The sequence below is a fragment of the Pleurodeles waltl genome, chromosome 1_2 (assembly GCF_031143425.1).
Source record: "Pleurodeles waltl isolate 20211129_DDA chromosome 1_2, aPleWal1.hap1.20221129, whole genome shotgun sequence".
Taxonomy (NCBI): Eukaryota; Metazoa; Chordata; class Amphibia; order Caudata; family Salamandridae; genus Pleurodeles; species Pleurodeles waltl.
In genome coordinates this window covers 151,078,918-151,223,096 of record NC_090437.1, presented here as the reverse complement: position 1 = coordinate 151,223,096, position 144,179 = coordinate 151,078,918, and positions in this window count along the sequence as shown.

The window sequence follows — 144,179 nt, the reverse complement described above, 5'->3', positions numbered from 1 at the left end:
AGACTTTGCTTTCTACATCCTGCTTTCCAAGGTTCTCCAAGGGCTTGAAATGAGCTTGCCTTCTGTAAAGAAGTCTCAGGGACATCAAAGACTTTATCTGCCAGTGCCTGGGCTCTTCTGTTGAGAGTCCTGACTTGCGAAGTGGTGCCAGCTCCAGTGCCTTGGCCCTTGGAAGTGTAAGCCAGTGACTTGAAGGAGAAAATCAATGCACCGACACGGCGTGGCAAAAAATCAACGCAACGCCCGTCCCACAATTGGAGAATCGATGCAACACCAGTCTTGTGGTTGCATACTCGATGCAGCACCTGTTTCACCATGGCTCCATCAACGCAGCGCATCTGGATCTTTCACACATCATCCCTGGGACGTCAATTTCTCATTGACACTGCACCGCAGCAAGGTACTGTGGCTGTGTGTCCAGAAATCAACACATCGCCTTCCCTGCAAGGAAAGAATCGATGCATCACCTCCCCTGCACAGTAAGGAACCAATGCATTGCTTTGCTTTTGTGCACCTTCCCTCCCCTGAGGCCTGCATTATCTTTGTTTTTGACTCATCTCAGGTACTTCATGCTAAAAAGATGCAATCATTGATTTCTATGGTTTAAGACTCCTTTCAGCCTTTAAAAAGTGATATCTTTACTTGTGTAAGTTGGATTTTTGTTATTTAGGTCTTGTTTTATTCAGACAAATATTGTCTATTATTCTAACATGGTGTGGATTTATTTTGTGATGTTGTCACTGTGTTACTGTGTGTGTGTGTGTGTGTGTGTGTAGAAATATTTTCCACATTTGCCTCTGAGATAAGCTTGACTGCTCGTGCCAGGCTACCAAGCGTGTGAGCAGGGGGTATCTTAGCTGTGTGGCTCCATTGCCCTGACTAGAGAGAGGGTTCCTGCTTAGATATAGTGCAAAGCACTGCCAACTAGAGACCCCATTTCTTACACCTGCGATTCCATCAAAGTGTTGTTGGCCTCTAAGGAGATGCTAGACGGTTTGCTGGCAATTGAAGCATAAGCTAACCATACTAGAGATACTGGGACCTAGCTTGGTTTTTGTAGCATTAGAGAGAGGTGGCCAACTTTGACTGTGGGAAGGTGCCATTAGGAGAGGGTGAGAGGGTGATCGCTGAGCGGTGTGGATTGACTGCAACCTATAGCTGTCCACAGCACCCTTGTTTTGGTGCCCACTGTAGCTGCTTTAAAGTCTTGACATCTCCAATGGTAGCAGAGCCAGGACCTAGGGGGCAGGAAGAGTCCCTTGGGCACCATACCGAGCAACCGAGACATGTGGGACAGCTGCAGATCCTTTCTTGGAATATGGCTGGCTTATGTAGCAAGCTGATTCACCCACTACAGATTGACCATGTTGATAATTTCCATCTTTGCCTCTTCCAGGAGACTTGGGCCTTAGAGCCATTACACAGATCTTGTTTTGCTACCTTTTCAGTAAATGCACTCCCTTCCACGTGTGTCCACTGCTTCGGGGTTCTCCTAATATTACTAAAATTTCCCTCAATTGGGATATAGAGCAACAAAAAATAGAGTTACCGGAAGTAATATGGTTATCCGTAAGGGTTAGTAATGGACCCTCAATTAATATCTACATCATTTACAACTGTAGTGTGGGCTTTAACAGTGTCTCTTTTATATTGGCTATTCTTGATAGCCATTTTGAGTCTTTGCCCCACAAACCCAAGCTCATTCTTGGGGGTGACATTAATATCCCCTTAGAGCTGCTTTATTACATTACTCTGGTAAACAGAGCAGTGCATGTAGCCTTGGCAATTCCTGAATTTAATGCCCGCCTTTAAAAACATGTTCTGCAGTGGCTACACAAATAGCCCTATTTACTACCGCCCGTAGGGTCCGGGATGTAATATCTGAAATGTGATATGAGAGCCCTCATTATTACTTGGCGGCATTTGTGAAGGTTATGCAGTTAAATTCCAGATGATATTGGCAATTTATGAATTTTATCCCGTATGATAATGAGTTCGCTAATCATTTTTTCTGGCGTACTTTTCATTAATGGCTTTATACGGCCTGTGGTTACACTTAAACATAATTATTACTATTACTGTGATATGCATGTACTCTATCTTCCGACATATCGAACTTCTTAGTTGTATGACATTACCGCGCCTGGTTTTACCACGCACGTCTTTATATCATAGTTTTTTTTTACCACTCATACCATTACCACACTTTTACATTTGCCTATATTAGAAATACACTTTACACGCAAACGACTCGCACTCACACTTAAATCACATATACAATTACTCCTGATTTTTATTATTTTATAACTAAACAGTACCAGAGTTTCACTACAGTGCAGCACTGCCACCTGCTGACGTACATGAGTAACAATTCTAAAATCAACCTAAATGCACAACAAACCCTAGTACTCTGAATAAAAAATGCATGTATTTTTTTTAAATGCCAATGATATAATTTACAGGTTTATGTCTCCCAGGAAAAATAAATACTGGACTTCGAAGTTTCAGAATAGTTACCAAACCTTTGCCCTTAAACCTCTGCATCCAGTAGTGGGAGTATTTTTTTTAATGCAACATACAAATTGCTATCAAATTTATATTCAGGTATTACAAATAATACTTAAGTCTTAACACACTTACTGATCCATTGCCCCAAACCCTAAAAACTCAATTTGCACCCTATTCCCTTAACCACCCCTGAGACCTAAAAATACATTTTGCACCTTATAGCCATTTTCCAACCCCAAAAACACCTTTACAACCCAAAACCCTCCCCCAACACCCAGAAAAACCCTTATTACCCAATTTCCTCACCCACTCCTAAACCTTAAATTCACCCTTACCATTCATATCCCTTACCCACCCCAAACCGTAAAATACCATACAACGCAATATCCCTCCCCTCCCTAAACTCTAAAAATACCTTTTTCATCGTCTACCCCCACCCAACCCTAAACCTTAAAATCACCCTTCCACCCAATACCCTCTCCCACACCTAAATCCTAAAAACATGCTTACAACCCAATACCCTTACCCACCCCTAAATCCTAAAAGCACCCTTATAATACAATTTCCTTTCCCACCCCTAACTCAGAAAAATACCCTTAACACCCAATACCCTTTTCAACCCCTAAGCTCTAAAAATAACCTTTAAACTCAATAGCCTTACCTACCCTAAACCCTAAAAATACCCTTACAACCAAAATCCATACCCACCATTAAACTCTAAAAATAGCCTTAACACTCTATACCTCCATCCATCCCTAAACTCTTAAATGTGTGTATCTCTCGCTCTGTCTATAGCTGCAATACTATTTAATGTATAATATATATAATTATTATAATATTTAGTATATTTATATCAGTATAGTATTAGCAATATCCTTTTTTAATGATATATATATATATATCTCTGAATATATATCTATATATATATTTTTTTTTAAATATAAAATATCATTTAAGGCATAATGTTTAGTTTTACATATGTGTGTATATAGATATATATCTATATAGGTACACTGTTCCAAAAGAAAGAAGAGAAAAGACAAAAAAACTTTTTAAGTTCTATTCAGCAGGGGCGAATCTATGCTGGGTATTTAGGAGAGCCCTCAAGCACCCGATAGGGTGACAGGTATCATCATTGGGCTTACTCCTCGTCAGACCGGTGCTGCAATGTCTGGCGGGCCACCCAGGATTCTGGGTGGCGCTCAACCGTTGTTAAATTGCCAAAAAAAAAGGTCTGGGATGAAAACTGACTAAGAAAAGAAACGGAGAGTATAGAAAGAGACAAAACTCTAAAATTGGCCCTGAACCAAAACCATCATTTTAATGAGTCAGAAACAAGGTACAGGCCAAGATTAAAACGGGGGTGTAAAGAGTGTTGATGGAAATAATGTACCACTGCACTCTATCACTAGGGAAGGTAGTTTCCCTAATCCTAAATGGTCAACATGTTTCGCGTCTTCGGTTGGTCACAAAGTGATCCTATGACGCTTCTTTAGGACCCAAAAAAAAGGAAATTGTTATTAAACTACTTCTCCTGTGTATCAACAATTGATCAAGTGCTAAAAAGTCACTTACAAGTAGAAGACAAAGTATGTCCAAGTCAGTTGGTCAGTAAGGTCGCCCTGCATAGAATCGACAAAACACATAACAATTAGTGCCAGTGATAAAAACAGAAGAACAATTATAGTGACAACCACCCTCAGTGTGTAGTAAAAGAAAATAAGTAAAAATTAGAAGCTTACCATCCCATATTAGAGATTGGGCTTCCTAGGTCTGCGCTAGCATCAACCAAGGAGATAGTACTAGGTAAAAATAATATAACATATAATAGTATAATACCGCAATCAGTACATAATAACACGACAATTTTTTAAAGTGGAGACCTACTTTGCCTTAATGAGATGCAAGGTAGGTGTTCCCGTGCAAAAAATGACTCTATGGCCTTAACGCCATATTTAGGGGCATATTTATACTCTGCGGCATATTTATACTCTGTTTGCACCGAATTAGTGTCATTTTTTTTTTACTCTAATTCAGTGCAAAACTAACTCCATATTTATACTTTGGTGCTAGACCCATCTAGCATCAATGCCCTGATTTAAACTTTTTTTGCACCGCATTAACGTCATTTTATGGCACAAAAGTGGCGCAAACTTACAAAATATTGGCCCTTATTTATACCTTTTGCTGCAAAACTGCACCAACTCAGTTTTGCACCAAAAAGTTTAGCACCGGCTTGCACCATTTCTGTGCACCAGCCGGGCACCATATTTATTGAATGGTGCAAGCCGGTGCAAAGGGTAGGCTAGAGTTTTAAAAAATGACTTTAGTCGGGTGGGGCTGGCAGTATAGAAGAAGAGGGCTTAGCACCAAAAAATGGCTTTAGGCAGGTTAGAGTAAAAAAAATTACTCTAACCAGATTAGTGTCATTTTATGGTGCTAAACCTACCATCCCACAAGACTCCTGCCTTAGAAAAGGCAGATGTCATGCCCACCACCCCAGTGGCCAGCACAGAGGACAGGGGTCCCCTGGGCATGGCCATTGCACCCAGTGCCATGTATGGGGGTCCATTTCAGGGCCCCCTATGGCACTTTCAAAAATAAAATGCACTTACCTGTACTTACCTGGGATGGGGTCCCCCATCCTCACAGTCCCTCTAGTGTGGGTGGGGGTGCCCCTAGGGCCTAGGGAGGGCACCGCTGGGCGTATTCCATGGTGTTCCATAATGGAAATAGGGCTACAGGTCCCCTAACACCTGCCCTGACCCAGGTCTTAAAAAATGGGGCAAAGCAAGCTTTGCCCCATTTTTTGACCCCTCCTCCCTCCCTTGCACCATTTTTACATGGGAGTATAAATATGGTGTTAAGGCCATAGAGTCATTTTTTTGCACAGGAACGCCTACCTTGCATCTCATTAAGGCAAGGTAGGTTTCCACTTCCAAAAAATGACTTTAGCTCCATAAATTTGGTGCTAGACGGGTCTAGCACCAAAGTATAAATATGGAGTTAGTTTTGCACTGAATTAGAGTTTAAAAAAATGACGCTAATTCAGTGCAAACAGGGTATAAATATGCCCCTTAGCGTCAAAAAATGATGCTAATCTGGTCAGAATCATTTATTTTGACTCAAAACTGCCTAACGTCATTTTTTTTTAAGCTAGCCTACCCTTTGCACCGGCTTGCACCATTCCATAAATATGGTGCCCAGCTGGTGCTAAAAAATGGTGCAAGCCGGTGCAAAACTTTTTGGGGCAAAACTGCCTTAGTGCAGTTTTGCACCAAAAAGTATAAATAAGGCCCCTTGTGCCACATTATGCCTGCGTCAGGCATAATGTATGCAAGGGGGGCATTCCGGCATTAGGTAGCCCTCGAAAAAGGCGCAGTGAAATGTTGAACATTTCACTGTGCCATTTTTGGCATAATTTTTGATGCCTGCTCAAATCAGGCGTTAAAGTGACACACCCATTTTAATCAATGGGCCTCTTTGCACTTTGTTACACTAGCATCAAAAATGTCGACGCTAGGGCAGCAGTGTGCCGTTTTGTAAATACGGTGCACCCATGGTATTGTTAGGTGGGGCAGGGTCGACACAAGAAAACTGGCATATCTGCACCGATGTTGCAGTTTCTTGTCAATATGCCCCAAAATGTATTGAATTCAAATTAATTTCTTTTAGACACATGAGAAAATTTGGTGAAATTAGGCCCTTTTAGTGCTGATTTTCTGAATCATAATCATCCCTTTATTGTACAGGTCATATTCCGCTTGTGGCAATTCCGATTGCAATTTAACCACATTTTGTAAAAAACATAACATCGCAAGGTTAAGTACTGATATGCCCTAAGTGAATACATGTGCATTTTCATGCTTTACTCTAGTTACTACACAATTTTGGAATGTTTTTATCACAAACATAAAATCACTGGCTTAAGTGCTGAAGTGCAGTACGTGAATACCCATTTATTATTCATGCTTTATTCTCTTTACTACACAATTTTAGAACGACTTCAAACAATTTCTGGAATACCACAAACCTTCAGGTGTCCACTTGTGATGGTATGGCTCTCTGGTTAAAGAGACCAGAGTGCGCTAGAAGACACTTTCCACATTCTAGTCAGCAGAGCAGTGGATTTGCTGCAAAATATTGCAGGCTTTGGCATTCTCCACAATATTATTTAACATCTATATTCAGACATTGGAGGGGAAATGTGATCTATGGTTCCAAGGCATTCTCATACCCCTATGGTAGCCAACTGCTTCTTGAGATTTGACAGCCAGATCAAAAAAATTATCAAATATTTACAAGCATGAGGAGGAGGTATGTCAAGTTCAAGGGTGATTAGACCAAGAACATGATCATCATGGTGATTTCTAAGACTGGTTTGAGGAACTCTGTCTGAAGGCTCTTAGAAATGTCCAACTCCTTCTCACAGAGCCTAGAACTGGACTCCAGCACAAAGATTGTTGTCCATATGCATGATGATGCTATGAATGTTGAAAAATATAATTTCATTCATTCCGCTGGAAGTTCCCGTCAGTATTGAAGCCATGCTCTTGCCCTGTCTGGAGTAAGGAAATTATCTCTGCTTGCTGAATATGTGATGTTATATTAAATTGATTTGCAAGACATGGCATATCACGTGTGAGAGTATCCAGGCCCTTGAGCAGGAGTGAAGGTCAGATGGTGGTGCTAGTTGAACAGCCAGGTTTTCAGTTTCTTGAGGAAGTTGAGTAGCGATGGGGAGGTGCTGACGTGTTGCAGGAGGTCAATCAAGGTCTTGGGGGATGAAAAAGTAGAGTATCCTGACCTCTTCTGTGGATGCCGGGGCTTGTGTGAGGGCAAGTGAGGGTGAGCGTAGATGTCTGGTCAGATGGTAGAGTTGAGGTCGGTTGTTGAGGTATACAGGTCCAGCATTGTGGAGGTCGTTGCAGGCATGGACAAGTAACTTGAACTGGCATAGTTTCCGGATGGGTTAGCAATGTAGCTATATCTAGTGGGGAGTGATGTGTGCACTTCTTGGGACTTTTAGAATGAATCTGGTCACAGGGTTTTGGCTGATCTGGAGTGTTTGTGTGAGCTGGCGTACAGTGTGTTGCTGTAGTTAAGTCTGCTGGTTATGAGGGCCTGGGTGACAGTGTGTAATGTGTATGTGGGGAGCCATTGGAAAATCTTGTAGGGGCATTCCCAGTATGAGGAAGCAGGAAGAGATCATGGCATACACCCATTTAGTCATCATGAATTTGTTGTCTAGGATGATTCTGATGTTTCTGGCTTGGTCTGTGAGGGGTGGGCGTGAGTCCCAATTCCACTGCCCACCAGGAGGAGTCAAGAGTCTCCATTTTGTCTGTGTTGAGTTTTAGGCAGTTCTCCCTTATCGAGCGGGCCACGTTCCAGGTTGTGACATTGGTCCTAGTGGTCTTGTTCTCATCAGTGATGGAGAGGGTGAGCTGTGTGTCATCAGTGTAGGAGATAATGTTGATGTTGTGGGCTCCTATAATGTGGGAGAGTGGTGCCATGAACATGTTAAATAGGGTCAGGCTGAGGGAGGATCCTTGGGGATCTCCACCGATGAGATTCTTGGATTAAGAAGTGCAGGTGGGAAGTCTGACTCACTAGGTTATGTCGGAGAGAAAGGAGGCAACCCATCTCAGAGCAGGTTCTGGATTCCTGAGTTGTGAAGTTTTGAGATGAGTTGGTTGTGGATCATGGTGTTGAAGGCAGCTGAAAGGTCGAAGAGGATGAGAGCGGCGGTTTCTTCTTTGTCCATGATAGTCTGGGTATTGTCTGTGTATCAACTGTTGCTGCCAAGATGGTGATTTCCATGCTGTGGTTGTTGCAGAAACCTGAATGAATGATGTCCATGAGCTGGTGCTGTTCCAAGTGGGTGGAGAGTTGCCTGTTAATGAAAAAAAAGAAAAAAATGAAAAACAACGTATAAAGTGCAACATATATCCAACTGGATGTCAAGGCACTAAAAAAGCTTGCTAAACCCACGCTTCCTAGAAGGAAAATACTATTCTCTGGGAGTCATAACACCCCTAAAGGGTAAAAAACCATGTTTTGTGCTGTTTTCTAAATTGCAGATGGCTTTGAATCTCTGATACACAAGGTGGTAGAGAGTTCCACAATTTAGCTGTGGCAATGGCAAAAGATGTGTCACCTCATCTAGCCAGATGAAACCTCGGAGCGACCACCAGCTTATGATTGGCTGAATGAAGCATCCTGGTGTGGACATACCAGTGACACTTGGACCTGATTAACCTTGGTCCTTAATTAAAAAGGGCCTTAAGTGCTCAGCGTCAACCTACAGAACATCATATTTTCTCACTGGGAGCCAGAGCAGCTTTGAGAGTTCGGCTGACACCAACTGGTATTTGGGAACATCAATGATAAGCCGGGCTGCTGCATATTGAATAATTTTAACTTTAATGAAGGAGGTTTTCTTGATTGTAAGATACATAGTATTACAGTGGTCAAGCCATGATGAAAAAAGGCCAAGACCACAGTTTTACATACCGATATCGGGATGTAAGGAAATATTTTCCTCAGAGTCGTAACGATGTTCACACATGAAGAAACTGTATGACTGACCTGTAGGTCAAAGGAAAGATGATGGTCAAAGATCACCTCAAGATTTTCTGCGGAGTTGACAGGAGCAGGGGGAGATCCCAACACCTCTGGCCACCAATTGTTGTTCCAAACAGAAGTAGGGTAGCCACACATAGGAACCTATGTCTTACCAGCATTTCTCCTTTATCCAAGTAAAAAACACCTTTATACATTTGTTGAAATTACTGGCTACCGACTGCACAACCTCTCTGATAGCAACTATAATTTGAGTGTCATCTGTATATGATATGACTTGGAAACCAAAAGCCTGGATTAATTTGGCAAGTGGAGATATGTAAAGGTTGAACAAAGTAGGTCTTACGGAAGACCACTGTGGTATCCTGCACAGCAAGAAAAACGGTTTTGAAACAAAGGGCCTGATTTAGATTCTGGAGGGCGGGTTACTCTGCCTCAACAATGATGGCTAGACCGCCAGCCATGATATAATCCCTTTATATCATATAAGATTTTAATTTGGGCGAATGGGCTACCAAACCACTGCCGTGGCGGTGTAACCCAACTGCTGAAACTTAAATTAGGCCCATACAGTCCACATATTACTGTCTGTGTTTTTTCTGACAAGAAAGAAAGACTCAATGCCTTAATCCCACACTGAGGTAGGCAGGGTGTCAGAAATGATGGAAAGTCAATTTAAAACACTGCTGATAGATCCAGCCTGATGAAGGCTGCAGTCTTTCTTACATCTACCAATAGTCTGATATCATCGACTGCCGCAACCAATGCAGATTCCATGCAGTGCTCTCTTCTAAAGCCAGACTCTGAGGGACCCAGCAGATTCTATGTATCAATGAAGGCTATAAACAGCTAATTAAATATTTTGCCAATACCTTAGCCTGAAAAGGTAAGAAGAATGTAGGAGGATAGTTTTTAATATCTAAGGGGTCTAAGTTTGTCTTTTTAACAGTGGCCTCACTATTGCCTCTTTCCATAACTTTGGAAAACAGCCCGAGTCCATCACTAAATTAAATGTTGCAGACAGTTGCTCAGCTACAAGATCTGAAGCCATATGAACAATTTTAGGCAGGCAAGGACACCCTGGGCAGCCTGATTTGACGTTTAAGGAGAAGCTTCTTAACTCCCCCCACCACAATTGGCAGAAAGGAGGCTAAGAAAGCAAAATCTCTATCCCATTATCACTCATTGATGAATCTAGAAGATATTGATCTACTGAGTTAATATGCATACCTGACTTGGCCTCCTTCTTGGAGTTCATAAAGTCCAAATAAATATTCATGACCTTTGATTGGATGAATGTTGCCAAATGTTTACAGAATGATTGAGTGTAGGAGGCTGGCCTGGCTTATAGTGGGTATCTTGTGGTACTTACACCCTGTGCCAGGTCCAGTTATCCCTTATTAGAGGTGTTTCTAGCAGCTTAGGCTGATAGAAGGTAGCTATGGCAAAGCAGCTTAGGCTGAACTAGGAGACATGCAAAGCTCCCACTATACCACTTGTATCATACAGTATAGCACAATGTCATTGGAAAACACAATACTCATAAAGGTACAAAAGTATCTCAGGGGATACCCTCACTTAGGAGGTAAGTAATATACACAAATTATATGTACACAAACCCAAATCAGCTAAGTAACAGTAAGAAAAGTAGTGCAAACAATGTAGAATCACAATAGGATGCAATAGGTAGAAATAGGCCTAGGGGCAACACAAACCATATACTCCAAAAGTGGAATGCGAACCACGAATGGACCCCATGCCTATGGTAGGTTGTAGAGGGTCAATGGGAGTGTCAGAAAACACTAAGGGTGTCCAGAATAGCCCACCCCAAGACCCTGAAAAGTAGGAGTAAAGTTACCCTCCTACCCAGAAAGACAGTATAGTCGATGTTGGACTTTTGCTTATGCAGGGTCATCCCCAGTCTTTTTCGCCTCCTGCCTCCTATTTTTTTCTGACATGTTACTGTTGGCTTTTCAACTCTGAGCACTTTACCACTGCCAACCAGTGCTAAAGTGCATATGCTCTCCTGTTTAAATTGTATGTAAGTGGTTTATCCATGATTGGCATATTTGATTTACTAGTAAGTCCCTAGTAATGTGCACTAGAGGTGCCAGGGCCTGTAAATCAAATGCTACTAGTGGGCCTGCAGCACTGGTTGTGCCACCCACATAAGTAGCTCTGTAATCATGTCTCAGACCTGCCCCTGCAGTGTCTGTATGTGTATTTTTACACTGTAAATTCGACTTGGCAAGTGTACCCACTTGCCAGGCCTAAACCTTCCCTTTCCTTACATGTAAGGCACCCCTAAGGTAGGCCCTAGGTAGCCCCAAGGGCAGGGTGCAGTGTATGGATAAGGTAGGACATATAGTAATGTGGTTTATATGTCCTGACAGTGAAATACTGCCAATTTCGTTTTCACTGTGGCAAGGTCTGTCTCTCTCTCATAGGATAATATGGGGGCTACCTTTAAATATGATTAAAGTGTAGATTCCCCTAGAGAGTAGATGGACATGTGGAGTTTGGGATCCCTGAACTCACAATTTAAAAATACATCTTTTAGTAAAGTTGATTTTAAGATTGTGCGTTTGGAAATGCCACTTTTAGAAAGTGAGCATTTTCTTGCTTAAACCATTCTGTGACTCTGCCTGGTTTGTGGATTCCCTGTCTGGGTCAGTTTGACAGTTGGGTTGTTTTTCACCTCACACCAGACAGTGACACAAAGGGAGCTGGGGTGTGATCTGCATTTCCTGATTAGCCATCTCTGCTAGGAGGGAGGGGTGGAGTGGTCACTCTCATCTGAAAGGACTGTGCCTGCCTCTGACAATGCTGTCTCCAGCCCCCTGGTGTGTGTCTGAGGCCTTGCCTGGGCAAGGCAGGATTTCACAAGAAGGTGTGAGTCCCCTTTGAAGAAAGGTGACTTCAAAGACTAAAATGGGTATAAGAAGGGCACCCAAACTTACAAACTGGAGAAACACTTCTGGAATCAAGGGGAACCTCTGCCTGGAGAAGAGCTGATCGCTGAGGAACAAGTGCTGCCCTGCCTGTGACTGTGCTTTGTGGAGCTTTCCTGCAGTGCTGCTTCTGCCAGAGTAAGAGGGCAAAGACTGGACTTTGTGTGCCTTCCATCTTGAAGAAGAAATCTCCAAGGGCTTGATGTAGAGCTTGCCTCCTGTTATTGAAGTCTCAGGGATAGCAAAGACTTCTGCCTGCCAGCACCTGGAGTCTCTGGAGAGACCCCTACTCTGCTCTGTGGTGCCCTTCCAGTTCCTGGGACCCTGAAAGGAGAGGCTGGCAGCCTAAGGACAAAAATACACGCACCGAGCACCGTGCGGAGAAAAGATCAACGCGAATCCGATCGCGGCTGAGAAAACGACGCGACGCCGGTTCCGCAGCTGAGAAACGACACCGCAGGAAACGCGACCGAAAAACCGACGCCCGGAGCAGGAGAAACGACGCGCAGCATCGCTGACGGAGGCTGAGAGATCGCACCCTGCGCCGCGGGACTTTCGGATCGTCGTGTGGCTGGCTTTTTCAACGCGCACCGCCGTGCCGAGTTGTTTTCGACGCACACAGCCGTTCAGGGTTACTTTCGACGCACACCGCCCGTGCGGGGTTATTTTTGACGCAAACCAGGTACATTTTCACGCTAGCAGCGCTAGTGTGGTGTTACAACTACCTAAAGACTCTTTTTATTTTAAACCTTTAAAAAATCATAACTTGACTTGTGTATGTTGGATTTTTGTCGTTTTGGTCTTGTTTTGTCTAGATAAATATTTCCTATTTTTCTAAACTGGTGTTGTGTCATTTTGTAGTGTTTTCATTAAGTTACTGTGTGTGTTGGTACAAATACTTTACGCCCAGCACTCTGAGGTTAAGCCTACTGCTCTGCCAAGCTACCAAGGGGGTAAGCAGGGGTTAGCTGAGGGTGATTCTCTTTTATCCTAACTAGAGTGAGGGTCCTTGCTTGAACAGGGGGTAACCTGACTGTCAACCAGAGACCCCATTTCTAACAGTCGAGATATGGGATTCTGCAAGAACCACAAGCACCAGCAAAACACTGAAGACGGATTCCTGGACCTGAGGACCTGTAAAGGGAGGGCACCAAGTCCAAGATTCACGAAAGTGTCCAGGGGGGGCAGGAGCCCACCAAACCCCGGATGAAGGTGCAAATGGGCTGCCTCTGGGTGGAAGAAGCCAAAGATTTTGCAACAACGAAAAGGGCTAGGAACTTCTGCTTTAGATGGGAGATGTCCCACGGTGTGCTGGAGGTTGCAGAAGTGTTTCCAGGCAGAAATACCGCAAACAAGTCTTGCTATCTGCAAGAGTTGTGGTTAAAGATTTTGGGTGCTGCTGGGGACCAGGAAGGACCAGGATGTCGCCCATTGGAGGAGGAGACAGAGGGGGCGCTCAGCAACTCAGAGAGCCCCCACAAAAGCAGGCAGCACCCACAGAAGTACCAGAGCAGGCACTTAGAAGATCTGAGGACAGCAGTCGACTCGTGTCACAAAGGAGGGTCCCACGACGTCGGAGTCCAACTCAGTGAGTTGGGCAATGCAGGACAGAGTGCTGGGGACCCAAGATAGGCTGTGCGCAAATGAATCCTTGGAAAAGTGCACAGAAGCCGGAGCAGCTGCAGATCATGCAGTACACAGGATTACTGTCTGGCGTGGCGAGGCAAGGACTTACCTCCACCAAATTTGGACAGAAGGGCCACTGGACTGTGGGAGACACTTGGACCCAGCTCCTGTGTTCCAGGGACCACGCTCGTCAGGATGAGAGGGGACCCAGAGGACCGGTGATGCAGCTGTTTGGTGCCTGTGTTAGCAGGGGGAAGATTCTGTCGACCCACTGGAGATTTCTTCTTGGCTTCCAGTGCAGGGTGAAGGCAGACAGCCCTCAGAGCATGCACCACCAGGAAACAGTCGAGAAAGCTGACAGGGTGAGGTGCTACAATGTTGCTGGTAGTCTTCTTGCTACTTTGTTGCGGTTTTGCAGGCGTCCTGGAGCAGTCAGCAGTCAATCCTTGGCAGAAGTCAAAGAGGGAAGTGCAGAGGAACTTTGGTGAGCTCTTGCATTCGTTATCTGAGGAATAGCCCAGAGGTGAGACCCTAAATAGCCCAGAAAGGAGGAGTGGCTACTGAGAAAGGGATGCACCTATCAGGAGGGGTCTCTGATGTTACCTGCTGGCACTGGCACCTTAGAGCAGTCCATTGTGCCCCAACACCTCTGAATCCAAGATGGCAGAGGTCTGGGACACACTGGAGGAGCTCTGGGCACCTCCCCTGGGAGGTGCTGGACAGGGGAGTGGTCACTCCCCTTTCCTTTGTCCAGTTTCGCGCCAGAGGAGGTGTAGACTGGCTTATGCGGAGATGGGCAAGCATTTCCAGAGGCTGGGGGAGGCTACTCCTCCCCAGCCCTTCACATCTATTTTCAAAGGGAAAGGGTGTAACACCCTCTCTCAGAGGAAATCCTTTGTTCTGCCTTCCTGGGACTGGGCTGCCAAGACCCCAGGGGGGCAGAAACCTTTCTGGGGGGTTGGCAGCAGCTGCAGTGGAGACCCCGGAAAGGCAGTTTGGCAGTACCCGTGTTCTGTGCTAGAGACCCGGGGATGCATGGAATTGTCCCCCCAATACCAGAATGGTATTGGGGTGACAATTTCCTGATCCTGGACATGTTACATGGCCATGTTTGGAATTATAATTGTGACGCTACATATAGCTAGTGACCTATAGGTAGTGCACGCATGTAATGGTGTCCCCGCACTCACAAAGTCCGGGGAATTTGCCCTGAACAATGTGGGAGCACCTTGGCTAGTGCCAGGGTGCCCACACACTAAGTAACTTGGCACCTAACCTTAACCAAGTGTAGGCTAGACATATAGGTGACTTATAAGTTACTTATGTGCAGTGAAAATGGCTGTGAAATAACTTGGACGTTATTTAACTCAGGCTCAAGTGGCAGTCCTGTGTAAGAATTGTCTGAGCTCCCTATGGGTGGCAAAAGAAATGCTGCAGCCCATAGGGATCTCCTGGAACCCCAATAACCTGGCTACCTAGGTACCACATACAAGGGAATTATAAGGGTGTTCCAGTGCGCTAATAAGAATTGGTAAAATTAGTAATTAGCCTGCAGTAACAATTTTAAAGCAAAGAGAGAGCATAAACACTGACGTTCTGGTTAGCAGAGCCTCAGTGATACAGTTAGGCACCACACAGGGAACACATATAGGCCACAAACCTAGGAGCACTGGGGTCCTGGCTCGCAGAATCCCAGTGACACATATCAAACACACTGACAACATACGGTTTCCACTATGAACACTGAGCCCTGACTAGCAGGATCCCAGTGAGACAGTAAAAACACCCTGACATATACTCACAAACAGGCCAAAAGTGGGGGTAACAAGGCTAGAATGAGGCTACCTTCCTAAATTATATATGTTATCTGTGTTACCAGGATGAGGGGCCAGACAATAATATTGACATTTTAAACAAAGCTCCTTATAGGAATTTAGGGGCATTTATAATTCTCTCAGAGCAGAATTTAGATTTTTCCACAAAGATAGCTTATTCTCCTTAATAATCTTTCTCCATGGGGCTGATAAGTGTTCCTCTCAAGTTGTACAGAAGGTGTGCGCAGAGGTCAGTGCGGTGCCCTAAGTGGTGGTCTTCCTAATTCTAGCGGTGTCTTCTGTGGTGAGGGGGCTAAAGTCCGTTAATAGATGTACATACTTGGTGATGGTGGGCAGTTGCCTTAGGAGGTCTTCTGAGGTGTGTTGGGGTTTCAAATTAAAGTAGATCTTGAGTATTGTATTGTAAACAAAGTTAGAGAGGTTGTTGCAGAGGCCCTGTGATAGAATAATGGTTGCTGACATGGGGTTGGAGAATTCTCTAATGATGTTGGAGAGTCCTTTGCCAGAGTTGGAGCATGAATCCAGCCTCAGTTAGAGGATTGCTTTCCTGGCTTCTTTGATCTGGGTGTGATATCTTCTATGTGCAAATTTGTAGGCATCTCTTGTGGTGCTGTTTCAGTTAGTTCTCCATCTCATCTCAAGCATCTTACAGTAACATTTTGAGTTTCTCCAGAATTCAGTGTGCCACCAGGCTTGAGCATTTTTACTTACTTGCCTGACTTTCTTCAGGGGAGCCAGTGTGTTGGCGTAGCCTGAGATCCAGTTGTTGAACATGGTTATGTTCGTTAGGTTGCCGGTGAGAACAGGCTGGTTGGATCTGAGGATGTAAATCCAGTCCGCCTTTGCTATCTTGTCCCAACTGCACCTGAAGTTGCTGACTAGTTTTGGCTTTCAGGAGAGGGTTGCTTTGATGTGGAAGTGTACAGCGGAGTGGTCCAGCCATGTGAGTAGGCTGAGAAGGCTGAAGGTGACCTTTTTGCTGTCTGTAAAGATGAGGATGTTTCCTGTGTTGTGGGTCGGGCCTTGGAGGAGCTGTGTAAGTCTGATGTTGTTGAGGCTCTCGAGAAGGGCAGTGGAGTTGGGGTTTGTTGGGTTGTCAAGATAAAGGTTGAAGTTGCTGTGCAGTAAGAAGTTGTTGGATCTGATGGTGATGGGGCCAATGAAGTCGGTGAGGAGGTTGCTGAAGGTGTTGTGTGGTCCTGGTGATCGGTATGCAAGGGTGCCTGTGATGGTCGTGGCATGACTGACTTGTAGTTGGAAATGCATGTGCACAAAAAGGCAAAGCAAGAGTAAAAGGGAAGCACAAGCGATAGCGGAGAGAAGCAAAAATTGGAAAGAGTGTGAGATGAGGGTCAAAAAGGCCAACAGTGAGTTAGCCAGATGGTCTGAAGGGAAGAGTTCAGAGAAGAAGGCAGAAAAGGGATGAGGATGTGCAGGTAGCTGAAGAGGAGCCAGAGACGAGTGAAAAGGGTGAAAGAGAGGGAGTCAGGAGCAGGCACAGGAGAGTGTGAGAAAAGGTGTGCAGTAAGGCACAAGAGTGAAAGTAGCAGCTAGGCAAGCAGAGGAACAAAAATAACAGTAGGTAGGGAGGGAGAGAGGAGGAGCTCAATGAGGTGGGGCATTGAGGCAGATGGTCGTGTCCAAACAGGCCTTCGACTGGTCAGAGGACCAGTTCAGGTGAACGGAAGATGTGGCCTCCTTCCATTGGGTGGAAACGTCCTTCTTTGTCTGCAAGTAAAGAAGTGCGTGCAATTTAAGGTGATTTTCTTCATGCAGCAATCAAACTACAGAACAGTTTAAACCTCCATTTTTAAGTCTTGTTTGATTGCACAGTTGTGTGCATGACATATTGTTGGAAATTGCCTTTCTGCAGGGTCACCCCCAAACTTTTTGCCTTCCTCCTTCTCTTTTTCTGACCTCATTTTTGCTGGCTTTAGGACTCTGCACACTTTACCACAGCTAATCAGTACTAAAGAGCATAGGCTCTCTCCCTAAAACATGGTGACATTGCCTCATACCCCACTGGCTTATTTAATTTACTTATAAGTCCCTAGTAAAAGCATTCTACATGTGCCTAGGGCCTGTAGATTAAATGCTACTAGTGGGCCTGCAGCACTGATTGTGCCACTCACATAAATAGCCCCCTAACCATGTCTCAGGCCTGCCATTGCAAGGCCTTTGTGGGCAGTTTCACTGCCAGATCGACTTGCCATTCAAAAGTATTTGCCAAGCCTTAAATTCCCCTTTTTCTACGTACATGTCACCCTAAGGGAGGCCCTAGGTAACCCATAGGGCAGGGTGCTATGTAGGGAAAAGCAGGACATGTACCTGTGTAGTTTATATGTTCTGATAGTGTAAAACTCCTAAATTCGTTTTACACGTTTGTGAGGCCTGCTCCTTTCATAGGCTAACACTACGGCTACCCTCATATACTGTTTGAGTGGTAGATTCTGATCTGAAAGGAGTAACAAGGTCATATTTAGTATGGCCAGAATGGTAATACAAAATCCTGCTGACTGGTGAAGTTGGATTTAATATTACTGTTTGAGAAATGCCACTTTTAGAAAGTAAGCATTTCTCTGCTCTTAAATCCTTTTGTGCCTTACAGTCCACGTCTGACTGGGTTAGTTGACCGCTCCAAGGGCATTTCACTCAGACAATCCCAAACACAGGAAGCTCAGTCACACTTGCACAAATCTGCATACTGAATGGGTCTTCCTGGGCTGGGAGAGTGGAGGGCCTGACACTTACATGTCAAAGAACAGTGGCCTGCCCTCACACAATGGACTGCCAAACCCCCTACTGGGTTCCTGGCAGACAGGACGAAACTGAAAGGGGACCTTGTGCACTTCTAAGCCACACTTTGAAGACTTACCCACTTCAAAGGCATATTTGGGTATTTAAACAGGGCCTCTGACCCTACCAACTCAGACACTTCTGGAAAGATACCACTGGTGAAGAAACTCTGAACCAGAACCTATAATCTGCCAAGAGAAGCTGCCTGGCTGCCCAAAGGACTCACTTGACTGCTTTGCTGAAAAGGACTTCTGCCTTGCTGTTGTCCTGATGTCTTGCTGCCCTCTGGCTCTGCTGAGAAGTGCTCTCCAAGGGCTTGGATTGAGCTTGCCTCCTGTTTTCTGAAATCTCAGGGCCAAAAAGACTTCATTTCTGCAAAGAACTCTTTGTGCGGCAAAATTTAGATGCAGGGCGTGCCAGAAACGATGCACAGCCTGCATCACGGTGCGAAAATCACTGCACGCCGGACCGGAACGGCGCAGCCCGGCTTCCCGAGTGGAGATCGACGCAGCGACAGCGTTGCAACCGGATCTCTTTTGGCGGTGCGTATGAGTTGGTGATGGGTGCGAATGGTGGTCGCCCCACTCGATCGATGCAAAGCCGAGCTGGAATGATGCAGGCAAACTTCCTGCGAGAAGAATCGTCGCAGCACCTGCCGTGCAACCAAAATTTCCTCGCTTCGCCCACTGGATCGATGCAGCTCCTGTGACTTTGTCCTGCACGCCCACGATTTCTCTGCATCGTCCCCGGGGTGTCCAAATACCCCGCAACCTAAAGAGGATCCAAGTCTGCATGCCGGAAATCGACGCATGGCCCTGGCTTCGTGAAAAATATCGACTCATCGTCTGTGTGCACCCGGAGAAACCGTTGCACACCTCCCAGTTTTCCGCGCATCTCCTCCTCTGCTGTCCCTTGCGGATAATTTAGATGCAAACCAGGTAGTTTGTGCTTGCAAGAGACACATTACTTTTAAGAACTTAAGACTCTTTTTAACATTCTCTAAAGGGATATTTCAACGTGTACTTATCAAATCGTGATCGCTTTGACCTTATTTTATCCAGATAAATATTCTATATTTTTCTAAACCTGTGTGGTGAATTTTTGTGGTGTTTATACTGTGTTATTGCACAAATACTTTACACATTGCCTTCTAAGTTAAGCGTGACTGCTCAGTGTCAAGCTACCAGAGGGTGGGCACAGGATAATTTGGATTGTGTGTGACTTACCCTTACCAGAGAGAGGGTCCTTGCTTGGACAGGGGGTAACTGCCAACCAAAAATGCAATTTCTAACACATATTATTACCAAATTGTACCTAGGTTGGACTGCCACTCTGCCAAGAGTATTACCCTCTAACCAACAAACGGTACTTAATTTGAGTGAGAGGTTACAGGCTGGACCCATCAGCACTCATTTTTGGGAATCAGGTTTGTTTTTCATCAGATTCCTAATAAGAGAGAGGAAAGCAGAAAAAGGGGAAAGAAAGAGAAAGACGGAAAAACAAGGAGAAAGGTAGAAAGCAGGGATAAATAAAATATATATAAGAGTGAGAGAAAGGTGCCAGGAGTGTGAGGTGGTGGATAAAAGAGGAATGACTGAGACAAAGGATTTCGGCACTGTGACATTCTTTGCTGCAGACTATGGGCTTCTGCGCAAAACCTTGGGACTCTGTACCTAATATTTTACAAAATAGCTATTTTCTCCAGCTTTTGTCTATGTGGTGTGTCATTCTGCTTTGCAGGAAGTTATTTCATTGCAATGCATAAGGCACTATTTCACATTTGAAAAGCATACTTAATTACACTGAGCCAGATTTAGATTTCAGTGGACGGGTTACTCTAACACAACAGTGACAGATAGCCCGTCCGCCAAAATATAAATCCCATAGGATACAATGGGATTTATCTTTCATTTTGGCAGATGGCCTATCCATCGCCACTGTGATGGAGCAACCCGTCTGTCTAATTCTAAACCAGGCCCTCTGTTTCTTGAACTCTTAAACCTCCATATTTATTCTTTAAAGAAAGTGATCCTTTTTGCTACTTTTTACCCAGCACTCGCAAAGCCAATAGGACAAAATTTAACATGATAAACAGTGTTCGAAGTCTGAGCATGTGTAGACAGCATTTCTGAATGCCCTTGCTTACACATATTGGCACAACAAGGGTGGACCTGTTGATATAGCCAATGCTTGTAGATCTTGTTACCTCCATATCCCACTGTTATCTGCTGAACCACAAAACCTGCTTCTGAAAAGCTACTGTGTAGGTACAGAACTTAGAGCACCTGGGCCCATATTTTTAGTTTTTTAGCGCCACATTTGCGTCATTTTTTTACGCAAAAGCGGCGCAAACTTGCAAAATACAATTGATATTTGTAAGTTTTTGCCGCTTTTGCGTCAAAAAGCGGTGCAAATGCAGCGATTAAAAAAGTATAAATATGGGTCTTGGTCTTCAAATGAGGATGTTCCTTTCACTTTGTCAGATATCTAACTATTGCCTTTTCTGGAAAGATTTGAAGTCATGACTTGTTTGTTCCCTGAAATAGCATTCCACAAACAGTGGAGGGTCGCCATTAGTCAATCCAAGGGGGCCAGTTGTATCTAGCCTCTTGGTATGTTGGGCAATCCCCTCTCTGCTCCTTTGTCTCATTTTCTGCCTTGTCAAAAAGCACAGCTCCCTGTAAATTCAATGCCGACCTAGGTGACATCAGTTAATGTGAAGTGCAATAGGTTTATGAACCTGAGTTGCACAGCTATTACTCTCTTTAATTCTTTCTACCCTTGGAAACAGATCACGCTGAGGCCACAAAAATCATGCCTACCGATGCCCTACTCTGGTTAAGGCTGTGGATTAACCCCTTCACTGCTAGACTGCTCCCCTCTACCCCCCCACTATTGGTTAGTCCTTTTTTTTTTAGCTATTTGGGGTTGTTGACACTTTGGGGTCCATAACGTTTTTTCCATATCAGGTATCCACGGAAAATTTGCATCCTCTTTTCCAACATCTTGGGTAGTCTAAAGATATCCAGGGCTTGTGGATTCCTAAGGAGGGGACTGAGAAAATAGGCAAAATATAGCAAAACTTTGAGTTTTGGGAAAAATATACAGAAAAAGTGCTCCAGATAACAGTGTCTGTTTTTCACTAAAAATGGCACCCATGAACGGTTTACTGTACTACAGTCACCATCTTCCCAACTTTCTGAACATGCAGAGCTGAATAAAAAAAACGAATCTTGTGCCACAGTTTTGGCATTTCTTTTAGAGGTAGCCCATTTTCCCTATTTTTGCTTCCAGTTTGTGGTGAAAACCAGTGTGAAACCCATGGGTGACTCAGAAAAGCTGTACATTAGACGAAATTCAGAATTCAGCAAGGGTTCATATGTGTAGATCCTTCAAGGTATTCCCAAGAAAATAGCTGTTGAAATAAAGAAATATTGAAATTGAATAGGAAAGAAACAGGCATTTGTGTCAACATTTTCATCTGTAACTTTTAGTCAAAATTTCAGATCAACAAAAGCAATATGCCATTACATTCGCTAGACCCCTCTGGTTGGGAGGATATATATTGGGTTTGTAGGTTCTCAACAACCCAAGGTACCCAGAGCAAACTGCACCGTGCAATGGGTTTTCATTGAGTACCAGGTATAGACAAATTCTAATAGCGAATGAGGCAGAATGAAAAAAAGGGTATCTAAAAATCTATAAACTAATGTATGCTTGAAATGGGCACAAGATATAGAGTTTAGAAGCAGTGGTTATTTCTAAATTTCTGAGTTTGTTGGCAGCAGTACTAGCAAATGTTTTGGGGGTATTTTTAAAAATGTGTTTTTTCTTATACACTTGTTTACATTTGAAAGGCACAAATGCAGCGAAATCCAATTGTTGATAACAAACGTTCTACTATTCTATGCTCCAACAAGTCTCCCGATAAACATGGTACCTCGCTTGTGTGGGTAAACCTAGTGCCCGCAACAAGAAATGGCCCAAAACGCCATATGGATACAGCACTTTCTTCTACCCAAAACTGACCCTCTTTTTCACGTGTGGGTAGCTCTAGATTTTGAACCCTAGCTTAGCTGGCATCTAGGGAAACCTAGCCAACCTGTACATTTGTTAAAACTAGACACCTAGGGGTATCCAGAGTGGGCTGACTTTCATGGCTCTCACCAAGTTTTGTTCCCTAGAATCCTTTGCAAACCTCAAACTGTGACATTTTCCTCACATTTCTGTGATAGAAAGTTCTAGGATCCGGAGGAAGCCACAAACTTCCTCCCACCCAGCATTCCTCCAAGTCTCCTGTGTGGGTGGACCTTGTGCCTGCGACAGGAAACGGCCCAAATGCAACATGGACGCAGCTAATTTTTCCACCCAAAACTGACCCTCTTTTTCCAATGTGAGTAGCTCTAGATTTTGAACAGTAGCTTAGCTGGAATCAAGGGAAACCTAGCCAACCTGTACATTTTTAAAAACTAGACACGTAGGGATATCTAGGGAGGGATGACTTGCATGGTCCTCGCCAGGTTTTGTTACCCAGAACCCCTTTGTTAGAAATTGGGTTTTTGGTTGGCAGTCAGGTCACCCCCTGTCCAAGCAAAAGCCCTCACTCTAGTCAGGGTAAGTCACACACAATCCAAGATTATCCTGTGCCCACCCTCTAGTAGCTTGGCACGAGCAGTCAGGCTTAACTTAGAAGGCAATGTGTAAAGTATTTGTGCAATAAATCATACAATACCACCATATAGCACCACAAAAATACACCACACAGTGTTTAGAAAAATATATAATATTTATCAGGATAATTGTAGGTCAAAAAGAATAAAGTTGCAATGTGAAATTGTAGAGATATCACTGAAAAGTGATATAAAGTGTCTTAAGTCTTTAAAATGTAAACAAAGTCTCTTTCAAGCACAAGTACCTGGTTTGGAGTGGAAAATCCCCTCAGAGGGCCACAAAAGAAGAGATGCGTGGAAAAAGGGTGTGTGCGTCGATTTCTCCCCAGCACACACGGACTTGTGTCGTTATTTTTCACGCGGGGAAGTCGTGCGTCGTTTTCCGGCGCGCGGACAGTCTCCTTCTGTGGATCGCGGGGATTACCAGATGTCCCGGGTCTGTGCATGGATTTTCCTGCTTGTTTTCCGGCTGCGTGTCGTTCTGCGGGGCTGCGCGTCGAAATTACGATCTCACGGCAGGCGTTGCGTCGATTTCTCCTTTAGAGGTCGGGCGGCGTTGTCCTTGTGAAGCCGTGCGTCGAAGTTCCGGTCGTCCCGAAGGCGTCGCGTCGATCAGCGTCAGTGTGCGGCGTTTTTCTCGCCGCGGAACAAGCTGTGCGTCGAAATTTTCGGTGCACGGGGCGTCCAAGTGAAAAAGAGAAGTCTTTTTGGTCCTGAGACTTCAGGGAACAGGAGGCAAGCTCTATCCAAGCCCTTGGAGAGCACTTTCACAGCCAGACAAGTGTTCAGTAAGGCAGCAGGCCAACAGCAAGGCAGCAGTCCTTTGTAGAAAGCAGACAGGTGAGTCCTTTGAGCAGCCAGGCAGTTCTTCTTGGCAGGATGTAGTTTCTGGTTCAGGTTTTTTCTCCAGCAAGTGTCTTATGAGGTAGGGCAGAGGCCCTGTTTTATACCCAAATGTGCCTTTGAAGTGGGGGAGACTTCAAAGAGTGGCTAAGAAGTGCACCAGGTCCCCTTTCAGTCCAATCCTGTCTGCCAGGGTCCCAGTAGGGGGTGTGGCAGTCCTTTGTGTGAGAGCAGGCCCTCCACCCTCCCAGCCCAGGAAGACCCATTCAAAATGCAGATGTATGCAAGTGAGGCTGAGTGTCCTGTGTTTGGGGTGTGTCTGAGTGAATGCACAAGGAGCTGTCAACTAAGCCCAGCCAGACGTGGATTGTAAGGCACAGAAAGATTTAAGTGCAAAGAAATGCTCACTTTCTAAAAGTGGCATTTCTAGAATAGTAATATTAAATCCAACTTCACCAGTCAGCAGGATTTTATATTACCATTCTGGCCATACTAAATATGACCTTCCTACTCCTTTCAGATCAGCAGCTATCACTTCAATACTGTATGAGGGCAGCCCCAATGTTAGCCTATAAGGGAGCAGGCCTCACATTAGTGCAAAATTAATTTAGGAGTTTTACACTACCAGGACATGTAAACTACACAGGTACATGCCCTGCCTTTCACCCACACAGCACCCTGCTCTAGGGGTTACCTAGGGCACACATTAGAGGTGACTTATATGTAGAGAAAGGGGAGGTTTAGGCTTGGCAAGTACTTTTAAATGCCAAGGCGAAGAGGCAGTGAAACTGCACACACAGGCCCTGCAATAGCAGGCCTGAGACAAGGAAAAGGGGCTACTTAAGTGGGTGGCACAACCAGTGCTGCAGGCCCACTAGTAGAATTTAACCTACCGGCCCTATGCACATAAAGTGTACATTACTAGGGACTTATAAGTAAATTAATAGTCCAATCAGGTATGATTCAAGGTTACTATGTTTTAGGGGAGAGAGCATACGCACGTTAGCACTGGTTAGCAGTGGTAAAGTGAACAGAGTCTAAAAGCCAGCAAAAACAGTGTCCAAAAAGTGGAGGGAGGCAGGCAAAAAGTTAGGGGTGACTACCCTAAGGCTGTCAGGTCTAACATGTGTCCCCCCCAGCTGAAAGTGGGGAGAGCTACCCGACCTCCTGGGAGCTCTCATCGCTAAGGCGGAAGTATCTGGAGAGACCATCAGCATTGGCGTGGTCAACCTCTGGGCGATGTTCCACCGTAAAGTCCATCCCCTGTAGGGAAATGGACCACCTCAAGAGTTTTGGATTCTCACCCCTCATCTGCATGAGCCATCTGAGGGGCCTGTGGTCTGTCTGAACCCGGAAGTGAGTCCCAAACAGGTAGGGTCTTAGCTTCTTCAGTGCCCAGACCACAGCAAAAGCTTCTCTCTCAATAGCACTCCACCTCTGTTCCCGTTGTAATAGCCTTCTGCTAATAAAGACTACTGGTTGGTCTACGCCCTCCTCATTTAGCTGTGCTAGGACTGCCCCTATGCCATGCTCTGAAGCGTCTGTCTTCACGATAAATTCCTGGGAGTAGTCAGGGGCCTTGAGCATGGGGGCCGTGCACATGGCTTCCTTCAGGGCGTCAAAGGCTTTCTGACAAGCCTTTGTCCAATTCACCAACCTAGGTTGTTTCTTGGAAGTGAGTTCTGTCAAGGGTGACACAATGGTACCATAGCCCTTGACAAATCTGCGGTAGTATCCTGTGAGGCCTAAAAAGGCGCTCACCTCAGTCTGAGTTCTAGGTGGTTGCCAGGCCTTGATAGTTTCAATCTTGGCCTGGAGTGGCTGCACCTTGCCACCACCCACTAGGTGTCCCAAGTACACCACGGAACCCTGCCCAATCTGGCACTTACTAGCCTTGATGGTCAGGCCTGCCTGTTGCAGGGCCTGAAGCACCTCCTTGAGGTGAAGCAGGTGTTCCTCCCAGCTGGAGCTGTAGACAGCTATGTCATCCAGGTAGGCTGCACAGAAGGCATACTTGCCAGCTAGGACCCCGTTAACCAACCGTTGGAAGGTAGCGGGGGCATTTTTCAATCCAAACGGCATCACCCGGAACTGCTAATGGCCATTAGGGGTTGAAAATGTGGATCTTTCTTTAGCCCCCTCAGTCAGGGCGATCTGCCAGTACCCTGAAGTAAGATCAAATGTACTCAGGAACTTGGCAGCGCCCAGCCTGTCAACGAGCTCATCAGCTCGGGGGATGGGGTGAGCATCAGTCCGAGTGACTGAGTTGAGACCCCAGTAGTCCACACAGAACCGGAGTTCTGGCTTCGCACCTGGGGCAGTAGCCTTAGGGACCAACACCACTGGGCTGGCCCAGGGACTACTGGATTTCTCGATAACCCCTAGAGCTAACATCTTGGAGACCTCCTCCTTGATGCTGGCCTTCACCTTATCCGATAGCCTGTAAATTTTGTTCTTCACAGGGAGACTGTCGCCGGTGTCAATGTCATGAACACAGAGGTGGGTCAGTCCAGGAGTAATGGAGAACAGGGGGGAGAACTGCTCCAACAGCTCATAGCAGTCTTCTTTCTGGTTTAGAGTCAGGGAGTCAGAAAGAATGACCCCGTTCACTGACCCATCACCTTCTTGGACAGAGAGGAGGTCGGGGAGAGGTTCACTCTCCTCTTCCATTCCTTCATCTGTGACAAGAAGCATGTTGATCTCCGACCTCTCAAAATGAGCCTTTAGTCGGTTAACATGGAGCACCCTTAGGGGGTTCCTAGGGGTTTGGAGGTCCACTAGGTAAGTGGCCACCCCTTTCCGCTCCTTTACTTCAAATGGGCCAGACCAGCGGTCCTGGAGAGCTCTGGGCTCTACTGGCTCCATTACCCACACTTTGTCTCCAGGTTGAAACTCTACCAGGGTGGCCTTCTGGTCATACCAGTGTTTCATTACCTCGTGACTGGCCTCAAGGTTACTTTGGGCCTCTTTCCAGAAGCGGGTCATCTGGTTGCGGAGGGCCAACATGTAGCTGACCACATCCTGAGGGGGTGCCTTTGGAGCTTTCTCCAATCCCTCCTTGACAATGCTTAAGGGTCCCCTGACAGGGTACCCATAGAGAAGCTCAAAGGGACTGAACCCTATCCCCCTCTGGGGGACCTCTCTGTAAGCAAAGAGAAGGCATGGTAAGAGGACGTCCCACTTACGCCTCATGGCCTCAGGGAGGCCACCAATCATGCCTTTCAAGGTCTTGTTGAATCTCTCCACAAGACCATTAGATTGGGGGTGATAGGGTGTGGTGAACTTGTAGGTTACACCACACGCATCCCACAGAGACTTCATGTACGCAGACATGAAGTTAGTGCCTCTGTCAGACACTATCTCCTTGGGGAAACCCACACGGGTAAATATCCCCATCAGAGTTCTGGTCACCACTGGTGCAGTTACGGTCCTCAGAGGGATTGCCTCTGGGTAACGGGTGGCATGGTCCACCAAAACCAGGATGAACCTGTTGCCTAAGGCAGTTTTGGGGCCCAATGGACCAACAATGTCGATGCCCACCCTTTCAAAGGGGGTGCCAACGACAGGAAGTGGAATCAGAGGGGTTTTAACCCTTTTTCCTGCTTTACCACTGGCCTGGCAGGTAGGACAAGATCTGCAAATATTATCTGAGTTTGTCCTCATTCTGGGCCAATAAAAGTGGGTGACAAGCCTGTTAAAGGTCTTGCCTTCCCCCAAATGTCCTGCCAGGGGAATGTCGTGAGCCAGACCCAGTAGGAAGGTTCGGTAACACTGGGGGACCACCAGCATACGCGCTGCCCCAAAGGCCGGAACCTTAGGCTCACTGTAGAGGAGATCATTCTCCCAATATATGTGGTGATCGCCAGAGGCTTCACCTGCCGCCTGGTTTGAGGCTTGTTTCCTCAGACCTTCCAGAGTGGGACATTCTTTTTGCGCCTTGCAGAATTCCTCCCTGGTGGGTCCACCCTCAACTTGCCAGCCAGCAAGCTCAGGTAAGTCACCTAGGGTGGCAATGTCTTCCCCAGTTGGCTCGGGAGCATCCTCCTCAGGAGCCCCGTCAGTCACTGCGGGAACTTCTGGAGCCGGTTTCCCATGCCCCTTGCCCCTCCTCTTGGCAGCTCTCTGGGCCATTGTATCAGGCTCCAGACACCCTTGACTTCCCTCTCGGTCAGCCATGGACCGTGTGGTCATGCAGACCCACTCAGGTAACCCTAACATCTCCAGGTGAGACCTGAGCTCCACTTCTTTCCAAGCAGTATGCTCAAGATCATTGCCTAACAGACAATCTTCAGGCATGGCAGGACTCGCAGCTACTTTCAGAGTACCAGAGACCCCCCCCCCCACTCAAAGGGAACCAGAGCCATCGGTAGGTGACTCTCACGATTGTCAGCGACTATGACCTGGTGGAATGTATTAGGGACTATCTGCTCTGTTGACACCAGCTGACTCTTGATAGTAGTCATACTGCCTCCTGTGTCACGCAGAGCCTCCACCTTCTGCCCATCAATGGTGACCCACTGCCTGTACTTGGAAGTATTTTGGGGCATGTGGGCTTTGGGCACCATTTCTCCTTCTCCCAGGGACACTAGGGAAATCTCTACCTGTTCCCCAAAGCTATCTGGGTCCATCTCCCCCTGAGCGCTACACTAGTCAACCCAGGTGCCTGTCCGGTAGTGGACGGTGCTCTCTTGGAGCACTGGGGGGTCGCCTTTATAGTGACCATACTGGTAACACTCCATGCATTTGGGGTTGGATTTTCCTGACCTGTCATATGTCCCTGGCTTTTTCCCAAATCTGGAAAAGGAAGGGTTGCCACCCCCTCCCTGGGAATTCTTTTAGGGGCCTTTGGAGAGTTCCTTATCTGTAAGTTTATCTCCCCCCTCTTTCTTCTGTTGGGAACCCTGACCACCTTTGTGGGTGTCCCCCCCAGGTACCTTCTTGGACACTCTGGTGCTAACCCAGAGGTCCGCCTCCTCAGCAAGCTTCCTGGGATCAGTCAGCTTACTATCCACTAAGTGCTGGCGCAACTCTGTATAAGTAGTATTAAGCATTTGCTCTCTCAGAATCAAGTCATATAAACCTTTATAACCAGCTACTTTGTTGCCCCGCACCCATCCATTCAGTGCCTTACTGGAGAAGTCAAAGAAATCTACCCATGTTTGTGTGGTTTGTTTGGTGCTGTCCCTGAACCTTTGACGGTATCCCTCAGGGGTCAGCCCAAACTTGGCAAGTAAAGTGGCATTCTGAAGTGGGTATGTGTTTTGATCAGGTTGATCCAATGTGAGGAGTGTATCCCTCCCCAATGGCGGTACATAACCCCACATAGCTACCCCCCATTGCCCTTCAGGAACCTCATGAGCCCTTAGTGCAACTTCATAAGCAGCTAACCATTTGTCTATGTCATCTCCCACCACAAAACTGGGCACCACATTTTTGGGTATACAAACCTTCTTTTCTCCAACAGGTCCTGTCAGTATGCTGCAACCATTATTGCTGGATTCAGACTGTTTTGCCTTGAGGTCCAGCTCCTTGAGACTCAGTTCATGAGCCAATAACAGTTTCTTTTCAGCCAAGGCTCTCGCAGCTGCAATCTGTTGGGCTGCTCTTTCAGCCTCAGCTTGCTTGGCTTCTCTTTCTGCCCTTCTCTCCTCCTGTTGAGCCTCAATTTTTAGTTTTGCCATTTGCAATTGGAACTCCCTTTCCTCTCTCCTTTCCTCTGCGGTCAGGCTTTGCACAGAGACACTGCTCCCTGGTCTGGAAGGGGGCACAATTGCAGTGGTAACACCATCCACAGATAGTGAAAAATCCTCTGGGGGGCCATTTTCTGGCTCCTCTTCTTCATCATCCTCTAAATGGGCTTCTGCCCAGGCCCTCAGCGCCACTTGAAAGTCCTCCTTTTTGGAGGCCCCTTGGGTGGGTACCCTCATTGCCCTGCAGAATCCTCTTAGTTGTTTGACCGTATATGTATCCAACCGGACTAGGTCAAAGTCTCCTATCTGAGACCCAGTCAGAGACATGTTGAGTGAGGATTTAGTTTTTGAAAATTGTCAGGAAAAAACGAATTTGCAAAAAGAGATAAAAATCAAGTTGACCTTCAACAGTGGGTAGGTAGTGAAATACTTAGCTACTGTATGTCACTGCACAAATAAAAGTCCTATCCTCACCGCTGATCACCAATGTTAGAAATGGGGTTTTTGGTTGGCAGTCAGGTCACCCCCTGTCCAAGCAAAAGCCCTCACTCTAGTCAGGGTAAGTCACACACAATCCAAGATTATCCTGTGCCCACCCTCTGGTAGCTTGGCACGAGCAGTCAGGCTTAACTTAGAAGGCAATGTGTAAAGTATTTGTGCAATAAATCATACAATACCACCATATAGCACCACAAAAATACACCACACAGTGTTTAGAAAAATATATAATATTTATCAGGATAATTGTAGGTCAAAAAGAATAAAGTTGCAATGTGAAATTGTAGAGATATCACTGAAAAGTGATATAAAGTGTCTTAAGTCTTTAAAATGTAAACAAAGTCTCTTTCAAGCACAAGTACCTGGTTTGGAGTGGAAAATCTCCTCAGAGGGCCACAAAAGAAGAGATGCGTGGAAAAAGGGTGTGTGCGTCGATTTCTCCCCAGCACACACGGACTTGCGTCGTTATTTTTCACGCGGGGAAGTCGTGCGTCGTTTTCCGGCGCGCGGACAGTCTCTATTTATGTGGATCGTGGCGATTACCAGATGTCCCGGGTCTGTGCGTGGATTTTCCTGCTTGTTTTCCGGCTGCGCGTCGTTCTGCGAGGCTGCGCGTTGAAATTACGATCTCACGGCAGGCGTCGCGTCAATTTCTCCTTTAGAGGTCGGGCGGCGTTGTCCTTGCGAAGCCATGCGTCGAAGTTCCAGTCGTCCAGAAGGCGTCGCGTCGATCAGCGTCGGTGTGCGGCGTTTTTCTCGCCGCGGAACAAGCTGTGCGTCGAAATTTTCGGCGCACGGGCGTCCATTTGAAAAAGAGAAGTCTTTTTGGTCCTGAGACTTCATGGAACAGGAGGCAAGCTCTATCCAAGCCCTTGGAGAGCACTTTCATAGGCAGACAAGAGTTCAGCAAGGCAGCAGGCCAACAGCAAGGCAGCAGTTCTTTGTAGAAAGCAGACAGGTGAGTCCTTTGAGCAGCCAGGCAGTTCTTCTTGGCAGGATGTAGTTTCTGGTTCAGGTTTCTTCTCCAGCAAGTGTCTCATGAGGTAGGGCAGAGGCCCTGTTTTATACCCAAATGTGCCTTTGAAGTGGGGGAGACTTCAAAGAGTGGCTAAGAAGTGCACCAGGTCCCCTTTCAGTCCAATCCTGTCTGCCAGGGTCCCAGTAGGGGGTGTGGCAGTCCTTTGTGTGAGAGCAGGCCCTCCACCCTCCCAGCCCAGGAAGACCCATTCAAAATGCAGATGTATGCAAGTGAGGCTGAGTACCCTGTGTTTGGGGTGTGTCTGAGTGAATGCACAAGGAGCTGTCAACTAAGCCCAGCCAGACGTGGATTGTAAGGCACAGAAAGATTTAAGTGCAAAGAAATGCTCACTTTCTAAAAGTGGCATTTCTAGAATAGTAATATTAAATCCAACTTCACCAGTCAGCAGGATTTTATATTACCATTCTGGCCATACTAAATATGACCTTCCTACTCCTTTCATATCAGCAGCTACCACTTCAATACTGTATGAGGGCAGCCCCAATGTTAGCCTATGAAGGGAGCAGGCCTCACAGTAGTGCAAAATGAATTTAGGAGTTTTACACTACCAGGACATGTAAACTACACAGGTACATGCCCTGCCTTTCACCCACACAGCACCCTGCTCTAGGGGTTACCTAGGGCACACATTAGAGGTGACTTATATGTGGAGAAAGGGGAGGTTTAGGCTTGGCAAGTACTTTTAAATGCTAAGGCGAGGTGGCAGTGAAACTGCACACACAGGCCCTGCAATGGCAGGCCTGAGACAAGGAAAAGGGGCTACTTAAGTGGGTGGCACAACCAGTGCTGCAGGCCCACTAGTAGCATTTAACCTACCGGCCCTATGCACATAAAGTGCACATTACTAGGGACTTATAAGTAAATTAATAGTCCAATCAGGTATGATTCAAGGTTACCATGTTTTAGGGGAGAGAGCATATGCACTTTAGCACTGGTTAGCAGTGGTAAAGTGCGCAGAGTCTAAAAGCCAGCAAAAACAGTGTCCAAAAGTGGAGGGAGGCAGGCAAAAAGTTAGGGGTGACTACCCTAAGGCTGTCAGGTCTAACACCCTTGCAAACCTCAAACCGTGACAAAAAAACACATCTTTCTCACATTTCTGTGATGGCAAGTTCTGCAATCCGCGAGGGGCCACAAAGTTCCTTGCATCCTGCATTCTTCCAAGTCTCTGATAAAAATGGTATCTCACTTATGCGGCTGGGCCTAATATCTGCACCAGAACAAATCAAACCAAGGTCAACTAGGGTCTTATTGCGAGGACTCTCATTGATGTTAGTTTGATCAGTTCCTGTAGTGGGCACTAGACCCAACCACACATGTGGGGCAGCATTTTTATTAGGGTACGTGGAGAAACCCTGGGTGGTAGGAATTTTGTGATTTGCATCTCATTCTAGAAGAATATGGCACAGAAATCCAAGGAAAATGTGTGATTTTAATCACATTTTGAGGTTTGCAGGCCATTGTGGGTAAGGAACCTTGTTGGGATCCACGAGAGGCACACCACCCTGTACTCCTTTGGGTGTCTACTTTAAGAAAATATCTAGAGTTGGTAGGTTTTCCCTAGAGAAAATGTGCATCCTGACTGAGAAAGACAGAAAAGAGAAATATTACTGCACAACCATCTATTCCTCAAGTAGACACACACATACTGGTTGGATTTGGCACAAGGATGAGTGAAGTTTCAAAATGTAAAATGTTATTAACAAGATATTTCACAAAAATGAAATATACTGTTAACTGAAAGGTTAAAAAACTGAACCAATGACTCACAGCTTGTGAGCTGTAAAACAGCATCAAGACACCAACCTCTTTACAGGCCATTCATGCACCTTTCATATGTGACACACACAAGGCCATTCACACTGTGAGCCGCAGCCTAACACTTTACAACAGATAATGTAGAGACAATGTACATCCTTGAAGAGAAAGACTGAAAAGACAAATATTACTGCACAGCTATTTCTCAAGTATACACATGTAGTGGTTGATTTTGTCACAAGGATGAGTGTAGGATTGAAATGTAAAATGTTATTAACAAAATATTTAATAAAAATGAAATACTCTGTTAATAACTGAAAGGGTAAAAAAACTGAACCAATGACTGAAAGCTCATGAGCTGTAAAGCCGCGTCAAGGCACCAACAACTTTACAGGCCATTCACACACCTTTCAGATATGACACACACAAGACCATTCACACCGCCAGCCATGGGCACAGCACATTACAACACTCACATCAACTGACAGCACCATTCAAGGGCCCATCACTTTCATATGCCCACATGCCTGACACAGCTATCACACCAGCTGAAGCAGTATGTGGACTGACGTTTGGCTAGCAGTAGTGACCAGCAGGAACCTCCTACTCACACACCGCCAGCCAAATGCCAGCTCACACACACCACCATGCAAGCGCCAGCTCACCCACACCACCAGCAAAGCACCATCCTACACACACCGCCAACCAAGTCCCAGCTCACGCACATGGCCAGCCAAGCACCAGGCCATGCAGACTGGCAGCCAAGCACCAGTCCACGCACACCGCCAGTCAAGTGCCAGTCTATGCACACCATCACATTATTTTTAACAAAATAGAAAACACAAACCGATTGAAAGTAGATGCAAAAATATATACCTATATTCGGAACAAAAAATCCAAAACAATACAGACCAGTCAGTTCACTTTTACCCTCATGGTTGCTTCCAATAACTCAGTTGCGTGTGGTAAAATTTAAAACATGCGGGCAAACATAGCCCTGGATTAGAAGGACGGTCGGGCAGTACATATGACTCTCCTTCTGCACACTTCTTTGGATACAAACTGTACATCTCTTAGTGAGAACGTTTTTTGGGGAATGGGAGGAATGTGAACAAGAAAGTGGTGATCTTTCAATCTAGTCACATCCTCCCCCACACCAACTCTAGGAACACTTGCCTGTTTCAGTACAACAAGGCTGCCTATCACAGACTCCTAAAACTGAACAAATTTAGGGCCTCATTACAACCCTGGCTGTTCTGGAGTTTGTACCGCCAACAGGCTGGCGGTACAAACTCGGGGATTACGACCACGGCGGAAGCGCCACGGTCACACCGCCAGGACCGGTGGTTTCACGCCACATTGTTCCCGGCGGTTGTAATCCCCAGGTAGGAACCGCCATGAAAAGGCTGGCAAAAAGGGGAGTCGCGGCATGGGCAGTGCAGTGCCCCCTGCCACGGCCCACGGAGCTTTTCACTGTCTGCATAGCAGACAGTGAAAAGCGTGACGGGTGCAACTGCACCCGTTGAACCGCCGTAACACCGCCGGCTCAGTTTGGAACTGGCTCCCGTGTTGCTGCCCAGCGGGGATGTCTTAATGGCCACTGCGGGAGTGCGGGCATATTGGCGGCCGCATGGCGGATACAACTTGGCGGGCGGCAACCGGGCCTTAATCTTTGAATCTGGAGAACAATGCTTGAATGCAACAAATGCATTGAAGGTTGCTAAATCAAATAGCCAACTTCTTATACCAGAAGTAAGCCTTAGGAACAGGGGTGTAAGGTTCCAACCTCTGATTTACTCTATATATACCACCCATGGGATTTTTGTAGTCTAAAATGCACACAGGTTTGCCCACTTCAGCAACCTGCCTCCCCAACAGTCACAGGTGAAGTACTTTCAATGTAGATGGTAGTTAGCATGTAGACAACTCTCCTGTATAGAAATTTCACAGCTAGAAGCTCATCACTATGTTGTCTCTTAAGTTGATTACAAACAACCTCTTTTGGGTAACCTTTATAGTTAGAGCGGATTATGCCACAAACAACAGTGTTCATTTTGAACAATTCCCTCAACAACTGCGCACCAGTATAGAAGTTATGTATGGATAAAGGGTGACTTACATTAAAAAGTCCTCTGCCAAGTTCATACAATTTCTCACTGACTCCGAAAATAGATGAACAACCAGGCAGATCAATACTAGAATCCTCACCAGTGTACACCCTGAAATTATAGACATATACAGTCCTTCTCTCAGACAGCATATACATCTTAATTCCACAACGTGCCCTCCTGCTAGGAATGTACTGCCTAAAAACTAAACGGCCCTTGAACAGGACCAAAGACTCATCCACAGCTGTTTCCTTTCCTTGGCACATAGATCCCTGAAAATTGATCTACAAAGTGATCAAGGACAAGCCGAATCTTAAAAAGACGGTCATAATCAGGGTGATCTTGTGGCATTATCAACAAAATGCAGCATCAGAAGAAGAAGCAAATACCGATCATGGCTCATAGTTGCAAGAAATATAGCTGTTGCCATCAAGGGACAATATGAAGACAGAAATAGCTTCCTTATCAAGCCCATCAAAAGAGCTAAACCCAAGGTCTTTTCATCTTATCCAGATTTGTGGGAGTCCACCGGCTAGCTCTAGAGTGGGGCTTAAGTCTGGCACTGTTGGCCCACAAATACTGTTCATCATACAAATTAGTCCGGCCAACAATCTCATCCTAAGGTACGTTGTCCATAAACAGCTGAAAGAAATTTATAGGCAAAAAGTTTCCACTATTAACTTTACACACTGCAACACCAGTAAAGGCAGGCAACACCATGTTTGGGGCAACCCAGAGTTCAAAACTTCCAATCAGAATCCTTTCAGCACCAGGCTGTAATGCAGATGCCTCCTGCTGCACCGTCGGCACATCAGTGTCCTCCTTTAAAACAGGCACTTTTTCTGCACTGAGAGTAGCTTCATCATCAGATGATTCCTCTCGGACAGGAAAATTCACTGCCAGAATCTTGGCCTGCCTCCTCAGATGCAGAGTCAGTGTCCAAGTACTCTCTCCCCCCACACAAAAAAGTCCCTGGTGGTCCAGTGGGTAGATTCATGCTCCATGATTGCGCCCCTTACAGTGATCGTGGCACAGGAATCCACTCCAACTAAGCACAGGAGGAATGGAAAAACTCTTTCCTTTCATCCTGTGTCTGTTTCTTCTCCTACCAACCCTCCCAGAGAATGGCTTACCTAAAAGCCGTTCTTGTCTGGAAGAAGCACTGGAAGCAAATGGCTTCCAGAGCGTCGCGGCTGCATTTGATGACGTTGGCATGCCATATACGTGTTGATGTCATCAGATCACACACAGGGGGTTGGTGGTGGCTGCAGAAGTGCTTCCTCTGCCAATCACTTCCTCTGCCATCCCGCGGGGAGCACCAGCATGTCCCCTCTGGGTGGGTGCAAGGAAGAAACGGTTCCTTCCTCAGCACACGACCACTGCAGGTGAGGACTGAACCGTTCCATTCTCAGCATGTAAGGGGTTAACAGCAGAGGTACAATTGCTACCATCTCCAGTTTTAATAACGAAAGAGCTGCTATCACTGTGCACTTGTACTGTGCTAAATGGGTAAGCTTTAATCAGCTTGTTCATGTTAAATGGTGCAAACTCATCACGCTTGTTGATGGTACCCATGCTAACTAGTTCCACAGTTCGGGTACCTCATAATGCTAATGTTTTTTGCTCAATGGCAAAATTGCTGTTATCTCTGTGTTCCTGCCCCTTGATAACCGCACTGTTTTTCAGTTTTGTGTCCTTGAATGGAGGTATCTTTCCAATCCCTTTTATCTTAGTGTTATTACCTGTCATGTTTTTATTATGCCTTGAAATTCGGCACCGCAAAACAATTGTATATTGCTTTTTCTTTGCAAATTCGGTAATGTTTTTAATTAACTGTATACAATAAAGTTATTCACTCTTTATTCACAACAGCAGAAGTAAAGGTAAATGTACTATTATCATCCAAAAGCACAAAGGGCCTGATTACGATCTTGCCGGATGGGATACTCCATCACAAACGTGACCAATATCCTGCCCGATGTTTTACGACTTCCATAGGATATAATGGAACTTGTAAAACGGCGAACAGGATATCCGTCACGTTTGAGATGGAGTATCCCATCCGCCAAAGTCGTAATCAGGCCCAATATGTTTATTCATGTCTCCTTGCTAGGAGAGGTTTTGGCGGATACTGAGCTGGCTTGAGGGGGAACTGGCCTGCTGGAAGTCCAGACCTTTTGGTGGTACACTGGGGTTGCCTACAGATAGACAGTTAAATGGGGTGTGGTTTGTTTGAGTCATGTGTGCCCCGAGCAGGGATGGGTCCTCCAAGTGCCCTGTCTACTCTTGCTTTGAAGTTTTAGTGGGTGAGGGGCTGGGCGGAGTGAGGCCAGGCCCGGCCTGCTGGTGATCCAAACCTCGCCCTAACCTGGGTTGCCCTAAAATGGTCAGATCATTGGGGTGTGGCTGGGGTCAGTCACAGGTGCCCTGAGCACGGATGGTGCCTTGGAGTGCCCTTGTTGCATTCATTTGTGAATAAGTGATGTTGCTATGTTGCAAAGTGATGTGCTGTTTAAATATTTGTACATATGGGAAAGCTGAATTTTATCTTTGGGGGGATGTAAATGTATATCTGACAGTGTATAATCCTAATCTGTCAGGACGAATTCTGCAAAGAAATTGTGAACTTTAGCATGCTTAGTGGTTTGAATATGAAGCTAAAGCTAAGGCCAATGATGAATATCAACAACTGTGGTCTGCCTTATGTATCCTATCTGTTAGGGAATAGAAGGGGCATTATTGAGTGGGATCACGTGTAAGTGAACCATGAATGTGTATATTTAAGCTCCCTAGTTCTAATGTATTTTCTTGTGCTATATTTTTTGTTTTTCCTTTCTCTATGTGGTATCCTTGCCCCATGATAATGTTCTTCGGTGGTATCTGCACGCCATAAATGTATAAAAAATCGATGGTGAAAAAAAACACAGTATGTTAAGATTAATGTGTTTTTATGTTTTTCAATAAATACTCACATTTCTGATCGGACTTCTATTCCATTTGTAATGCGTATTTGGCTTAATGGTGCCACATGTTTTTTAAACAAAACTCTACTCTTTACTACTGAGCTCATATTTTGTTATTCACAGAAGTCAGAAAAGTAAATTGCTCATGCCAGAAAACACCTCTTCACCATACCAGAGCCTCTTCACCATTCTCAACACTGCCTCTTCCTCTTAACTTGTAGCATTAGAAAGAGTATGGCAGAGTAGCGTCATTGTCATTGCTACTCTCTTGCCTTGTTTTGCTCGTAATTAATATTTACATTTCTTGTTAGAATTTAGATTAATCTGGTTATTAATTGTTATCTTTTTATTTTGCAATTCTGCAGAATGGAAGCGTTTGACAACGGACGTCCCAAAGCGTGTTAAACTCCTACCTCGACAAAAACGTATAGGTATGGCTCCTTTTATAATTAAAAGGTTACATGATTGATATGTTAATGAGCTTTGCGTATTCAAGAGCTGTGTTATATTGTTTACCTCTTTTGAGAGCTCTGTTTGTTATTATTTTTCAATAACGTGTTAGCTATAATGACTTCCTGACCATAAAATGTTTACCTCAAAGAATAAACAAAACATCATCTGGCAATCGGACAACGCCCATCCGAAAGGCACATCCACACTTAGGGCCTCATTACTTGCCGCCCGCCAAGTTGTAACCACCATGCGGTCGCACTCCCACGGTGCCAATTTCGACATCCCCACTGGGCCGCAACATGGGGGCCATCTCCAAATGGAGCCGGCGGTGTTGCGGCCGTGCACGGGTGCAGTTGCAGCCGTTGCGCTTTTCACTGTCTGCGCCGCATGGGGCCCAGTCAGGGGGCCCATGCCAGGGGCATGGGCAGTGCAGAGGCCCCCAGGGGCCCGCGACTCCCCGTACCGCCAGCCTTTTCCTGGCGGTTCACACCGCCAGGAAAAGGCTGGCGGTCGGGGACTCGTAATCCCCTGGGCAGCGCTGCCCTGGCGGATTACTACAGCCGGAGACATTGTGGCGGAAAACCGCCGGCCCGGCGGTGCGACTGCGGTGCTTCCGCCGCTGTCGTAATGAGCCAGGAAGCACCGCCAGCCTGTTGGCGGTGCTTCCGTCATTTTAGCCCTGGCGGTCATGTACCGCCAGGGTCAAAATGACCCCCATAATGCCTAGAACTAATTTTTCTATGGTTTCCTCAATTCAGAGGCGCTCATACGTTTGTTCACCCTTTCCCACATTAATTCTTCAATCGTGAAATTGCAAACTGCTTGTGGTGTGTTACCAAAAAGTAAATAGTTCTTTACTGGGTTACCCCTGACCGCATTCAAAAGAGTAAGACTATAGTGGAAGCAATGGAAGACAATGCTTAATTGGTATAGATTGGATGTGAGGTTGTGAGAAATCAATGTGCACTTTATTGTTATGCCACTCTTCCTTGCCTCAGTCCATATTATTATGAGAATCATTTCAAGGACATATGCACGTGCACTGGCCTTTAAATTTAAATTCGGCCAAAGCCCTTAGATTGTCATGATGTAATGAATCTCACTGGAAGTCCTTCTTTGTTTACCATGAGGCAGACTTACCGAGAGTTGCTGGTTTCTGCTCTGTACATGGTTAATTTCCATCTTTTGGTTTCCTTGCTCTACTTTAGTAAATTATTTTAGATGTAATTTAAGGTGTTCTACTTCTGTAATTCTCTTTTGGCCACACCCAGAAACTTTGCTCTCAATCTTTTTCATGGAAATGTTCACTGCTTAGGACCAGTTGATGTTGTTGCAGCTGATGGGGCACTGTTAGGGAGCAAGGGGTATTTGTTTTTGTGCTAAAAAAGAATTGGAGCCAATTGGACACTTAGTAATGCAGGTTCAAGTGGTTGGATGGAAGGAAGATGGAGGCGTGCGGCTGACGCTGTCCTACACCTTTTGGGGACGGAGTGGAAGAATGCCACCTATTCACCCATCCAACTGAGGGAACTAATGTTTGGCCCATTTTGTGCCACTCTGTGCAGCCGCGTTTTCTACTATGGCTGCAGCTGGAATGTGGCTTGCAATAGCTGGCCCTTCTTAATGTGCCCCTCACCTATTGGCCCTGCATTGACCGAAGGCCCTGTGTCGGAGCCACCACTGTTTGAGAGAGGAGGAGGAGGCTCCATCAAGGATGGATGTTGAATCATCGAGGGAAGGAGAGTGAACAAACTGGTGCCAGCCTGGGGACAGGAGTTAGTCGACTGTGGCTGCATCACCTGAAATTAATGTAGGCGGGTAATGGATGTGTGGCAGTCGGCCAGGGGACACGGAAGGCTGATGCAATTATTGCATTCTTGGTGACAATGCCAAATATGCCTAAACAGCACAATAAGAAGCTAAAAGGGCCCAAGGAGCTCGGAGATTCGCACAGGGAGGCCAACGAGCCCAAGCAGCCCCAAAGGACTGTGGGTTTTATTGAAAAGCTTGAACTTCTGGCATTTCCCTAAACAGAGGAAGATTACCAAGTTACAGAAAGAGGCTTGGAGAAGGCGGATGCTGTGCTTTATGGAGGGGCTAGAGTGGCCCAAACCACTGAATCCATTGGGCAATTTGTTTCTCTACCTACAAACCAGGCACACAAGGTAGACAACCAACCAGACTTTTCAGCAGACATACCTTCCAATGGTTGTTTGCAACCTTCCATGAAAAGAACTATGGTGGATTTTTTTGGCCTCAAGGTTTCAGGCATGCATGTCTCTGCTACCCCTTTACATGCACCCGTTACTCCTGCTATATCCACCATGCCTCTGATTCTGTCTGGTCCCTGGGAGCTTCATTAGATACTTCCACTGCTACCGGTACAAACAACCACACAATTGCTGGGGTTGCTGCAAACAGTGTACACAGTACTGATCGGCTCCCATCCACCTCTGTGGTGGAAACATATCTCACTGAGAGGGATGTTTTCCAGCAAAATACTTGCTCTGAGAGGCCGGCATTCTTTGGGGCTCTTAGCAGAAATTATTCTCATGAGTCCTAAGAGGCTCTGGAAGCTTCCTTTTTTCTGTCAGATCTTTCTGAGACTGATAGTTTGGCTACATCAGTCTCAGGTTGAAACGGCTTGGTTGACCTGGCTGAGAGTATGGAGATACTGAGGACTCAGGCAGCAAGGGGAGATGGAAGTGTGGCCCCTGTGAACTTAATAAATCCAAAAGATAAATCAAAGAGCCAGCCTAATATTACAGGAGCTTTCGGTGATACTAGTGAAGATGAGCTATTATGGGATCCTGATGGAGTAGAACTAACTCCTACCAACAAAACTCTCTGGGAAGCTCTGTCTCTGGATCAGCTATCAAATACTCCCCAGACAGTGAAGTCCATACAGCAAGGACAGACAGTGTCTACTATTACAGACTCTCCCCTCTCTTACATCCATCTATAAACTTCAATCTCACAGGGAGGAATATAAAAAGGACTTGCTGGCTTTCAAGACCTATCATTTAAAAAGACAAGTGGTATTGCAGAATATGTGCAAAAATAAGGATCTTCTCCATGGCCTCTTCAATGACCTAGAATCTCAATCTGCTAATCTGGTGGAGTCAACCCAATGTATGATACACCAAATAAATCAACACTATAGCAGATTACAGACAACCTCCCAAAAGCTGGTAAATGTTGAAAATTGAATGTGGTACAATAATCTCTGTATATTGTGGATCTCAGAGGGGAACAAAGGGGGTGACCTCAGAAGGTACATTGTGAATTTATTTCAGCAGTCTTTGTCCCAACTCAGTGACTGGACTATTGACTTCCAGGCTCAGTGAGCACACCAATTCACTTTCTGCAAGCCTAACAAGGGTAGGGCACCCAGCTACCCATGTCCATCTTGATTTGCATAGGGAACCTCAAGTTTTGGCAACATATTTTCCAATTGGCTACCTAAACAAGCCAGTTAAAGCTTGCGGAATGGAGTCCTTTGTATGCTCTGACTTTTGTTGTGCGACAGTGGAATGCAGATGGCATCTACATGAGACAATTTAATCTTTCCAGAAACGTGGCACCATGGTCTCCTTTTTGGAACCTGCTAATCAGAAGAAATGTTTTAGTGGCCAAACGATCTACTGCCAAGACCCAGGGAGAGCATAGGACTTGTTGAAACTATGGTGTGAATCCAAAGACTGGCTGCTTTTTAGCTCTGATTCTATTATTTGATTTGCCTCCTAATGATCATGGCATTGGCTTTTTCAATAATGACATTTGATCCTTAGGGTAATGAATCATTGTTAGGTCTTTATTTGTTTCTCTAGCATTCTCTTTTTTTATTTATAACTGTTTTTGTTCTCTTTTTGGGGTGGACATACACATCTCGTTCGATATTTTGGTTGCCTTTGGAGGTGGGGGTTCACTGACAACTTTTTTGCTAGCTAAATGAAAAGGGGCGGTCAGTGTAGATTTACACCAAAGGTCCCTGCTTGGCAGAGTGGGACAGGAATGGGTTCCGGTGGCTCGGAGTGGGAGGGGTGGGTGGGGTTGGTTGGCTGGGGGATGTGGACTGGTAGGGGCTGTAAGGAATTGCATAAAGCTTTGGGCCGAAGCTCAATAATCTTGGGGGGCAATAGGGTTTCACAGGGGCAAAAAGAAGAGGAATAATATCAAAGGTACTCAAATCAAATTAGCTTTATTCGTTTTTTGTTAAATTCAATTATAAAAGCACACAAAAAAGACAATAATAAATATGTTAGAGCAACAGGTCACATACAGCTATAAGTATAAAATCTACCTCTCAGTCATTGATAAAATGCATGAATTTTTTCTATGTCTAAAACTGGCCCATAAAAAACTAGACATGATATTACATATATAAATGGTTGGCAGAGACTGTAAAAACACACAAGCTGGTCGACGTTGTACCAAGTCCATAGATCTCAATAATGGCAGCAAACATGTCTTTCTTGGCAGGTTATACAGAATAACACCATGTGGAAAGCATTTTGTTCAGCAACCTTGTCGCCTGGGCATTTAGCCATAGGCCTCGACCAATCATTTATGGTTGGAAAGCTCACCAAACGGTGAAAGAGTGCTTGCCTAAATCTGGTTAAGACAAATCTGTGCTGTTCTTGCTCACCTCCTTTGGATGTAGTTGCATGCCAAATGAGATTAAGAAGAACTGATTTTTAACAGCACTTGGCTTAAGCAGTTTAACAGATAGACTTAGTTCTCCTAAGTGTGACAAACACTCTTTTTTCAGGGTTTTTCTTGTAACAGCTTGTAGAGTTTCTGGTTTATAATAATAATCTTGATGCCCCAGGTCACTCATAATTTGTTTTACATATCCTAACCATTGTACTCTTCCTGCATGGGAGGACCTAAGATAGTCCCCTATAATCTCTTGGTTCGGCTCGGTGTACTCAGAAGTCCATATCTTGTGCCACAGTAGGAGCAGTTGTATTTTAATTGGGTTTGAAATGAGCGGGACCCCTCGTTTGGAATGGCATTCGTGTCATGGACTACTCTGTGGGAGAGAAAGAAGATACTTCAAGAAGGCGTTCTCTGTAAGCTGTAGGGAGTCTTGGTTTATGTGCCCCCAAAGGTCTGCCCCATACACGGCCGTTGACATACATTTGGCCTTGTATGCTGTTAGTATCTCCCTATGGGGATTTCTTTCCAACCTTGCAAGCAAAATTGAGCAAGGCTGTAACAGTTTTTCAAAAGTGTGGCCCTGTAGTTCTACTTGCTATCCGCCATGTCCCTTTTGAATCTAACATGATCCCCTGGTAGGAAAAGGATGTTATGTAGTCAATTCTAGTATCTTTTACAATGAGTCTGGGAGTTTTGGAAAAGGATGTTACGTAGTCAATTCTAGTATCTTTTATAATGAGTCTGGGAGTTTCTTTTATCACTTTCCCACACCTCATAGCAAATGTCTTACTTTTGTTTACTAATAGTCCTAGTTCCTCCACATAGGACACCAAGCGCATTAGTAAATGTTGCAGTGAGTTTGTGCCATAAGAACAGCGTTATTAGCATACACTAGGGCACGAATGGGCCGGGAACCTATTTGGGCCAGGTTATTACAGTCAGCAGATAGTACATTGCCCAAGCTATTAATGGATAAGGAGAAAAGGAAGGGTGCCAGAACACAACCCTACCTTACTCCCCTCTCTATGCTGAATGGCTGGGGACATTCACCCATTAAACCATGTCACACTCTGGCCCTGCACTCAAAATATGTTTGCCTGACAAATAGTACAATCGGTGGATCCACCTCCATGTTCCCCATAATAGCCCACAATTTTCTATGGACATTTGCAATCAAATGCAGTAGTTAAATCAACAAAGGCCAAGTATAATCTCCCTTGTTTGATGGTGGAATATTTCTCAATCAGCATGCTTAAGTTCAGGCCCTGCTCAACAGTCCCTACTCCCTCCCGAAACCCACACTGTAAGCCCGATAAAACGTTCTTCTCCTGGGCTCATTCTTGCAATCTGTTCAAGACAACAAAACCAGCCACTTTTTAGCATTGAATCTAGGAGAGAGATAGGATGATAACAGGTAGGGCTATATCTGTCTCCCTTTTTAAAAATTGGCACAATAATTCATTCACTCACAAGACCTCAACAGACCAGCTTGACAACATGCATTCATGACTTGAGTAAGCAATGACCCCCAAAGGATCTTGTTGGCTTTAAACAGATCTACAGGGATTAAATCTGAGCCCAGCGCCTTTCCGGCTTTACTTGCGTTAAGGGCAGTAATGACTTTTTCCAGGGTAAATCCAAGCTTGATTGGGAAGTTAATGGGGGAAAGAAAGTCACTGTCAGGTGTCACATCTTCTGTCAGGCATAACCCATCAGTTGAATTAGAATAAATGGTTGAGAAGTGGGAGATCCAGTCTCCCTCGCTAACGGCCATTTCAAGGTGTGGTCCGGTGCCGGACTGGAGATAGGGCGAATTAATTACCTGCCAGAAAGCTTCAAAATCCTTACTTTTACTGGCTTTTTGCAGTTTGTCCCATAATTCCTTTTTTAATACTGCTTTCCTCTGCATTAAAACATACCTATAGTTTTTTACTTCATTTACACAGCGTGACGGTTGTGTAGGGCTAGTTTCAACAAGCTATGGGCCTTGGTACAAGATTCATCAAACAATCCCATCATCCTTTTATTGCTACTGCCTTTACCTGTAATCACCAGTCCCTCCTTAATGCCCCCAGCAATTTTTTGAAAACTCTTGATGATATCCTCAGGATTAGTGTCCCAGTCGCAACAATTTTCAAAAGCCTGCATACATCCACAGATCAGCCTTTTCATGAACTTTTGGGGATCAATCTTTGACCAACGCAAGGTATACCCGTTAAGTCTATTAATGTCCATATCACCTACCGTACAATAGTTGGGAAGTGGTGCTTGGGATAACAAAATCTCTTGACGCCACATCCAAATCTATACTCAGTGGTAGTGGCCGCTACATGCAATTGTATGGGTGATAAAGTTTCCAACCCTTGCGGCATGTCTATTTGTGATCAGTATGTGGTCTATCACAAAGTTTTTTCCTTGACCATTGAATGTAGTTGCAAATGGGAAAGGTGGGCAGCAAATATCATTACAGAATGGAAGGTCAGTACTAAATATAAGCTAATTCAATTGCTCCCCAAGGATGGAGTGTGTAAAGTGTGAGTGTCCAGAATTCCACCTTTCACTTAGACCACAAAACTTCTCTGAACCGATGGTACATACTTCAGTATTGAAGTGTCCCCACCCCCCATAGGAATACCAAATCCGGGTATTTCCTATTCCTGAGAGCTTCTGTCACATAGGTTCTCACTATCCTAAATAGACTACTGGATTTGGGTGGCAGAATTGCCTGTAGTACGGGGTACTGGGTCTAATCCCACACCACGTGACTGACGTCTGTCAGCCTAATCCGGGTTTTGTTCTGGCTAACTAGCAGTGCCTCATCTCCACTCATGAGCAGGGATGATTGGGCCACCGGGTGCCTGACACAAATGACTCTTTAGGGGAATCGTGGCCACTCAGATCTTATCCATTTCTCTCAGTTACATTAGTCTCACATATGCAAGGACGGTCAGAGGCAGAGTAGAGTTCAATAAAGTTTTATTGAAGTGAATGCGTTTTAGATAATAAGGCATGTATTGCAATAACTAAAACGATGAAGCACAATAGGATGAAAATTGTGACAAGGAGAGTAAAACACAAAAATAACGCTACCATGTTGTTACCACCGTTGTTAAGAATAGTTCCTACCTAGGCTATGTTAGAGCACAGTATGTTAAGCTCTAATTCTGCCCTTCATGTTGCCCCTGGGAAGACATCCCTCATACCTGAGCAAGATGCCTGTAGTCTACATAAGCAGCTGCAAAAAGCACTCAGCAATCAGCATACAGTGGTGGGCATCTGGCTGGAATCTTCCTCTAATGTACATGGGTAAAAGTAGTGTTTTTATAATAGAACATCTGATGTTCCAAGAAAGGATCCCCACGTAAGAGTGTGTATGTTTCTGTGAATGTTGGAGACAAAGCGTACCACTTTTGCCGGCAACCTACTGCAGCCTTGAGAAAAGCGCAGAGTGAAAGAAATGTCTTGTTTAAGAATGCAGTGCTGACCTAGGCTAAGGGCAGCTAGATAGAGAAAATAAAACAAGACCGGAAATGTAGCTATTGTTAAAATAATATAACAAAGCTAGAATAAAACATATCTAGGTTAAAGTGCACAGCGGCAGGCCTAGTTTGCTAAAATAACATGTATAAAACTATAGCTAAAATGGCTACACAACATCGACATCCCTTTTTAATAAGGTCAAGGCTATTTTTACCTCAGCTTTAGGGATGTTATTATAAAATTTTATTAAAACCAGCAGGCATGTGGCTGAGATTTCAACAATGACAATGTGATGGTAGGGTTGTGGTGCCAGCATTGTTATTCTAGATGCCCTCAGGGTATTTGATACATAGGTACAGATTCCCCCCTTTGCTGTCCCTGAGTAAAATGGTCCTGCTGGAGTATGATAGGTTCTGAAACCATTTAGGTAGATTGGGTTTACTGCCCATGTTTCTTGAACACAGACTACCGTAGAGCTATTAACAGAATTACGCCAGTCGGCTATTATTGTATTGTATTGTATAGTATTTATAGAGCACATTCTGGCCGTAGCATCTAAGCGCTAAGGAGTGAGTTAAGCCGGGGGAGCCCTAGTGTGAACAGAGAGGATCACTGTGACTACCAGAAAAACATCCTCCCTAATTAGAAAAGAGCCATGTTTTTAGGCGCTTCCGGAAATGGAGGTACGCCTCCTCCTAATGGACAGCGGGAGAGAGTTCCAGAGTTTTGCCACCACCACTGAGAAGGCTTTATTCCTCTATCTAGCCCTTTGACAGCAGAGAACCAAAATTAGATTAAGAGCAGAAGATCTGAGAGGATGACAAGGCGAAAATTGCTGCAAGGAAGAGCCAAGATATTTACTGCTTTCCAAGTGGAAAGCTTTATGTGTGAGGCAGAGTATCTTAAAAATAATGCGCTTTTCCACTGGTAACCAGTGTAGCTGCCTCAGGCTGCTACTGGCAGATGCTGAGCGCAGAAGATCCAAAAATAGGCGAGTCTCAGCATTCTGAATCAGCTGTAATCTATAAAGGGAGCACTTGCTGATATTTAACATCAGAGTATTGCAATAGTCAAGTTTAGAGATAACTAAAGCTAAAATCACCGTGATTCTGAGTTCCTACTGAAGAAAAGGAAAGATTTTCTTGAGCATTTTCAGAGCCAACATTTGACTTGTTGCTCAAAAGAAAGAGTCTTATCAAATAAAATTATGAGGTTTCTGGCCATTGAGCTCGGGACTGGACACTCATTGCAAGACTGTGGCAACCAGCAGGCACTCCATAAATTAGTGTCTAAACCAAAGAAAATAATTTCCGTCTTTTCTCTGTTCATTTTAAGCCAATTATAGCTCATCCATTGTTGATCTCGCTCATGTAATTATGAAATCTGTCTGCCACCTCCTCCCAATTCTGGTTGACAGGGATGATCAGCTGAGTGTCATCAGCATAGGAGACCACTTGAAAACCAAACAAGCGGACCGGTCTGGCTAGAGGGCAACAAAGAGATTAAACATAGTAGGGCTGAGTAAAGACCCTTGTGGAACCCGCAGGGGAGTTGAAACGTGGTAGCCTTGTAATCACCACATCCTACCATGATGGATCTGTCCAACAAAAAGGATTTTAAGATATCTAGGGCCTTTTCTCTAACTCCTGCTTGATAGAGGTGTTGGATAAAAAATTGAGGGGAGATGGTATCAAACGCCGCTGAGAGATCCAGCAAAATAAGAATGACGCCATCCCCCTGATCCACTCCTCTCCGAATAATGTCAGCTGTCGAGACAAGAGCGGATTCTGTACTATGTGCTTTACGGAACCCGTGTTGGGAGGGGTCTAGTTCACCAGTGGTCTGAAGAAAGCCAGCCAGTTCGATGTTTAGATGTTTCTCCAAAATGTTGGCGTGGATAGAAGTAAAGAATTTGGTTGATTTTCAAATTGTTTGGTGCGCCACCCAGTTTCTTTGTAAGCGGAATCACAATGGACTCCTTCCAGGAGGAAGGAAAGCACCCTTCCTTCAAGATGTCATGGTAAACCGGTTTAAGCACAGCAGAGACCAGGTCAGGTACTAGCTTTAATATTTTAGGAGGGCAAGGGTCATCAGGGGACACTGATTTAACTCCACACAACAGTTCATTAATTCTATTTGCCTATAACGGTTGAAAACAGATGAGCTTAGGTCCAATATCTAGGGCCAGAGCTCCCCCCTGATCTCCACCGCTCAGCTCCAGTGGGGGCTGCCCGAAGTTGGCGTGGAGCTGGATTATTATTATTTTTTAAATCTGCTATCCTTAGGCAGAAGGCGAGAGAATTCTCCAACACCAGGGATGATGGAGGGGAGGTCAGGGAGCAGACCACCTTAAAAAGTTCCCTGGGTCCATTGTCTGCTTCTTTAATTTTGCGGGAGAAATAATCAGATTTAGGTTTTTTGATGGCAAATTTGTAGTCCCCAAGAGTGGACCTAAGCTTGGCTCTCTCCGCATCATTCTGGTGAAACTTCCATCTGCGTTCCTGTCATCTGTAAAGTCTCTGTAAGTTTTTGAGTTCCTCTGAGTACCAAGGAGAAGATAGAGTCCTCCCAGCTTAGAACTTATTTTGACCAGTGGAGCGAGAAAATCAATGGCTGCCCGGTCTAGAAGACAAATAGCCATGAGGAGAAGTTGCCAGAAAATCCGGGTTAGAGTCTTCTCTGGCCAATGTTTCTGTAATAAAGAGGCAATCTAAGTTGAAGGCTTCAATCATGTCTCTAATTTCCACACAGTGCTTGCTCAGTGAGCGCACATTAGTTAAACCACATACGAGGTGGTTGCTCACCTTGCCCTCTAACTTCACTTGAGGAGGCAGGTTCAGCTGCTTAGTAGAGTACCCACCTCTGCAATATGCTAATTCAGGCTCCCAGGTACACACCCCACACCGCCAGCCCTTAAGCTAATTAGGGCCAGATTGATCACATTCCACATGGGTCTGCATAGAAGAGATATCCAAAAGGTCCTGTCTAGAATACTGCAGAGGTAGGGAGCCTCCTCTCCCAGTAGCATAATGTCCGGCCCCCGGGCCTGGTCGGGCACGGATGGGAGCAGATGGGCTTGCCTTGCGTCCGCTGCTCGGCCGCATCCCCGTCGGTTTAAATGCCGAATGCTGGTCAGAACGGGCATGCCGATACAGCATCTGGGGCCAGATGTAGGAAACACTTTGCGAGTCGCAAACGGCAAAATCTGCCGTTTGCGACTCGCAAATGCGTGTTTCCTATGCAGAAATGCATTTTGCGAGTCGTTACCGACTCGCAAAATGCATTTCTGAATCGTAAATAGGAAGGGGTGTTCCCTTCCTATTTGCGAGTCGCAGTGGTATGCAACTCCATTTGCGACCGCATACGCGGTCGCAAATGGAGTCGCAGTTACCATCCACTTCAAGTGGATGGTAACCCACTCGCAAATTGGAAGGGGTCCCCATGGGACCCCTTCCAGTTTGAGACTGGACCCCAAAACATTTTTTCAGGGCAGGGAGTGGTCCAAGGGACCACTCCCTGCCCTGAAAAAAACGAAACAAAAGGTTTCGGATTTTTTTTAAATGCAGCTCGTTTTCCCTTAGGGAAAACGGGCTACATTTCAAAAAAAAAAAACTGCTTTATTTAAAAGCAGGTCGCTAACATGGAGGTCTGCTGACGTCAGCAGGCCTCCATGTTAGCGAGTGCCTATACTCGCAATGGGGCCGCAATTTGCGACCCACCTCATGAATATTCATGAGGTGGGTCATTGCGACCCCATTGCGAGTTGCAGTCGGTGTCTGAGACACCGTACTGCATAGCAATTTGCGACTTGCAAATTGCGAGTCGCAGGGACTCGCAATTTGCAAGTCGCAAATTACTTTTTTGCTACATCTGGCCCCTAGTCTGCTAACCTGATCCCCTACCTCCAAGATGGCCGCTGCTGCCAAAAAAGGGGAGGGCTCTAACAGGCCCTTCAAACTGAAAATGGGTTAGATTACCATACCTAATGCCACAAACCTGGTAATCGTTAAAAATTAAAATAGGCTGAAGAGTTGAAAACTGTGCTTAGAACACCGGATAAGAATTACATAAAAGCTATATCAGTCCGTGTGCTGCCCTCAACCCCCTATTAAAATACACAAAGCGAGCGATAGTGAGGACGGGAGAAAAAACAAAGGCTCCAATCGCTGAAAACTAATAGGTGATGGTCTCAACCCCACTTACTGCATCTCCGCTGTGCGGCCGCATACCCATTTGCTTAAATGCTGAACGGTGGTCAGAACGGGAAAGCCGATACAGCAGTTAGTCTGCTAACCTGATCCCGTACCTCCAAGATGCCCGTCGCTGCCAAAAAGGTGAGGGCTCTAACAGGCTCTTCACCCTGAAAACGGAAGCAGCAGGCAGCTGAATACCATACGTAATACCGCAAACCAGGTAATTATTAAAAATTAAAACCGTCTGAAGAGCTGAAAACCCTGCTTAGAACACAGGATAAGAATCACATAAAAGCTAAAAATAAAACCAATGCCAAGATATCAGTCCGTGCGGTGCCCCCAACCCCCTATTAAAATACCCAAAGCGAGCGATAGTGGGGACGGGAGCAAAAACAAAGGATCCAATCACTGAAAACTAATAGGTCATGGACTCAACCCCACTTACTGCATCTCCACAGTGTGGCCGCATCCCCGCACGCTTAAATGCCGAATGGTGGTCAGAATGGGCACGCCGATACAGCAGCTAACCTGATCCCCTACCTCCAAGATGGCTGCTGCCGCCAAAAAAGGGGAGGGCTCTAACAGAACCTTCACCCTGAAAATGAAAGCAGCAGCAGCCACCTTAGACAGTAGACCTGCCACGTTCCAGAATGCTATCCTCATCTTTCCCTCAGGGACAGTATTTTCACAACTGGCCAGTTGGCCCTGAGTGGGTTGTTGGAGTCTTTTCAAAAGGGGGGAGAGGGTAGTTTTAGAGTCAGCAGTAAAAGAAACATCCAAACCTGGGATAGTCTTATCGTTTGTGTGGAGTGGCAGATCAACAGGGATTTCAAATGGCACTTCAGACAGTCGTTCTCATTTAAGGTAGAAGGTTTGCCTGCTGAACAGTTGGTAAACCTGGCCCCATGACACAGGGAAAGCCTGGGTTACTTAAACTGAATACGGGAGTACCCTCTGGCACTTGTTCTTGCATCATGGGCCACCAGGTTATTGACCAAGCTCAGCGTCAGCACGATCATATCATAGCATGTGTCGGGGTCTGGCCTTGTAACTGCATCGATTATGTCTTTGCGTATTATTATAGAATAACAGTCACTCACATGGCGGATCCAATGGATCGCCTTGTTTGTAACAGAGTCTCTCCCTTTCCTTTGGACCAATAGACGTAATTTAGGGATGTTAACCATTAAGACAGTGTTGTTAGAGTTGGACTGGTTAGCAACAGACTGTCCAGCGTGATTTAGAACATGAGAATGATGAGAAGAACTTACACAAACACAGCAGCCCTGACTCAGGGCCCCCAGACCCAAACACTAGGGTTATTGAAGGGGTTGACCTACCTATTATTTAGCATTCCCTTCATGATGATATTGTGATTAACAAACAGCCTACTTGGTCATTAAACATGGCGTTGTAAGATGGAGAATTTGTCAGCAACCTATTTAAGTGTATGGAAGTAGAGTAATAATAAGTCAAAGACATTTGTGATATCTTGAGTGTAATGAGTAATAAGATATGAACGAAATGCATAGGCCTACATAAGTATGAATGAGGTCATGACAACATGAAAAATGGAGAATTGGAGGTAACCTCTAAGCACAATTGTAAAATGGAGCTTTGTAGTCAATAGAGATCAAATACCAGAAAGGGAAATTATCTGAAAAAGCAAAGCACAATACTCGTAGGCACTTTTGGTAGTTCATGTTTCGTAAATAAGGAATTGTAAATCTATGACAGAATGGTGCTTATTTTATCTTTGGTAACTGTGGGTGAGCACATGTGCAGTTAAATGCACATTTAAAATCTAAACCTAACTATAATATATCTGTAATCTTTGTTTTTTCAGTGAATTTTTCAAATTCTATCTTCTAACTATAACTTCCCTGTAACCTTTAGTTCTGTCATTGAATTCCTACATTTATTTTTAACACAAATGTTATTGTTTCACTGAGCTTGAAAGATGGTTTCACACTTATAATTTTGTGTAATCAATACAGTAAGATCATCATCCATGAGGTACATAGTAGTTGATATGTTCCATCAAATATAAAATAATATTTTGCATAGTGTTGTTACATTATATATTACATCAAAGTTCCCTATTGAGACCAGGAACTCTCCCTTTCACCTCGAACTTTGAAAAATCATCACCAAAGCAAACCCAATGCATTGAATTCCTACATTTGTTAATGCTATTTCCAAACTGTAACATCCTGGTAACCTTTGGTTTTTAGTGAATTTCACTGTTTTTTAATATAGTATATAAGCGGCTGAGTTAGTGGCTGTCTGAGTTCATCTGTGGGTGTGTGAGTGACTAAATGAGTGTGTAAGCAGGAGTGTGAGTGGCTGTTTGTTTGTGTAGTTGGGTGTGGGAGTGGCTGTATAGGTCTGTAATTGGTTTTATGGATGTGTTAGTGGCTATATGGGTGTCTTAGTAGGAGTGTCAGTTGCTGTGTGGGTGTGTAAGTGTGTAGGAGTGGGTGTGTGAGTAGGTGTGTGGGTGGTTGTGTGGATGAGTGACTGTCTTGTGGGTCTGTGAGGTCTGTGAGTGAGTTTTTGAGTGACTGCATAGGTGTGTAAGTGGTTGTGTGAGTGTGTGTGTGTGTGGTGTGTGAGTGGCGTGTGGGTCTCTAAATGTGGGTGTGTTAGTGGCTGTGTGGGTATGTTAGTGGCTGTGCGAGTGTGTAAATTGCTGAGTGAATGAGAGTTTGAGTAGCTGTGTGTGTTTGTGAGTGGGTTTTTGAGTGGTTTTGTGGGTTTATGAGTAGATGTGTGAGTGGCTGTATGGGTGTGTGAATGGGTGTGTGCGTGGTTGTGTGGCTGTGTAAATGAGTGGGTGAGTGGGTGAGTGAGTGTGTGAGTAGGTCTGTACATCTGTGAATGGGTGTATGTGTTTTTTATGTAATTGGGGTCTCTGCAGATCCTCCCAAACTCAAATAAAGTTTTTTTGGACAAATTACTGTCCATGAGGGGTCTCACACAGAACCCTCCATCAGTCCCATGGGGTCAGGGCAGCTCAACCCTGACCCCTCCTATCATTTTTTAATTTTATTTTCCCCCATGGAAACCATGTCCCGATCCACTAAAGATAGGCTGCAATTTTCCTCTCAGGTTGCGGCCAGCCAATCACAGCATTGCTGTTGGCACGTGAATCCGCAGATCCCCCCCCAATCAGAGAAGGATATGCAACAGATCCTCATCTTTAGATATGCATACATCTGTTCACTTTTAATAATTCAAAAAACTATTGAACAGATTTACACCAGATTTCAACAACTACTCTTTCTGGACCAAGACTTAGCTTTCTGGCAAATCTGGTGTGATCCCATTCAGCGGTTCAGGCTGAAGTCATGTCAAAAATCTCTTTGGGAATGTGAAAGACATGTTTTAGGACCCCACCTTTTTTTTGGAACCCACTTGACTGATCACCCTGAAATGTTCCAGAGAGCAGATGAAGTGACTGACAAACTAGAGTTGAAAAGTTTGTGAAGATTCATCAGACAGTGCAAAAGTCATTAGCAAAACAAAAAACCCTTTCCCTATGGAAACCAGGTTCTAACTATAAGTACCTACAGCCAACCGCCAGTAGGTATTATTATATATATATATATAATATGTATACATATGTGTGTGTATATATATATATATATATATATATATATATATGTATATATATATATATATTTATATACGTATATATGTATATATTACATAGTGGTGGTCACCATTAGGTAGTTATAGTTAGGACCTAGTGTCTTTACAAAAAGCGTTTTTTTACTTGCCTATATCTTTAGCAGCGGTTGACAAATCTTCACAAAAGTTTAAAAACTACCTTGCTGCTCATGTGAGCCGATGTCTAGAAAGTTTTGGGGTGATTCGTCAAGTGGGCCAAGCAGGGGTTGAAAAAAAAGGGGGTGTTCTAAAATGCTTTTTTCCCCATTCATTTTTCCATATGGATTTTGAACAGCGATAGCGCCCAAACCACTAGACAGGATTACACCAAATTTGGCAAAAAGGTAGCTCTTGGTCCAGAAAGTGAACTTTTTGTAATGTGGTGTAAATTGGTTCAGTAGTTTTAGGGAAATTAAAGGAAAACCAAATTTATATATATAGGGACGTGAAGAAGTTGCGACCCCTCCCACTCTCCTGTTGAGATCTGATTGGTTGCTAACACTTCAACAAGGAAGTGTTGACATCCATCTTGGGACTCGGCTTCAGCCAAGTCCCAGAAAAAATGATGTAAAAAAACAAAAGGGGCCAGAGTAGGGACACACTGACCCCTTAGCTCTGATGCTGGGGTTCCAGAGGGACCCCCTTAGAGTTAAAATACATTTTTAAAGGACATTTCGCCACCATTCATGGTGGATGCACGGATCTATCAAAAAGTGAATAAATAAACAAGCACAGGCTCCCAGGCTTGTTTTTTAAGCAGTCCAGGGTGGGCTAGACCCCAGGGAAATTGCCATTTTAATGGGAAGGCGCCTGTCCCCCCACTGCCCTGGGGACCGCCACCTCCCTGGGGCTACAAAAATTATGAAAGTATATGTGCGGAGGCCACAGGACCCCCTGCAGTCCTGAGGACCACCACCTCACCAGGCTTTCAACACATTCAGTGCCAGGGGGCTGCACCCCCCCCCCTCGCTGCACGAGTGACCACCACCTCCCTGGGGCTTTAAACTAATTTGATGTGGTGGCCACACAGCCCCTGCCCAGGGCTAATAACAGATATGATGCAGGAGGCCATGCAGCCTCCCGCAGTTCCAGGAACCAACACCTCTTAGGGACTTTAAACGTATAGAGTGTGGGGGGCTGCGCAGCCCTCCCCACTACCCTGGGGACCACCACCTCCCTGGGGTTTTAAATTAATTTCATGCATCACCTGCAGCCCTGGGGAAACCCACCTCCCTGGGGCTACAATAACAGTAGTGAAGGGGGTCAGTTGTGGATCCCTGAGCTCCAGGGACCACCACCTCCCTGGAGCACAGGTCATTGGAAGGGGGCCGCGTGGGGACCATCACCCCCAAGTGCTGGCTCCTGCTATGTCCCTGGGTGCCCACCCCGTGGATATAACTGTTTGCTTTTTCTTGGTAAGAAGCTGACATCTCACACAAAGCAAACATTGCTCCCGCAAGCAAGGAGCTTCTATTAAAAGCAGCTCCCTGCTTGGAGGAGCAATGTCAGCTCATGGGAGAGAGAGAGGGAGAGAGAGAGAGAGAGAGAGAGAGAAGGTCTCTCCATGCAATGACTTCAAAAAAAAATCACAGTAAGGATTCACCTGTGGCATAATGGTGAAGGTCACAGACTCTCCCAGTGAAAGGTGTGTCTGCGCCGATGGACATCTTACTTTACATGAAAAAAAAACTAGCAATTCACTGAAAAAAGAAAACGTCAAAGTGACATTATAATTAGGGATGGTAATATCTTATTTTGCATTAAAAACATCCTAGAAATTCACTGAAAAAACCAAGGTGAAATGGACGCTATAGTTAGGTGAAGTGTCCCAAGTGATTTGCTCGCGCCATGCACTCTTTATGACATCACAAATGACATCCCTCTTGACAGGTTCAGTGACATAATTGATAGCATCACTTCAACATCTGAAATTACATTATTGATGACAACACTGTGCATGGTAGAAGAGTGAGTTATAGTTACTTTAGGGTACGAGTTATAGTTAATTGAGATAACTATGACTGGTGAATTTCACCTAGCTATAGCGCCCCTTAACCTTTATTTATAGAGAAACAAAATAGATAGATAGATAGATAGATAGATAGATAGATAGATAGATAGATAGATAGATAGATAGATAGATAGATAGATCTATGCCTGGGGAGGGGGGCATATGTGGGGCGCCCCTCCAGGGCTGACTTTGATCCCAGGAAACCCATCCCCTGTGGTCTGGCATAATTTTATATGGGAGAGGGGCATGCAGCCCACCTCCCTTAATCATTTATGGCCCCATAGACCCCATTTCCGGTTTCCTGTCTCAGTCTTAAGGGGGAGGGGGTGCAGGCTCCACTCTTGAGCCTCCCAAGGGCCCGGGGACCCCATCCCCTGGTGTCAATTCCTTTTTGTGTCCCGGGAACCGACCTCTGGGACACCGTTTCCCTAAAAAGCGGACAGGGAAAACTTGTCACCCAGTGGGAGCTTTAAAAATGATCCCACCACTCTTTTGGGGAGGAAAGCTCAGATTGCTTCCGCCCGACATGAGCAGTGAAAAATACATGCTCCAGCTGGGTGGGAGCAATGCTGTCTCCTGATGCACCCAGGAAGGGTACATGTGGGGAGCCCGCAGTGCCACAGGGGCTCTAGGGCTCCCCCTACGGCCCTAATGCTGTTTTTATGGGTGTCCTGTGTGGGCGCCAGGAGATCTATGCCTTACCCTAGGACCTGTATAGGCTCAGAGAGTTAGCCACTTTCCCCTTCCCCATAAAAAAATTACTCCAGGGAATGGGATCACTGGGGTCTGTAGAGACTCAAGGAGGGGGGCCATGCACCTCTCTTCTCCTTAAAAATAAGGCCCCCAGGGATGCGGTCTATTCTTGGACAATTCGTGAGTATCTGTGACTCAGCTAAAGTAAAAAAAAGTAGTTCGACTGAATCCAAGACAAACTACAAGCTGAGTGAACCTTCTTTTCATAGATGTTGCCACGCTTCTTCAACAATTTTCAGGCATGGTCTTCTACACAGCTGTGATGAGCGAACATTAATAAAAAATTGTTGTGAAATAAAGGCTTTGAATGTGTGAGGGGTTTTATATGCCCTCTGCCTCCCAAGGCCTCATGTCATACAGTGCCCTCTGGTGGTATGGGTTTGTGAACCTGTTTTCCATATTTTTAAAGCACTGTAGAATTACAGAAAAGGAGGAAGTTACTTGTGTGTTCTCTTCTGTAATACAAATATCACTGGTGCACATATAGAGACAGCGCTATTTTTAGGGGGCATACCCTGATTAGCATGGGGGCATGGGGCCATGCTGGTGATGGAAACACTTTGCCTCTGCATCCATGCCCTATTGTGGCGAAAGGTGGAATGGCAAGCAGACCTTCAGGAGACACACCGACTGTGCGCCACAAAGAACCTGCAAAGCGGGTCCCATGGAGAGTTCTGGGATCCCTCACTGCTTATGCCTAGAGGAGGATCTCTGCCTTTCTTTCTCTGTGCCGGCGGTTGCCTTCATTAATATGGTACCCTCAGGGCAGCTTATGTTTTCAGCTCACCTGGGGGCAGTGCATCATTGGTAGGGATGGATGGAGTTTGCGGAGTCACGCTATGCAGAGCTCTGCAAAATGGTAAAAAAAACTCCACAGTTCTATGCAGAGGTTTGTGAGCAGGCTGAGTTCCCTGACATGCCCTTTCCCATTGCATTTTTAAACGCAACTCAGAGTAAGTTCTAGCATTCAAAATTAAATGCAAACAGCACCATGTGGTTTGCATCGGCGCAGCTATCTTGTTTTTTACTCTGTTTATGGTGCTGGGCCTGTTTTTTTCATCACTGAATAGTCTTCTCAATTCTCCATCCTCCTAATTAATCTACCCCTCATTTTTACTTATTGTATTTGTGTGTCTTTTTGTGTCTAGGTATTTTTACGTTTATTAAAATATTTTTTTCATGCCTTTTGTGACTTTTTATGTTTTTGTTTATTTGCCCTTTACTTCTTTAGTTACTTTTTCCTTCCTTCCTTCTCCTCTTTCTTTTTTCTTAATCCCAACGCCCAGCGTTATGGCAGAGCAGGGTGGAGCCGGCAAACAGGGAAGCAGCAGCTCCAGGCCCCCCAGAACAGCCAGCAGCAGCCGTCTACTTTGTGGCAGTGGTGCCGCCAAAGGGTGCAGCCCTGGCCCATCTTCTGTGAGGCGGAGGTGGCAGCATTGGTTTTCTACATGCAGTGCCACCTCCCCTCCATACTGGGAGCAGGCGGCAGGCCTGGCAGCGATTACCCCCTGCAGGAGCGTCTGTTGCACTGGGGAAGAGTGAGCAGGTGTGTTCGGTGTACCACCCAGGTCCAGTGCACCACCCAGCAGGTGACGCACCTCTGGGCAGATATCATCAACTACGAGAGGGACCTGCTTGACCAGCTAGACATCGAGATTCCAGGGCCTGGTGAGCACATTAACCATCTTATTGTGTTTGTGTTCTAAAATGCTAATGTTTTCTTAAAATAGCATGATGCTCACAATCAGAAGTAAGTTTCATTTAGTTTACATTAAGAATATTATTATCTGATCCAGTAAGAGCTAGGTAGGTGGTCAGTGATACCTCATCATACTCGTTTGCACTTACTTTGGCTGATCATTTAGGAAGCCATTGCAATGCAGACTCCTCTGTTCTCCTGTCACCATGTGAATTAGTGATATTTGGAATAGGATTTTAGGATTAATATAGCCAATGCAACGAAATTTAATACTAGTACCATAGGCAATCTGATTTAGATAAATACAATGTTACTGTGTTTGCCTGTTATAAATATTTTGTGGAAATTAACTGTACCACTAATCTATTTTTTTTAATTCTCTATTTCTTACATCAGCACCCAAGAGCAAGAAGAGTGGCACTGAGCAGGGTCCAGCAAGAGCTGGAGAGGAGGCGCCGACCACCAGCATCAAAGCTGAGGGCTCTTCTCATCCCAGTAAGTCCTAATATTTATTATTATTATTATTATTATTATTATTTCCCTAACCTTTACCCCTGCCCACTATTATACTAGTTTTAATTTTGCCTTATTTCTTTTTTTATACTGTCTTATTTCTTTTCTAACTCCCCTATCCAATTTGTGTTTGATTCCTGTTATCCCTGCATTCTCTTTTCTTCTGTCTTTCATTGATCATTTTATTCCACCCCTTCATTGCTCTTCAATGATTCTGAGTCATCATCATTATAGGCTATCGCTCTGCCCCTCCATTATTTTTTTGGTTGGCTTGACTACCTGACTTTTCTAACATTATCAACCAACAAAATGGCCAGAGTGATATTTTTGATAGAAGATACTTCAGTGCTAACTGAACTGTAGTGATGCATTGCAGTTGTGTGATTCAAAAAAATTCAATTGAGGTGAGCCTAGCATCTAAAAACTGTATAATGTTTTTTTTCTAGCCACACCGATCACGAGTGGCGCTGGCTCAATTGCCGCTGCAGGAGGAGATGGAGACGGGGGGTGAAGCGGCGGCAGGGACGGGCAATGGTAAGTCACATTGCTTGCTTATTGACAGTTACTATTATACTCACTAGCTACAAGGGGGTTGTCGTGACTTGTGATCGTGAACCCCCCTGCTTTGTGGTCTCTTCTATCTGCAACTCAGCAAAAGCTCACATAATGTGTGGTAAAAAATTTAGCTTGATGGAAACAGAATAAAATGGAAGGCTAAAAGAAAGGATTGGTGAATTGAATTAATGGAAAAGATGCGTCGGTGGGTGAAAGGAGGCGTCGGTGTGTAAATGGATGGCTGGGTGAAAGGATGATTGAAGGAAAGGGTGGATACTGAATGGATAGATAATGTATTCAAACTTTTGGTGAAAGACTGGATGAGAAAAGTAAAGCTTAAGAAATGGTGGCTATGGGTGAATATACTTAGAAAGAATGAAAGGAGCTCTTCTGGAGAGGCGCATGCAGCTCACCTACTTCACTAACGTTGTTTTATGATTATCAAAGCTATGGTTCAAAGTGGGGAGTATTTTAATTTGGGTTCTTCTAATCCCTTGACTCCCTGTAGCTTTTAAGCAAGGCAGATATGTATTCCATTGATCATCATTCATCAACTCCCTCCCTGCCCATGGCATTTCACCACTCATGTCCAAAGAAGTGCAGTATGGTTCAATTTGTGATTGCTTTGTTGGCTGTGTAATGTGTGTCTGCTCCAGTTAATGTGGTATTGTGAGAAGGTAGCCTCTTTCTAGCCTTGTTACCCCCACTTTTGGCATGTTTGTGAGTGTATGTCAGGGTGTTTGTCACTGTTTTCGCTGTCTCACTGGGATCCTGATAGCCAGGCCTCAGTGCTCATAGTGAAAACACTATGGTTTCAGTATGTTTGTTATGTGTCACTGGGATCCTGCTGGTCAGGACCCCAGTGCTCATAGGTTTGTGGCCTATATGTATGTGTCACTGGGACCCTGTCACACAGGGACCCAGTGCTCATAGGTGTGCATGTATATGTTCCCTGTGTGGTGCCTAACTGTCTCACTGAGGCTCTGCTAACCAGAACCTCAGTGGTTATGCTCTCTCATTACTTTCAAATTGTCACTGACAGGCTAGTGACCATTTTTACCAATTTACATTGGCTTACTGGAACACCCTTATAATTCCCTAGTATATGGTACTGAGGTACCCAGGGTATTGGGGTTCCAGGAGATCCCTATGGGCTGCAGCATTTCTTTTGCCACCCATAGGGAGCTCTGACAATTCTTACACAGGCCTGCCACTGCAGCCTGAGTGAAATAACGTCCACGTTATTTCACAGCCATTTTACACTGCACTTAAGTAACTTATAAGTCACCTATATGTCTAACCTTTACCTGGTAAAGGTTAGGTGCAAAGTTACTTAGTGTGAGGGCACCCTGGCACTAGCCAAGGTGCCCCCACATTGTTCAGAGCCAATTCACTGAACTTTGTGAGTGCGGGGACACCATTACACGCGTGCACTACATATAGGTCACTACCTATATGTAGCTTCACCATGGTAACTCCGAATATGGCCATGTAACATGTCTATGATCATGGAATTGCCCCCTCTATGCCATCCTGGCATTGTTGGTACAATTCCATGATCCCAGTGGTCTGTAGCACAGACCCTGGTACTGCCAGACTGCCTTCCTGGGGTTTCACTGCAGCTACTGCTGCTGCCAACCCCTCAGACAGGCAGCTGCCCTCCTGGGGTCCAGCCAGGCCTGGCCCAGGATGGCAGAACAAAGAACTTCCTCTGAGAGAGGGTGTGACACCCTCTCCCTTTGGAAAATGGTGTGAAGGCAGGGGAGGAGTAGCCTCCCCCAGCCTCTGGAAATGCTTTGTTGGGCACAGAGGTGCCCAATTCTGCATAAGCCAGTCTACACCGGTTCAGGGACCCCTTAGCCCCTGCTCTGGTGCGAAACTGGACAAAGGAAAGGGGAGTGACCACTCCCCTGACCTGCACCTCCCCTGGGAGGTGTCCAGAGCTCCTCCAGTGTGCTCCAGACCTCTGCCATCTTGGAAACAGAGGTGCTGCTGGCACACTGGACTGCTCTGAGTGGCCAGTGCCACCAGGTGACGTCAGAGACTCCTTGTGATAGGCTCCTTCAGGTGTTAGTAGCCTTTCCTCTCTCCTAGGTAGCCAAACCCTCTTTTCTGGCTATTTAGGGTCTCTGTCTCTGGGGAAACTTTAGATAACGAATGCATGAGCTCAGCCGAGTTCCTCTGCATCTCCCTCTTCACCTTCTGATAAGGAATCGACCGCTGACCGCGCTGGAAGCCTGCAAACCTGCAACATAGTAGCAAAGACGACTACTGCAACTCTGTAACGCTGATCCTGCCGCCTTCTCGACTGCTTTCCTGCTTGTGCATGCTGTGGGGGTAGTCTGCCTCCTCTCTGCACCAGAAGCTCCGAAGAAATCTCCCGTGGGTCGACGGAATCTTCCCCCTGCAACCGCAGGCACCAAAAAGCTGCATCTCCGGTCCCTTGGGTCTCCTCTCAGCACGACGAGCGAGGTCCCTCGAATCCAGCGACACCGTCCAAGTGACCCCCACAGTCCAGTGACTCTTCAGCCCAAGTTTGGTGGAGGTAAGTCCTTGCCTCACCTCGCTGGGCTGCATTGCTGGGAACCGCGACTTTGCAAGCTTCTCCGGCCCCTGTGCACTTCCGGCGGAAATCCTGTGTGCACAGCCAAGCCTGGGTCCACGGCACTCTAACCTGCATTGCACGACTTTCTAAGTTGGTCTCCGGCGACGTGGGACTCCTTTGTGCAACTTCGGCGAGCACCGTTTCACGCATCCTCGTAGTGCCTGTTTCTGGCACTTCTCCGGGTGCTACCTGCTTCAGTGAGGGCTCTTTGTCTTGCTCGACGTCCCCTCTCTCTGCAGGTCCAATTTGCGACCTCCTGGTCCCTCCTGGGCCCCAGCAGCGTCCAAAAACGCCAAACGCACGATTTGCGTGTAGCAAGGCTTGTTGGCGTCCATCCGGCGGGAAAACACTTCTGCACGACTCTCCAAGGCGTGGGGGATCCATCCTCCAAAGGGGAAGTCTCTAGCCCTTGTCGTTCCTGCAGTATCCACAGTTCTTCAGCCTAGTAAGAGCTTCTTTGCACCAACCGCTGGCATTTCTTGGGCATCTGCCCATCTCCGAGCTGCTTGTGACTTTTGGACTTGGTCCCCTTGTTCCACAGGTACCTTCAGACAGGAATCCATCGTTGTTGCATTGCTGATTTGTGTTTTCCTTGCATTTTCCCTCTAACACGACTATTTTGTCCTTAGGGGAACTTTAGTGCACTTTGCACTCACTTTTCAGGGTCTTGGGGAGGGTTATTTTTCTAACTCTCACTATTTTCTAATAGTCCCAGCGACCCTCTACAAGGTCACATAGGTTTGGGGTCCATTCGTGGTTCGCATTCCACTTCTGGAGTATATGGTTTGTGTTGCCCCTATCCCTATGTTTCCCCATTGCATCCTATTGTAACTATACATTGTTTGCACTGTTTTCTAAGACTATACTGCATATTTTTGCTATTGTGTATATATAACTTGTGTATATTCCCTATCCTCTCACTGAGGGTACACTCTAAGATACTTTGGCATATTGTCATAAAAATAAAGTACCTTTATTTTTAGTATAACTGTGTATTGTGTTTTCTTATGATATTGTGCATATGACACTAAGTGGTACTGTAGTAGCTTCACACGTCTCCTAGTTCAGCCTAAGCTGCTCTGCTAAGCTACCATTATCTATCAGCCTAAGCTGCTAGACACCCTATACACTAATAAGGGATAACTGGGCCTGGTGCAAGGTGCAAGTACCCCTTGGTACTCACTACAAGCCAGTCCAGCCTCCTACATTGGTTGTGCAGTGGTGGGATAAGTGCTTTGAGACTACTTACCACTCTTGTCATTGTACTTTTCATAAGAGAAAAATATACAAAACAAGGTCAGTGTATATACACATAGCCAAAAAGTTTTGCATTTCCTCTTTTCACTCTTTTCTAAGTGCTGAAAAGTACTTCTAAACTTTCAAAAAGTTCTTAAAAGTTTAAAAAGTTTTTTCTGTCTTTCCAAAAAGTTCTGAAAACTTTTTTTTCTCTTTGTCTATCACTTTAACTCTCTCTAAAAATGTCTGGCACAGGCCAAAAAGTTGAACTGTCCAAACTTGCATATGATCACCTTAGCTGGAAAGGAGCAAGGAGTCTCTGCATAGAGAGAGGTTTGAGTGTAGGGAAGAATCCTTCCTTAGAACTGTTAATTAATATGCTTAGAGTACAGGATAAGGCCATAAGTGCCCAATCTGTAGAAAAAGTAGCTAATGGTTCTCAATCTGATCCAGGGACTCCCCCAGGAAAAGGTTCAGGAAAGAAACTTCTCAGCCTGCCCATTACTAGACAGTCTAGCATAGTTGGTACAGAGGTTGAATCACATCATACTGATGATGTGCTCTCACATTATACTGGTAGCCAAGCTGTTAGGGTGCCCTCTGTAAGGGACAGGTCTCCTTCTGTTCATTCCCATCATACCTCTGTATCTAGAAATGTCCCTCCCACCCACCCTGATGACAGATTGTTGGAAAGGGAGCTCAATAGATTGAGAGTGGAGCAAACCAGACTGAAGCTCAAGAAGCAACAGCTGGATTTGGATAGACAGTCTTTAGAAATAGAGAGGGAAAGACAGAAAATGGGTTTAGATACCCATGGTGGCAGCAGCAGTATTCCCCATAGTCATCCTGCAAAAGAGCATGATTCCAGGAATCTGCACAAGATAGTTCCCCCTTATAAGGAGGGGGATGACATTAACAAGTGGTTTGCTGCACTTGAGAGGGCCTGTGCTGTACAGGATGTCCCTCAAAAGCAGTGGGCTGCTATCCTATGGCTATCATTTAGTGGAAAAGGTAGGGATAGGCTCCTTACAGTGAAAGAAAATGATGCCAATAATTTCCAAGTTCTTAAGAATGCACTCCTGGATGGTTATGGCTTAACCACTGAACAGTACAGGATAAAGTTCAGAGAGACCAAAAAGGAGTCTTCACAAGACTGGGTTGATTTCATTGACCATTCAGTGAAGGCCTTGGAGGGGTGGTTACATGGCAGTAAAGTTACTGATTATGAAAGCCTGTATAACACAATCCTGAGAGAGCATATACTTAATAATTGTGTGTCTGATTTGTTGCACCAGTACCTGGTAGACTCTGATCTGACCTCTCCCCAAGAATTGGGAAAGAAGGCAGACAAATGGGTCAGAACAAGGGTGAACAGAAAAGTTCATACAGGGGGTGACAAAGATGGCAATAAGAAGAAAGATGGTGAAAAATCTCAAGATAAGCATGGGGATAAGGGTAAAACCAAAGATCCCACTTCAAATCTTAAACACTCTTCAGAGGGTGGGGATAAAACAAATTCTTCCTCTTCTTCCCAACCTGCACACATTAAAAAGCCTTGGTGCTTTGTGTGTAAAAACAGAGGCCATAGGCCAGGGGATAAGTCCTGTCCAGGTAAACCCCCTGAGCCTACCACCACTAATACATCAAGCTCTAGTGCCCCTAGCAGTAGTGGTACTAGTGGTGGGACTGCTGGCAACAGTCAAGCAAAGGGTGTAGTTGGGTTCACTTATGGGTCCATAGTGGAAACTGATGTAATCAGTCCCAAGACAGTTTCTGTCACACCTAGTGGCATTGGCCTTGCCACACTGGCTGCTTGTCCCCTTACAATGGATAAGTACAGGCAGACAGTTTCAATAAATGGTGTTGAGGCCTTGGCCTACAGGGACACAGGTGCCAGTTTCACTTTGGTGACTGAAAACCTAGTGCCTCCTGAACAACACATCATTGGACAACAGTATAAGATTATTGATGTCCATAACTCCACTAAGTTTCTTCCCTTAGCTATAATTCAGTTTAGTTGGGGTGGAGTTACTGGCCCTAAGCAGGTGGTGGTATCACCTAGCTTACCTGTAGACTGTCTCTTAGGTAATGACCTAGAGGCCTCAGGTTGGGCTGATGTAGAGTTTTATGCCCATGCAGCCATGCTGGGCATCCCTGAGGAATTGTTCCCTCTCATTTCAAGTGAAATGAAAAAGCAAAGGAGAGAAGGCCTGAAAACTCAGGATCCCTCTCCATCAACAGGTAAAAAGGGTATCACAGTATCCCCTAACCACCCTACCATTCAGGATACTATTCCTGTGGTGGGAGAAACCTCTCCTGGGGTGGCACCTGTTCCAAGGGAATCATCAGTTGGCAAAACTGTACTCCCTGAGGTGGAAGTACCTCTCTGTGGGATAACTAACATTGGTGAGAAAAAGAGCACCATTTTAGTTAAAATGGAGCATCCCTCCAACCCTCCCAGAGAAACTTTAGTGCAGAAACTCTGCACTGCCTCACAACACTTAGGACAGCATCCCTGCCCTAGTGTGGAGCTGATAGGACAGCATCCCTGCCCTGCTCCAACCCAAGAGAAACAGCTTCCCTGTTCTCTCTTCCAGCCATATGGACAAAGTTTTTGCCCAGCTATGGCTTTTCTGAGACAGCATCCCTGTCTGGCATTTCCATCACTACAAATAGGTTCAGTGGACAATTCCCACTGCTCTAAACTAAAACTTACTGATAGAAACTCTGAAAATACATCTTCACATTGTTGCTTAGCTAAAAAACTTCAAACAGGGTGGTTTACATCCCCACAGGGAAGTAACCATATAGTGGATGATGAAGGGAGTAACCAGTCTATTGCAGAGCTACTCTCTACTTATCACCACTTAGACAATAAAGTCTCAACTGGCCAAGGTTAGCCTTATTGTCCTTCGTTTGGGGGGGGGTTGTGTGAGAAGGTAGCCTCTTTCTAGCCTTGTTACCCCCACTTTTGGCATGTTTGTGAGTGTATGTCAGGGTGTTTGTCACTGTTTTCGCTGTCTCACTGGGATCCTGATAGCCAGGCCTCAGTGCTCATAGTGAAAACACTATGGTTTCAGTATGTTTGTTATGTGTCACTGGGATCCTGCTGGTCAGGACCCCAGTGCTCATAGGTTTGTGGCCTATATGTATGTGTCACTGGGACCCTGTCACACAGGGACCCAGTGCTCATAGGTGTGCATGTATATGTTCCCTGTGTGGTGCCTAACTGTCTCACTGAGGCTCTGCTAACCAGAACCTCAGTGGTTATGCTCTCTCATTACTTTCAAATTGTCACTGACAGGCTAGTGACCATTTTTACCAATTTACATTGGCTTACTGGAACACCCTTATAATTCCCTAGTATATGGTACTGAGGTACCCAGGGTATTGGGGTTCCAGGAGATCCCTATGGGCTGCAGCATTTCTTTTGCCACCCATAGGGAGCTCTGACAATTCTTACACAGGCCTGCCACTGCAGCCTGAGTGAAATAACGTCCACGTTATTTCACAGCCATTTTACACTGCACTTAAGTAACTTATAAGTCACCTATATGTCTAACCTTTACCTGGTAAAGGTTAGGTGCAAAGTTACTTAGTGTGAGGGCACCCTGGCACTAGCCAAGGTGCCCCCACATTGTTCAGAGCCAATTCACTGAACTTTGTGAGTGCGGGGACACCATTACACGCGTGCACTACATATAGGTCACTACCTATATGTAGCTTCACCATGGTAACTCCGAATATGGCCATGTAACATGTCTATGATCATGGAATTGCCCCCTCTATGCCATCCTGGCATTGTTGGTACAATTCCATGATCCCAGTGGTCTGTAGCACAGACCCTGGTACTGCCAGACTGCCTTCCTGGGGTTTCACTGCAGCTACTGCTGCTGCCAACCCCTCAGACAGGCAGCTGCCCTCCTGGGGTCCAGCCAGGCCTGGCCCAGGATGGCAGAACAAAGAACTTCCTCTGAGAGAGGGTGTGACACCCTCTCCCTTTGGAAAATGGTGTGAAGGCAGGGGAGGAGTAGCCTCCCCCAGCCTCTGGAAATGCTTTGTTGGGCACAGAGGTGCCCAATTCTGCATAAGCCAGTCTACACCGGTTCAGGGACCCCTTAGCCCCTGCTCTGGCGCGAAACTGGACAAAGGAAAGGGGAGTGACCACTCCCCTGACCTGCACCTCCCCTGGGAGGTGTCCAGAGCTCCTCCAGTGTGCTCCAGACCTCTGCCATCTTGGAAACAGAGGTGCTGCTGGCACACTGGACTGCTCTGAGTGGCCAGTGCCACCAGGTGACGTCAGAGACTCCTTGTGATAGGCTCCTTCAGGTGTTAGTAGCCTTTCCTCTCTCCTAGGTAGCCAAACCCTCTTTTCTGGCTATTTAGGGTCTCTGTCTCTGGGGAAACTTTAGATAACGAATGCATGAGCTCAGCCGAGTTCCTCTGCATCTCCCTCTTCACCTTCTGATAAGGAATCGACCGCTGACCGCGCTGGAAGCCTGCAAACCTGCAACATAGTAGCAAAGACGACTACTGCAACTCTGTAACGCTGATCCTGCCGCCTTCTCGACTGCTTTCCTGCTTGTGCATGCTGTGGGGGTAGTCTGCCTCCTCTCTGCACCAGAAGCTCCGAAGAAATCTCCCGTGGGTCGACGGAATCTTCCCCCTGCAACCGCAGGCACCAAAAAGCTGCATCTCTGGTCCCTTGGGTCTCCTCTCAGCACGACGAGCGAGGTCCCTCGAATCCAGCGACACCGTCCAAGTGACCCCCACAGTCCAGTGACTCTTCAGCCCAAGTTTGGTGGAGGTAAGTCCTTGCCTCACCTCGCTGGGCTGCATTGCTGGGAACCGCGACTTTGCAAGCTTCTCCGGCCCCTGTGCACTTCCAGCGGAAATCCTGTGTGCACAGCCAAGCCTGGGTCCACGGCACTCTAACCTGCATTGCACGACTTTCTAAGTTGGTCTCCGGCGACGTGGGACTCCTTTGTGCAACTTCGGCGAGCACCGTTTCACGCATCCTCGTAGTGCCTGTTTCTGGCACTTCTCCGGGTGCTACCTGCTTCAGTGAGGGCTCTTTGTCTTGCTCGACGTCCCCTCTCTCTGCAGGTCCAATTTGCGACCTCCTGGTCCCTCCTGAGCCCCAGCAGCGTCCAAAAACGCCAAACGCATGATTTGCGTGTAGCAAGGCTTGTTGGCGTCCATCCGGCGGGAAAACACTTCTGCACGACTCTCCAAGGCGTGGGGGATCCATCCTCCAAAGGGGAAGTCTCTAGCCCTTGTCGTTCCTGCAGTATCCACAGTTCTTCAGCCTAGTAAGAGCTTCTTTGCACCAACCGCTGGCATTTCTTGGGCATCTGCCCATCTCCGAGCTGCTTGTGACTTTTGGACTTGGTCCCCTTGTTCCACAGGTACCTTCAGACAGGAATCCATCGTTGTTGCATTGCTGATTTGTGTTTTCCTTGCATTTTCCCTCTAACACGACTATTTTGTCCTTAGGGGAACTTTAGTGCACTTTGCACTCACTTTTCAGGGTCTTGGGGAGGGTTATTTTTCTAACTCTCACTATTTTCTAATAGTCCCAGCGACCCTCTACAAGGTCACATAGGTTTGGGGTCCATTCGTGGTTCGCATTCCACTTCTGGAGTATATGGTTTGTGTTGCCCCTATCCCTATGTTTCCCCATTGCATCCTATTGTAACTATACATTGTTTGCACTGTTTTCTAAGACTATACTGCATATTTTTGCTATTGTGTATATATAACTTGTGTATATTCCCTATCCTCTCACTGAGGGTACACTCTAAGATACTTTGGCATATTGTCATAAAAATAAAGTACCTTTATTTTTAGTATAACTGTGTATTGTGTTTTCTTATGATATTGTGCATATGGCACTAAGTGGTACTGTAGTAGCTTCACACGTCTCCTAGTTCAGCCTAAGCTGCTCTGCTAAGCTACCATTATCTATCAGCCTAAGCTGCTAGACACCCTATACACTAATAAGGGATAACTGGGCCTGGTGCAAGGTGCAAGTACCCCTTGGTACTCACTACAAGCCAGTCCAGCCTCCTACAGGTATTTACAAAGTTTTCAATGTATTGCAAACCAAACACACAGGGTGTGTTTCCCTTTGCCCATTCAGCTGCTTCTCTCTCTTAGTACTGCACTCCTTTAATCTTTCCTATGTTCTTCCATCCCAGCCTGCTAAAAAAGAAATTACAAATCCATATTTGGCATGTGCCACATTTTTATGGTCATGTGAAGTTTTGCCAAACTATATTTTATGGTTTCCCATAACAGATTTATTTCATGCCTGTTCAGATTTTTCCCTTTAGACTTTTGCATATTACTGTAATTGAATAAGCCAAAGCTTGGGCACATGATGAATTGATGATCAATGACATCTGTCTATTCTATAGTAAAAGCTCTACCAACCTGCCTAATCCCTATGCCTTACCCTGCAGTAGAGTATGTTGTTTCCTTTCCTGACTGCCCAGCGAACACATTTGTTGGAAATAATTTGCGGGTTTCCCCCACCATCTACTAACCCCAAACAGGATAATATATCTGCATTTTATACATGATGTGTGTCATGTAGTGCCTTATTTATTATTCATCTTCCTCTTTGGAATCTGGGTAAAAACAAAGTGAAAGGTGTTTGGAGAAGAGCAGGGCCATTGGAATTAAAGACAGATAATTGTCAACTACAGCTGTTCTAGCTGCAGACAGTAGAAAAGTACCCAAAGTGCTGGCTAGCATGTCTCCATTAATTTGTCTCAACACCTTGTACTCCATCGTGCATAATGCCTTACTCATAAATGAAAAGTAATTGATTTTTATTTTTTCACTAAAATTGTTTGTTTAGTTAATAGAAACGCTTTTAAAAGAAAAAAATAAATGATTTTTTAATCTGGTGTTATTCTGCCTTAATCCTTTTCTACCTTTTTGCTTTTTGGGTGAGGCATGTGTTGGTAAATGTATAAAATTGGCCCTGTGACTCTCCTAGTCATAATCACATCAAATTCCAATGTCCCAAGGGGGCCAGCAATGTACTGCTAATGTGCCACCCACTACTTACTTTGAAAGAAGTGTTTGTTCAGAGCATTGTTTACAATTTGTCTTTTTTATTTTTGTTTCTCTCGATATAGGTACTCTTGCTGGTCAACCTGCACCACACATCAGGCAGGAGATAGTGGTCCATTTGTGAAGGCAGAGGCTGGAAACAATAAAGGCCGAATACCGGAGGCTGGTGGTCCTGGAGGATGAAGAGGCAGAATTAGCAACCTCTGACCCAGGACCCAGTTCAGCAGCACGCCAGCCTCAGCCTCCAGCCTTCAGGCCATTACATCATCGGCGGTGCTGCCAGCTGTCTGGGGCTCTGACTGCCACTGCTGCCACCCCGGTCTGCTCAGACAGGCAATCCAGGTCTGTGTCCTGCAGCAGCTTGCCCTCATTGAAAGCCAGCTAGGGAGCATACAGCAGAGCCTGGACCAGCTCCAGACCTGTATGGACAATGCCGTCCTCTGAACACATTTTTTTAATTTTTTGTTTTGGCGGGAGGGGCTCGTTGTGGGTGGAGAGGGTGGGGAGGAAGTTGGGACCAGGTTTCACTTTGAACTTTTGTTGGACATTTTGGGGATGGGCTATTTGTATGGGGAGAGTGTGGACCTGTTGTGGGTAGGAAGAGTGAGCTTTCTATTTGTTAAAAAAAAGGGGATATGTTTTACTTCATTCATGCCTCAAATGTGTATTTTGGTGTTTTAGTTTGCACTGCTGTTGTTCAGTGTAGCCTGTTTTTTAAATCTTCTATAAAAGAGTGTGTCATTTACTTATACCCTTGCCCTACTGCCCTCTGTAACTATATTGACCGCTAGGGGATGATTGCCATTGCATATTTTTCCTTACTAAAGCCTAGATACACACAAGCAACATCTTCTTCAGTAGAAGTTAATCACTAAATAAATAAGTTCATTTCAATCCATTGTTCTTTTCTTACCTGAATACATGAAGCGAGGGCTAATAACTCAGTCTTCTTACTGCATGGTTTTTCCTAAGGTGACATCTTAAGGGGGTGGTAGTAGTGATATCAGGGTAGCACGCTAGCAGGGAAGACGTAAGGTGCCATTCCCACATATGTAAACTCCAAATGCAGGATTAATCAAAGGGTTATCCATCATTGTCAACTTGTTTGAAAAAAAACAGAGAGTTAGTGGGTCATAAATTATATCATAACTTTAGGACGACTGAGACCAGGCTACCACAATGACAGTATTTGACACACAACAAAGAAGACCTGATATGATAATAAAAACTAGCAATATCAACTTCTTCTGAGCCATGGGGAGCTAGTATTTAAACACTAAACTTAGGAATGGAAATCTTTGAGTCAGGAGAAGTGGGCTCAAAGTCAGAAAAAGTTGGACAAGGATAAACATTATTGCAACACACAATACAAGGCCTTAATGATGATGTTGATGGGGCTGGTGTGGAATATTGCTCAGGTAACAGAAGGTCATGCAGTAAGTTCGTGTCGCTTTCACTACATCCCCCCCCAGCAAGTGTGTGATCCATTTATGGTATAAAATGAAGTCGGTATATTGTCATTTATGGCATATGGTGGCGGACGATCATGTAACAACTGATTGAGAAACTCATCATCATCCGAATCATCTGCAGCTATCCAAGACTTCTGAGTCTCCTTTTGCTTACTAGAGCCTTTGTCTGTTTTACAAGTGGCCTTTCTTCCCTGTGTTTCGGCCTCTTGAGTTATTGCCGGAAACATCCTAACTCCGTCTATTACTTCCCTTCTCCACATCTTGGTCTTACTATCCCATCTAGCCTCCGCTAGAGTCTTTTCTGCTTTCCTCATTCTCCTCTCGAATTTCCTTTGCCTCTGTTGTATGGCCATTAATTCCCAAATCGCTAACGCCTCAAACTGAGCTGGTCTCCGAGGCGGCTTTTGCTCATTTAATGCTTTCCGCAAATTCTCTAGAAGCCCTATGTTAAAGGTTCCATTCTCTGGAAACGCCAAACACCCATCTTTCTCTGTTAATTTGCACCATTGCTTTAGCCAAAGACATGGCGCGACTTCCTTCTCCTCCATTACGGCATAAGCCGGAGTATCCTCTGGCGGTGTAGGCTCCCCCACACTTGCTGTAATGTACACATCTCCCCTCAAAGCGCTCTTTAGAGCCTTAAAGAACTTCATTTTTGCGTCTCTTATTTCGTTTATAACTGAATCAGGAAGTGACTTTAATTCCCAGAACACTTTTCGCCTACCTTCTCAACCAATTACCTCTCACGGACGGCTGCCAATCTGTGTGCGACCCTTCTCACTAATCGACCTATCCCAGCGCGGCTCCAATGACATCACACTCACACACACTGTGGCTGACAAAGTCTTGCGGCTTTTCTTCCTCACTCTCTATTCACACAAAACTAATGCAATATATTGTGAGCACCTTAACAACAAACTCAAATTTGCCGGTTTACTACAGGAAGGGTAACACAATCGCTTCAGAACTTTACAGAGATTTTGCTTGAAGCCTCGGCTGCTACTCTCTCCTTCTCAGATCCCGCACTCGCAAGCAAAATGTGACCCGCAAATTTCACTCTCGATTTGTCAATGGTTTGTCCTAGTGCACTTTAGAACTTACCAAATCTCCATCAAAGGTTCCACTCACATACTTTGACTCAAACTCGACTCGTCAACCATGCCCGATTGACCTATTAAACTGCGCAAATTACAACATAAACCAAGTGTCTCATACACTTATCAATATACTCCGGAGTCTTGGACCACGCCAGGTCCGTACATCACCAACAACCTTGTGGATAATTTTTTAGCACCTAGCGGCAAACTCACATGAAGTTCGCCAACTTCCCTACTCTCATACTGCGGAGTACGCCCACTCCTACTAAAACAATAACTGGCCTAAAATTCTCACAACCTTCACAATTCACCTGCGATATATGCATAAGCTGTTGCAAGCGCAAATCCTACTTCACTCATACAATCACCAGAACGCCGAGAACATACCCAACTCACTTCGGCAAGCTCAGAGATTCCGGGAAGGTAATTTGGGACTTAGGGGCACATCATCTCTCCAATTTGCACCATTTAGAAAATACTTCTAAAACAATGGTCCCTCGTCCTAGGGCCCCAAAGGGCCTAAACCGTCCTCTGCTACCAGAACTGATAACGCATCCTGCCCTAGATAACCTGCTTAGTCTGGGACTCGTTTTAGGCCAATGAATGTTTTGACCCTGATTGGAGACACCTTAAGACGAGGTAACTAATCAGCATGTCAATCAATAAATCGATAACCTCAATAATATTCACAATAGCAAATCAATCGAATTAGTTAATGACATTGATAAGAATCGGAACACCCCATGACCTTTCAGCCATGAATAACCACACAGAATTTAGTAAGATTTATGATATTTATTCCCTATTTATTACACTCTACCAGAAAGTTTATTAATCTCAAAACCAGAAAACACATTAGCACTGTCACAATATGGCAACTCAAATAAGATTTCAGCAAAGCAAAGATCATGAACATTAGAACAAAGCACGACATCAACATAGATTAACTTTAGCAGAATATAATTAGTGCATTATTCAACAAAGCATCGATTCAGTCACTTGTCTATTTGCGTCCGTTTAGTGAACCCCTCAACTAGCTCGAATTAGCATTGGCATGTTGGGCTTCCTGCAAAACAATTTAGCAACACAAATTTAGAAAACATCTATCTATGGTCTCTATCAAAAGAAGCAGTTGGTACCTAGAAAGGAAAGGCAAACAGACAATTACAATGTCATTATCATATAGTTACCCTCCGTTATGGGTCAGCATACAGAGTCAGTCTTCGCCCTCAGGACGTCAGTTGATTCGCCATCAGCCAGGAAACTCAGCAAAGTTCAGCAAGACCGGGCAATAAGGAACACTTCCCTCATAAGGAGGAAAAGTATGGATCGGGCAAGACAAGGATAAAGATGGTTTGAAGCGTCAAACAGCAAAGTCTTGAAGACAAAGTGACAAAGTGGCTAGGTACTAGAAAAGAATGGCACGTAATAGCAATAGCAAAAATGGCTCGGAATGGTTGATTTCTCCTTGTGACGCGGGGTTATATCAATCCTGTTGTACAGTCTCCCAATTTCCAATTGGGCAAATTTTGGTGCATCATTATCTCCAACGAATAATTTGGTGGTCACCTCATTAGGGTTTTCACTTTAAAACAGTTCTCACGTAGTTCATTGGCTCCTGTAGTTGACGTCTCCAACGGGTAGAATGTCAGGTACAAACTTTTATTCTCGCAGGCTCTGTCAGTAGTCCCATTGTTTTTACCAGTTCAGGCGACCTTGTACCTGTTGCAAGTCTACACTGTTGCATTCAGCAAGAATGTCTCCTTGAGCAAGTCAGGTCTCATGAGAAAGAATTTACTACGGTTACACACATCTTCTAGCTTCTGGAAAAGTACGGCTACATGTCCTTCAGCAAGTCAGCACATTGCACGTTAGAAAAACACATTTAATATGAGACCGGCAGCTAGGCCCCGACTCATGCTAACTGAGGCCTAGTAATTAATTTTAGCAAAATCTTAACATATAACTCTTAATACTAATACAAAACCATACATTAGTACATCAATAATTCATTAGTTGTCAATTTTATTTATCATCGTATACATTGGTGGCCACTCCCCTTGGGTACATTTCCCACGCGTGTGTTAAAAGCACATTAATACAATTTTCTATGCGACATCCTTATACATTAATTTGCAACCATTTCATGTTAATTTTTTATTATAATAACTACACTCCAACTATCTTGATAGTCATGCTCTCTTGATTTTTCCAATGATTATTCTTCGTTTTATTCTACATATTGAAAAAGAAATATTAACTCTTGAAAATAAAGGGGATTTGATTATTGCCAGAAGCTTTATGTCAGTAGATTCACTACAACACTTTTGTTCATATTTGCCATAGACAGCCTTTAGATACTACAAAATAGTGACTTGGATTCGTCCACTCCTGCTAACTATATTTATTTCATTTAACTTTGAAAGTGAAATGTTCCTACAAACATTGCTTTTGTCTTTCATTTTCTCAGAAGCCATCCATTATTTAATGATTATTCTAATACTGAATCCCACAATTACATGGCATTTAGATACAGATCTTGTTTCCTGGAAGAAAGAGTTAAATAGCAAACGTTGCTCCTTCGAAGCAAAATCCTTTCCCAGAATTCTGACAATTCACAATTAGGATAAATCCTGGATGTATGTGGCACAAAGTACTGCCTGAGGTTTTAAAGTTGAATTCTAAAATGCGTTAGCATTGTGAGGTTAAGCAATTTCTGTATTGATTTTATGCAGTTTTATTTAAGTCTCCATGTAATTACGAATGTTACACAAGCACTAAGAATATAAAGTAAGCTGATTTTGTTATTAATATTTTACACTGCCATAGTTCCTCTTCAACCATCCCTTACTTCATTTTTAGTTTTCTAATTCTTCTGAATAGCTATTACATGAATAAATAAAGGATTGAGACTAATAGACAACGGTAGTAGTGGATTTTATAGCAGTATCGAGTAGCAGATTAAACCCAGGTACAAGCGATTCTGAGGTATGTCGTTCAATGACTGTGTTCCCGCTGCTCCATCCCATCAGATTCAGTCACGCAGCATCCTCGTCTGCATCATTCTCTTGCACGGCCTCAGCCACTAGCTCCATCCTGCGGACATCGGATCCTGCTGCAATGCTGAGCCATGCATGGGGCAAGTAGAAAGCTGCACAGAACTGACCGTAAAGAGAGTTGCGGGAGGAGATGTCAGAGCAACATGGTGCAAGGAAATTGACTAATGCTGGGCAAGGAACATGAGAAGTAGGCATAATGATAGGATACAGACAGGATGAACCACACTGAGGAAATATAGAGGGAGTTAAAAAGCCAACATGGCACGTCGAAGGGGGAAGCACACTGTGACATTGACAAAGCAGGAATGGTAAAATATGTTCAATGCTCCAACGAATTTTGCATTACTAAATATTCAGTTTTCACTGATATAAGCTAAATTGTATTTCCTTTGTGTAGGATTTTCATGCCACCTGTCGATCGCTCCTTAAAGGTCGTGTTTTACCTCAGCAAATGGAAACCAAATATGGGGGAGGAGTATAGCACACAGCACAGAGAATGGGGACACAGAGAGGATTGGGTTCACTTTTCGGAGAAGTTCCAGGTTTCAATGCAGCATTACCACAAGACCGAGGACACCACGCAGACACAGATCACATTAAATCAGACACCATTCGATATTCAGAGTGCTTACCTGGAACTGTTATATGGAACATTAAATAACTTATTTGCTTACGAGTCATTTGTATTCATCACATTGCCACAGTGTTTGCAAGTAGTTATAATACATCATTTGTTTTGTTATCCATAGATCCACGCTATGTAAGTAAAACGTCCTACAGAGAAGGCGAACTAGAGCCACCAGATTCAGGTAAAAGTGACACATCCTATCTTTTTCTTGTGAATACGTTTCAACCGTAGTGTATTGTTTTGTTGTCATATTATGGCTCTGCCGTGTCGGTTCATATCTCCGCCTCCTACCTATCAGTAGCAAGTAGGGCTGATTAGTGTAAACTGAAGTATTATGCATTTTCTCACAAATATTTTTCACCATGACCTTCAACTTTCAGTTAGTCAACAATGAAATGGGATTTTCTAAATCTTCGTGTATAGAAAATGTAAAACTTTAATAAGGACTAACAGGCAAATGCTATATGCTTACTTTCATTACTGCTGAAACCTCACCATCAAAAAAAGACACTGAGTAACATTATGCCACGTTCTGATTTCATAGTGCAAAATGTAATGGGACCAGTTCCTCATCCCCTTTAGTACTGCAACCTCAGAAAGATAAGTGCTTTTGTTTTGCTTTCCATGCAAACCACTGACTCCTTGATTAATTCTTTCTGAGTTTACCTCTACTTGGCTCCTCATTGCCCTAATGTTAACCTGTCATGTGCACTAATGCCTCTTTTAATTTTTGTTTCGATTGACCATTGTTTTAGTACCTTTCCAGCTCCTTACGAAGCCTGTTCTGGACCTCGTTTTCCTGTTTCCAAGAGCTCCACCCAGCTCCCTCTCCAATATTTCTCTATTGTTTCTATTATTAAACAGTTGCAGTTATGGTAATTCAGTTGCCCCTCGAGCCTGTTTCATGTGTACCTTAAGGGGTGACTGGACTAAATTCCACGCCACAGCACCAACTGATCCAGCTGAACCCACTAGAACACAAATGTTCACCTCCAAGCACAAATCCATCTTCAAAAGCTCAGAAGCAGCCCTCCGGTACCTTGAAAAAATATTTTGTATACGCTGGGGCATCCACCTTTCATTTTAAACCCACCCACAGTCATGCCACTTCACCACACTTCAATGTTTTCATGTCATGGAACCCATTTGGCTTTGGATCTCATTTCCTCATGAGAAATCAGCCTGTAATAACTTGCTGTATGGTTGCCCTTGGTGCAATATGTCAGGTAAAGTCTGCATGACACCAGAAATCAGCATTCATCTTTTCACTTTCCTGAAGTAGTCAGAGAGAGATCCCCACAAGCATACAAAAGGTGATGGGAGGAATGCTTGAGATAAGTCTAACCACTGGGACTCGCTTGCAGTAGCATTCCAATTCATCATTCTTTTGCCCACCATGCTATTTCATTTTGGACTTGATCCTGATCAAACAGAAACAGACCAGGCCAAATTGCCTGGCCAAGTCCATCCTGAACTGTAATCCAAGCATCTCAAGACCGGAGTAGCCTGACTGGGCCTCTTCAGTTAGGTGCAGCTTGGATCCCCACAAGACATTGACTGGGCCCTCAAACATTGCCAGTAATGGGTTCTCAACATCATCAGCTTGCTTGAAAGGCTCCACTTACTCCACTGATCAATGACAAGCCTCCTTTGTTAAGAATATCCACAGTTCCTAGAGTATGAGCCATTGTACAAAAAATCTGTCCCAGTAACCCAACTTTAGGATTGTCATGTACAACCTGGTATTTCTAAATTTAGAAATCTTCTTGTTAGTCATTGATCAGTTGACCACTTAAGAGGAGCTGAGTGCTGAACGTATGGCATCAGTACATTTCCCAAATCTTGCAAGGATCATGGGGGCTGATTGAGAGTGGCACAGTTCCATAGCAGCTTAGGAGGTGAATATCCCATGAGCCTAAAATAGAGGGACTAACAGGGGTCTCTGTTCATAATTTATATATTGGTTTAGCTTTTCAACCATTGCGTTCAGGAACTTGTGGAAGACTCTGTTAGAGGCACTTTGCGACACTCTCCCTGCCACTGTTCTGACTGTCTGGTAACTCACCGATGCTAAGAGGCGTAGGCAAGAGAATACCTGCACATAGGGAGGTATAGCATTGCTCCTAAGTGTTGGGGCCTGTAGTTGGGGTTGCAATTCAGCTATCAAATTAAGTGCAAACTGACTATTCAGTCTGTACTGGTCGATGATCTGTTCCTTTGTCTGGTTAAACAGGCTAACCCTAAATGTCCCGTCCTGTCTCCTCTTCCTCCTGTCTCTCACAGCCTGAATCCTCATCCTTCTCGCCAGAATGTATAATGCTGCCATTGTGAAAAAGCCAGATGCATTTTAGGGGTCTTTTTATAGTTTGCATGTTACCACCTGTGGTAATTGCATTTCTTAAAAGGCCATTTTGCGAGTAGTTGCAATTAGGAAATCCTTCATACATGCTGTTGAGATTCACAAATAGGAAAAAGCTATTTCCAATTTCCTATTATGCCGATTTCCAAATTGCAACTTCTACAGGATAAAAATCACAATTTACAACTGCGTTTTTGGCATTTGTACATATTGAATGCCAGTTTTAGATTTCTTAACAGCCCAAAATACTGACTCGGTCAATTAAGAAATGCAAAATTGTTTTGTACATCTGACCCTTAGTGTTTTCTTTCATTTGTGGGCCACCAGGGGTCTCCAAAGATGGTGCTTACTGATGACTAGTTCTTTGGTGTTTGTAGAGGAGTGAGACCAGTTGATTTGTCTTTTTCTTGGAACTGTCTCAAGCCCTTGCAGAGAGTGTTGCAGATGTCCACAATTACCTCATCCCAGTTTCATGATAGGGTGTGGGGTTCGAGTTCTGCAAAGACTATCTGTATTATTGCAATCCAGTCTTCAACCCCTGATACTTTTCCCAGTGTAAATAGGTGGACAGATTGTTAGGGCGCTAGCTCCAAAACACTTGCAGGGTCTATGGTCGCTTTCCGTCTGGTCGTTGACTTCGAAGAGGCAAGTGTGAAGCTAATGAAGATCTAATTGATGGTCGACACATCCCTAAATGTTGGAAGAAAAGTGTGATGTGATTAACTTGTTTCCTTTACATTTTACACGGAAAATAGGTTGTGAGAATTAACGAGACTCTGGAATAAGGCTCTGTCTTTCAGCGTTCGACTGGATGGGATTGAGTGGCCCAGACCTCGGATGTTGAAGTTACCCACTAAAATGGTATTGTAGCTTAAATAGCGGTTTAGCAGGTCTTCAATTGTCTTGCACTTTTCCTCCAGAGTCAGCTGTTTTTGTTTCTGTACCACATTGAAATAGTATTTTAGAACCAGCAGTGAGAGTGTTTTTTGGCTGTGTTTTAGGCCCTTAATGAGAAAGGCTTGCAATAAGGGATAGTTAATACTGATTGGGGTTTGTGGTCATGTTTCACTTAGCCGGATAGTCTGTCTGATGGGTGGCCAAAGATATTGCATTTAGTGGCTGAAGTGAGAAATTCATAGAATCCTTGCAGTGATGTAGTGCCTGTAGCACAGGTCTCCTTCAGGTATATGATGTCCTCTGTGTTCAGGTTGTCTAATACTGATTCTCGTTTTTTATTTTTGTTTTAGGCCTGCCGCTTTCCATTAGATTGTTGTTAAGTGAGAGCTAGGGATGGGGTTGGCTAGCTTATATTCATTTTCCCTGGTATGAGTGCCTGTGGTTTTGAGTTCCTAAAGACCGAGCCAACCATCCTCAGTGGCTTGTTGCCTGAGAGTGCACCTCCCTTTGGTCGCTAATACATGATATGGCGAGAGGTTTTTCTATATCTCACCCGAGCTTTTGTTTGTCCTTTGGATGGGTACTGTTTGTTCCTCTCACTGTGGTGTGTACGCTGTTCTTTGTATGCTGAATGGGAAGCATGTGAGGATATTTCTCAGGTTGATTTATCTTCACTCCTATCCTCTATCCATCGAATATGGCCGCTTTCTCTAGCACTAATTTGCGGTGTCGTTTTTGACACATTCCTTCAATGGTTATTTCACTGTGAGTATCTTCAGTGAGCCTTTGAAACCTAACATAGGTGAGATCTTCAGGACGCAGACGGCTAGGGATGGGAAAAGCTTGAGCATATGTAGGACGTTACCCCTATTAAGTATGTTTAATGGCCACTTACATGGTAATGTACACTACCCTGATGATATCTGCTGGAGGTTCTGAAAGGTTAGATTTAATTGGCCTTGTGCTAGGTCCTGCGGGGGTATTCAATGTAATAGGGCCTGAATTGGAGATGTGGAAGGGCTTGCTGAGGCCCTTATGTTGGAGGATGACTCTCCATATGAAGGAGCAGGCATGTTACAGTTTCTAGGACAATGGATCCCAAGGATATCAGTGCTTGACTTTTTACTGGATTCAGCTTGAGTCCTTGCACCACTCTACCGTTAATGGAGGTGAGGGGGTTTTCAGCCTTGTACTTTTGAGTTATGGAAGCAGCTCCTGATTTGGCCTCTAAGCCCTCTTTAAGGCTAAATATTAAGTAAAGAGTGAAGGCTTCACACTTGGCTGGGAGCTTGGGTGCTGAGCGTACATTTAGCACTAATGTTGCCCTTTTCACTGTTGCACTTTTCTTGAGTTGTCTCCTTAATTTTTTCTTCGCTCCTCACAAAAGTGGCTAAGTGTTTTGATTTCGAACTAGTGGAATGATATTGCATGTATTGCTGCCAGAATCAGAGGGTTGCTAGAGGGCCGTTGGCTGTGTTCCTACCATTGCTCTTGAGAGCCGTCCCCTACCTCCATTAATGAGATTTCAGATTTTGCTCTCTCTTCCATAGATGTGGTGTTTGCTGCAGAGTTCTCATTACTTGTAGGTGAAGCAGCTACTGTAGCGACTAAGTCCGATTGGATTTCTGGGAGTGAACTCAGTTTATCGATGATGGTGGCCACAGGCAAGAGCCTTCTACCCCCTTCCCTTGGATTTTAGCTTCTATGAGATCTAGTTTGATGCTCAGGACTGGTAGCCAGAGGGCTAATGATTGTAGTAAGTCCATTTGAAGCACCATTTCAGATGACTGTCATAGCAGTGCTCTGGCCATTGTTTCTTGAGAGGCACTAATGGAGGCCATGAAAGGATCTACGAGAGGGCTTATTAGTTTCATACTTTAGTGCATCAAGTACTCTGAGGGGCTTTGGGGCGAGCTCCAACATTTTTTCAATTTGTGTTTTAATATTGTGAAGAAATTGTGAAGAAAGGTTGTTGAAAGGATGATGGTGGGTAAACTCCGCTGTGCTGTCTATGTTTGTGGTTGTTGTTTCAGTGTGTACGGTCAAAGGAGAGGCAGGTCGACCTATATGAATTAGAGCAACTCTTACCCTTTCATGCTTGGCTGTGGATGGTTGACTTGTGCTGACTTCTCTGGTGGGACCATTCCTGCCAGCTATATAGTTCTTTGGCCAGGGTGTTAGCTCTACTTTACATCAACTGCCTGAGCCTTCAAAGTCATCAATTGACTTGCCAAGTGTGCTAGTTTGAGCACCTGGTGAGTGAGCTGGAAAGCACTGAATACCCACTCAGCCTTGGGCAAGAGTGAGACCTGGCCTCTCAGTTGCAAGGGGGCCCGATGCTGCAGGTTTGTTCATACTGGTATGAAGGGGTTCAGCGCTTTTGATACATACTGTAGTTGAGCCCAGTGAGGCTTGGAAATACTGTGTAATAGGTCTTGTTGGAATTGGAGCTATATTTGGAGCTGGAGACCCAGGGAGGGTGTGCGGAAGGTGTGTGGAGCCCGAGTTGGCTTTATGCTGCCCTTTTTCTAGTGAGTCTTCTCTATCAGAATGTGTTGAAGGTATAACACTTCCCATTGCCAGCCCCTTGTCTCCAGCCTTGCTGTGGCTTAGTAACTTCCATCTAGGCATTCTGATAATGAAAGAGAACTGGTTGCTGAGCTGGTCACCATGCTGCGGCTGGTTGGCAAGTTGATGGTGTTTCTCATTAAGGAAAGGAAGTAGAACAAACAAGCCTCCTCCTTTCACACAGCTTGGAGAACCCAGTGGCTACAGCCTCCTGCACTGTAGGTGACAGGGAACACAATGTGAAGCTGAGACATCATGAAATGGCACTAGAGGATACTGGGGAGGCAAAGTTGATGTGGGAGATGATGGATATGGGGTAGCAGATGGTGGAGGGCAAACCACACCAGAGCCTAGTCTGGCTGCTTCTGCACCCCTCCCCCCAAACCCTGCTGCTGCAGCACTAGCGCTGCAGCAGCTCCACTCTACTGTTGCACTGCCCCCCACCTCACTGCTCCACTGCCCCACCACACACTCACCACTGCCAGTCCTCCTGCTCGGCCTCTTTACACCCAGGCAGACATAAGTCCTGCAGACAATCTTGTAGCAGGCAGCCCTAGAGACAGCCTGTTGGCAGTCAGGCATTGGTCAGGCCAGCAGACTGGAAAACTGGCTGCCAAAAAAGCAATCTGTGGAGCCGCAGAGGCAATGGAGCCATCAGGCAGCAAAGTGCAGGCATTTAGTGCCCGGTGGAAACCATCAGAGACTAGCTTCGGGCACAACAGCATCGGCTAATCCAGCTGCAATGTGGCTAATGGCGAGCAGCTTTAGTGGAGCAGGTATATGAGGAGGGTGAAGGTGAGAATGACAGGGGTGGCAAGTTAGGAGCACTAGCAAGAGCACTCTGCTCTTGCTTCTTCTCTGCTCTGCTCCACTCCCCCCACTGGATGCAGCTCCACTGCTGTAACAGAAAGCAGCCACTCAAACAATATTTCAATAAAGGAATGTCCAGGTCAGTGTTTATCTTTTATAAGACAGAAAAGTACTTTAATACACAATAGAATCCAATATTATACATTGCTATCCACAAGAAACAATTCAGTGTTGTTGGGGCCATTCAGGCAGTGCTGCGCCTCTCCCCTCTTGCTCCCTACTTTACTCACTGTCCAGGTTCTATCCTGATTCTGGGTGGTCCCCCTTTGCTTAAGGTATGTAATAGTAGCCAGAATTAATCTCAGCTGCAGCATTAATAATCCCAAAATACATGTTTTCGCAATCTCAGTTCAGCAGTTCTAATCATGCATTAGTGGAGAAAGTCCCAGTAGGTTGCCCTTGCTACACAGCCCATAGACATGCACACATGCTGTCATCATGGGAGGTGATGCACTAGTTCCAGGTTCTCTATGCTCAATTTTCTAGACTTGGAGCTGTACTGAAGTCATTCGACTACAGTAGCAGAGAAGGCAGTTCTAGCTTGACACTGGTCTGATTAGACCAACTATGAACTGTGGTGCCTTGGCAATAGACTAGTGGTGGAGCCAGTAGGTCCCTGTGAGACACCAATTAGGGCCGATGACACTAATGTGGCTACAATCTCTTCTGGCTGGTCATGACTTTGGTAGCTGCAGTCCTGCATAGGCCAGGTACAATGGGTAGATACAGCCCATTCACAGGTTGCTCACACTTCGGTCAGTTGCAGCTATGCACATGCTGATCTCTTCTGGTCAGGTGCCCTCAAGTACAGGCTGATTACAACACTTGGCAGTTGCGCCCAGTCATAGGCTGAATATGATGCTTAGCAGTTGTGGCTGTGCATAAACTTATTCTGAGTAGTGGCAGCTGTCATCTACAGAGGAGGGGGGGTGGACAAACAGGTGGATGTGGGTGCAAATAAAATGATAAAAAAACACTTACTGAATCACGTCTTCCTCCCGCTGGATGTCTTCTGCTGAGACTGAATTGCAGTATGCAGGCCAATGCAAACTCCCTTGACCAATCCTGGCGCTGCTCACATGCTTTAACCCAGCATGTGAGAAGCACCCTGATTGGAGGGAGCAGCCTTTCTTGGCGCTCCTCAGTGCACTGGAGGCCTGCACTTGCTCTCAACCCAGCTGTCTTATGACAGCTGAGTTGAGAGTTATAAAGTGTGCATGTCAGGCTAGCCATCACAAGCCCTGTGCACATTTTAAACAGTGCACAGGGAGCCCTCTGCCCACCTCTCCTCCCTGCTGCCACTCAGCAGGCCCCGCCATGTCCTGACGCTTGGTTCTGGACAAGATGATGAAAAAATAAAAGAGTAATAAATTACCCTTTTATTTTTCACCTCTGGGGCTTTGGAGGCATTTAAGTGGGGAGATGCTCCTCCGCTCAAATGGAGGAGCCATGACTGATCCTGAGACACAATCACAGCATGAGCCGGCCTTAGCAACTGTGATCAAAGACTTGCAGTTCCTGCCAAGAACTGGCAAAGACAGACTGTGAGCCTGTGGAGATTGGGGGTCTAACAATTTGATCTCATCAGTACGCTCTTCTGACGATATTGAGAATGCACTGCTAGGTACATCAGGTGATGTTTGCTCACCTCTGTAAGAATAGCTGTCAGAAACCAGCCATGGCTGCACAACATTAGTTTGAGTACACTGCAGAGCACTTCCATGGCTATATAGGACGTGGAGCTAGAACAACCTTTTACACAACTCATACTGGAAATGCCGATTAATTGTCTGATACTACAGAACTGGTTTAGCTTCAAGTGTCCTTTCCAGACTGCCCTCCAAACAGAGCATTTGTGTAGAGGTATGCTTTGTACAGCAGCATAGTCTTCAACCTGAAGCCCCCACAGCAGAACCACAAAGGGCTATGGGGTTTATGTGCCTGGCGGTCATCAGCCAAACTGAAGGATTAATCAGGAAGAAAACGAAAAGGCAGGCCTCACTGCAAGGTTTCCTTGTTTGCACAAGTCTGCTTTCTCACCCCTGACGTCTTCAGTTGACCAAGTGGCAGTGCTCAAGGAGACTGAACAGAAGCTCCTTGCTATGCAGAAGGCCTAATCAAATACCCAAGGAGCCCTATCTCCTCTTCCCTCACTTCAGTGACTGGGTGTACTCCTTACAAGTTAAGTAACATGAACAATACACGTCCACTGTCTGGGAAAACATCTACAGGTCTCCATTACTTTTTCTCATTGTGCACACCATGTGTGTATCACTGTGGCTACACACATTCACACTCGTAACAGGCACTCAGGATGTTAGTTATAAGGACTCAGTAAGTGCATAGAAGCAAAACGTTCAGCGATTAGGCCAGTGGGCCTCCAGTCCAGTGACACAGGTTAAAGGTTCTGGTCACACTATGGTGCCTCAAAACATAGTACGCTACCACCAATGCTCTATGTGGTAAATCCCTGAAAGGGCCAGTACTGCACTGTCGGAAAATGAGGGGACTCTTTGTGCACTCCTTCATACTGCAGGACATGTTCAGGACTGACTCAAGTCAAGAAACAGACCTAGGCATCTCCTCACATGTATGATTAACATGATGCTACAGCCACAAATTAAATACCAGGATACCAGATACATGCAGTCTGACAAACAGGGCAGGGCAACACATCTGTACACGCCTGTACACCATGCAGGGGACATTTCTGTCCTTACAGCTACCTTATCTTCACAATAGACACTGCTTCATGTAACCTGCCATTCCCACTTGGGAAGACTGCTCTGATGAAAATGAAACAGCATCCCTTCGATCGGATTCATTCACTCTAGGAGCCCAGCTCACACTTATCTATCTATTGGCTTCCTTAATTCAGGCTGTTTTCACTGAAGTGTTCCACTGCCATGCTGTGTGTTAGAAATGGGGTCTTTGGTTGGCGGTCAGGTTACCCCCTGTCCATGCAAGGACCCTCACTCTAGTCAGGGTAAGTCACACACAATCCAAATTATCCTGTGCCCACCCTCTGGTAGCTTGGCACTGAGCGTTCAGGCTTAACTTAGAAGGCAATGTGTAAAGTATTTGTGCAATAAATCATACAATAACACAATATAACACCACAAAAAATACACCACACAGTGTTTAGAAAATATATATAATATTTATCTGGATATTTGCAGGTCAAAACGATAAAAGATGCAATATGAATTTGTAAAGATATCACTGAAAAGTGATATAAAGTGTCTTAAGTCTTTAAAAAGCAAACAAAGTCTCTTTCAAGAACAAAGTACCTAGTTTGGAGTGGAAAATCTCCGCAGACGGCCGCAGAGGTGGAGACGCGTGGTAAAATGGTGTGTGCGTCGGTTTCGCCCCTTCACACACGGACTTGCGTTGTTATTTTCCATGCGGGGAGACGTGTGTCGTTCTCTGGTAATACAAATGGTGTGTGCGTCGGTTTCGCCCCCTCACACACGGACCTGCGTCGTTATTTTTCACTCGGGGAAGATGTGCGTTGTTTTCCGGCATGCGGACCGTCTCCTTCTGTGGGTCGCGGGATTACCAGATGTCCCAGGATCTGTGCATGGAATCCTCGGCTTGTTATCCGGCTGTGCGTTGTTCCGGTGGGCTGTGCGTGGAATTTTCTTCCTCACGGCAGCCGTTGCATCGACGACCTCTCTGGAAGTCGGGCGGCGTTGTCCAGGTGGGCCATGCGTAGAAGTTCCGGTCGCACCGCAGGCGTTGCGTCGAGCGACATCTTTCCGGATAGGCGTGCAGTGAATTTTTCACCACGGAGCAAGCTGTGCGTCGAATATTTCGGCGCACAAGGAGTCCAGTTGAAAGAAAGAAGTCTTTTTGGTCCTGAGACTTCAGGGAACAGGAGGCCAGCTCTATCCAAGCCCTTGGAGAGCAATTTTGCAACAAGACAAGAGTTCAGCAAGGCAGCAGGCCAACAGCAAGGCAGCAGTCCTTTGTAGAAAGCAGTCAGGTGAGTCCTTTGAGCAGCCAGGCAGTTCTTCTTGGCAGGATGTAGGTTCTGGTTCAGGTTTCTTTTCCAGCAAGTGTCTGATGTGGTAGGGCAGAGGCCCTGTTTATACCCAAATGTGCCTTTGAAGTGGGGGAGACTTCAAAGAGTGGCTTAGAAGTGCACCAGGTCCCCTTTCAGTTCAATCCTGTCTGCCAGGGTCCCAGTAGGGGGTGTGGCAGTTCTTTGTGTCAGAGCAGGCCCTCCACCCTCCCAGCCCAGGAAGACCCATTCAAAATGCAGATGTATGCAAGTGAGGCTGAGTACCCTGTGTTTGGGGGGTGTCTGAGTGAATGCACAAGGAGCTGTCAACTAAACCCAGCCAGACGTGGATTGTAAGGCACAGAAAGATTTAAGTGCAAAGAAATGCTCACTTTCTAAAAGTGGCATTTCTAACATAGTAATATTAAATCCAACGTCACCAGTTAGCAGGATTTTGTATTACCATTCTGGCCATACTAAATATGACCTTCCTGCTCCTTTCAGATCAGCAGCTACCACTTCAATAATGTATGAGGGCAGCCCCAATGTTAGCCTATGAAGGGAGCAGGCCTCACAGTAGTGTAAAACCGAATTTAGGAGTTTTACACTACCAGGACATGTAAACTACACAGGTACATATCCTGCCTTTTGCCCACACAGCACCCTGCTCTAGGGGTTACCTAGGGCACACATTAGAGGTGACATGTGTAGAAAAAGGGGAGTTTTAGGCTTGGCAAGTACTTTTAAATGCCAAGTCGAATTGGTAGTGAAACTGCACACACAGGCCTTGCAATGGCAGGCCTGGGACAAGGTAAAGGGGTAACTTGAGTGGGTGGCACAACCAGTGCTGCAGGCCCACTAGTAGAATTTAACCTACAGGCCCTAGGCACATACAGTTCACATTACTAGGGACTTATAAGTAGATTAAATAGTCCAATTGGGTAGGATCCAAAGTTACCAATGTTTAAAGGGAGAGAGCATATGCACTTTAGCATTGGTTAGCAGTGGTAAAGTGTGCAGAGTCTAAAAGCCAGCAAAAACAGAGTCCAAAAAGTGGAGGGAGGCAGGCAAAAAGTTAGGGGTGACCACCCCAAGGCATGTCAGGTCTAACACTGTGCAATTATGGAAGACACTCATCTTTGTCACAGTCTCTCCTACTTGGGGCACATCACCCTTGACCTAGATTGCCAGTTGAAGATTTGTTGGTGTGTGGCCAACCTAGAAACTTAATACAGAAAACCTACTTTTGCTTCTGCTCCACAGATAGTTAACACATCCTATACATGCAGCTACAGATGAAATGCCAACTTAAGTGCTGTTTGGGCTCAAGACTTGCTCGTTATGCTCAATATTTATAAGGCTCTTTCTTTCCTTGGGTCCTAAACTCACTTGGGAATGATTCATTTCAAACCATGCCTTTTTCTCAATACTCTTCAGTCGTCACAGGATTACTTTTCTCAAATACCAGGGGTTCTGTGGTCATTGTAAAGGCAGTGGGTATGGATTTTGAAAGATCAAGGCCAGGATCTTTACATTCACATTTTGATGGCATAGGATTAATAATGCAGGTAGTTTGATTTTCATAATTTTCATATGATGAACGTTTTGTGGAAACAAAGCTGCATCCTTTGCATATGACTGTCAGTTCATCCTGTATCAAATCAGACCCTTGCAGGTTACAGACATTACCATGTAGAAGCCACCTTATACAGCATCCATCTTAGGATACAAACAACCGTTAGCCAGCTCTTCTAGGCAAACATAAAAGGTTTATTTAGAAGTAGAAATAAATGTACATGGAGGCTGCTCGGTACTAGTTGCACACGAACAACCTGCCAAAAGGAAGTAATACATGATCTTTTATAGTGTAAAACCACAAACATAATTCGACGTTCGATTGGTCCTTGACTTTGACGTATGATCATTTCTCCATTATGGCTAAAGGTGGTTCTTCCTATCGCACCATGTATAGTAATAACAAGCATAGACAAGGAACTTACATAATGCGGCCTACGTGCCTAATATCACATGGTCCATCTTATGACAGAACTTAAGAACATCAAGTATGCAGACTGGTACTTTCCAGAAGGGAGATTGCTTCAGCTAGCATGCAATGACGGTGATATTTTATGATGGCTGTTCCGAGAGCAAGCCTTGCAACATAATGCGTTCCTAGCAGCAGCGAATTACATTTGTAGGCCTCTGTCATTAATGATAGGCCTGTGCAGAGATTTTCATTGTGTATCACAGGGCCTGCTAGGCCCAAAAAACTAAAGAACTGTAAAATGCGATTCCACAACCAGTGTTGTCTCTTTAGATACTAGTGTCAGGGGATTAAGATATGTGACCTTCCTTAGCATGTGTGAAGAATTTTGGTCTGCTAGTATATGTCCCTGTATTAGTCAGTCTTCAGACAGAGATACAGAAGTTTGCTGTTGAAAATGCTAGTATCTTTTTTAACTTTGGTCGACTTCTGTTCATAAATTTGTTGATTGAACTCTTGAATCTGTTTAGCAATGTTCTCTAAAATGTGCTTTGTACCTGATATTTTTTGGTTCTCCAGCCAGTTCCTCTAGTTCTCGAATTTGCATTTCTAAGTGGGTTCAATGGAGAGCATCACCGTATCCTGTGTCCACATATGGGGTCATTTAAACTATGTTATGGGTCCCCTGAGACTGTGGACTGCCCACTGTCTATGCAGGCTCACATTGATTAAAATTGAATGCAGGGTGTCCTACTCTGCTAGATGAAATACTTTCATTAATCTAAGCCACTGCTGCCCACTAAAGGGGCTGCGAACTTAGGTGACATTGTATGCAAAATAATGGATTGGGGTGCAGCCAGAGTAATTACCAATGGCTGGGATTAATTCAAGCATTTCCTCCATCACCTTTTTGTATACTTTAATGTGTTGCCCTAAGTGGGAGAGTATGCCTAGACATTGGGTCCTGTGCACACGGTGTCACTGGAACCAAGCAGTACCCAGCTGATGAGCCCATCACTAGGTCAAAACCAGTCCTGGGTTGCTTGTGTTAAGGTTCAGGGGGGACATGGCCTGGCCATTTGGGCCATTTGGGCTGGACTGTTCAGATTGGAACGGGTCAAGACTGATTTGCACATAGCTTGGCCAAACAAACTAAGGTGACATGGTGTGCAAAGTAACAATGGATTGGGATTTTACCAGTGGCTGAGGTTATTTCAAGCATTCCGTCCATCACTTTTTTGTATACTAAATAAAGCTGGGCATGCCCCACTATAACATGGCGTCCCAGTAGCCAATAGGCCTGCCAGTCAGTCAAAGGTTTACACCAGACAGGCTGAGACTCAATCAAGTAAAACCCGGTGGCTTCCCAACTTCTAATTGGGGTGGTGGGGTGGGAGTTTGTTGAGGCTCTGCCAAACTCTAAGGGACCCAGTTAGCCTCAGTGTAACTTAAGTCTAAATATTGGTTTGGGAACCTGATGCCCCTGCTGAGCAGTTTTCCCCTTGAAATGCTCTAAAGGTATCTTTGTAGGGAGTTGTATCTCTTTTAAAAAAAATCTTACTATCTGATCAACGTCAGTCTCTTTTATCACACAGATGCCCGCTACTGTTTGAACTTAGGAAAGACAGTGTTTGTAAGAGTTGAGCCATCTTCTTACTTTTATAGTAGTGCAATTTATGTCAATTAATTAAACTCATAAGAACTTAATTTGTGTTACAGTTCTTACAATTAATCACACATAATCACAAATTACCAAAGGTATGCTTGTTGCTCCCTAATGTTTATAAGTAAGCGCAGGCAAAGCCAATAGGTTTCTCCTATGTCAGATCTATTGTCAACGTCTTTTTAGGCATGTTGCAGAGCAGCGTGGACTGTTGTACAACCCGTCTTGAAGTAAAGAAAAAAAGTGCTATGAACTGGTATTCATTGACTGCGTCACAACACTTTTTTTTCTTTACCTTAAGCAATGTTGCACAGCGGTGCTGGAAGTTATGCAACTTGGCTTAAAGTAAAGATAAAAAGTTCCATGACGCCACCAGTGTAGACCACGTCACCATATTTTTTCTTTAAGCCATGTTGCACTGCAGCATGCACTACTTTACAGTATGTAAAAAGAGCATGAGAGGGCAAGTTACACAAGGGAGATGTGAAGAAGGGGGCATCAACAATGAACTGCAGGGGAGGCAAGATGAGGCAGGTGTGAGGGAGAGAGAGAACAAAAACTGCAGTGGAAAAGGGGCAGGGGACAAGCAACAGTAAGGAGGTGTGGGGGAGGAGGGAGAGAGCAACAAAACAACAGATAGTGGGAGGAGGGCAAGGGGGACAAGTAACACGAGGCAGGGCCAGGGAAGGGAGATGGGCTGGAGGCACATGCTCTCTTGTAATGTGCATGTCAAAAAGTAAAGAATAAAGTGCTTGCAAGAACCAAGGGCCAGTAGAAGAACACTAGCCACAGACAGGAAGCTGTACTAGATACATGCTCCACAGTAGAGGCAACAATGAAGCCCCAAAGGGATCCAGGAAGGAGCAGTATTCACTGACCAAACAAGAGTGTCATGGAATCAAACTAATGATAAGTAATGTTAATTAATGGGTAGTCTCTAAGCTAGTTTAAGCTTGCCTCTTTTTGAATGCCATTGTTCAAGTTGAAAGTATTGATCTGAATCCTGTGTATTTTTGTACCTCTTCATCATTTGACACAACTTTGGCCCGTTTTCGCTGTGCAGCATGTTCTTTCTTCTCATGCGGGTCATTGTGGATTAGCATGTGGTTTTGGTGTAGTGCAAGAAAAGCATCCATAATTAGCCTGCATACCCTAGAGTGTGCACTGATTGGTGGAACTTGTTTTGTATGCGCATTGTCAGATTAAATCCAGATGATTGTAAGAGATGTTTGTGAGGTTCAAGGTTTTATAGAGTACACATTTTCTTAGGTTTTGTAGGATGATTTTCCACTTAGTTGTTATGCTTATGAGTATGTTTAGTTTAGCATTTAATGTGATGTAATGTGTCTGCTTGGCTGTTTGTTGTGTGTAGCAGACACAGGTATTTCTCGATTTTAGGAGAATGCAATTTTTGGTGACTTTGCGCTATTGGTGTTTGGTTTTATGGCTGTTTCTATGTGGAGTATTGCGGAGACGTTATCCCTATTTACAAGTGAACCTGATGCAGTAATCCCCAATCAGATAGTTGTACATGTAGTAATACAGCCAGGGTTAAAATCATCAGTGTGCCGATGTACTTGAGATGGCTTAATTTGCATGTTAGACTTGAATTGTAATACATTCTACCTTATATTCATTTATTTATAGGTTTCTATGGTGCTGTGTACCAATCAGTATGAGGGCGCTTTACAATGGACCAATGAATTCACAGGGGCATACATTGAACACGTAACTAAGAAGAGTGGAAGACAGAATGGTCACCTATCATAATGCAATTTGTTTTTGTAGTTGTATATACTGCAAATTTGGCTAAAGGCATCAGATGTTACAGATGTTTTTCTTTTCACTCACGGGGATGTCAGTGATTGCCCAGAACCACTTGATTTTGTTACCTCAGGGAAGATTAAGAGCATGAGTAGTAGGGTAGAAAACAGTTGCTTTAGCTGAATCTTATGACGTGGTTTAGAGATTATTTTACACAGTGTGTACTCGTTCTTCCAGGCAGTAGATATCATTACCCCAAGTATAATTTGAAAAGGTAGCTTGATAGACCTTTTTGGAATGACATGATGTCTGGAGATGTAGGGCATTCCGGATGCTGTTAAAGCACCGGAGAATCATTACATTAGAGATTGCAGTGCTCACAATTTCTTTGTTTCCAGGTAAAGAACATTCTTTCGCCTAGAATCTCTTGAAGCTCCTAAAATCTCCATGTGATATTCTAGGTCATTTAGGTAGCTTTGCCTACTTCTATACAGAGCATTAAAGGTGAAACCGATTACTTCGAATTGTGTTCGTGTCTCCAGCGGAAGCCTGTACACTTCCTTCCGATTTGAAGAGATGTGGACAAATTTCTATTTTTTCTGAGGGATTTGTTGTCATCCAGTTTTGTAATTTCTGCTGGGTACGGTGTAAAGTAATTATGGTGGTCATTACAACCCTGGCGGACGGTGTTAAAGGTGCGGTAATACCGCAAACAGGCCGGCAGTCAAAAAAATTGAATCATGACCCTGGCGGAAACCGCCAACAAAGACAGCCACTTTAACACACCTCCCGCCACGGCGGTACAGACAAGCAGCGCGGCGATCACCGCCAACAGACAGGTGGAAGACAATGTACCGCCCATAGTATCACAACCCACCAATCCGCCACCTTTTCCGGGGCGGATTCACGGTGGATAAAAACACGGCAGAAACAGTTTCTGCAATGGGAAAACGCTCACCTGAACACATCCCACGAGGAAGGAGGACACCATGGAGCCGGAATTACAAATTCTACCGGCCCTTGTATTCCTACTCATCTACGAAGACCAACGCCGGCGCCGGCGAAGACAACGGTGAGTACTGCACCTACGACATAGGGGAGAGGGGAGGCAAAAGTCAGGGGGACACACACGCAACACCCCCAACCCCACCCTCGCATATTACAACACACACACCAATGCATTTAGAAACATCACAGTAACAACCCACAACCCCCCCGGAAGAATGCAAAGACAAAACAAAATAAGTTCAAACATTGTAATGTATCAATATACATGTCTCAAATATATACAGATATATTATAAAATCATTCAAAAGTATCTACATTACGAGAAGTAGTGCAGATATGCACATATCAATGTCCGTGCACCACTAGTCCAAAAATGCATGGGCGAGGCCCACACAAGATACCTGTCCACAAACGGAGAGAACACTTTCGGGGCATCAGAGAAAAATACAACAGACACCTCAGGGGGAAGGGAAGGGGGGGGCACCTCAGTCAGATTACAGCACCACGCCACATCCACGACGGGGCTCCATGCCCATTGATGTATCCTGGGGAGTGCAAAGCCACAGTCTCTCAAGTCTCTACAGTGGGTGGGTTGCCCACTGGACCATCCTGGGGAGTGCAAAGCCACAGTCTCTCAAGTCTCTACAGTGGGTGGGTTGCCCACTGGACCATCCTGGGGAGTGCAAAGCCACAGTCTCTCAAGTCTCTACAGTGGGTGGGTTGCCCACTGGACCATCCTGGGGAGTGCAAAGCCACAGTCTCTCAAGTAGATAACAGCCTCCACTGGTTCTGGAGGGGGACTGGTGCCCAGAGTGCTTCATCCTTTGAAGGACAGACAGAGTGGATGGATCTCTCCACTGGTTCTGGAGGGGGACTGGTGCCCAGAGTGCTTCATCCTGTGTAGGACAGACAGAGTGGATGGATCTCTCCACTAGTTCTGGAGGGGGACTGGTGCCCAGACTGGATTAGTCTCCCCATGACAGTTCCTGTCCCGTCACTGTCCCAGCTGCACATGGGAAAACGATGCTTGATGTGGCGGTCTTTTCCTTCTTCAGCGGTGCTTGCCCTGTTCAGCGGTGCATGCCCTGTTCAGCGGTGCTTTGCCATGGCGGTCTCTGGACTGTTCAGCGGTGCTTTGCCATGGCGGTTCTGGACTGTTTAGCGGTGCTTTGCCATGGCGGTCTCTGGACTGTTCAGCGGTGCTTTGCCATGGCGGTTCTGGACTGTTCAGCAGTGCTTTGCCATGGCGGTCTCTGGACTGTTTAGCGGTGCTTTGCCATGGCGGTCTCTGGACTGTTCAGCTGTGCTTTGCCATGGCGGTTCTGGACTGTTCAGCGGTGCTTTGCCATGGCGGTCTCTGGACTGGGCATTGGTGTGTGGCATGATGTTCTCTGGACTGGGCATTGGTGTGTGGCATGACGGTCCCTCATTGCCCAGCGGGGCTGTGGCTGCCAGGGCCCTCCTGGGCAATGTCCCCAGCGGTGGTCTCCTGACCAGTGACGATACTTGGGCCCTCCTGGGCACTGACTCCGGCGGTGGTCTCCTGACCAGTGACGATACTTGGGCCCTCCTGGGCAATGACTCCGGTGGTGGTCGGTGGTCTCCTGACCATTGACGATACTTGGGCCCTCCTGGGCAATGACTCCGGCGGTGGTCTCCTGACCAGTGACGATAGTTGGGCCCTCCTGGGCACTGACTCTGGCGGTGGTCTCCTGACCAGTGACGATACTTGGGCCCTCCTGGGCAATGACTCTGGCGGTGGTCTCCTGACCAGTGACGATACTTGGGCCCTCCTGGGAAATGACTCTGGCGGTGGTCTCCTGACCAGAGACGACGGTGCTGGCGGGGGCGTCCCAGGCACCGGGAAGAATGCCGCCCTTCTCCGCCGTGATGCTCCCACCAGGCTGTGCAGACTTCTTCTGGCCCTTCCCCACCTTTGGAGGAGTCACAGCTGACTCTGCAATCCCCCTGGGACCCCGGTGAGTTGTTTTGCCTCCAGGAGTCTTCACACAATCCCGTCGGCAACTTTCCAACTTCAGAGCCTCTACAGGGGGTGGATTGGCAGTGCCTTGGCTCCGTGTCACACTGCCTGCCCTGGTGGCCGGTGCACTCCACACACCTTGAACACACACCACTGGTACTGGAGGCTTTTTGGCCGAGTCGTTACGACAGGACTGATGAATTGGAGGGGTGGGGGCCAAAAGGCCAACTTTGCAGAGGGACAGTTTCTGACAAACACTGGGATGGGTAGCTGGAGGGGGTCTGGGAGTGGAGGAAGAGGAGGTGGTTGTAGGAGGTGTCACTTTGGGTGTTTTGGGTGCAGGTGCAGGTACTGGAGGCTGTCGTGAGGTGGATGGATGTTGGGTGTGTGGGTGCCCGCGTTTGTGTACTTTGGGAGGGGGCGTCACAGACACACTGGGAGAGGACACAGGGGACGTGTAAATGGGAGTGGAGGTGGTGATTGCAGGTGAGCGGGGTGTGGTGCTGGGTGTTCTGGTGAGAGTCCTGGTGCCTGTAGATGTAGTGCATGCAGGTGAGAGTGTAGACGACACTGGGAGGGAGGAGGGAGACGATGAGGAGGGGGACACAGTGGAGGCAGTGGATGTTGCTGTGTCTGTATGGGGGTGATGCTTGTGTGAGTGCCTGTGGGATGTGTGATGTCTATGTTTGCCTGAGCTACTTTTGTGTGTTGAGGTGTGTGCATGCTGGTCTGATGGTGTGCTTGGGATGGGCTGGGGTACAGGGGATTGGGTCTGGGTGGAGGAGGTTGGAAGGGGGAGGCTAGACACAGGGACAATGGCTGCCATCAGTGCTGAGGCCAGAGATTGCAGGGTTCGCTGAAGGGCAGCCTGACCAGAATGAATGCCCTCCATGAATGCATTACCATGTTGCAACTCCCTTTCTACACCCTGGATGGCATTCACAATGGTAGACTGCCCAACAGTGAGTGACCTGAGGAGGTCAATGGCCTCCTTACTGAGGGCAGCAGGGGTGACTGGGGCAGGGCCTGAGGTTACTGGGGCGAAGGTGATGCCCACCCTCCTGGGTGAGAGGGCACGGGGCGAACGCTGAGGGGCTGCTGGGAGGGCGGTGCTGGTAGGGGAGGTGGCGGCTGTACCTGTAGAAGTGGGGGGCACAGATGGTGCCGCCACCACAAGGGAGCTCCCATCGTCAGACGAGTCTGTGTCGCTGGTTGGTGATCCGTTGGCCGACGTGAAGCTCCCCTCGCCCTCCGTCCCACTGGTGCATTCTGAGTCCGTGGTGTGGCCCTCCATGCCCATGTGGGATGCAGCTCCCTCGTGCTCAAGTGCCACTGTACCTCCGCCTGATGATGCTGATGCACAAAAGAACAGGGAGAGCACAAAAGGGGGGGGGGGACAGAAGAAAAACAGGTTGAGTGCATGGCATACCGCTACCGTTGGTGGACAGTACAGACACAGCAGCCCCCTGCACTACGCCGTGCTCCTGGCCTCTACAGATGCAATGTCTGGGATCTGGCCTACATGGCTATGGTGGACATCTGCACACATGGATGCCACAGGGGGATGTATACCAGTACTTGGCACTCTACTGCGGTGGGGTGGAGTGCCACATGGCCTGCATTACAGAGAGGCCTAGCCTACTTATTTCTGCCTGGCCTAGGTACACCCACAGCCCTCCTCCCTCAGCCAGCCCCTCAACTGCGCTCCAAGTACCCAGAATGGGGTTGTACTCACCCCCTTGTGTCTGCTGTGATGCCCTCAAGCGCCCATCCAACTCAGGGTAGGCCACCGCCAGGATCCGGAACATCAGGGGGATCATGGGGCGACGGGCACCCCTCCCACGTTGGGAGGCCATCCCCAGCTGAGCCTCCGCCGTCTTCTTGCTCCAGCGGCGAATGTCCTCCCATCTTTTCTGGCAGTGGGTGCCCCGTCTCTGGTGGACCTCCAGGGTCCGGACGTCCTTGGCGATGGCACGCCAAATGTCCTTCTTCTGGTGGGTGCTGACCTACATGACATGCACAAGGGAAGAAGAGAAGTCATTACCAACTGCTCCGTCGATGTGAGTGTCCCCCCTCCCTACCCTAGCCATGTGGCACATTCATTCACATGCATTAATGTTCCCTGAACTCTGCCCCCTTCCCTCTTACAACCAGCCCTCTCCACCCAGGCCTAGCCCATACAACGTGCTTCCTGTGTACTAACCTGTTGGTCTGGAGGACCGTAGAGTAGCGTGTACTGGGGGAGGACCCCGTCTACTAGTTTCTCCAACTCCTGAGCAGTGAAGGCAGGGGCCCTTTCCCCAGACGCAGCAGTCATCGTCGCTTCCAGACCGAGGTCACAGCACCATTTGCAGTGTAGGTCCTCTCCTGTCGAAGATCAGGTATCTAGTGATTGAACAGATAGAAAATGGCGGTGACATCCGCGGCGGTGACGTCCGCGGCAGTGCGAATCATCACCGCCGGCGCACTTGTTCATTGGCTCCTGGGACCCATAGGGTCCAATGTTAACCAATGCAGCATTGCGCCGCGGTCTACGACCGCCTACCGCGACGGTGTGCAACGCCAGCGCAGTTACCCCACAATCCCATTGTCCCAGTTTAGAGGTCAGGCAGCCGCCATTTCAGTGGCCCACATGGCTTCATTTACTTCTGCGTCACACATAGCTAGGCCTACACGCAACACACATACAGGAAGGGTTCTGTGTTTGGTGTCGTGTTCTGTGTAACTGTGGGTACATACCTGGAAAAAAGTTGACTCTGTGGTCGCTGTTGTCCTTCCTAGGCACCGTCTTTTGGGACAATTGAGAAGATGGCGGAATCCTCCGGTGTACCGACCGCTGGTGGACCTGTTGACAATGGAGGAGTGACATTTAATCGTCACCTACAGGTTTGACCGTGCCACCATCCAGGAACTATGTACCCAGTTGGAGCCAGACCTGATGTCACCAATCCGCCATCCCACTGGAATCCCCCCTGACGTGCAGGTGCTGTCAGTGCTCTATTTCCTTGCAAGTGGGTCTTTTCAGACAACAGTGGCCATGGCATCAGGGATGTCCCAGCCTATGTTTTGCAACGTGCTGTCCAGAGTGTTGTCTGCCCTGCTGAAACACGTAAGGAGATACATAATTTTCCCTGAGGTGGAAGATTTGGCTACAGTTAAAGGTGACTTCTATGCCCTTGGACATATCCCCAACATCATAGGTGCTATTGATGGGACCCATGTAGCTGTGGTCCCCCCCCCACAGGAGTGAACAGGTGTACAGGAACCGGAAGAGTTAACATTCGATGAATGTACAGATGGTATATTTGGCAGACCAGTACATCTCCCAGGTAAATGCTATGTTTCCTGGCTCAGTGCATGACGCCTACATCCTGCAGAATAGCAGCATCCCTGATATGATGGGTCAACTCCAGAGGCACCATGTGTGGCTATTAGGAGACTGGTTACCCCAACCTGTCCTGGCTATTGACCCCAGTGAGGAATCCCAGGACCAGGGCAGAGGAACGCTACAATGAGGCCCATGGGCGGACTAGGAGGGTGATCGAACGCACCTTCGGCCTCCTGAAGGCCAGGTTCAGGTGCCTCCATATGACAGGTGGTTCCCTATTCTACTCACCGAAGAAGGTGTGCCAGATCATCATCGCCTGCTCGATGCTTCACAATCTTGCATTGCGACGCCAGGTGCCTTTTCTGCAGGAGGATGGTCCAGATGACGGTGTTGTGGCAGCTGTGGAGCCTGTGGACAGTGATGAGGAGGAAGCTGAGGAAGAAGACAACGACAACAGGGAGTCAGTCATACAGCAATGTTTCCAGTGACACACAGGTGAGAACATTTTCATTTTTACCATTACATTCACTGTCACACGTCTTCCTCTATCCTGTGTGTAATTTCATAGCATTATTTGGTAACTGAGTTGTACCTTTCCATTACGGTTTCACAGGTGTGGTTACCAACGTGTGCCATCTGCATGCATCCTTCAAGGACTTGTGATGTGTGACATAGGTATGTTGCCTTTACAACTAGAAACGCATTTTGACACTGTCATTTATAATACATTTTACCGAATCATAGACTGACTCCAGATTGTTTTGTGGTTCAAGGGTGTTTATTTAAGTGCTCAGAAATGGAGGGGGGTTGTAAAATGGTGAGGGGTGATGGTGGAGGAATGTCCATGGCAGAGTCCAGTCTATTAGTCTCACAGGTGCACTGCCCATATGGGCATAGGAAGTGGAGATGGGGCAGTTTAAGTATGGACAGGGTAACAAAGTGGGACAGTGGGAGGACAATCAGGGTGGTCTCATTTCCTGGCGGGGATCTTGCCATCTTGCTCTGTCCTGTTCCTGGATCTCAGGGACCGCTTGTGTGGTGGTTGTTCGTCTGCCGGGGGTGGGGTGCTGGTGTGGTGGTCCTGTGGCGGGGCGTCCTGTCCACTAGCGCCGGCGGAGGTGTTGGGCAGTTCATCACCCATGCTAGTGTCAGGGGCCCCTTGGAGTGCCACGGTGTCCCTCAAGGTCTGCTGTATGTCCTTCAGCACCCCTACGATGGTGCCCAAGGCGGAGCTGATGGTCCTGAGCTCCTCCCTGAACCCCAAATACTGGTCCTCCTGCAGGCGCTGGGTATCATGAAACTTGACCAGGACCGTCGCCATCGTCTCCTGGGAGTGGTGGTATGCTCCCATGATGGAGGAGAGGGCCTCGTGGAGAGTGGGTTCCCTTGGCCTGTCCGCCCCCTGTCGCACAGCAGCCCTCCCAGTTCCCCTGTGTTCCTGTGCCTCCGTCCCCTGGACCGTGTGCCCACTACCACTGCCCCCAGGTCCCTGTTGTTGTTGGGGTGGTGGGTTATCCTGGGTTCCCTGTAGTGGTGGACACACAGCTGATTGACCTGTCCTGGGTATGGAGGTTTGGGGCCGCTGGGTGGGTGCTGTGCTGGTGTTACCAGATGGTGGAAGGTCAGTGTTGGGCTGTGCCTGTGCGAGGGGAACCGACTGTCCCGAGGCCCACGATGGTCCGGGCTAGTCATCAGGATCCAGTAGGGCAGAGCTGCTATCGTCACTGTGGGCCTCTTCTGTGGGTGCAGTGGAGTTGTCTGGACCCTCCGGTGTGGTGACGGTCCTTTGTATTCCTGCAGGGGCATAAGAGCATGATTATTGCATGTGTGTGTGTCATGGTGTGCAATGGGTGGGTGTGCGTGTACCCCAGTGCTAGCATTCCTGTGTCGGGGCTTGTGTGATGATGGTTGGGGGGGTGTTCTGGATATGTGCAGTGAGCATGCTTTAGTGATGGGTGTCCATGCTTAGTTGTGTCATGCAGGGCTTGGTGTTGGGATGAGTAGTTTGTGTTATTAGTACATATGTGAGGATTTGGAGTGATAGGGGAGGGGGTGAGGGTGGGGGTGTGTGATAGCATGCAGGTAGGGTGGGGGATATGATAGTTAAGATTTGACTTACCAGTGTCCATTCCTCCACCGACTCCTCCGAGGCCCTCTGGATGCATGATGGTCAAGACTTGCTCCTCCCATGTTGTTAGTTGTGGGGGAGGAGGTGGGGGTCCGCTGCCAGTCCGCTGAACCGCGATGTTGTGCCTGGAGACCGCTGAACGCACCTTCACCCGTAGGTCGTTCCACCTCTTCCTGATGTCCTCCCTATTTCTTGGATGCTGTCCCACAGCGTTGACCCTGTCGACTATTCTGCGCCAGAGCTCCATCTTCCTGGCTATGGATGTGTGCTGCACCTGTGAGCTAAATAGCTGTGGCTCTACCCGTAGGATTCCTTCCACCATGACCCTGAGCTCCTCCTCGGAAAACCGGGGGTGTCTTTGGCGTGACATGGGGTGGTGTGTGTGATGTGTGGGGCGGTGTCAGTGTTGATGTGTGGTGATGTGTAGTGGTGTGTGGTGTTTTGTGCGTGGATGTTGTGTGGGTGATGGTGTTGTGTGTCTCTGTGTGGTGAAATTGTCTATTCTGTGCTGTCTCTCTGACCTTCGTGACTAATTTTTGGTCGTAGGGGTTTGTGGGTGATGTGGGTGTGTGTTTTATATTGTGTTGGGTGTGTGGGAGTGGTGTTTGTATGTGTGTCAGGTGTGTGTATTTGGAATTGTCCAATGTGGTGGTGTTTTGGAGATGTGTGTGTATTTTGAGCGCGGCGGTGTGTACCGCCAATGGAATACTGCGGTTGAAAGACCGCCGCGTGGATTCGTGGGTCGTAATAGCATGGGCGTGTTTCTGTTGCCGTGGAGGTGGAGGTTTTGTTTTCGCCAGTTTAACACTGACCTTTGGTGTGGCGGACTTGTGTGGGTGTCTGAATTCCGTCGGATTCTGAGATGTGGGTCATAATAGCTGTGGCGGAATTCCGCGACCGCGGAGGTGTATTGGCGGTCTTCTGCACGGCGGTAAGCGGCTTTTACCGCCAATGTTGTAATGACCCCCTATGTCTTTTATTAAGGATAGTTTTAGGTAAAGTTGTGTGTTCTCTTCGCAGTGGTGTAATTCAATATCCGAGTTTTTCAGTAGCAAGGTTAAGGGCTCTAAGTACAAACTGAATATCCCTAGAGCCAGGGTAAAACCTTGAAGGACTCTGCATGTCTCTGGTCCTGCCCGAGATAAAGGGTTGCCAAGTTTCACCAATTAAGAATGTCCATATAGGAAAGATCTAAACGGTAGTGGCAGTTCCTCCGTTTGGACAGAGGAGCGTTGTGCCCCCTGCCAGCAGCACAGCTGCAAAACCTTTTAAAGGAAATGATAATAAACTATATTTATTATTGTTTTCTTTGAAAGGGGTTGAGGCAAGGGGTGACGTGCACTGAGGGGGAGTGCTCAGCACTCCCCCTACATAGCACATGTGTGTTTGGCCGACCTTCTCGGGCCGCCCAAACACACATGCGCTGTAGGCTCTCTCCAGCAGAACAACACAATTGCTGGGATGGAGAGAGACAGCACAGGCTCACAGTCTGCCTGAGAGCACCCTGGCTGAGTGCTCCCAGCCAGCAGCATCAGGATTGGCGCAGGGCAGGCTGGGAGCCTGTGCCTGCAGAGGCAGAGGTGCGTTGAGGGAGAGAAGAGTGGTAAGGAGGCAAATATTTTCTTGTTTTTAAAAAAAATTAAATTCAATGTTTATTCCCTCCTGCCTCCTCCAGTGCCTCCCCGCAGAATAGAGTAGCATACAGTAGAGTGGCATAGAGTGGAGTGGCATACAGTAGAGTGGCATATAGTGCAATACTGTAGAATGGAGTGGGGAAGAGTGGAGTAGCAGAGGCTAGAGTGTTGTAGAGTGCAGAGACATAGAGTAGAATAGCGCAGAGTGGAATGTCATACAGTGGAGTGGCAAAGAGTGGAGTGGCATAGAATGGAGTAGCATAGAATGGAGTAGCATAGAGGGAAGTGTTGAGTGCAGTTGTGTACAGTACAGTGGTGTACAGTGGACTAGCATAGAGTGGAGAGGGGTAGAGTGGACTGGCATAGAGTGGAGTGGCATGGAGTGGAGTGGAATACCATAGAGTGGAATGGTATAGAGTTGAGTGACATAGAGTGGAGTGGCATAGAGTGGAGTGGCCTAGAGTGGGGTGGCATGGAATGGAGTGGAATACCATAGAGTAGAATGGCATAGAGTTGAGTGGCATAGAGTGGAGTGGCATGGAGTGGAGTGGAATACCATAGAGTGGAATGGCATAGAGTTGAGTGAAATAGACTGGAGTGGCATAGGGTGGAGTGGCATAGAGTGGAGTGGAGTGATGTGAAGTGGTGTGCCATGAAGTGGAATGGCATAGAGTAGAGTGGCATAAAGTGATAAAGTGTAGTGGCGTACAGTAGAGTGGCAACGAGTGGAGTGGCATTGAGTGGAATAGTGTAGAGAGGAGTGGCATAGAGTGGAATAGCATAGAGTGGAATGCTGTAGAGTGGAATGCTGTAGAGTGGAGTGGCATACAGTGGAGTGGCGTAGAGAGGAATGTTGTAAAGTGGAGTGGTTTAGATGGGAATTTTGCAGAGTGGAGAGGTATACAGCAAATTGAATAGAATGGAGTGAAGTAGAGAGGAATAGAATAGAGTGGAGTGGCATAGAGTGGAATAGCGTAGGGTGGAGTGGCATACAGTGGACCGGTGTACAGTGAAGTGGTGCAGATTGGAAAAGCATAGAGAGGAATTGCACAGATTAGAGTGGCGTAGAGTGGTGTAGAGTAATGCGGCATAGAGTGGAATAGCGTAGAGTGGGGTGGCATACAGTGGGCTGGTGTAGAGTGAAATGGTGTAGATTGGAGAAGCATAGAGTGGAGTAGGGTAGAGTGGAGTGACTAATAGTGGAAGGGTGTAGAGTGGAGTGATGCGGAGTGGAATAGCATAGAGTGGAGTGGCATACAGTGAAATAGTCTTGAGTTGAGCAGCATAGAGTGTAGTAGTGGTGTACTGAAGAGTGGCATAGAGTAGAATAGCATAAAATGGAGTGGCATAGAGTGGAATGGTATAGGCTGGAATTAGTGTGCAGTGGAGTGGGGTATAGTTCAATCAATCAATCAACCAATCAATAATTTGTTAAGTGGGCTACTCACCCGATAGGGTCTCAAGGCGCTGGGGTGGGGGGGTGCTACTGCTCAAAGAGCCATGTTTTGAGGCGCTTTCTGAAGGCTAGGAAGTCCTGAGTCTTGCGTAAGGTTGGTGGGGAGGGAGTTCCAGGTTCTGGCAGCGAGGTGGGAGAAAGACCTGCCACCGGAAGTGGTACGTTGGATGCGAGGGGCTGTTGCAAGGGCGAGGTCGGTGGAGCGGAGCTGGCGTGTTGGGATGTAGACGTTAAGTCGTTCGTTGAGGTAGGCTGGTCTGGTGTCGTGGAGGGCTTTGTGAGCGTGGATTAGGATTTTGAAGACAATCCTTTTGTTGATGGGTAGCCAGTGTAGGGTTCTGAGGTGAGTGCAGATGTGCTTGTGGCGAGGGAGGTTGAGGATGAGACGTGCTGAGGCGTTCTGGATGTGCTGGAGTTTTCTGTGGAGCTTGCCCATGGTCCCCGCGTAGAGGGAGTTGCTGTAGTCCAATCTGCTGCTGACGAGGGCATGGGTGACCCTTCTCCTGGTTTCTACTGGAATCCACTTGAAGGTCTTGCGGAGCATGCGGAGGGTGTTGAAGCATGAGGACGATATGGCGTTGATTTACTGGGTCATGGAGAGAGACAAGTCTAGAATGAAGCCGAGATTGTGTGTGTGGGTGGTGGGTGTCGGGAGTGGTGCCAGGGTGGCTGGCCACCATGAGTCGTTCCATGCTGACTTGTTGGGTCCGAAGATGATGATCTCGGTTTTTCCTGAGTTCAGCTTGAGGTGGCTTGCTGTCATCCAATTGGCAATGGCGAGAAGTCTGGTGGGGAGGTTGTTCTTGGCGGTAGAGGAGTTCCTCATGAGAGAGAGGATGAGCTGGGTGTCGTCAGCTTAGGAAATGATGTAGAAGCCGTGGGGTCGGACGATGCTGGCGAGCGGAGCCATGTAGATATTGAAGAGGGTGGGGCTGAGTGAGGATCCCTGGGGGACTCCGCATATGGTCTTGGTGGCTTTAGACCGGAATGGGGGAAGGCAAACTCTTTGGGTTCTTTCGGAGAGGAAGAGGTGAGCCAGTCCAGGGCTTTGTGGCACATTCCGGGGTCAAAGAGGCATGTGCGAATGGTTTGGTGGCATACGGTGCCGTAGGGTGCGGAAAGATCAAGAAGGATGAGGGCAACGGTTTCACCCTTGTCGAGCCTGGTCCTGATGCCGTCAGTGCAGGCGATGAGGGCGGTCTCGGTGCTGTGGTTTTTGTGGAATCCAAACTGGGAGACGTTGAGTATGTTGTTGTCCTCCAGGAAGCAGGAGAATTGTTTGTTGACTATCTTCTTTATGATCTTCGCAGGGAAGGGGAGTAGAGAGATAGGTTGGTAGTTTGTGAGGTCTTCGGGGTCTGCTTTGGGTTTTTTGAGCAAGGCATTGACTTTGGCGTGTTTCCAAATATCTTGAAAGGTGGCGGTCTCGAAGGAGCTGTTGATGATGGACAGGAGCTGGGGAGCGATGATTTGGCTGGCCTTGTTGAAGACGTGGTGGGGGCAGGGGTCTGTTGAAGAGCCTGAGGGGATGGTGCTCATGGTTTTAGTGGTTTCTTCATCATTGGCGGGGGTCCAGGTGCTCAGTACGTTGGTGCAGCAGGGTGTGGTGGGGTTGGTGGTGTTAGTGGTGGTGATTGTGGGGGATGGCGTTAAGAAGCTTTCATGTATGTCTGCAATCTTGCGGTGGAAGTAGCTGGAAAGGGAGTCGCAGAGGTCTTGCGAGTGAGGAGGGTCAATGGCATAGAATTTGGGTTTGGTGAGTTCCTTGATGATGTTGAATAGTTCCTTGCTGTTGTGTGCGTTGTTGTTTATTCGCTCTTTGTAGAAGGATCTTTTGGTGGTCCGGATGAGCTGGTGGTATTTGCGCATGGCTGATTTGTGGGCAGTGAAGTTGCTCACTGATTGTTCTTGGCACCAGGCTTTCTCAGTTTTCCGGCATTCTTGCTTGGAAGCCTGAAGTTCTGCGTGAACCAGGGAGCTGTCTTGTTGATGCGGGTGTTGTGTTTTTTTTTTAGTGGAGTGAGAGTGTTTGCGCAGTCATCGAGCCATTTTTTGAGGTTGAAGGATGCGGCGTTGGGGTCGTTGGTCATGGGTGGAGTCGATTGGGCGAGGTTGGAGATCAGCTGTTCCTTGGAGATCTTGTTCCACTTGCGGTGAGGGATCGGATGTTGTTGGCGGTGGGTGGTGGGCTTCAGGAAGGAGAAGTGAACGCAGTGGTGATCAGTCCAATGGAGTTCGGTGGTGTGAGTGAAGGTGATGTGGCTGCTGGAGGAGAATATGGCATCCAGCATGTGTCCGGCTGAGTGGGTGGGCGAGGTGACCAGTTGCTTGAGGCCGAGGTTTGAGTGGTTGTCCAGCAGGGCAGTGGTGTTGCAGTCGCTGGTGCTCTCCAGGTGGAAATTTAGGTCGCCAAGGAGCAGGTAGTCTGGGTAGGTGAGGGCATGGGAGCTGATAGCGTCGTTGATGGCATCACAGAATGGGGGGGGGGAGGGCCTGGCGGTCTGTAGACGAGGTTTCCTCTCAAGGTGGTGTTGGCGTTGATGTGCATCTGAAAGTGTAGGTGCTCTGCGGCATCCAGGGTGTCGTTGGTGTTGGTGGAAATCCTGATGGAACTTCTGTGCACTATGGCGATTCCTCATGGTTTGCTGATACGGTCTCTTCGGGTGATTTTGTATTCCTCCGGGATGGCTATGGCGATGTCGGGTTCAGATGAGGGGTTCACCCATGTTTCAGTGAGGAAGGCAATATTGGGTGAGGCTGTCGTGAGTGGGTCGATGGCGTCCTTGTGGACGGAGAGGGTGTTGAGGAGGATGCAGCTGAGATGGTTGGGGTGTCTGGTGTTGTTGTGGTGTCTGTTGGCTTGATTGCAGGAGAAGCAGCATGAGTGGCATGTGAAAGGTCCGTGGGTGTGTCTGGGGTCTGCCTGGGCGCAGGTGGTGTGCCGGCCGGGGTTGAGAGCGTGGAGCTCTGCGGTGGAGTAAAGGTGTTTAGGGACGTGGGAGGTGCGTGGTCCAGGCGCGGATGGGTGCAGATGGGCTTGCCTCTGGCGTGCCAGTGGCGCGGCCGCCATTAAGAAGGGGAGGTGTGAGGGAGGAGCAGCTGGGAGGCGGGAGGGTATAGTTGAGTTGTGTAAAGTGCAGTGGTGTAGAGTGGAGTGGTGTAAAGTAGACTGACATAAAGTTGAGCAACATAAAGTAGAGTGTCATAAAGAGGAGTGGCATTGAATGTAATACCATAGAGTGGCATGTCGTAAAGTGGCATATAGAGGAGTAGTGCATAGTGGACTAGTGTAAAGTAGAGTGGGGTATAGTGAAATAGTGTGCAGTGGAACAGCATAGATTGGAGTGGAGTAGAGTGGAGTGGCATGGAGTGAAGTGGCTTAGAGTGCAGTAGCATAGAATGGAATGGCATAGAGTGGAATATCGCAGAATGGAGTAGCATACAGTAGACTGGCATAGAGTGAAGTGGCAAAGAGTGGAATAGCGTAGTGTGAAGTAGCATAGAGTGGAGTGGTATACTGTAGAGTGTATTGACATAAAGTAGAGTGGCTTAAATTGGAATAGCTTAGAGTGGAGTGGCATTGAGAGAGTGTTGTGGAGTGGTATAAAGTAGAGTGGCGTACAGTGGAATAGCATAGAGTGGAGTGGGGTTGAGTGGATTGGCATAGAATGAAATTGTGTAGAATGGAATAGCATGGACTACAATGGCGTAGAGTAGAATAGAGTAGAGTGGCATTGAGTGGAGTGACTGACTTGACGTGGTGTGTCAGAGTGGAACAGAATACAGTAGTGTGGAATGGAGTGGCGCACACCAGAGTGGCATAGAGTGGAATGGATAAGAGTGGAGTGGCATGGAGTGGAATAGCTTAGAGTTGAATGGAGTAAAGAAGAGTGTCATAGAGGAAAGTGAAGTTGAGTGGAATAGAGTAGAGTGTACTGGCTGAAAGTAGGGTGGCATACATTGGAGTGGTGTAAAGTAACCTAGTATTGTGTGGAATAGAGTGGAACAGCAAAGAGTGGAGGGGCCTAGAGTGGAGTAGTTTAGAATGGTATAGAGTAGAGTGCAGTACCGTTGAGTGACGTACAGAATACTGGTGTAGAGTGGAGTGGCGTAGAATGGAGTAGAATAGAGTGGGGTGGCATAGAGTAAAGTAGTGTAGAGTGGAGTGGCAAAGAGTTCAGTGGCGTACAGTGGAACAGTGTAGAGTTGATTGCCATAGAGTGTAGTGGTGTAGAGGAGAATAACATAGAGTGGGGTGACACAGTGGAATAGCGTAGAGTGGAGTGACATAGAGGGGAGTTGTGCAGATTGGAATAGTGTGCAATGGAGTGGGGTATAGTTGAGTGGTGTAGTGGAGAAGAGTGGAGTGGCATACAGTAGGGTGGCACTGAGCAGAATGGCATAAAGTAGAGTGAGGTACAGTGGAGTGGCATACAGAGGAGTGGCAAATATTTTAATATCAAATAGTGGAGTGGCATTGAATGGTGTTTAATGGAGTGGTGTAGAGTGGCGTAGAGTGGAATAGCATAAAGTACAGTGGCATAGAGTGGAATAGTGTAGGGTGGAGTGGGATAGAGTGGAGTGTTATAGAAAGGAGTGGCGTAGAGTGCAGTAGTGTAGGTTGGAATGGCATAGAGTTGAGTGGAATGGGGTAGAGTGGAGTTTTGTAGAGTGGAGTGGCATAGAGCGGAGTGATGTACAGTTGAGTGACGTACAGTGGAATAGCATAGAGTGGAGTGGCAAGAGTGGAATAGTGTAAAGTAGAGTGGCATGGAATGGAGTGGTATAGATTGACATGGCATAGAGTGGAGTGGCATGGAGTGGAATAGCACAAAGAGGAATGGCGCTGATTTGAATGCCCTACATTGAAGTGGCATAGATTGGAGTGGCATTGAATAGAGAGTTGTAGACTAGAATGGTGTTGAGAGGAGCTTTATAGAGTGAAGTGGCATACAGTGAAGTGCAAAGTGTGGAATAGCGCATGGTAGAGTGGCATAGAGTAAATTAGCGTGCAGTGGACTAGCGTACAATGGACTGTTGCAGGAGTGGAGTGGCATTGAGTGGAACGGCATAGTGTGGAGTGACGTAGAGTGGGTGAGGGTAGAGTGGAGTGACAGAGTGGAATAGCATAGAGTAGAGTGGCATATAGTAGAATAGTGTAGAGGGGAGTAGAGTGGGGTGGCATACAGTATGGTGGTGTAGAGTGGAGTGGCGTACAGTGTAGTAGCATGGAGTGGAGTGGCATAGAGTGGAATGATGCAGAATGGAGTGAAATAGAGTGGAATAGTGTGGAGTGGAGTGGTGTGAAACTGAGCAGCATGGAGTGGAGTGATGTATAGAGGCATAAAGTAGAGTGGCATTAAATGGAGTAGCGTAGAGACTAGTGTCATAGAGTGTAGTACAATAGCGTGAAGTTCCATAGAGCTTATAGTGGAGTGGTGTAAAGAGAAATAGCGTCAGGTAGAATGATACAGAGTAGAATAACATAGAATGGAGTGGCTTATCATTAAGTGCAGTGGCATGGAGTGCCATATCGTGGACTAGCATGTTGTCAAGTGAAGAGGCAAGTGGTAGACTGGAGTGGCATGTCATGGTGTGCAGTGGCATAAAATGTCCTAGAGATAAGTGGAATGTTATGGAGTGGAGTACAGAATTCTAGAGTGGCGTGGAGTGTTGTAGGATGGAGTGCATCGTCGTAGAGTGGAGTGACATGTCATACATTGGAGTGGAGTGGAGTGGTGTGTTATGTCATAGAGTTTTGGTTAATGAGACATAGGGTAAAAATAGCTGAATGGATTTTGATGTAATTTGTCAAAAATACATATTGTGTTGTGTAAAGGGTCCTTTTTGCAAATAGATCTAAATTGTATTGGTTTTAAACTTATAGGACCTAATTCCCAAAGGTGAACTGACACTTTTGTGTACGTTTAGAATTGTTTGCTGCTTACAAAGATATTTTACAAGCAATATCTTTAGGACTGCAGAGTTTCAGCAGATAAAAAGATAGGAAATTCCCAGTGTGGTCTTTTTTTCGGTACACCGCCGTACGCCAATGGCAAAATAGTATATGACTGTCTGTTGACCGTCCTTACAAAAGTAAAAGGCAGCCATATTGTTTGGACAACACTTTGGCTGCTTTGGGGCTTTTATGTGTAAATATAGTGGTCTATTGTTTTGTAAAAGTATAGGAAGGAATGTGTCAGTTTATAGATGTGTGCAAAGGTAAGTAAAAGTTGTTTTATTACTTTATATTTAAAAACAAAAAGTTTGTGGAATACCCCGTACTACAATATTGCTTAGACCACCACTTATTCTGCTTTCTAGTCTTTAATGGTATGTCTAGTACACTACAGTGTTCTAGTTCATTTAGACATCATTTTTATTTGTTTTACTTTTTAAGTACGCTGTACTACTTAGGGCCTGATTACAAGTATGGCAGCCCAGAGACCGCCGTACTAACTTTGTTGGTGCAATCTCTGTGTCCCGTGGTGGTCCGACCACCCAATTTGGATGGTGGCGGTCGAATCACCACAGGACTGCTACCACGCCAACTCCTGAGCCACTGCGGGGTATAAAATAATATTAAAAAATGTCCCTACCTACAACCACTTTAGTAAAGTGGTAACTAGGTAGAGAATAAATATAAAGCATACTATTACCTTTATCTAAAGCTGTAACCCAGAATACAGACAAAGGCCCTCATTCTGACCTTGGCGGGCGGCGGAGGCCGCCCGCCAAAGTCCCGCCGTCAGGTTACCGTTCCGCGGTCGAAAGACCGCGGCGGTAATTCTGACTTTCCCGCTGGGCTGGCGGGCGGTCGCCTTCAGACCGCCAGCCAGCCCAGCGGGAAAGAGGCTTCCACGATGAAGCCGGCTCGGAATCGAGCCGGCGGAGTGGAAGCTGTGCGACGGGTGCAGTTGCACCCGTCGCGTATTTCACTGTCTGCACAGCAGACAGTGAAATACATGTAGGGGCCCTCTTACGGGGGCCCCTGCAATGCCCATGCCAGTGGCATGGGCACTGCAGGGGCCCCCAGGGGCCCCGCGACCCCCCCTACCGCCATCCGGATCTCGGCGGTCCGACCGCCGGGATCTGGATGGCGGTAGGGGGGGTCGGAATCCCCGCGGCGGTGCAGCAAGCTGTGCCGCCGCGGAGGATTCAATGGGGCCGCGGTACACTGGCGGGACCCCGCCAGTGGTGCCGGTCCGACCGCGGCTTTACCGCCGCGGTCGGAATCCCCATTGGAGCACCGCCGGCCTGTCGGCGGTGCTCCCGCGGTCCTCCGCCCTGGCGGTCAAAGACCGCCAGGGTCAGAATGACCACCAAAGTGTGTTGAAAACAACATGGCGACATTTAACTTTTGTTAAGGCAGCCATTAGTCAATCATACACTGTCCTTGTCATTGGCAACTCCTGCGCTATACCGCAAAATTACTGCAATAGAATGTGAAATTACTGTGGTATATCTTGGCCAATATATACTAAGTTTTAATGCCTCATAACTTAACAACTACTAAACCAAGTCACTTAAACTACCAAAAAACATCATCTACATGTCATAATGTGTATCCCTGATAGATTTAATGAAAATTTGACAAGCTGTTTGGCCGCTATGGCTGAGTAGAAAGTCTGTGGAAAATGCATTGATGGAAAAACACATTTTGAGACCCTCTTTTTTCCTTGCACCCCCTTAAACAAATCATCACAAAACTTTGCATCATCCTCCAAAATAAGGAAAGCAAGAGGTCTGCAATGTTTCAAGCAGATTCATCAAACAGGAGAAATATCATTTTAGAGTGAAAAGGATATTTTTCAGGTTTAAGTGTGTGCAGAAAGTATTGCACGAAATAGGGTGGTAAGAGTATTTTTAGGGCTTAGATGTGGTTACGAGTGTAGGGTAGTAGGGCTAATTTGAGGGTTTACAGGTGTATGGGGTAAAGTGTGTTAATGGCAACTGAACAAATATATATACAGTTGATACTTATCTTAAGTATGCTTACCATGCATGGTAGAGCCATGCATTGTAAAGGCATGTACGTGATAAAGGCATGTGTGCTATAAGGCATCTGCATAATAAAGGTATAGGGCCAGATTTACAAGGCCCTAGTGTCACTGGAGCGCCACTTTTCATAACACTCTGGTGGCGCTGTGCACTCCGCCATATTTATAAGATGGCATTAAGCCACAAAAGTGGCTTAACGCCACCTTCTAAATACAGCCCCTTCACACGCAGCACTTTGTGTGGAAGGGGCGTCCACAGCACCCATTGCCTTTTGATGCTACCCCAGATTTACAACATTTTGTAAATCTGAGGCAGTGCAAAACTTTAATGCCAATCCAGGGATGGTGTTAGCATGGTGCAACAATGAGAGATGCTTTCATTTCACCTGGTTTTTTGCTCTTTCTATGGGTGCTACATTGTGCAGCATGCATAGAAAGAGCAAATCACCTTTGAAGATTGTGTTGTTCAGGAAGGTGTCCCTTCCTGCACAAAAACAATCTCCCCAGCAACATAGCCATGCTTTCACCATGGCCCAAGGATGGCTGCATTGGCGATTGGCAGCAAATTTAGCGCTGGTGCAGTGGGAAATACAGGGGTGTGTCATATTCTTGGTAGTACGGTGCATCCCTGTGTTTTTAATGTGGCGCAGTGTGGCACTGCCAATTTTGGCGCAGCACCGCGCCACACCACTTTGTTGTAAATATGCCCTACAGTGTCTTCTATAAAGCAGTAGGCTACAGGGTGGAGTGGATTAAATGATTAGGGTTTGGGATGGACTGTTTCCAGCAGAAACTGAGTCACTACTTATTTGCATTAGGTGGGCCTCTGTGTAAAGTGGCATAGTGGGTGAAAAACGATAGTTTGGAAGGCTAACCCAAACAACTGCCTCTGGTTCTAGATCATTTACAAGTCTTCATCTTATCACCTTTTGGATGTTTGTTTGCCAGTAGTATGTCATAACTTGAGACCGTGACGTTCATTTTGTTGCTGCAGAGGGGGACGTCAACTCCCAGTATCCACAACTGAGCCCAGAAGGAAGGGCTCCAATGTGTCAGTGCGCTATTAAGTGCAAAGAGACCCATGGGTGTGGGACGCTCATTTTGTCACTACAGAGGGGGACTTCAACTCCCAGTATTCACCACTGAGCCCAGGCGAAGGTGCTCCAACATGTCAGAATGCTTTGGGAGATCCACGGGTGTGGGAAGCAGCCAGTTGGGCTTGGCCACTCTATAACATCCGATATTTGGCATTACAGTGTGAGTAGCATCTTCACTGGCACTGCTTGGGGTTATTGGGATTATAAGAATGAGAAAACAGAAAATATCACAGAGTGCTGCAAGCAGGCTTAATTTGCTTGGTAATGTCAATGCCATAACTAACTATCTCTCTGGTGCTATGGGATTAATTGACAGTGAAATAGAAATTGTTGAGGAGAGGGTGACAGCAAGTCTGTGGGCTACAACTGAAATTTTGGACACAATAGCAAGTAATAATAGCTCAAATGAATTGAGCAAATCACCAGTAAACACACATACACGAACAAGTAATAACCCTTGTGTTACAACCATCCCACTTGAAAGCTCTGCATCTTTGGCTATATCTCCCCCAGCTAAAAGGCAAAAGAATCAAATCCAGGCCAAACATCCTAGGGTGAACCCAAATAAAGCAACTGGAAGTGAAAAACCTACTGATATGGGTCTGTTTGTAAAAAAATTGAATACCAAACTAAGCTTGATATAGACTTACATAAAGAAGGAAATGTAGAACATTAAGAAAAAATTGGGTTTATTGGAATGTGTGTTAACCAATGTCAACGAGGTATTAATAAAGGGAAAACATTGTTCCAATATGCAAAGGAATGAGGCACTATTCACATCACAGTGTATACCAACTACTGATGATCCTTTGGCACTAATAGGAAGTAGAGAAGAACCTCCTACTACTATAGTCCACTTAAATGCACATGAGGCACTTGAAAGGGATACTATCATTAATTAAGAAAAGCTGGATACCCTACATCAGGGGAACAACCTATGTACCAAACATCTCTTACATCTACCCCCTGAAGCTACACCATATGCAGATACTTTAAAAGGGATATCATCATAGATCCCTTCTGCTACTGAGAATTTGCCGATGTTGAAAAATAAGGTAGTTCACAGGTTAACATGCAGGATTCCCCGCACATCCTATTTATATAATGGCATTATAATGGTCAGAAGAGTGAAATGGCTTGGGGGTACAGAAAAAGTATGTGAAGGGGATTGTATTGGAATAAATATTTGATCGCCTGCCTGAGCTGAATAGTAATAATATCATTTAGTACACTGAAAACTGGAGATATTTCCAAAAAGGAGACAAATTTAGCTGTTCCCTTTAGTTACTTTACAGACTTGAACACTTCTGAGATGTGAATTCAAATCAACATTACAATTGCATGATAAGTTATAGTAACCCAGGAAAAATGACCTTGACTAATAGATATGCCCCATTAGAGACCTGAATGAAATAGTTTGATTTGGGAAATCTAAGCTGCAAGGGATTATTGCATCCACTGTTTGTGAGAATGGAAGTCTAATAGCAACACAAGTTAATAAAACCTCATGTAAAGTCTCAAATACCGATACACATAACATTCTGACCAGTCCCACCTTGATACTCGTGGAATGTAACAGATTTAACAGTATCCTCCTCTTAATGGATACAACACACAAACACATCACACATCACATGTATTCAAGAAACATGGTGTAAAGAGGTGAACCAGGTTGAAGGGTGTTTGTCAGTTTGTACTTTTGCAATAGCCTTAGGATAAGGATGGATGAAAGGTGGGTTAGTCATCCTGATCTCAATCTTATTGATGGTTAAAGTAAAAAAAGACATATGTAGGTTCTATATTATTAATTTCTTTCATTAGCAGTTAAGAATGATCTTGAGATTTTGATCATATATTTTTATAACAATAGATTCGACTTTGCTCATGTAGCTGCTGTAACTGACTTAAAGAGGGACTTGGACCTCTTTTGAGGGAGTGTGTGTTTAAAATTATTATTTCATTTAGGCAGGTGATTTTGATATGATTAAATATCTTTTAATGTGAATACAAGTTTGTGGTGTAGACGATGTACCCTGAGAAGGTTGGGTACTTTTTTGCTATAATTAGTATGGGGTCTCATTGATTGAACTGATGCGCAGGTAGAATTTGAATTTTCGAGAAACTGATCATACTTCAGACACATCTATAATACCTCCACTCATTTTGAGGGGTGCAATGAGCACAATTGATTACATTATAATATCAATGGACCTTTTAGACATATTTCATATTTAAAAACGTTAATGTAAAAAAAGATAGGATTAGTGATCATAAGCAATTTCGCTTAACCTTGACTTTAAACATCAGGGTAACAACAGACTGCACTAATTCAGTGAGTACAAAAGTAGAAATCAGGTGTAGGTCCTCCTGATTGTATTACAAATCTAGGGCCATATTTATACTTTTTGACGCAAAACTGCGCTAACGCAGTTTTGCGCCAAAAAAATTAGCGCCGGCTAACGCCATTCTGAAGCGCCATGCGGGCGCCGTATTTATTGAATGGCGTTAGCCGGCGTTAGCCGACCGGCGCTGCCTGGTGTGCGTGAAAAAAAACCACGTACACCAAGCAGCGCCGGCGTAGGGAAAAATGGCGTTTGGGCGTCCACAAATGGGGCAAGTCAGGCTGAGGCAAAAAAATTGTCTTAACCCGATTTGCGCCATTTTTGTTTGGCGCCCAGACGCCATTAACATGACTCCTGTCTTAGCAAAGACAGGAGTCATGCCCCCTTGCCCAATGGCCATGCCCAGGGGACTTATGTCCCCTGGGCATGGTCATTGGGCATAGTGGCATGTAGGGGGGCACAAATCAGGCCCCCCTATGCGACAAAAAAATATTTAAAATAATACTTACCACAACTTACCTTTTCTTCCCTGGGATGGGTCCCTCCATCCTTGGGTGTCCTCCAGGGGTGGCAAGGGTGGCAGGGGGTGTCCCTGGGGGCAGGGGAGGGCACCTCTGGGCTCATTCTGAGCCCACAGGTCCCTTAACGCCTGCCCTGACCCAGGCGTTAAAAAGAGGCGCAAATGCAGGGTTTTTTGCCCCGCCCACTCCCGGGCATCATTTTTGCCCGGGAGTATAAATACCACGCACATGCCTGGGAGTCATTTTTTAAGACGGGAACGCCTACCTTGCATCTCATTAACGCAAGGAAGGTGTTCACGCCAAAAAATGACGCTAACTCCATGAACTTTGGCGCTAGACGCGTCTAACGCCAAAGTATAAATATGGAGTTAGTTTTGCGTTGAATTTGCGTCGAAAAAAACAACGCAAATTCGGCGCAAACGGAGTATAAATATGCCCCCTAGTACTTAGCAATAAGGAGGATTTGCTGATGTACATATTATCTGGCCGACTTTAGAAATATTAAGACAGCCCATGAAGAAATAAGTAATTCAATCAATTGCCAACTAACAAGGAATGTCAAGGCACGCTAAAGTACTGGAGAGTGCTCCAATACAAAAAAGTTGGTTTGATAATAAATGTACAGTGTTGAGTAGGCAGTTAAGAAAAGTAGTCTACTATAAACCAAAAGACAGGGAAGCAATTTGCCGTCTTAGACTCTGTTACAAACAGGCAATAATAAAGAGGGAAAAGGAATTGCAAGCTGTGGCCAGGTCCAACTTAATATATGCAGCTGAGACTTACAACCCATCCCTGGTTTGGAAATATGCCCTTTATTATAGATACCTCGATACTGAAAATTGAATTAATAAATTTGGCTAATGAGTGGGTTGATTATTTTACTTTGATTTTTATTTTTTTAGATATCTGTGATACACTACACCCCCTGGGTATCCATATATTATTGACTCTTAGCGAAAAGAACATTGCAGTCACCTTGGAAAACGTACCACAGCCATTAATAAAAGTTTAAAAGGGAAGGCAGCAAGGTCAGGCGTGGTGCTGGTAGCTGCATACAAATGTATAATATAGAAGTTGGCTTCTATTTTAACATTAGTTCTGAATGTGGCTGGGTCATAGTTTATTCCTTCCACCTGGTTAGATTCCATAATAGTACCAATATTTAAAAAGCGCAATAAGAGTGACCCCAAGTGCCACCGACGGATATCCCTTTACTATTGGTTGGCTAAAATTATGGGTAGAGTTATCTTGGATAGATTGGAATCATGGGCTGAAGAGAATTCAATCCTGAGTGAATCACAGTACGAGTTCATGAGGGGTATCGACACAGTGGAACAGTGTCTGAATTGAAACCTTATTATAGGTAACCATACTAGGAGCCAAGGTGGGTCACCTTCACCTTTGTTTTATGGATTTGACAAGTACTTTTGATCTGGTCAGCCATGGCAAATTAGAGAAAATCATGCTTACAAGGGGTGCACTGGAGAAAATAGTACTGTTCCTAGCCCAAATGTACAGTAATCTTATTGCCAAGGTTCATTGTGGGCCATATGAAGACTGTACGTGCCCATTTAGGGTAAAAAGGGATGTAAGGCAGAGCAATGTACTTGCCCTATTCCTCTTTACCCTATGTATCAATGGAGTGAACCGAGAGCTCCAGGCGCTGCATAAAGATTCCCCCAAAATAGGTAAAAGGTCGGTCCCTTTTAGATGGGGAAGAGGAGTTTGATGGTTCATTTTAAAAAGACCTTCACTATGATCGTTGAGAAGGAGCATCTAAGACCTGCTTACACCATATTAAAGATACTCCCCTAGAGAGAATGTCTTCATTCTGTTATTTGGGGTTATGGTTTACTGCATCTGACTCCTGGAACAAACACAAGAGAATATGTTGTGTAAATGAGGCACACTCAGGTGAGGGTGTGTTTGGCTACTCAATGACACTAGGTAACAAACCAATTGCCGAAATGATCACGACTTATAAAAATAAAAGCATATCAGCCGCTGTTTATGGGGGTGGCGTGTGAGGTTATGGTAACCAGTTGTGGAGTGGAAAAGGGGCGGGCAGCACATGGGGTGACAACAAACAACAACAAAACAGACAGAAAAATTAAATTAAAAAAACAACTCAAATGACTCCCTGCCACGCCACACTTCTGGCTTCACTGCTGGCACAGCCTCCCAGCCTGTCCTGTGCCCAATCCCCACGCTGCTCTCATGCTGCTAGCGACCTGGCTTGGTGCTCCCAGGCAGACTAGGAACCTGTGCCTGCTCTCTCCAATCCAGCAACACAGTGCCAGGTTGGAGAGAGCTCAGTGCGCATGTGTGTTTGGCCATCCTGAGACGGCCGGCCAAACTCACATGCGCACTGAGGGAAGTGCACACCACTCCCCTCCTTGCTCAACACCCCCATGGCCCCACCCCTTTAAAAATAAAATGACAATAAACATAGCTTATTATCGTTTTATTTTTAAAGTTTTGCAGCCGCTACTGTTGGCAGAGGGGGGCAATGCTCCTCCGCATAGCGGAGGGGCTGCCACTGACGGTAACACAGCTGTCTTGTGCACTCAAGAGAATTATTTATGCAACATTTGCTGGAAAGTTCCAGAATCTACATCTGTATACATAATGCATAAGGATTTGGGAACGATTTGTACTGAGGATGTTTTATATTGGAAACCTATTATTTTATGGTACGCTATTTTGAGCAAGGCACATTGTTAAAATAATTATTGGTTAAACCGTGTTAGGGAGACCTTGGGTATGCCTAATGATCACCTGCTACTTGAAAAACCATATTCAATAACCCATTTGTCCATTAAAAATGAAAATTGGTGTATGCTAGTTTTGGAGATTATCTCAGAAGTTCGGAAGAATTAATACAATATCTGTCAGGAACAATTTAACTGTTTCTCAATCGGATGGCATGCACATTTTCCCGAATGTACCTCATCATTTAATTTTGGCCCGTCTACAGCTTGGTATTGTATTGCCTTTCCTAGAAGAGAACAGTGGTGGAAGGAATTGCCGATCTGTCTGTGTGATGGGAAATCTAAACAATCAACCTTGCATTTTGCTAATTTTATATAATTTTAAGGAAACGTTTTTATTAAATCCATTATTCATTAATAAGAATATTGTTGATTATAGAATGACCTTATGCTTAAGCAAGTAGGAAGAAATGCAAGTATGTTCAGCAGCACTCAGGGACATCAACGATTTTGGGTGCCATATGCATTTTGGGGGCCACTATTTGGAACCGCTTTGAATTTATGATCCAGTTTTCAGCTTTTTCAGGCCCTCTTTGGGCTGGTCACTGACAGTGCACAGGCACACTCGTCCAAATTCTAAATATGGTTACATCTAATAATTCTAATATTTAGGAATAGGGACTTGTTTTATTGGTGCAATACAGCAGCATCTCACTTATATTACTGCAAATAATCTCAGTTACAGCATCCCATTTCTCACATTTGAGGTCTTGTGTTGATATAAAAAATGTTTTTTTATAGATGTTGCATGAAACATAAACACAGCGTTTCACTGGAAAATGTCTGTATAAAACTTTCACCCACATTGAAAATAAATTAAAGGATAATAGGATCCCTACAAGAAAGTATCTGACTTAATAATAGTGTTTTAATTATGAATACCGGTAGTAAATAGTTTTACCAGAAATTCTATGCTGCTAAATTGTTAACAATGTTATATATTGATGCACTGTTGTACTTTACTTCGATATAAGCCAAATGCAATTTTGAAATTAAATGCAATGAGACTGGTACAGCTTTCCAAGAACCAACTACTGTCAATGTTGTTGAGTTCTAAAAAGTAGTAAAGTGGCACCCATTCAAAGAGTATGTCCATGGATGCAGATTTACTACTTATATGGTAAATCGGCCACTATATTTACTTGAGATCCCAGTCCAAAAAATTGACAAGTTAAAACCTCTTCCTGAAATGAGAATGATGTGAAGAACTGACACAAACATAGCAGACCTGACCCAGGGCCCCCAGATCCAACTACTAAATCAAGAATGCATTTGAGGGGTGTCACACCAATATCACCTTGTCTGAAGCTATGCCCTCCCTTTCCCACCTGCGCCTGGTAGTTGTTCCTTGGAACTAAAGGCTAGAGTCATTTACATTAAACAAATTTGGAGTCCTTGTCCCGGGATCACCTATTTTAAATGTATTTTCAGTGCATGCACTTTTCTTCTCTGTTACAAGAAGCTTTGATCTCAGAGTTCTCAAATTGGTGCATGTGAGCCGGGCTCTATGTCTCTAGTTCTCATCTTCCAAAGCATTATATCAAGTGACTAACAACCCCATGTACTAAGCCTGGGACACAAATAGTGGAGGATGCACAGGCAAATTAATAGGAAGAGCCAACCCAGAGCCGAGCCTTTGGTCTGGTTGGCTATAAGAGACCGTTCACGACCCGAGCCATGAACATTTTTGACATGTATATTGTGCAACAAAGATAATGTAAGAATGTGATACAATCTCTTCGAAATTAAAAATGTGTATTTCTTCATTATGTGGAAGCATTTCACCTTAGTACTTCAGATCATAATATTGCACACACAGCCATTTATTAAAAGTGATAGTTTTTCAAAACATTCTTGCCTAGATCCCAATAACAATGTTGTTAGTGATCTAAGAGGCAAGTCAGTGGTGATGTAAACTGTAAACAAGGCCTAAATACATATAATAGATGGAGCAGCATTACACTCTATACAATCAAACCTAATAGGTGCTTGTACAGCACAGTCTCAGAGTTTAAGCCCCTTATTACGAGTCTGGTGGTCCTGGCATGACCAGACTCATGGTGGAGGTCAGACCGCCGCCAAAGCAGTGGTTCGGCCTCCACATTATGACCCTGGCAGAGCTGCTACGGTCCAAACGCCGGCACCAACAGATTGCTGCCAATTGGCAGCCTGGAGGTCCCAGCAGTCTTAATCCGCCAGGGCAGCGCTGCTGGGGATTACGTGTCCCCTCTCCGCTGGCTTTTACCTGGCGTCCCACCACCATGCAAAGGTTGGCAGAGACAGGGTGCCGGGGGCCCCACGGGGGGCCCCTGCACTGCCCATGCACATGGCACACGTCGCACCCAGCACACTGTAACATTGCTGCCAGCTTGATTACGAGCCGGCATCAATGTTGTAGTGAGTTTTCCTCTGGGCCTGTGGGCGGAAATGCTGTTTCCGCCTGCTGGCCCAGCCAAAAATGTATAATAGCGCCAGGAGGTGGAAAACCGGTGTGACGGTTTTCCTACCCAAAGTGTTTGGCGGGTGGCCTCCGCCACCCGCCAAACTCTTAAGGAGGGCCTAAGTATTTAAAACTGGGGTCATATGTGATAATAAATCAAACTTAACAGGTGCTTGTACAGCACACATTCAGAGGTTAAGCCCTCATTATGAGTCTGGCGGTCCTGGGATGACCAGACTCACGGTGGAGGTCCGACCGCCGCCAAAGCAGCAGCTCGGCCTCCACATTATGACCACCAGGTTGCCGCTAGTCGGCAGCCTGGCGGTGCTGGCGGTCTTAATCCTCCAGGGCAGCCCTGGGGATTACAAGTCCCCTCTCCACTGGCTCATGCATTGTGGTCCACTTCCATGCAAAGGCTGGCAGAGACAGATTGCCGAGGGTCCCATGGAATCCCCTGGTACAGGCAGTGAAAAGTGAGACGGGTGCTATCGCACCCAATGCACCACAACATTGCGGCTGGCTCAATTACGGGCCGGCTTCAATGTTGTGGTGAGTTTTCCGCTGGGCCAGTGGGTGGAAACGCCTCCGCCACCCACCAAAACTCTTAAATATTTAAAAATTGGGTCATATGTGTAAGATGCTGGCCTGGTTTGTAGCGGGTACCTTGGGTACTTACACATTATACCAGGTCCAGTTATCCCTTATTAGTGAAGTAGTAATGTTCTAGCAGCTTATAGCAGAGCAGCTTAGGCTGAACTTGGAGACATACAAAGCTCACGCAATACCTCTTATAGTTACACAGTACTTATACACAAGTAAAGACAGTACTCAGTGTTACCAAAATAAGGGTATTTATTTGGGTGACACAGTACCAAAAATATCTTATGGGCAATAATCCTTCTGGAGGTGAGTATTATACACAATATATACACTAGACACCAAAATAAGGTAAGTAATTAGACATAGGATAGTGCAAACAATAGGAAATGCTATAGAATGCAATGGGAGAAAATAGGTCTAGGCGCAACACAAACCATATACTAAGAAAGTGGAATGCGAATCATGAATTCCCCCCTAGACAAGTGTAGTGTGTGCAGAATCGCTGGGAGAGTAAGAATACAGTAAAGGTAAGTAAATTACCCCACCCCAGAGCCCAGAAAAGCAGGAGTAAAGTACTGCAAGTTTCCTTAGGGCACACTACACCTTGTGATTGGAATATTGCAGTAACCAACCAAGTCTGCAAACAACAACTGCTGGATACCTGGACCTGAAGACCTGCAAAAGAAGGGGACCAAGTCCAGAAGTCGAAAGAAGTTCCAAGAAGAGCAGGAGTCCCTGCCAACCCAGAAGAGGGTGCAAAAGAGAGTCCCCGGTTAGATAAAGACTGCAGGAATGCACCTTAGGAAGATGCCAGTGGGTTCCTGCATGATGCAAAGGATGTCCCACAACGTGAAGATGGATACAGATGTGATTTCGTGTTGGAAGTCGCCAACAAGCCTTGGTTACGACGAATATGTGTTTTGCGTCAAAATGGTGCTGGCTGGACCCAGGAGGGACATGGGGGCCTCAACTCTGTGTGAGACAGAAGAGGGGTCTCTCAGCAATTTAGAGAGCCCTCAGGATGCCAGGCAGCACCCACGGGAGTCCCAGGACACGGGGACCAAGGAGGTACAAAACACGGTTGGTGCAGCACAACAAAGGAAGGTCCCACGCCGCCGCATAATGACTCAACAAGCTGAGCATCACAGGATGGAGTGCTGGGGACCTGGGCCAGGCTGTGCACGAACGAATTTTGCAAATAGTGCACAGAGGCCTCAGGAGGTGAAGAAGACGCAGTACACAGGGGTACCATCGCTCTCAGGGAAGGCAAGATCTTACCTCCTCTAAATTGCATCAGTAGGACCTCAGGACAGTCTATGTCGATGGGGTCCACCCTCTATGTCCTTAGGAACACGCTCGTTGCTGTGAGAGGAGTCCAAGGGTACCGGTCGTCACCTTGGAAGGTGCCTGCTGGAGCAGGGGAGTGACTCAGTCAACCCACAGGAGATTTCTTCGGTCCTTCTGGTGCAGGATGAAGGCAGGGAGTCCTCAGAGCATGCACACCATTCAAATTGTTGCAGTTGCTGGCTGGAGCTGAAGTTGCAGAGGAAAAGTATCCCTTGTGGATAGTTTCTTGCTGTTACAGCAGTTCCTGGAGCAGTCTGTGGTTGATTCAAGGTCAGAGGATGAAGTAGTAGTTGCAGAGGATCCCTGAAGGAAACTTGCAAGCAGAATCCCAAAAGAACCCACAGGAGAGACCCTAAATAGCCCTGAGAGGGGGATTGGCTTCCTTATCAGGTAAGGACCTATCAGGAGGGGTCTCTGTTGTCACCTGCTGGCACTGGCCACTCAGAACCCTCCAGAGTGCCCTCACACCTTGCAAAGCAAGATGGCTGAAGTCTGGGACACACTGGAGGAGCTCTGTGCACCACCCCTAGGGTGGTGATGGACAGGGGAGTGGTCACTCCCCTTTCCTTTGTCCAGTTTTCGTGCCAGAGCAGGGGACAAGGGGTCCCTGAACCAGTGCAGACTGGCTTATGCAAGGAGGGCACCGTCTGTGCCCTTCAAAGCATTTCCAGAGGCTGGGGAGGCTACCCCTCCCCAGCCTGTAACACCTATTCTTTGACACCTTTCATGGCCATATTCGGGATTACCATTGTGAAGCTACATATAGGTATTGATCTATATGTAGGGCACGCGTGTAATGGCGTCCCCACACTCACAAAGTCCCGGGAAAGGGCCCGAACTAAGTGGGGACACCTTTGCTAGTGCAAGTGTGCCCTCACACTTAGTAACTTTGCACCTAACCTTCAGCAAGTGAAGGTTAGACATATAGGTGACTTATAAGTTACTTAAGTGCAGTGAAAATGGCTGTGAAATAACGTGTGCGTTATTTCACGCAGGCTGCAATGGCAGGCCTGTGCAAGGGTTTTCTGAGCTCCCTATGGGGGCAAAAGAAATACTGCAGCCCATATGAATCTCCTGGAACCCCAATGCCCTGGGTGTCTAGGTACCATATACTAGGGGCCTTATAAGGGGGGTCCAGTGTGCCAAATTAAATTGGTAAATGAAGTCAAAGTGACAAATTTAAAAGCAGAGAGAGCATAAGCACTGAGGTTCTGGTTAGCAGAGCCTCAGTGACACAGTCAAGCACTATACAGACACACACATTAGGCCATATCTATGAGCACTGGGGTCCTGACCAGCAGGATCCCAGTGAGGCAGGCCAAAACTTACTGACATACAGGTAAAAATGGGGGTAACATGTCAAGGAAGTTGGTACTTTCCAACAATATGTAATAATAAAGAAAATGGAGGCTATATGAAATAAAATATTTCCCTTAGGATCACACAATTTAAAGAAGCAGGTAAACAGGTATCAATGCCAGGTTATCTGATTCCACATTTTGAAATTCAGCACTAGATAGGTATTTTTTTCTCTCTCTCTCTCTCTCTCTCTCTCTCTCTCTCTCTCTCTCTCTCTCTCTCTCTCTCTCTCCAGATTACATCAAAGTTTGTTGTTTTGTCTTTCATTCTTGGCTTTAGGACAAGAAAAAGCAATACATAGATAGCAGATCCAGCTTGTGGTCCTCAGACCCAACTCCGAAGCCAAGAATGCATTTATTTGAGATGTGTCACTCACCCCAAACAAACCCCTCCTCCTCAAAGCTACACCCCTGAATGTACAATGGCTTATCACCTGTGACTTACAATTTGATGTTTGAGCACCAATTAGGAAAATACATTATTTTTCCTGATGCCATGATTAAAGTGATGGATGGTGTATTGTACACTAGTCAGTGTTGAAAGCCTTCTGATAGAAACACTTTTTTCACTTGGAAAGTGCTATCCTGAAGTTTAGAAAATAAGTCTATAGTTGTAGCAATCTGTATGGATCAGGCACAGTTTTATTCTTTTAACTTATTATGAGATCCGTCCAAAATAACTTCATTCCAAGTTAGCAGAGGGAGGTTATCTGGGGTGCCTGATGAGAGCAGTAAAAAAGGGTTTAATATTATAACCCAAGAAACATTGCTGATGCCTATAAATAAAAGGAAGAATGTCAATAAAAAGAAGGCTGATGACCAAATAGTTTTATTGTCAACATGTAACCTGCTAACAGGGCCAGGTTTAGCGCTGGAGTTACCCAGTGCAACAATATTTGTTGGTGCCCCCCAATGACCACCTCCGCCATGGATTCCTTCACTACCTCAATTTAACAGAGCCCCAAAAGCCCCATAACGACTGTCTCTCAGATGCAATTAATTAGTTTTAAAGCATCACAAATACCAGTGTAGGGTGTCAGAGCACTTTACATCAACACATTACACCGAGACAATCAATTGTGTCTGCCAGTCAGTGTGCAGGAAATGTTACATAAGACAGAGGACTTCAAGGTGTAGGAGTCACATGTCACCCACACTGGTAGGCAGGATAGTTTAAAAGTGCTTGGTCTGGAGAAAACCTCAGAATTTAAAATGTAACACTATTGTTGGGGGTTCCCTTCAATAATAAGAATTGATTTATACCAAAGTGAACCCTTTTAGCAACATTACGATTGTGAAAGACTGGGGAAAAAATCATAACGCTCTAATCTATACTTTGCCGAATGCATGCATCACTTTAATGACAGTTATTAGTTTACTGTTCTATATTAGTATTTTAACTTATAAACTGTAAGTAATAAAAGGTGTTGGACCTGGCCCTTTTACAGGGTCATTCCCCAGACTTTTTGCTTTTTGCCTCCTTATTTTTCTGACCTTTGTTGGCTGACGTTTTGACTCTGAGCACTTTTTCACTGCTAACCAGTATGGTATTGGTATGATTGGATTATACCTAATTGGCATATTTAATTTAGCTGTAAGTCCCTTGTAAAGTGGTATCCCAATACCCAGGGCCTGTCAATTAAATGCTGCTAGTGGGCCTGCAGCCCTGCTTGCGCCACCCACTGAAGTAGCCTGTCAAACCTATCTAAGGCCTGCTAGGGCAGAGCCTGTGTGCTCAGTTTCCTGCCACCGGGACCTGGCATCTAACTTTACTTGCCAGGCCCAGAACTCCCCTTTTACTACGTGTAAGTCACCCCTAACGTACGCCCTAGCTAGCCCTTTGGGCAGGGTGCCATGTATGTAGAAGGCAGGACATGTGCCATGTGCATGGCCTGTCCTGGTAGTGACAAACAGCCTAACCTGGTGTCTCACTGCTGTGAGTGCTGCCTCCTCATAGGATTGCATTGGAAATGCCCTGCCTTATGTGTAAGGGGTATTGTCTGATTTATGAGGGGTAGCGTAGGCATGTTTGGTATGGTTGTGATAGTGGTGAGAAATGCTGCTTACTGGTGTAGGTGTATTTTGTATTACTATCACAGAAATGCCACTTCTAGAAAGTGCGCATTTATCTGTGCTTATGACTTTGGTGTTTTGCAGCTTGCCTCCAATCCACGTCTGGGCAGACTGACAGTTGGGGCTTTGTGCATACTTTTCAGACAGCCTGAACACAGGGAGGGTGGAGGTGTCACCGAGGTGCATCTACATATTGTAAAGCCTTCCTGGGCTGAGAGAAAGGAGAGGCGGGGCACACCTGCATTTGTAAAGGCTAGGCCCTGGCCTAACACAATAGGGTTGTTTACCCCCCACTGATGTTTGGAGCCTGTGCTGGGGGAGAGAAAGGGCACTCCCAGAAACAGTTGTAACTGGTTGGAACTCCCTCTCCTGGCCATTGTAAAACACACTGTAAACCTAGTATAAGTACAGGGGAATTTCCCCCACAATTTAGACATCATTTTGGACCCTCTGGGAACTCCAGGAAACTTACCTGGAGCTGTATAGGCCGCTGTGAAAGGACTTGGCAGGACCACCTTGGACTGGTGCTGCTGTGCTGACCTATGACCTGCCTAGGTCACCAGGAGGAACTGCCACTCCTTGCAACCCCTTTTTTTGCTGACCTGCTGCTGGGTTCTCCAGCCCTGCACCCCCCCCCCCCTTCTTCAACTGTTGTCTCCAAAGGCAGGGTGCTGTGGCCCCTGACCTCTGAAAACACCCTCCAGCACGAGGAGTGCTGCCTCGGCTGTGTAGCGCCTTGGGAGCGCTCTCTGAGGCCCACAAAAGCGCTTTTCTCAAAGCGTGCTGTTGCTGACTGAAGAGAATCACCTCCGCAGCCCGGGCTGCAGATGTGGCCATAGCGATTTGAAATGCGCTCTCTTAATTGCACCAAAATCACCGCCGCAACCCGGGCGTCTACGTGATCTCCAGCGCGAGAATCGCACATCCCCTAGTGCCCCCGGGCCATGAGAAAACAACGCGGAGCAAGCGTGCTCTTGTCGGTGGCCCCGGGGCACCACCTGCCTCTAATTCCCGCAGTGTCACTGCGGACGCCCAGGAACAACTCAGGTTACTCGCGCACCATGTCGTGTGCAGACGAGTGCCTTCGCGGGCCCCAGGAGGGGTCCGAGCTTCCAGGGAGCCTCATCACAGGACTCGGGGAAGGCACGGGGAGCGCCCCCCTTCCCAGGTCCCTGCATCAGGAGCAGGACGCTCCTTTTCCGCTTTTGGGAAACCGGGCATTACTTTACCCAACGGGGAAGGAAGGCCTCGATGGAGGTCACCTTCCTGCCGCCCCTGATTGTTGTTAGGGCCTGGCCCCCACCCCGAGGACAGGGTGTGCGGAGGCCAAGGCAGGCCCCCATCCAAATTGAAAATTTCCAAGAACCAACTACTGGCAATGTTGGTGAGTTCTAAAAAGTAGTAAAGTGGCACCCATTCAAAGAGTATGTCCATGGATGCAGATTTACTACTTATTTGGTAAATCGGCCACTATATTTACTTGAGATCCCAGTCCAAAAAATTGACAAGTTAAAACCTCTTCCTGAAATGAGAATGATGTGAAGAACTGACACAAGCATAGCAGACCTGACCCAGGGCCCCCAGATCCAACTACTAAATCAAGAATGCATTTGAGGGGTGTCACACCAATATCACCTTGTCTGAAGCTATGCCCTCCCTTTCCCACCTGCGCCTGGTAGTTGTTCCTTGGAACTAAAGGCTAGAGTCATTTACATTACAATTTTTTGGAGTCCTTATCCCGGGATCAACTATTTTAAATGTATTTTCAGTGCATGCACTTTTCTTCTCTGCTACAAGAAGCTTTGATCTCAGAGTTCTCAAATTGGTGCATGTGAGCCAGGCTCTATGTCTCTAGTTCTCATCTTCTAAAGCATTATATCAAGTGACTAACAACCCCATGTACTAAGCCTGGGACACAAATAGTGGAGGATGCACAGGCAAATTAATAGGACGAGCCAACCCAGAGCCGAGCCTTTGATCTGGTTGGCTATAAGAGACCGTTCACGAGCCGAGCCATGAACATTTTTGACATGTATATTGTGCAACAAAGATAATGTAAGAATGTGATACAATCTCTTCGAAATTAAAAATGTGTATTTCTTCATTATGTGGAAGCGTTTCACCTTAGTACTTCAGATCATAATATTGCACACACAGCCATTTATTAAAAGTGATAGTTTTTCAAAACATTCTTGCCTAGATCCCAATAACAATGTTGTTAGTGATCTAAGAGGCAAGTCAGTGGTGATGTAAACTGTAAACAAGGCCTAAATACATATAGTAGATGGAGCAGCATTACAGTCTATACAATCAAACCTAATAGGTGCTTGTACAGCACAGTCTCAGAGTTTAAGCCCCTTATTATGAGTCTGGTGGTCCTGGCATGACCAGACTCACAGTGGAGGTCAGACCGCTGCCAAAGCAGTGGTCCGGCCTCCACATTATGACCCTGGCAGAGCTGCTACGGTCCAAACGCCGGCACCAGCAGATTGCTGCCAATTGGCAGCCTGGAGGTCCCAGCAGTCTTAATCCACCAGGGCAGCGCTGCTGGTGATTACGAGTCCCCTCTCCGCTGGCTTTTGCCTGGCGTCCCACCACCATGCAAAGGTTGGCAGAGACAGGGTGCCGGGGGCCCCACGGGGGACCACTGCACTGCCCATGCACATGGCACACGTCGCACCCAGCACACTGTAACATTGCTGCCAGCTTGATTACGAGCTGGCATCAATGTTGTAGTGAGTTTTCCTCTGGGCCTGTGGGCGGAAATGCTGTTTCCGCCTGCTGGCCCAGCCAAAAATTGATAATAGCGCCAGGAGGAGGAAAACCGGTGTGACGGTTTTCCTACCCAAAGTGTTTGGCGGGTGGCCTCTGCCACCCGCCAAACTCTTAAGGAGGGCCTAAGTATTTAAAACTGGGGTCATATGTGATAATAAATCAAACCTAACAGGTGCTTGTACAGCACACATTCAGAGGTTAAGCCCTCATTATGAGTCTGGCGGTCCTGGGATGACCAGACTCACGGTGGAGGTCCGACCGCCGCCAAAGCAGCAGCTCGGCCTCCACATTATGACCGCCAGGTTGCCGCTAGTCGGCAGCCTGGCGGTGCTGGCGGTCTTAATCCTCCAGGGCAGCCCTGGGGATGACAAGTCCCCTCTCCACTGGCTCATGCATGGTGGTCCACTGCCATGCAAAGGCTGGCAGAGACAGATTGGCGAGGGACCCATGGAATCCCCTGGTACAGGCAGTGAAAAGTGAGACGGGTGTTATCGCACCCAATGCACCACAACATTGCGGCTGGCTCAATTACGAGCCGGCGTTAATGTTGTGGTGAGTTTTCCGCTGGGCCAGTGGGTGGAAATGCCTCCGCCACCCACCAAAACTCTTAAATATTTAAAAAGTGGGTCATATGTGTAAGATGCTGGCCTGGTTTGTAGCGGGTACCTTGGGTACTTACACATTATACCAGGTCCAGTTATCCCTTATTAGTGAAGTAGTAATGTTCTAGCAGCTTATAGCAGAGCAGCTTAGGCTGAACTAGGAGACATACAAAGCTCACGCAATACCTCTTATAGTTACACAGTACTTATACACAAGTAAAGACAGTACTCAGTGTTACCAAAATAAGGGTATTTATTTGGGTGACACAGTACCAAAAATATCTTATGGGCAATAATCCTTCTGGAGGTGAGTATTATACACAATATATACACTAGACACCAAAATAATGTAAGTAATTAGACATAGGATAGTGCAAACAATAGGAAATGCTATAGAATGCAATGGGAGAAAATAGGTCTAGGGGCAACACAAACCATATACTAAGAAAGTGGAATGCGAATCATGAATTCCCCCCTAGACAAGTGTAGTGTGTGCAGAATCGCTGGGAGAGTAAGAATACAGTAAAGGTAAGTAAATTACCCCACCCCAGAGCCCAGAAAAGCAGGAGTAAAGTACTGCAAGTTTCCTTAGGGCACACTACACCTTGTGATTGGAATATTGCAGTAACCAACCAAGTCTGCAAACAACAACTGCTGGATACCTGGACCTGAAGACCTGCAAAAGAAGGGGACCAAGTCCAGAAGTTGAAAGAAGTTCCAAGAAGAGCAGGAGTCCCTGACAACCCAGAAGAGGGTGCAAAAGAGAGTCCCCGGTTAGATAAAGACTGCAGGAATGCACCTTAGGAAGATGCCAGTGGGTTCCTGCATGATGCAAAGGATGTCCCACAACGTGGATACAGATGTGATTTCGTGTTGGAAGTCACCAACAAGCCTTGGTTACGACGAATATGTGTTTTGCGTCAAAATGGTGCTGGCTGGACCCAGGAGGGACATGGGGGCCTCAACTCTGTGTGAGACGGAAGAGGGGGCTCTCAGCAATTTAGAGAGCCCTCAGGATGCCAGGCAGCACCCACGGGAGTCCCAGGACACGGGTTCCAAGGAGGTACAAAACATGGTTGGTGCTGCCCAACAAAGGAAGGTTCCACGCCGCCGCATAATGACTCAACAAGCTGAGCATCACAGGATGGAGTGCTGGGGACCTGGGCCAGGCTGTGCACGAACAAATTTTGCAAATAGTGCACAGAGGCCTCAGGAGGTGAAGAAGACGCAGTACACAGGGGTACCATCACTCTCAGGGAAGGCAATGTCTTACCTCCTCTAAATTGCATCGGTAGGACCTCAGGACAGTCTATGTCGATGGGGTCCACCCTCTATGTCCTTAGGAGCACGCTCGTTGCTGTGAGAGGAGTCCAAGGGTACCGGTCGTCACCTTGGAAGGTGCCTGCTGGAGCAGGGGAGTGACTCAGTCACCCCACAGGAGATTTCTTCGGTCCTTCTGGTGCAGGATGAAGGCAGGGAGTCCTCGGAGCATGCACACCATTCAAATTGTTGCAGGTGCTGGCTGGAGCTGAAGTTGCAGAGGAAAAGTATCCCTTGTGGATAGTTTCTTGCTGTTACAGCAGTTCCTGGAGCAGTCTGTGGTTGATTCAAGGTCAGAGGATGAAGTAGTAGTTGCAGAGGATCCCTGAAGGAAACTTGCAAGCAGAATCCCAAAAGAACCCACAGGAGAGACCCTAAATAGCCCTGAGAGGGGGATTGGCTTCCTTATCAGGTAAGGACCTATCAGGAGGGGTCTCTGTTGTCACCTGCTGGCACTGGCCACTCAGAGCCCTCCAGAGTGCCCTCACACCTTGCAAAGCAAGATGGCTGAAGTCTGGGACACACTGGAGGAGCTCTGGGCACCACCCCTAGGGTGGTGATGGACAGGGGAGTGGTCACTCCCCTTTCCTTTGTCCAGTTTTCGTGCCAGAGCAGGGGACAAGGGGTCCCTGAACCAGTGCAGACTGGTTTATGCAAGGATGGCACCATCTGTGCCCTTCAAAGCATTTCCAGAGGCTGGGGAGGCTACCCCTCCCCAGCCTGTAACATCTATTTCCACAGGGAGAGGGTGTAACACCCTGCTCTCAGAGGAAATGCTTTGTTCTGCCTTCCTGGGACTGAGCTGTTCAGACCCCAGGAGGGCAGAACTCGGTCTGGGAGGTGGCAGCAGCTGTAGCTGCAGTGCAAGCCTCAGAGAGCTGGTTTGGCAGTACTTGAGGTCCATAGTGGAGCCCCCAGGATGCATGGACTTGGCTCCCCAATACCAGATTTGGAATAGGGGGACAATTCCATGATCTTTGACACCTTTCATGGCCATACTCGGGGTTACCATTGTGAAGCTACATATAGGTATTGATCTATATGTAGGGCACGCGTGTAATGGCGTCCCCACACTCACAAAGTCCCGGGAAAGGGCCCGAACTAAGTGGGGACACCTTTGCTAGTGCAAGTGTGCCCTCACACTTAGTAACTTTGCACCTAACCTTCAGCAAGTGAAGGTTAGACATATAGGTGACTTATAAGTTACTTAAGTGCAGTGAAAATGGCTGTGAAATAACGTGTGCGTTATTTCATGCAGGCTGCAATGGCAGGCCTGTGCAAGGGTTTTCTGAGCTCCCTATGGGGGCAAAAGAAATACTGCAGCCCATATGAATCTCCTGGAACCCTAATGCCCTGGGTGCCTAGGTACCATATACTAGGGGCCTTATAAGGGGGGGGCAGTGTGCAAAATTAAATTGGTAAATGAAGTCAAAGTGACAAATTTAAAAGCAGAGAGAGCATAAGCACTGAGGTTCTGGTTAGCAGAGCCTCAGTGACACAGTCAAGCACTATACAGACACACACATTAGGCCATATCTATGAGCACTGGGGTCCTGACCAGCAGGATCCCAGTGAGACAGGCCAAAACATACTGACATACAGGTAAAAATGGGGGTAACATGTCAAGGAAGATGGTACTTTCCAACAATATGTGATAATAAAGAAAATGGAGGCTATATGAAATAAAATATTTCCCTTAGGATCACACAATTTAAAGAAGCAGGTAAACAGGTATCAATGCCAGGTTATCTGATTCCACATTTTGAAATTCAGCACTAGATAGGTATTTTTCTCTCTCTCTCTCTCTCTCTCTCTCTCTCTCTCTCTCTCTCTCTCTCTCTCTCTCCAGATTACATCAAAGTTTGTTGTTTTGTCTTTCATTCTTGGCTTTAGGACAAGAAAAAGCAATACATAGATAGCAGATCCAGCTTGTGGTCCTCAGACCCAATTCCGAAGCCAAGAATGCATTTATTTGAGATGTGTCACTCACCCCAAACAAACCCCTCCCCCTCAAAGCTACACCCCTGAATGTACAATGGCTTATCACCTGTGACTTACAATTTGATGTTTGAGCACCAATTAGGAAAATACATTATTTTTCCTGATACCATGATTAAAGTGATGGATGGTGTATTGTACACTAGTCAGTGTTGAAAGCCTTCTGATAGAAACACTTTTTTCACTTGGAAAGTGCTATCCTGAAGTTTAGAAAATAAGTCTATAGTTGTAGCAATCTGTATGGATCAGGCACAGTTTTATTCTTTTAACTTATTATGAGATCCGTCCAAAATAACTACACTCCAAGTTAGCAGAGGGAGGTTATCTGGGGTGCCTGATGAGAGCAGTAAAAAAGGGTTTAATATTATAACCCAAGAAACATTGCTGATGCCTATAAATAAAAGGAAGAATGTCAATAAAAAGAAGGCTGATGACCAAATAGTTTTATTGTCAACATGTAACCTGCTAACAGGGCCAGGTTTAGCGCTGGAGTTACCCAGTGCAACAATATTTGTTGGTGCCCCCCAATGACCACCTCCGCCATGGATTCCTTCACTACCTCAATTTAACAGAGCCCCAAAAGCCCCATAACGACTGTCTCTCAGATGCAATTAATTAGTTTTAAAGCATCACAAATACCAGTGTAGGGTGTCAGAGCACTTTACATCAACACATTACACAGAGACAATCAATTGTGTCTGCCAGTCAGTGTGCAGGAAATGTTACATAAGACAGAGGACTTCAAGGTGTAGGAGTCACATGTCACCCACACTGGTAGGCAGGATAGTTTAAAAGTGCTTGGTCTGGAGACAACCTCAAAATTTTAAATGTAACACTATTGTTGGGGGTTCCCTTCAATAATAAGAATTGATTTATACCAAAGTGAACCCTTTTAGCAACATTACGATTGTGAAAGACTGGGGAAAAAATCATAACGCTCTAATCTATACTTTGCCGAATGCATGCATCACTTTAATGACAGTTATTAGTTTACTGTTCTATATTAGTATTTTAAATTATAAACTGTAAGTAATAAAAGGTGTTGGACCTGGCCCTTTTACAGGGTCATTCCCCAGACTTTTTGCTTTTTGCCTCCTTATTTTTCTGACCTTTGTTGGCTGACGTTTTGACTCTGAGCACTTTTTCACTGCTAACCAGTATGGTATTGGTATGATTGGATTATACCTAATTGGCATATTTAATTTAGCTATAAGTCCCTTGTAAAGTGGTATCCCAATACCCAGGGCCTGTCAATTAAATGCTGCTAGTGGGCCTGCAGCGCTGCTTGCGCCACCCACTGAAGTAGCCTGTCAAACCTATCTAAGGCCTGCTAGGGCAGAGCCTGTGTGCTCAGTTTCCTACCACCGGGACCTGGCATCTAACTTTACTTGCCAGGCCCAGAACTCCCCTTTTACTACGTGTAAGTCACCCCTAACGTACGCCCTAGCTAGCCCTTTGGGCAGGGTGCTATGTATGTAGAAGGCAGGACATGTGCCATGTGCATGGCCTGTCCTGGTAGTGACAAACAGCCTAACCTGGTGTCTCACTGCTGTGAGTGCTGCCTCCTCATAGGATTGCATTGGAAATGCCCTGCCTTATGTGTAAGGGGTATTGTCTGATTTATGAGGGGTAGCGTAGGCATGTTTGGTATGGTTGTGATAGTGGTGAGAAATGCTGCTTACTGGTGTAGGTGTATTTTGTATTACTATCACAGAAATGCCACTTCTAGAAAGTGCGCATTTATCTGTGCTTATGACTTTGGTGTTTTGCAGCTTGCCTCCAATCCACGTCTGGGCAGACTGACAGTTGGGGCTTTGTGCATACTTTTCAGACAGTCTGAACACAGGGAGGGTGGAGGTGTCACCGAGGTGCATCTACATATTGTAAAGCGTTCGTGGGCTGAGAGAAAGGAGAGGCGGGGCACACCTGCATTTGTAAAGGCTAGGCCCTGGCCTAACACAATAAGGTTGTTTACCCCCCACTGATGTTTGGAGCCTGTGCTGGGGGAGAGAAAGGGCACTCCCAGAACCAGTTGTAACTGGTTGGAACTCCCTCTCCTGGCCATTGTAAAACACACTGTAAACCTAGTATAAGTACAGGGGAATTTCCCCCACAATTTAGACAACATTTTGGACCCTCTGGGAACTCCAGGAAACTTACCTGGAGCTGTATAGGCCGCTGTGAAAGGACTTGGCAGGACCACCTTGGACTGGTGCTGCTGTGCTGACCTATGACCTGCCTAGGTCACCAGGAGGAACTGCCACTGCTTGCAACACCTTGTTTTGCTGACCTGCTGCTGGGTTCTCCAGCCCTGCACCCCCCCTTCTTCAACTGTTGTCTCCAAAGGCAGGGTGCTGTGGCCCCTGACCTCTGAAAACACCCTCCAGCACGAGGAGTGCTGCCTCGGCTGTGTAGCGCCTTGGGAGCGCTCTCTGAGGCCCACAAAAGCGCTTTTCTCAAAGCGTGCTGTTGCTGACTGAAGAGGATCACCTCCGCAGCCCGGGCTGCAGATGTGGCCATAGCGATTTGAAATGCGCTCTCTTAACTGCACCAAAATCACCGCCGCAACCCGGGCGTCTACGTGATCTCCAGCGTGAGGATCGCACATCCCCTAGTGCCCCCGGGCCATGAGAAAACAACGCGGAGCAAGCGTGCTCTTGTCGGTGCCCCCGGGGCACCACCTGCCTCTAATTCCCGCAGAGTCACTGCAGACGCCCAGGAACAACTCAGGTTACTTGCGCACCATGTCGTGAGCAGACAAGTGCCTTCGCGGGCCCCAGGAGGGGTCCAAGCTTCCAGGGAGCCTCATCACAGGACTCGGGGAAGGCGTGGGGAGCGCCCCCCTTCCCAGGTCCCTGCATCAGGAGCAGGACGCTCCTTTTCCGCTTTTGGGAAACCGGGCATTACTTTACCCAACGGTGAAGGAAGGCCTCGATGGAGGTCACCTTCCTGCCGCCCCTGATTGTTGTTAGGGCCTGGCCCCCACCCCGAGGACAGGGTGTGCGGAGGCAAAGGCAGGCCCCCATACAAATTGCAGTCCCCCCGGAGGGGCCTGTTTTCTGCTACGAGAGGGTGCCAACCACCCCTCTCCCCCAGGAGCACCACGTGGCCCCCCTTGTGCGCACAGGAGCATCGGGGGCCCCCCTCATGCTCTGCTAGGCACAGGGAGTGCCTCCACACCAGGAAATAAGGTACTTTTCTTGTAATATAGTGGCTCAATGAGCCAAATATCGACCTAGGAGAACTCATCAGTTCTACCTGCTTTCCTGCCCCTACATATGTGTGCTCATGTTCCTTTTATGGGCATGACTAGCTGATGTGTATTTGTATGACTTGTGATATGCTTTATAATGTTCCTTCTATGAGTATTTATGAGGTATTCATGACAAGTGCATAGAACTCTTACTGTAATTCCTGACTACTTCTTAGGTTGCAGAATCCTGAGTACTTACGTGTTCTAATGTGACAACTGCGTATTCTTGCAGAGTATTAGTAACTTGTGTAACATGCTGACTACTGCTAAGGTAGCAGGGTATTACTTACGTGTAATGTTGGTCTAATTATGATTCACGCAATACAGTTTATTTTCACATAGCTCAGTGTTGTGTTTACTTTGTGGTTACATTTTGCATCACATATGTTGTGCGTGTTGTGCACACACTTTAACACATTGCCTCTGGGATAGGCCTGACTGCTTGTGCCAAGCTACCAAGGGGGTGAGCAGGGGTTATCTTAGATGTGTAACTCCCTTGCCCTGACTAGAGTGGGTAGGTTATGCCTGGCTGAGGTGCATACCCTAGCCAACCAGAAACCCAATTTCTAACAAAAGGTCTCTCTGACAAAGGCAGTCACCCACTGTCCTATTTGCATTATATGCAATTTTTGATCTGCATGGCACATGTTCTTTGCAACTCACATAGTAACCGTTAGGCTGAATCAAAACTTCCACTAGACAGAACTCCGATCTCTCTCCAGAAAGAACATTAATCACAGAGTTATCTCAACAATTTTATTGTTGCCTGAAAGTAGCTGGAAGCAAGGAACAGTGGCAGCAGATGCTTTTAAAATCATAATACACTTGTGAACATAGCGCTCGACCCGAAGTCAGCTCTTGGTGCGGTGACACTGGCCACACTACCCTACAGTTGGCCCTGCCTGCTAACCTAACCATTGCTAAACTGGCCTATTCTATTCTCAGTAGTAGGAAAGAAACATTTGGTGCCATCTGTGGTCTTTTATTGTAAGAGGTGAAGCATCAGACATTATTTAGTAAATTTCAGTTTACATAAAACTTTGAGAGTATCTATTCCATTGGGTTTTTTGTAAGAAAGTCATCCTTTTAGCTCTGATCACATCCATTTTTTGACTGATTGTAGGAGGCTGGCCTGGCTTATAGTGGGTACCTTGTGGTACTTACACCCTGTGCCAGGTCCAGTTATCCCTTATTAGTAGAATAGAGGTGTTTCTAGCAGCTTAGGCTGATGGAAGGTAGCTATGGCAAAGCAGCTTAGGCTGAACTAGGAGACATGCAAAGCTCCTACTATACCACTTATATCATATATGGGGTGGCTAAGAGTGTTGTTATGAGCGTCTGTCACTTGGTACTGCTGACCAAGTAAGTGTTGATCAAGGTGGACCAGTTTTTCTATCACTGTAGTTACACTGGCTGCTGTGTCCCTGTAGGCCTGAACCTCAACACCATTGATTAGGGGAAGTTGCTTGTACTTATCCATATTAAGGGGACAAGCAACCAAGGTGGCAAAATCAATGCCACCGTCAGAGACTAAAACAGCCTCTGTGGTCTCCCTAACAAGACTAACCCCAACTACATTGCCAATAGTGAGCCCAGCTACACCCTTGGATTGGCTATTAATAGTGGATTTCCCACCACCACTGCTATTACTTGGGGCACTAGAATTTTCAGCATGGGTTGTGGTGGTGGGAGGTTTGGTGTTTTTCTTTGGACAAGTGGAATCACTTGCCCAATGGCCTTTGACTTTACACAAATAACACCAAGGCTTTTTTGGTTGATTATTAGAAGAGGATTTGGACCCACCTCCCCCAGAGGATTTTTGTGGGCCTGATGAAGACTCAGAATGTTTACTTTTGTCCCCACCCTTCTCAGAAGACTTACCATCCTTTTTCTTGCCATCCTTGGCACCCCCTATATAAACTTTTCGGTTCACCCTTGTTCTGACCCATTTGTCTACCTTCTTTCCCAATTCTTGGGGAGAGGTCAGATCAGAGTCCACTAGGTATTGGTGCAACAAGTCAGACACACATTTGCTCTATCAGAATACGATTGTACAGGCTTTCATAGTCAGAAACGTTACTGCCATGCAACCACCCTTCCAAGGCCTTCACTGAACAGTCCACATAATCTGTCCAGTCTTGAGAAGACTCTTTTCTGGTGTCTCTGAACTTAATCCTGTATTGTTCAGTGTTTAAGCCAAATCCACCCAAGAGTGCATCTTTCAAAACTTTGTAGTTATTGGCTTCACTTTCTCTGACAGTAAGGAGCCTATCCCTACCCTTTCCATTGTAAGATAGCCACAAAATAGCAGCCCACTGCCTTTGAGGGACCAACTGTACCATACAGGCCCTCTCAAGTGCAGCAAACCACTTATTAATGTCATACCCCTCCTTGTAAGGTGGGACTATCTAGTGCAGATTCCTGGAATTTTGCTCTTTAACAGGATTGCTATCAGAAATACTGCTGCTGCCACCATGGGGAACTAACCCCAACCGCTGTCTTTCTCTCTCTATGTCTAAGGATTCCCTATCTAAGGCCAGCTGCTGCTGTTTAAGCTTCAGTCAGGTCTCTTCAACCCTCAACATTTCGAGTTCCCTTTCTAACAAGTTATCCTCGGGGTGGGTGGGTTGGGAATGCTTTGACACAGAGGAAATGTGGGAAGTTTCAGAGGGGGACCTGTCCCTAACTGTCTGGACCCTAGTACCCTGGCCTCTAGGGGTGAAAGATGCCCTACTGTTGTGGGAGCCTCTATCACTACCAGCATCACTAGGTGCCCTGCTAGGGGGCAGGACCTGGTAAGAACCCTCCCCAGTTTTCTCATGGAACTCCCCTGAGTCAGACTGGGAAGCTTCCCCATTTTCTAACCTCTCCTGAGATGGGCCAGACTGGTTCTGGTCATCTACAATGAACATGATAAAGAGAAACTTTTGTAGGATTCTTACCTATACTCAAACCTCTATCCAGGCAGAGACCCCACAAACGTTTATAGTTTAAACTCTCATATGTTGCATTAACAGTTTTGGGAGTGGGCTCTACAACAGACATGATAGTATAGGTTTAAGGATAGTGAGAAAGAAAAAGTTCTAGAACCTTAGAAAGCACAGAAAAAAACTTTTTCAAACTTTGGGAACATTTTTTGAAGTTAAAAGTTTTAGAATAGAAAAGTAAACTTTTTTGGTTAAGTGTACATACACTGAACTATTTGGTATATGATTCTCTTATGAAAAGTACAACATGACAAAGTGGTAAAGCAGTTGCAAGTACTTATCCCACCTCTGCACCTCAGCTTAGGCTGATAGAAGGTAGCTATGGCAAAGCAGCTTAGGCTGAACTAGGAGACATGCAAAGCTCCTACTATACCACTTATATCATATAGCACAATATAATAAGAAAACACAATACTCAGAGTTACTAAAAATAAAGGTACTTTATTTTTATGACAATATGCCACAAGTATCTCAGTGAGTACCCTCAGTTAGAAGGTAAGAACCACAAACACCAGCAAAGCACTGCAGGCGGATTCCTGGACCTGAGGACCTGCAAGGCAAGGGGACCAATTCCAAGAGTCGCAATAATGTCAGGGGGGCAGGAGCCCAGGAAACCCTGGCTGAAGGTGCAAGAAGGCTGCCTCCGGGTGGAAGAAGCCTAGGAATCTGCAACAACGAAAAGGGCTAGGAACTTCTCCTTTGGATGGAAGATGTCCCATGGCGTCCTGGATGTTGCAGAAGTGTTTCCACGCAGAAATACCATAAACAAGCCGTGCTAGCTGCAAGGGTCACGGTAGAGGTTTTTGGGTGCTGCTGGGGACCAGGAAGGACCAGGATGGCGCCCCTTGGAGGAGGAGACAGAGGGGGTGCTCAGCAACTCAGAGAGCCCCCACAAAAGCAGGCAGCACCTGCAGAAGTACCAGAGCAGGCACTTAGAAGATTTGTGAACCGGAGCTGGCTCAGAATCACAAAGGAGGGTCCCATGATGTCGGAGTCCAACTCAGGGGTTGAGCACTGCAGGACAGAGTGCTGGGGACACAGGCTAGGCTGTGCACAAAGGAATCCTTGGAGAAGTGCACAGAAGCCGGAGCAGCTGCAAATCACACAGTACACAGGTTTGCAGTCTAGTGTGGGGAGGCAAGGACTTACCTCCACCAAACTTGGACTGAATGATCACTGCACTGTGAGGGTCCCTTGGATATAGTTCCTGTGTTCCAGGGACCACGCTCGTTGAGATGAGAGGGGACCCAGAGGACTGGTGATGCAGAAGTTTGGTGCCTGCGTTAGCAGGGGGAAGACTCCATCAACCCACAGGAGATTTCTTCGGGATTTCCAGTGCAGGGTGAAGGCAGACAGCCCTCAGAGCATGCACCACCAGGAAGCAGTCGAGAAAGATGGCAGGATTAGGCACTACAATGTTGCTGGTAGTCGTCTTGCTACTTTGTTACGGTTTTGCAGGTGTCCTGGAGCAGTCAGCGGTCGATCCTTGGCAGAAGTCGAAGAGGGAAGTGCAGAGGAACTCTGGTGAGCTCTTGCATTCGTTATCTAAAGAATACCCCAGAGGAGAGACCCTAAATAGTCAGAAAAGGAGGTTTGGCTACCAAGAAAGGAGGATTGGCTACCAAGAGAGGTACGACCCTATCAGAGGGGGTCTCTGACGTCACCTGCTGGCACTGGCCACTCAGAGCAGTCCAGTGTGCCCCCAACACCTCTGTTTCCAAGATGGCAGAGGTCTGGGACACACTGGAGGAGCTCTGGGCACCTCCCCTGGGAGGTACTGGTCAGGGGAGTATTCACTCCCCTTTCCTTTGTCCAGTTTTGCACCAGAGCAGGGCTGGGGGATCCCTGAACCGGTGTAGACTGGCTTATGCAGAGATGGGTACTATCTGTGCCCATCAAAGCATTTCCAGAGGCTGGGGGAAGCTACTCCTCCCCAGCCCTTCACACCTATTTCCAAAATGAGAGAGTGTAACACCCTCTCTCAGAGGAAATCCTTTCTTCTGCCTTCCTGGGCTGGCCAGACCACAGGAGGGCAGAATCCTGTCTGAGGGGTTGGCAGCAGCAGTAGCTGCAGTGGAAACCCCGGAAAGGCAGTTTGGCAGTACCCGGGTTCTGTGCTAGAGACCCGGGGGATCATGGAATTGTCCCCCAAATACCAGAATGGTATTTGGGGGACAATTCCATGATCTTAAACATGCTACATGGCCATGTTCGGAGTTACCATTGTGACGCTAAACATAGGTAGTGACCTATGTATAGTGCACATGTGTAATGGTGTCCCCGCACTCACATAGTCTGGGGAATTTGCCCTGAACAATGTGGGGGCACCTTGGCTAGTGCCAGGGTGCCCACGCACTAAGTAACTTGGCACCCAATTTTCACCTGGTGAGGGTTAGACATATAGGTGGCTTATAAGTTACTTATGTGCAGTGAAAAATGACTGTGAAATTACGTTGACGTTATTTCACTCAGGCTGCAGTGGCAGGCCTGTGTAAGAATTGCTTTAGCTCCCTATGGGTGGCAAAAGAAATGCTGCAGCCCATAGGGATCTCCTGGAACCCCAATACCCTGGTTACCTAAGTACCATCTACAAGGGAATTATATGGGTGTACCAGTGTACCAATGAGCATTGGTAAATTTAGTCACTAGCCTGCAGTGATAATTTTAGAAAGCAGAGAGAGCATAAACACTGAGGTTCTGGTTAGCAGAGCCTCAGTGATACAGTTAGGCACCACACAGGGAACAAATACAGGGCACATACTATGAGCACTGGGGTCCTGCCTAGCAAGGATCCCAATGACACAAGGGCTAAAACAAACATACATACAGTGCAACTGGGGGTAACATGCCAGGCAAGATGGTACTTTCCTACACAGTGGTCATTGACTCTGAAAGTGCCTTGGCCTCAGTTTATCAGGTCCAGGGACAGTGCTCTGTCCTCCAAAGGTACATGGTAATTAGTATAATTCTAATTGGCTAACTTACCTGTAAGTGCCTAGTATGTGGTAGGGCATGTAGGTTTAGGGACTCCAGTGGACTTAATGCACTTACATGTGCACTGCTGTGGTGTCTGGTGTCATCTTAAAGCCAAGGCTGCCTGGTTTAAAAATGAAACTGTGTGCAAATTTGACTTTGGATTTAAAAGTACTTCCAAGGTTCAAACTACCTTTGTATCCCTTATGTCACATGGCTGCACTAGGTGCCCAAAGTGTAGGGGGCCTTTTTCATAAAAAGCATGGACCATATAAAATATGTTTTATATGCCCTAGTAAGAAAAAACAGCCACAGTTGTTTCTCCCAGTGCTAGTGCTGTTAGCCCCATCAAAATAATAGTTAATAAATCCAACTAATTGTCAAGGTTGGATTTATTATAATTATTGTAGGAAAATAGTTTTAGAACTTACTATCCTCAAGTTACCTAAAGCAGCTCTGTAGTAGCCTTTTCTGATTGGTCAGTCTTTTACAGCCTGAGTCAAGCTACCCCCTGAGTAGGTGTGAAGAGGTCTGGGGCTGCAAAAATACTACCATTTGGTGGGAGGATATCTGTTTCCTGGAGAAGCCAAAAGAGGAAGGGGGCTCTGTGGATAAGCTGGACTTCAAAAGGCAAAAGAGCAGAGGTCACAGGACATTTGGTGGGAGGATATCTGTTTCCTGGAGAGGCCAGGAGAGGAAGGGGGCTGTGGGGATGAGCTGGACTTCAAAGGCAAAAGAGCAGAGGTCGCAGGACATGGGCCAGCCCCCACTTCCTTGACCCCCAGCCAGATGGGAGCCCTCCGAACTAGATTAGGAGAGGGGACGGAAGGAGGAATGCAATCAAATGTTAACCACAGCTCTGGCTTGGGTTACACAAACATAAACTCCAAGGAAAAAATTCCTCCATTTTGATTTTTGTGAGAACAGTGCATTCGGGGCCAAAAATAAGCCTCTCTTTGTAGGATGTGGTCATAGTAGAGGAAGGTAATTTTAACCACTTTGGTTGGAGTGCCCTCCTTCTGCCAGCTCAGAATCAAGGAC